The following is a 144179-nucleotide window of genomic DNA, read 5'->3' as shown; positions in this document are numbered from 1 at the left end:
ATGGTGGCTGCAAAGGCTTCCCACAGCACCAGGCCCACAAACCAGTGCTGGATAAAGATCACAGGAGCAGGTATGTGGCCAAGATTAAAGCAAGGCTGATCTGATAAGCCTCTACCTCAGTTGCCATAATTCAACAGAACATTCTCAGGAAACTTCCATTCGCTTCGATCTGCTTTCATTGACGCAAGAGCAGCTCACCGCCTTCTGCGTCGACTCCCCCTTTCTTGATTCCAGTCATTAAATGTCAGTGCAATTAATTTATGAAGGAAACAGGATAACAAGTCAGAACATAGCTTTAAAAGATGAGGATTTTGATTGTCGGGATTTCTGAGGAGGTTTGAGTGCTACATAAATGGTGTATTAACCTTTTCTTCCTTGAGGCTTCTAGCATGCTTTCCCTATGCTCCATATGAGTGCAGGGCCTTCGAACAGTGAAGCACATTTTTACCCTGGGGGCTGTCTCGGGCTTTGTATTCCAGCTCTAAGAGGGCACAGTGTGCAAAGCACCGAGGCAGACAGGCCAGCTGGGAGTTTGTGGGGTCTGGGCAATCTGTGGATGCAGGGAGATGGGGCCCTACAGGCTCTCTTCCCTCCCCCACCTCACAGTGTTTCTGACCTTTCCATGGGGGTTGATGCCCATGAAACAGAGTGCGAGCTCTCACGTTTTGCAAAGTCATGCTTGCAAACCAGCCACTGAGCCTGTCAGGCCAACTTTTTTTATCGCTTCAGAGACGATCCGATGGAAAATTCTGTTACAGAGGTCACCGGACATCATCAGCAAAAGTATATAAAGGCCTAATGGCTAAAAGAGAGGACTCTGGAGCCTGCCGCCTGAGTTCCAATTCACCAGCTTCACCTTCCTCCTTGCCAGCTGACTTCCAGTTGGTTACTTAATGCTCTGTGCCTCAGTGTCCTCATCTGTAAAACGGGGATTCCAACAGTACCTGCCTCATCAGGTGGCTGTGAAGCAATAAGCATACAGCACAATCCTGTGGCAGGTGGCAGTGATGGTGGCGATCTCAGGGGATGCCCGAGGAGGAGGAGGAGGAGGAGATGGCTTGCACAAGGGCCTCCCTGACTCAGTGAGACACATTTGACAGAAATCCATTTCCACCAAGAGTCCGAGTTGCTTCTTATTTGTTTTTAACTAAAGATGTTGTTGTTAATGTTTACTTCATTTGATCTTAGCCAGTTCTTGGCAGGCACCACACTGAGGCAACCACTTTTAAAAGTGCTAAATAAAACCACTGCCTAATGACAGGAAGGCCTCGCTCTGTGCGTGCTCCACCCACATTTTGATGGAAGTGCCAGAAGGCCACGGCCAGCCCCCTGTGGGAGCCCGCACGGACAGCGATGAGTCAGCCCAGCCGGGCCCCAGATGCAGGACACAGACAGGGGTGGCAGCCCATGCGGCTCTTGCAGAACCGGGCCTGGCACCCGGCAAAGACCCCAAGCCCTCTGATGTGTGCTTCCAATACGCAGGCATCATTTGATCCCAAGAACTGGCCTCCTGCTTAGCAGCCAGATTCCTTTCTGTGGCTGAGCGCACAGGGGGGCAGGGTGTGACAGGGGGTGGGGGGCTCTGAAATGTAACCCACAACACAGGTTTTAAAACAGGAGCCAGTGTCCTGATGGTTCTCTCAGATCCCAGGTCCCATCTCACGCGTCAGGTGTAGTGAGAGTTCTTTAGAGCTGTGTGGGGTGCCATCCCTGCAGGAGAGCCGAGGAGGGGCATGCGGCCTGACGTCGACCTTGGGAGGCAGCTGGGGAGGCAAGCGGGTGAGGCCCAGTGGTCTCAGGCCGAGGAGGAGCTGCCTGGAGGTGAGGAGCACTCGCCAGAGGGCAGCTGTGAGGGCAGGGTCGCTCTCCAGCCATTCACCAGGATCTCAGGGTGACACCCAGACACCCATTTGCTTTTGAAATGCTTTTGCACTGAGTCTTACCACCTGTTCAGCCCAGTGCTCCAGGCACTTCCTACCCATTGACCCGTGTAGACAGAACACAGTAGAAACTTGTGTGCCCTCCTGGTGCTGTCACACCTCTGATCTCACCCATAACCACCTTCAGAGGAGAAGCCAGCTTTTGTATAGTAACTATGAACCGGCCCTGGGCCACTCACCCAGACATACACCCGTTTTTGCACAGCCTCAGGCCTCACTTCAGTGGCATTTGCTGAAATGGGCCAACTGCCCTTGCTGGCCAATCAACACACCCCGGTCCAAGTCTCGGGCCTGTCTGAAGTGTTAACCAGGTGAAGACAAGCCCCGTGCAAGGTCTAATAAGAATATATGCTGCTCTTCACCACACCCACCAGACGGGAGCCTTCTTCAAAATTTGCAAGTGAAGAAGAAATGAAGCCAGAAAAGCCTGGGACCATGTACAGTTTCCAGGCACAGCTGGGCCCCAGGAGACATGGTGAGGAGACCCCTTCGTGCCGTGGCCTCTTGTCTGGCCCACGCATCTAGAGAAGCATCTGGTAGGGCTGGATGGGGACCAGGCATGCATGCACATGTGCCGACTGCTGTCGCTCAAGGTTTCACAAAAGCTTGACCCAGGGACTGGAGTCATGGAGCCAAGACTGGGAGAGGTGTGGGTGAGCAGGAGGAGAAGGGGGAGCTGCCCATGCACCTGCCAGCAGGGCTGCTAAGGGACCATGGGGGAGTCTGAAAGGGTCTGGAGGGCCAATCAAGCAGGCTCTAGGTCCCCATAACCACCCTCTAGAAGCGGGAAGGGGCTGGGAGTCATAGTCCTGAGATGATGGGCCTGGTAGCTCCACACAGAGGCCAGGGGCTCAGACCTCCTGGGCTTAAGTCACGGCCCCCACTTACTAGCTCCGTGACTTGAGCAAGATGCTTAATATCTGAGCGTCGATGTCCTCACCTGTCAAAGGGGGTAGATATAGCCTCCACCCCAGGGCTGATCTGAGAAAGGAGCCGCTGATAGATGTAAAATGCTCAGCGTGACGTCTGGCGTGCAGCAAGCACCCGACAGATTTGGCTATGAGATTGGCGGCTGAGGAACAGTGGCAGCCGATGACAGCAGCACGCGCAGCTGAGCGTCTCGAAGCCCGTGCCCTCGCGGTTAACCTTCGCCACCGCAGGCCGGCGGGGGGCATTCATCATTCCCTGCTGGACCCAGGGGGAAACGGAGGCTCGGAGATGTCGCTGAACCTCCATGTCACTGAGCTTTACCAAGTGCTCACCACATGCCATGTCTTAACTCCTTTACTCCCCACAACAGCCACAGGAAGTAGTTCAGACGGAAAACAGGCACAAAGAGGTTAAGTAACTTGTTCAAAGGTCACACAGCCAGTAAGAGGCAGACCGGAGTTTTTTTTTTTGTTTTTTTTTTGTTTGTTTTTTGTTTTTTTTTGGAGAGGTGGGAGGGACAGAGAGAGAGGGAGGGAGAGAATCCCGAGCAGGCTCCGTGCCCAGTGCAGAGCCTGACATGGGGCTCAACCTCACAACCGTGACCTGAGCCCAAATCAAGAGTCAGACATTTAACCCATTGAGCCACCCAGGCACCCACAGACCATAGATTTGAACCCAGGTTTATCCAGCTCCAAAAGCCCTGCTCCTTCAACTCATGTCGGCCTGCCAAGCTGTGAGGCTAATGACTACTGCAAAAATCTCCATCAGAACCCAAAGCAAGAAGAAAGAGCTGTTCTAAGAGGGCCCGTGAGAACCTGCAGGGTGAGTGTGGGGTGCTGGGGGGAGCAGCCCCCACGGGACCCCGGGTGCCACAGGTCAGTGTGTCAACAGCGTGCCAAGCGGCCATCTCTGCGGCCTGTATGACACCACATTTGCGGGCAAAACTCCAGGGCCACCAGAGTCCCACGGCCCTTCGGGAGAGGCTGCTGAGTGTGCAGAGGGCTGAGCCTGTGGTCTCCAGCCGCCTGCTTCCAGCAGAACCACCCGTGATCTCCCGAGTGGATGACAGGCTGCGGACAGATGGGCTCTGGCTGCGGCTGCCTCTGACCTCAACGCCACCCAGCACACCCTCCCCACCTGTGACAGCACCTCAGCCCTCAGGACCACCCGGAGGAGCAGGCCCACAGGGAAGAAACATCTGAGGACAGAGCCATTCTCTGAGTCATCACCTTCGGTAGAGAGGGAGGGCAGGCAAAACCCACGCCAGGAGTGGAAGGACTGACCGGCTTCTTCTGACCTCTCGAGGTCATCTAAGCAGGGAGCAAAGGGTGCACCAGGGCACCAGGGCCTCACTGGCTTGGATTTCCCCTATGCTGAACTTGGACCTTTGTCCTTCTGCAGCTGCTTCAGTTGCCAACTGGACCTTGGAGATCTGCTGGTTGAGGAAGGATTAAGCTCTCGGTCTAGAAAACTGAACCCCCACCCTGTCCAAGGCCCTCCTCTCACTGGGGCAAGTGGAAAGCCTCACCCTCTGCTCCTGGTGTCGAGCCCCCTCTCTGGTGTGTGCACCCCCTGAGGATGCAGGCCTGTGCTGACTTTCAAGCTAAGTTTCTGCAACAGTCAGGGGCACTTGGGTGGCTCAGTGGTTGAGCATCTGCCTATGGCTCAGGTTGTGATCCCGAGATCCTGGGATCCAGTCCTACATCGGGCTCCCTGCATGGAGCCTGCTTCTCCCTCTGCCTGTGTCTCTGCCTCTCTCTTTCTCTCTCTCTCTCTCATGAATTAAAAAAAAAAAAAAAATTCTGCAACAGATCTACACGGGTCCAGCCTCCCAGACTCCTGGAAGCTTTCACAGAGACAAAGGGGCCTCCAGCTGTTTAAAGCTGCACCTGTTTGAGGACACGTCAAGGGGAGCCCTTCCCTAATCCCCTCCCCACCAAGACTTAAGGTCTAGTTCTTATGTCAGAATCCAGGACAATTGGAATCAGCTTCAGCTCATGCTTCCCAGGGACGTAGGACAGGGCAGTTCTTGGGTCACAGAGCATCTGGGTCCATCCTGCTCTGCATTGATCCCTCTACTTAGCACCGTGTCTGGCACAGAGCAGGGGCTCAGGAAACCTTTACTACCTGACTGCATGATGTTAGGGGGTCAGAAAACTCTCTTAAGTTTGAAAAGCTCCAGATGCAAGCACGCCTGTCCTCAAACCCAATTTTATGAAGCCAGAGTGGCCAAGCACATCTGTGAGTAACACTGGTAAACCCCACATGATGATTTTGAAATAACTGGTAAACCCCTGTGTGGACACTGCGGTTTAATGAGGAGCTGCTGTTGACCTTATCATCATGTCAAAGAGAAGGTTGCCAGCTGTTCCCAGGGCGAGGGGAAAGAAGCACACGCCAGGAAGCAGAGTATGAAGAAGGGTTTTAATAGCTCAAACTCAGTCACTGTGCTCCCAGTTCTGAAGAGTTTCCTAAAAGAGGGACTCTGGCCCTTCTGGAAGCCAGCATCCACCCAGCGGTGGTCTCTGGCGTCGACCTCCTCTGGGTGCTGACTAGGAGGAAAGCATAAACGTGCCCAGGACCGTCCTGGCTCCCGCGGGACTTTCCTCCATCTACGCATTACATTAACTGCCTTAGTCGGACTAAGATGATGACTCGGTAAAAGGAAGAGACAAACGTTGACTGTCTAAGCAGGAACAGTCCAAGCTGGCAAGGAAAAGCACACTGCGTACATAGGATACAGAAGGGCGAGCTTCTGCCTGCAGATCTACGACATTACATTTGTTTCGCCTGCAAACTATCAAGAAGGATTCTGTTGGCCAGGTGTTTCTGCTGGACAAACAACACGGTCCAAAGTCCTGGGGGCGCCGTGCCACCCGCCCAGAGTCATCATGCATCGTCCACTGGAGAGTCTTTGCGGGAAACATGAAATCCAGCTCATGCCTCTCCCTACGGGTCGATTTCTTCGGGAATCACTGTGATCATAATGTCTTCATTGCCCCTGCGGACAACCATGTTCAGGGTGTTCTCCTTTTTAATGACATCGCTGACGTCACTGGCAGAGACCACGGACTGTCCGTTGATGCTGATTATGACATCATTTTCCTTGAGCCCGCCACTGCAACACAAAGGGAGACACAAGTGTACTGCTTCTTTTCCTCCCAGTCTCACTGCCATAGAAGATGCTCGACTCGATATGCACAGAGGCACAGCCTAGCACCCAGAAGCCCCAAGCCAATCAGGTGGGGTGGTGGTTACGGCCTAAAATACCAATGGATTGTGCTATTTCCTTTTGAGAGTTTCAGGCCAAGTCATCAATCATGCCCGGTGCAGAGAGGCTTCCCTGCACTTGTATGATCGGATGACAGACTGACCCCCAAGGAGTCAAGGATGTGCCATTTACCACCTACCACATATGACTGTGGCCAACTTGCTTGTAATGGGTGTCACAACTGAGAAGGCAGCTCCCAGAGAAGCAGGTACAATGGTTCTATTCTGAGGCCTTCCTTTGTGTTATTATTGCCATAATTTTCACTCTTATGTATGACACTACCAAATAAGCTATTACGGTCCTTAGTGGTCTAGCAGAGCATCAGCAAACTTTTTCCCTAAAGGGCCAGATAGGAAATATTTTGGGCTTTGTGGGCCATATGGCGTCCATCACAACTCTACTGTTGTAGCCCTAAAGCCACTACGGGCTGTGTGCAACTACCAAGACGGCCCAGGTTACTGGCTGTGCTCTAATAAACTTCATTTAGGGACACTGAAATGTCAATTTTGTATCACTTTTTATGTATCGTAAACAATTACTCTTATTTAAAATTTGTTTCTGAGCTCCTTTTTTTGTGTGTGTTACCTCGATGTTACCTGGGCTATTTTCTGGAGGTGTGGACAGGTATGGCCTGACCAATAACTGAGAGAATTAGAGAAGGCTTCTTTGGGAGATGTGTCCTCCTGGAAGCCTAGGATAGGACCACTGCCCAAGATCTCAGGGGCATTGCTCCTTAAACCCTCTTTCCCCAGGCAGGCCTGCCCAGGAGACTCATGAAGAGTTCGACTATTACTCTTTCCGCACAGTAATGGCCCCTCATGAAGTGAGGACTTCTGAAGACGGGAAGCACCCTTCTGCTGTTGAGTCCTGAGCTGAGCCAGGTCAGAAGGCCTGGCTGGTGGGACTGACCAAGGATCCTCACAACCACCTGAGCCGGTAGGAAAAGAACACAGCCTCCTCGCCACTACCCCCAGCCCAGAAGCCCCAAGGACATCAGGCAAAGGGAAAGTCATTCTAACTCACGCTTCTGCTGGGGTATCAGGAATGACTTCGATGATATACGCTCCCGAAAGCACATCTGGGAAGTCTCGATGGTGGTCCTTTAGCTCTTTGGCTTTGCTGTGCAGGAGGAAAAGAATCTGCGTTAACACTAAGTACAAAGCCCCCGCTCGGCTGAGACTTGGCTCTCACTCGGCTTCTCCTCCTGTCCCTGATTCTAATACAAAATGCCTCTAGGAGCTCTGATGCTGCCTTAATTTGCCTGTCTACTAGAGTCAAAGATTTACCTGCTAGCAGGAAGGGCAGTGCTTCATCATCACTATTATTCATTTTACTAATTATTTAATACTAGCTACCATAGCCTACGAAGCGAGTACAGGCCAGCCTCTGGTTTGGAGGCCCGGCTCTGCCACTTTCTGTGTTCCCCCCGGGCAGTTGCTAACCTCTCTACGCCTCAGATTGCTCACCTACAAAACAGGCCTAATGACAACACTATGATGTGGGGTCATTTGAGGATTAGATGAGATGGTCTGGAGGCGGGACCTGGCCCAGTGCCTGGTGCAGAGCAAGCACGTGATAAATAGTGGCTAGTGTCACTGTGCAAAGCCTTGACACACATTCAATCACTCGGTCCTCACTGCACACCAAAATGCCTGCACTGTTATCCTTGTCCTAGGGAGGAGGAAACTGAGGCACAGAGGTCAAAGGTCAAGTTGTTCCCAAGGCCCTAAGCCAGGAAGTAGCAGCTCTGGGACGAGAACTCAGGAAGCCCGATGCCAGGGCCAATATGCCTTCCCCACACCTCTGTCTCCACGGTTCCAAGACAAGTAACTGATTCACATTTTAGTCCTGCCAACTCAGCCCATATTCCGGAGTGCCCAAAATGGCACCGCCACGCATAATGCCCATCGGAGCTATAGTAACATATTCACAATGAATTAAAAGTAAATTAATGATGACAATTAATGTATTGATGTCTATGTTACTATGTTCTGCTCTTTGCTGACTTTACCGACAAGAGTTTCAACCGTGCCCTTAGTTCCCAGGGCTCATGTGATTATACCAGACATTTCCATCAAGGCTAAAACCCCGCTATGCTATGCGCCTGGCAGCCACGTGCCGCACCTTCCGCCAGCTTGGGAAAACAAGCCATCAGTCATCTGGGCCTGACCCGGCATTCCGGCAGCCCCAGCCCATGTGCGGCAGAGCTCAGGAATGGAGGGGTGCTCCGGGCTGAGGGAGGTGCTCGGGGCACTCCCGGAATGTGGGTTTCAACAGAACAAGTGGTGAGAGGAAGGTATGAGGGAGAGTGACCAACACGCCCGACCGTTCAGGGCTGCCTCCAGAGGAGGAAGGAAGGACCTGCTCCAAACACACACACACACACACACACACACACACACACACACACAATGAAGGGTAAAACCAGAGGCCTAGGTTCATGGCCTCTCCTCTCTTTCCTGACGTTTCTCAATTTTAACCAAAAACTGAGACGCTTTAGGCAGCATGAGGTTCCTCTCTCACGGTGCCAGCTTCTGAAGTTCAGGTGTATTTAAATCTAAGACACAGACACAGACGTCCTGCTTACCCACCTGGAAGTGAGTGACATCATCCGGATGCCAATATACTTCTTTTTGGTAATGGCCTTGCCTGGTGTGACAGCAAAAAGACAAGAGGTCAGCCCCAGTGGCAGTTGTACCGGGGACACCAGGAGCTATGAGGGTCGATCCCCGAGTCTGCAGTATAAAGTCAGGGCCATCGGGCTACACTGAGGCTGTTCAGTGTGCCCCCCTCCCCGCCACCCACCATGGGACCTGGGAAAGTCCTATCATTTCAGTTAACGCCCCAAAACCTAGGAGTGATACTTGATGCCTCTTTGCCTTATCCTGACATTTGACGAGGGTTCTATTCCTCCTATAAATCCAGAATATGACCTCTTCGTCCCACCTGCTGGTGACTGGGAGAGCCCCTTACCCGGTCCTACAATTCCACCCAGCACCTCCAACAGAGTCTCCACCAACCATGAGAGAGACTTCTCAAAGACTCCCACCAAATCATGGACTGTTCGCTGTCCCACTTCTGGGCATATGACCTAAGGCCTTCACCATGGCCACTGTGACCCAGGCTGACCTCTTTCCACATCCATCTGTGCGACCCTGCACGTTTATGGCACTCCAGCCACATGACCCACTTGCTACACTCTGCCCCCCACAGAGGACTTGAATCTGCTATCCTTGGAATGCCATCCCCTGGACCCCACCACTCCCCAGCTCACCACCCTGCTTCATTTTCAGGGAAGCATCATCGGTATCTGAAATCTTCCCTGTTTGTCTACCGCCATCCTTCCTCCTCCCCCAGGCAGAAAGCAAATATCACACATGCAGGGGATGCTGCGGAGCCATGGAACCCCCAGCCTCACCCCAAGCAGATGAGTCAATAAACAATTGTGAACTGGATGATCTCCCTGAGTCTCAGTTTTCTCATCTGTAAAATGGGACTAATACTTCCCACCTGATAGGGCAGAGGAACTCAGTGTAGTAAAATGATGTATAGAAATCACCTACGATCAATCGTGCCTGGTACGTGTTAGACTAAACCATATGAAACACTCATGGCCAAGGGTCAAACATCCGTGACCTAATACTAGGGGCCTAACAATGTGTATCCCACCGCTCTTCTAGATCCAAAAGGCGTGGCTGGTGTTCAGGTGTGTGGTCTTCCCCGCCTGAACCTCCCACGGCTGTGAGGGCTATGCTTTCACCTTTGGCCTGTCGGTCATGGGACTCGGTGAGGAACTTCTTAATCTTATCAGATGGGATTGCAAAGGAGATTCCGGCTGTCACCTTCAGAGTGTTAATCCCAATCACCTCGCCGTCCTGAAAAGCAAGATAGAAACAGCCTACTGAATCTGTGAAGATTCCCCAGAAGACGCGCACCAAAGGCGAACAGATCATTTGTACAAAGGAAGACTTTGAGCTATGGAATGAGCAGGGTGGGAGAGCTGAAGGGAGTGGGGGGGGTGTCCCAAGGCCGCAGTGGGGATGCATCACTTGGGCAGCCGGAGCCACGCTTAGCGACAGGGTGGGGGGAAGCGGACGCACATCAGGCTCAGTCCTCGGGGACCACCATGCTGTAAAAACAGCCTTAGGCAGTTCGTTTCAAGGTGTCCCTTTGCTCCTTTCACAGGGAACATGTGTCAGAGTTCTTCAGGTGGCTGTCCACACCCTCTTGCATCTTCCATTTCCAACGACCTAAAGATTCCTCTACCAATACCAGGGAGGACAAGCTTAGCGCTTAGGGCTCCCGGGAAAATGCGGTGCTATCTGAGCAGCCGTGGCTGCTGCAGGGGCTGCGGGGTACAGCCTCCCCATCACTTCCTCCGCGTGTCACAGATCGCCCTTAAATCACAAGGGAGGCCAGTCTGCAGCATGTGCTTCGGTTCAAGACAGACTCAGTTTAGCGAACGTTACTCCCGGAGTAACAGGCTCCTATCACGCCACTCGACCATCATTCTAACTCCATTGTTCAGTGGTCTGTTCAGGTCAGGCTAAGAAGGGAACACCACTCGGTGAGTATTGATCTCTCCTTGTACGCTCCCCACAGCACTGAGGATGCGGTCCCTGACACCGAGAACCTTCCAGGAGGGTTCTGGGCCCTGCTAAAGGTGGCCTCAACTTCACTGAGGGAAAGGAAAACAGGGCTGGGGGACCCCTGAGCTGTGTGGGCCTCACTTCGACAGATCCTAAGGCTTCCCTTTTCACGTGTACATATTTAAATATAGACGTAAGGGACATCTCTGTGAGCGGGGGCGACTCCTCATTCCAGCCAGGTCCGAAGGGACGGCTCCCGGCCAAGACAAAGACTGCAGACGAGCCAAGCCAGCTCCTGCAGCGGCCTGGAGACCTCATTTGAAGGCTGTGCCTTTCTGTGACAGACCAGAATTGCTGATGCCTTCAAAATAAAGGCCTGCTCTTTTGGCTACTCCTGGACTGGACCTGAATTCCTCTGCATTTGCTTGAAACTTTGAAACACAAGCATGGCTGCTGGTGTAACATTTCCAACCCCGACTCCAGCATGCCTTACTCTTTCCAGAAAAGATAAGAAGGGTAATTTGCAAGGATACAGTACATTCACAGATTTTACTTTAAAAGAATTAGATAATGTGCTTTGGCAAGTTCATGTCTGAAAAGCAAGCAGAAAAAAAAAAAAAAAAAAGACCAACAACAAAAAAAAACACATACAGAGATTATTAAAAAAATAAAAATTAAAAAAGGCCTTACCAGGTTGACTAACGGGCCTCCTGAGTTTCCATACTGAAATTAAGCAAAAATTAAAAGATTATATGAGTTTATGTCTTTACATGCCCCCATGTGCTTCCCTGCCTGGCATGCTCCTGAGTGCAGGTTCTTAGCTTGGATTTGTTCAACCTAATATTTTGCTGGGAAAAAGGACCTTAAAATTTTTCAGAAAGTTTTAGATGTGCCATAAATGGGATTTTTTTTTTTTTTTTTTTTTTTTGGCTCCAAAGCCCAGAGGCCAACTATGACCTCCCTACAACACCCAATGCTACTTCCTTCTCTTGACAACAGACTGGCTGCCAACTGGCTCCAGTATTTCGAATCTGCACCGCCCCCCACCTGTGTGATCCCTGCTCCGCTGCTGGGGCTGGAAATCCACATGATTTGTTCTTTTTCCATTACTTCATGCAAATTCCAACAAGAAAGTTTAGGAATAAAACTTATTAGAGGCAGAAAATGCATAAAACACACTCCTTCTCATTTATTAGACAGATGTGGGGGGGTGGACATTGCTTTTTAAAAATGTCAATCCTGTATGAAGATAGCTGAAGGAGAAAAAAAATGTGATGTCTACTGAACAGTATGGGCCTAACGCTCAGACTGTGCCCCAAGGCAGAGCGAACACCCGGGGGGGGGGGGGGGTGACAGTGCTTGCACCAGGGTGAGCATCCCTTCTGCACCCCTTCTGCACCAAGCCTCAAGAGCAGCTGCCCTGAGGGCCCTGGAGGCAGAGAAGCCACTCTGCTGCCCCATGGGAGCCCCTCTGGGCCGCAGACCTTGGCATCGCTGGAGTCCCTTCCCAGGGGTCTCTGGGGACTGCCAAGGCTGAGGCCCACCCGTCGGCCTCCTCTGCTCCAGCGGTTCCCAGGGTCCCGACCCCACCCCTGGTTCCTAAGCCCGGCCCGACCCCGCGGGGCTCACGTTGATGATGGCGTCCGTCTGGATGTAGTCCATGTCCGAGTTCCGGAGCCCCAGCTCTTTGCCACCGCGCTGGGTGGTGCTGACGATCCCGGTGGTGACGGTGTTTTGAAGGGAAAACGGGCTTCCGATGGCGACCACAAACTCCCCGGGCCTCAGCTCTGAGGAGCGGCCAAGCAGCAGGACAGGCAACCTCCCCTGCAAGCACAGGTTGGCACCGCTGCAGTGGGCCGGCCCAACGGACGGACGCACAGACGCCGGGGAGGGCCAAGCCCCGACGGGCCTTGTGGGAAAGCGAGGTGAGGTTCAGGCCCATCGTCGCCCCTCCCACCCACCGTCAGCAGCATGCTGTGAGCTGTCTCGGGGCAGGGACCACTGAGGCCACCGCCAAGGAAAACATGGCAGGTCACAGGAGGCCGTCGTGGGGTTGCACGTCTTGAAGCTGTCAGCCTGGTCTTATTGTAACCTGGAGACCAGGACACAACGTCTGGATGTGAGGCAAGGCTGCCCAAGGCCGTCTTAGAGAGCGAAGGCCCGTGGAAGGATCCTGAGCCCACATACCCCTGGGGCCAAAGGGAAGGTTGGATCCATCCGGGCTGAGGGCTGGTGTCTCCATGCTGAGTGCAGGGCAGGAAGGGGACTGGGGTGGCAAGGCAACCAGCACCCCAGAACCAAGACCTAAGAAATAGGCTCTCTCCTTGCCTGAAAAGACCGTCCATCATCCACCTCTGCCCCCCGGCCCAGGTGAACTAAGCCAACAAGCCCAGTCCCTGATGCCCTTTGAGGGCCGGGCAGAGTCAGAAGCTCCAAGCAACTCTTCAAACTAAAACGGGACAGAGCGAGCTGGAGTGGCCAGGGCTGAGGAGCGCTGGGCTTCCATCAGGAAGGCCTCAGGCCCTCCCCCTCCCTTCCTTCCTGAGTAAGCAAACCTCCCGAGCTCCTCCCGCCTTTCTTCCCCAACAGGACGAGCAGCTGCCCCAAACAAGCCGGACCAGGCCCAGGAAGCCGATCCCCCCACCCCAGCCTCATGGAAGTTGTACTTCCAGCATCCTCCTGTTTGTCCACCTCAAAAAAGAAAGATGTGGGAGCTGAAGGGGGGCCAGGAGGGTGGGGTGAGTAGAAACCAGCGGTTACTTTAGCATCTGCTCTGACGCGGATGGAGCAGACACCAGTGGATGAAGTGAGGTGGGGTGACCACTGGGCCCATTTAACAGACGGAGAAACTATGGTTCCAAGAGAGTAGGTGACTTGAGACAGAGCCGAGACTCACACCCGGGACCGTGACCCTGACCCCAGATTCTGTCATCAGCTACACGCACTGTGCCACAAAGGTCCCTCCCCATCCCAAATAAGGAGATGCTGCACCAGAAAGTTCATGGAGGAATGAATGTTGAAGAGGGATCTAAGGCCGACTTTGAGAAGGAATGCCCCTCAGAGCACAGAAGTGAGAGGCCCAGTAGAGACCTGGCCAGGCTGCCTGATTAGATCCTGGTCCGAGTTTACAACCCCCCGGGTCCTCAGTGTTCTCATCTGGGAAATGGGAGTAACATACACACCTCTCTCATGGGTCAGCAGTGAGAATGAGGTGACAGCTGTTGAGTATCGCCCGGGTCGTGTGAAACATCATGTTAGTGGGACATGTAGGCATCACCCAAGTGGTGGTTATTGTTACTGGCACTGGGGTCGGTGCAGACCCAGTGGGGGATCCCCCACCAACTAAACTCCCACAAGCTAATCTGTGTCACCCAGCCTCCCACCCAGGAAAAGGCTGGTGGCACGGGTCGACCCTAACAGTGACCCTTGGGGTCACCTGAGGCCAGAGCGCACGGTGCTGCTCTGGAAGGGGCAGCTCCACACCCCGAGCTCCTCGGTGTCTAGTGGCCTGCCAGCGAGCTCAGCTCGGCCTGTTTACCCTGGGCCCGTGCCAGCCACCCCTGCCAGGGATGACTTCATCCACTGGGTGGGCGAGCGGGGCCGGTGATGTGCACTCGGCCACTCTAGGGAGGCCTGCTGGGGACACTGGCGCTCCTTTGGGCTGGGCAATGGGACACGGCAGTGAAGGCTCCTGAGGCTGGGTGCATCTGGCTGCCTGAGATAACCATTGTTTTTCACCAACAAGGCAAGAGATCAAGTTCAAACAGACAGGTGGGCCCAGCCACAAACTGGGAAGCACATCAGAAAGTTCCATGAGGCAGGAACAATGGAGATCTTAATTAGCCCTTGCTCACCATCTATCCCTCTACCATACTCCAGCTCCACCCCCTCAGAAGGAGGCAGATGCAGGCTCCCAGTTCCTGGGGATTAGAAGGCAGAGGGGCCAAAGATGACACCCCTTGAGTTCTTCTCCTCCAAGTCTGAGCTCAGGCCCAGAGGACAAACATGTTGGGACAGCAGAAGCTGTGAGGACAGAGGAGCGACACCCCAATGAGGGGAGAACACCCTGGGCCTGCATGCTGCTCACACAGTGTGCAGTTGTCACACTCAAGGGGCCACGTGGGTTTGGACAAGTGGACCCCAGGGATACTAGCCCAGACTCTCCCAAGAACCAGTCCTCACTTGAACAAAATGGGGACATCTGAATCCCAAGCGGCCAGTCAAACCAGCACCAATGGTACCAACGGGCAACACCAACTCTGCCTTGTATAAGCTTTTACTCTCTCGAGCATCCCATAGATCATGAAGGACAATTGTAGACAGAAAAAAGCAAGTGGATAGGGATGCCTGGGTTGCTCAGCGTTGAGCATCTGCCTTCTGCTCAGGGCGTGACCCCAGAGTTTTGGGATCGAGTCCCACATCAGGCTTCCTGCAGGAAGCCTGCTTCTCCCTCTGCCTGTGCCTCTGCCTCTCTCTGTGTCTCTCATGAATGAATATACAAAATCTTAAAAAAAAAAAAAAAAAAGAAAAGAAAAGAACTAAAGAAAAGAAATAAGCAAGTGGAAAATCCCAAGGGAGTGGGGCTTTTAATAGGAAGCCTCGATTGACATGAAAGTAATGCACCTTCTGCCTCCCAGCTGACAAAGCACTTCCATGGCCACCTGGGGCGTTAGGGCCTGTGTCCCCCCATTTTACAGAGGTGGAAGCTGACACTCACAGACAGGGTGGCTCCTCCAGCTAATGAGCAGCCTGGCTAAAGAAGAGAACAGGCTTCCTAACTCTCAGACCTGCACTTGGAGTGCATGTTAACCTGGAGTCTAACTGGAAGCAGAAGTCTTTGCAAGGGGGTGACATGGAGTGGAAATGTGGCTCAGGCCAGACTTACAGCTCTCCGTGAAGCCAACACGCCTTTTTGGGGGCCATTTGGCCCCTGCTCCCCACAGGTGCTACTGGCCCCACGAGTATCAGGTCCCTGGCTCTTCCAGATTCAAGTGGGGCTCCGCTGAGCTTCAGTCCTCACCTCAGCCTGTCTGCTCAACGCAGCTGTACCTCTGCTGGCCAAACTCCTAGGCGGTAACAGAGCATTTTACTCCATGGCTGTCTAGACACACGCGCCACGGGGGGCCTGGGGGAGATGAAATGCAGATGCGGCTGGAAGCGCCAAGCCACACCTCGGCCTTGACCTGCACGTGGGAAGCACCGGTCCGCTCACTCCTGGCTTCACTCCGCGGTGCCGTCAGAAGGCTGATTCCCAAGCCACCCACATCAAAGGCGCCCCCAGGCCCCTGGAGCAGACACTCTGCCCGAGCCTCCTTCTGAAGTGGCCCCAGCCACAGGCCCTGTGGGAGAAGCCAGCCCCTCTCCTGACAGCCACTTCCCACACCTCAGATCTCAGTGGAGCCTGGCACGCAGCACAGACGTGAAGTAAAGCACAGGCCTCTCTCCTCCATGTGGCAGGAAGCAAGGCGGCGAGTGGCTCCCATTCCCATGTCAGACTCTCTAACCACCACGGGGGATGAAAACGTAAGTGGGGTGTGCACACCACAGCAGCGGGGTGGGAGAGCTCATAAATGGCCAAAGCAAAACTCCAAGGCTCCACAGCAGACCAAGAAGGAGCCCTCGGGCCCTAACCAGGGAGCAGGGGGCTGGCGTTTGGCCCGAGTCCTTGGAGGACGAGGGATATTCCATGGTGCGTCCATCTAGTTGCCAATACTCAAGGTCACGTTCACGCTCTTGAGAGGCGGGGAGGCTATCTGCAAGGTGACTCACTAATGCTAACTCACATCCTCACGCCGCCGCCGCCACCGCCACTCCCACCGAGAGTGACTTTAAGAAAACACGAGCCCCCCTAACCCCTGGGATTTTAGCTCACTACCATCCCGGTCGATGGAGAAACAGCCCAGCTGAGGGTGTCAGAAGTCCTGGGTGTGGACTCCAGACTTCCCAGGCCTGTGTTAGATTGCTAAATACGAGCCATAGGCAGGATACTAATTGTGTGGTAGATTTAATGCCAAAACTTGGAAGAGGTTGGTGCATAGCATGATTAAAGAAGGCTCTCCCATTCATTTAATTACAACAAACAAATAGCCAGCCAGGTGAAACACCACCAACACGAAAGAGACCTTTCTCAACACGCATTCATAGAGTGTCTCCTTGGAGCTGGGCACGGGGAACACAGAAGATCAATGAATCCATCCGTGCCTCCCAGGCCTACTGTCTGATGGGCTGGAGTCACATGGCAGTAAAAAGAGACAAGATATGAATCTCCATTGCTGTGGTCAGCTCAGCCCAGAATGTTCTATAAGGGCTAAATGTAGATTGACACTAAAAATAATTTAGGTATATCAATGAGGGTGTTTTCAGCTGCAAGCGACAGAGAATCCCGCTCAAAACAAGAGTGAAAGTCCAGGTGTTCAAGGGCAGGGTGGCGCCAGGGCTAATTGCTCCAAAGACTCATGGACATTTTTCCTTCTGATCAACTTAGCCACCTCCATTCTAGCCATTATGTAAAAATATGACTAGGCCCATGGAAGTAAAAGAACTTGGGGCCTAGCACATCCTTCCTCCTGGGTCATCAGCCAATAAGTCACAAGGTTACCCTCAACCACTCTTTGACAAGGGGAACACGGCCCCCCAGGATGGCCTTAGCCTCCTCAGGATTTGCCTGTGTTAGGAATGGGATGGGTCACGGGTGGACGGACCAGGGCTGTCCAAGCAGGAAGGAGGGAGGCTGTGGAGTGGTGACCATTAGAATCCACCAAGGCTGAGAGGAAAATGATTCATTTTAGAGCAGCAATCCTAATACCTAACTATACTTGGGAAGGGCTCTAGTACATATATGCTCCTTCACACAGTTTTTTGGGGAGATAGGGATGGGAACAAGAGGAGAGATCTGCTTCTAAAAACAGTAATGGTCACGAGGGGCACCAGGGTAGCAGTCGGTTGGCTGTCCCACTCTTGGTTTCAGCTCAGGTCATGATCTCAGGGTCATGGGATCGAGCCCGGCATCGGGTTCTGTGCTCAGTGCAGTGTCTGCTTAGGACTCTCTTCCCTTCTCCCTCTGCCGCTCACCCCTGCTCTCTCTCTTCCTCAAATAAATAAATCTTAAAAAAAAAAAAAAAAAAGTAATGCTCACGAAATGTCTGTGTTGGTCAGTGCAAGACACAAATGATCCAAGCAGAGCCTGGCCAAGCCCACCCCTTGGATGCGTGCCCTACGTGCCTCATGCTTTGTCATTCCCTTGGCCCTTACAGCCAGCCACCCATGAGGACAGATCATCCTGCCTGTTCTGCTGACCACATTCCCACAGTGAGGTGGTAGCAATACCAGGAATCCTCCCCAGGCCTCCAATCCAGGTGTTCCTCTCTCCAGCCTACCCTGCTGAGTGCCCACAGGTTCACACTGCAGGACCTTTCCACAGGGGCCAGTAAGGGCAACAGAGATGACATACAGCAGGGCAACTGGGGAGTCAGAGGAGGCTGCATTCACAAGTCCTCAGGGTGAGGGCCTGGGCCATGCTGTTTCTCCAGTGCTGGGAGCCTGAATTATCCTCAGACAAGCCCAAGCCGGGGCATGAAGGCAGGCCTGTGCAGCACCAGCTGTTTCTAGGACTTTCCGTGGGGCCTAGACTCATACTGAGGATGAATCACAACCCCCAGAGCCCCCCAGGAAGAAAATCTGGGTGTGTGCTGAGTAATGCCCCTGGATGATGGCTTCCTTCAGGCTTCTTCTTCAGCAGCAGCTAAGGGTGGTGCAGAAGACTCAGAAACACACACAAACCATATGCATACACATGTGCACACGCACACACGCAGGCACACATGCACATACATGCACACGGGCACGCACACACATGCCAGCTCGGCCTCTGCAGATCCCAGGAGCACAATGTCCCAGGCAGCAGGACAGCTGGGCTCAGACCTGGTCCTGTATTAATTGTGTGGTAGATTACCACAGGTGACAGGTAGGTCACCCTGTGACCTTGAGCCACCTGATTGACCTCTCTGAGTCCCGATTTTACCACTTCTAAAATAAGGCTGTTGAGGCTGGTGATGCCAATGTCATCCCAGCTCTGACAAACTAGGGTCTTTTCCAAAAGACCTGGCTGGTTTCCCAAAAGCCTATTAGCAGACAATGGTCAAACTGGTGAGATTAAAACAGGGACCATAGTCCTTAATAAATCTCTTTTCATACAACCTCCCAATGGGGTCAGATGAGCCCTGCAAACTCCAGCCACAAGAGGAGACGAGACTCCTGGAATTCTCCAGATGCTGGCTCAGCCAGTCGTCATCTAAAGAGGCTCTAACAGCAATGGCCTGTCAATCGTGCAGTCTCTGGCCACACTGCGTTTGGCCCTAAAAGGACCTGAGTGCCCATTCCAAGGCTCTCTCCTTCCCTGAAACTTGCAGAGAACGGCAATAAAACAAACCAATAAAGCTAAAGGAAAAAAAATTAGCCTAATGAGGCAAGTGAACTACTTTTTCTTCCTTGGAAAGTATAAAGTACTCCTGTTACAAAAATATGTTTTGTTGCGGAATCCGCAGGAGCCACTGCCTCCGCCAGCAGCCCAGCACGCTCGTTTTCAAGGGGCTGGGGCTTCCAGGCCGGTCCTGTGTGTCGGCCGAAGCTTGCTTCAAAGGCTAATGTTGCAGCAGCTGGCTGGGACTCAACTGAGTGATTCAATGTGCTTTCTGGAAACAGTTATGCTAACCTTTCATTTTCTTTTAAAAATATGTGATGGAGAAAATAGCACAACCCCCCCAACCCAGCAAGAAGCAGAGCCCTAGAACTTGCATGCTTCCCAAGGCAAAGAAAACTAGGCAGCAGAGGCATTTTGGCGGGGGGATGCGGGGGTCAGCATCTAAGACTGTTCCATGGATGGCATGGGGGAGGGTTCAGGTGGGGGAGACAGGAGAAGTGAGGGAGGTGGGGGGAGGGGAGAGAAAGAGGAACAGAGCATGGTGGTGCCCAAGCAGAAAGAGAAAGAGCAAATGCAACAATCTGTCCTCTCTGTTGACAAACACCACCATAATATTTAATATTTAGTCTCCTTCAAGCTGTATCAAGAAACACTGGCATTTCAAAAATTCCCTTACGCTTGTTGTTTAAACCACAAAATGTCAACAGTTCTATACGGGAGCCCAACAGCCGCTGACTGCACATATTCCGTGGCATCCAGAGGAGGCAATTATTGTCTCCATCAAGCGTAACTCTGGTCTTCACATATGCCTGCCCCTTGGATGGCTCCACTTGTATCCATTGATTTCAACCTCATGGATGCTGCTATAAGAGTTTGGGGGCCAGTAAATATTTATTTATAAAATCAATAAACATCAAAGTGAAAAATGAACGAATGAACAAATCGGATCTTAAAAGATCCTTCCCAAAGGGAAGGGCAGTGGTCTCTCTCTGGTTGATTTAGGGCTCAACATGCAACACCCACCCAATGTCTGTCAAACTGAACTGGTTCCTCACTCCCTGTGACCACTAAGAGCTTGTGCTGTCCTGTATGCAGAGAAGCCCAGGAGATATCTTTCCTTTCAAATTTATGTCTAAAAATGTTTTAAGAGGGCAGCCCAGGTGGCTCGGTGGTTTAGCGCTGCCTTCAGCCCAGGGCCTGATCCTGGAGACCCAGGGTCGAGTCCCACGTCGGGCTCCCTGCATGGAGCCTGCTTCTCCCTCTGCCTGTGTCTCTGCCTCTCTGTCTCTCTGTTTCTCATGAGTAAATAAATAAAATCTTTAAAAAATAAAATAAAATAAATAAAAAATAAATAAATAATTTTTAAGAGATATGATCTCCTCCACATAAAAATAATTGGAGATGGTCAGTGACCCAGGGCCTTTTAAAAAACATTAATTAACATATACTCACTATATAAAATGAGGCCATAGGGAACATTCTAATCACAAAACCAATGGTTTCTATGAGCTGCCCGGTAGCCAAAGCAAAGAGGGAAATACCATGAGTCTCACACTCTCATATCAGATTCTGGTGCCTTAATTAACAAGTGACTTGTTAATTAGCATGTGTATTAAATAGGCCTCAATTTACCAGAATGTCTTCTTTTTCCTTTGCCATAGAAGGTGGTCACGATGATTTTAGGAAACCAGTTTTGGGAAATTCCATCTATACCATTATGAAAAGAAGTAACCAGTTCATTACAAAGCCTTTGCACCTTCAGACTCTCAGAAGATTGGCTACATAAAAAAACCAGAGCTTCCCAGAACGTGACCAGCAATCCCCAAGAACAAGGCCAATAAGAAATGTAGACAATATGCAGAGCAACCAGCTAACCAGAAATGTTGGCCTGGGTTCTGAACGGCCCTAATAAATTCACCGAGAAATAAGTTTGCACCTTGGTCCAAAGTCCAGGTCCTCTAGGCTTGGCCCTCAATCTTCCCCTGGGCTGGCTCCACCTGTCCTTCCTATCCTTCCTGTCACCTCCAAATATAAGCCTCCCCAGCCTCCAGTGCCTTCTACCTCTTCTGTTTGTTCCTTTTCTGTACTCGTTACTGTATTTATCCCACTTTTCCTGTTTCCCAGCCGAGACTGTCATCATGTGGTCACACATGGCTCTTGCCCTTTGCTGATACATCCTCAGCACCTAACACAGTGTTTGGCCAAGACAGAGGCTCAGTAAATATTTACAGAATCCATGAATGAATCAAGAGTAACTGAAGAAAATGAACAAACCAGACCTTAAAAGATCTTTAGGATGTGAAATTGGGTAATAATTTTCAAAGCTTCTTGGAATTCTACTGATAATGCAGAGAAATGAGCAAAAATAAGGCTTTTCTGCTCAATCCGGCAAAACGGAGGCAAGGGCAGGAGCAAAGAAACACAATTTGTGCAGGTGTGCGCACATGTACTCGCAAGCACTCTCTCTCTCTCTCTCTCTCACACACACACACACACACACACACACACACACATACACCGGGCTCAAGAGAAAAAGCAAATGAAATCAGCCACTCTGTCCTCTCCCCTTTGGTCACCGAGAGCTTCACCTCACTTGGGTCTCATGAGCATACTTGGCCACCGGCACACTCAGCTCCTCTAGGACAAGGTGTTAATCGTCTCACACTGGGGTTGGCAAACTTGGTCTATGAAAGGCCAAAAAGTAAATACTTGCAGCTTCATGGGCCATGTGGTCTCCATCCTAACTATTCAACTCCAAAAGCAGCCACAGACTCTAAATAAAGGAATGGGCATGGATGTGTTGCAATAAAACTTTATTTACAAAAACAAATGGAGGGCTGGATTTGGCCTGCAAGCCGCCGTTGGCCAACCCTGGACTCACACACTGTTACACACTCAACTAAACTGTCAAATGGAAGCGGTGTCTGTCCCGCCCCCCTCCCCCAGGAAAGGGGTCAGGAGACATTCTGGATGGGCCACCTACAAATTCAGCCCCAACAACCTGGGAACTGCTTTGTCAGAACCATAAATAATAGACTTAATCCCATTCCCTGAAGACAGAGCGCCAAAGTGAAAAAAGGCATTACCATATTAAGAGAAAAACATAGCCAAAGAATTTCCTTGACAATCAACTGAGTTCTTGAGCCAGGGCCAGAGAACACACAAGGGCTCCAGGTTTTGATAGTTTGGGGAACTGAAACATTTTCACATTCCAGAAGAAGCTGCAATCAGAACAGAAGGAGCCACGTCCCCATCAGCCCCAGGACAAAGGCTGCCCGGAGGAATGAGGGCCGGCTTTCACTTTGCTACCCAGGGTTTACGTTACCTAATGAAATATTGATCCCCACTCTCTAAAAATGGTAAAAAAAAAAAAAAAAAAAAAAAAATCAATGTGGTAACAGAGGCCTTGTAACATCAACAAGGGCTGTGGCATCTTTAGCCAATGCCACGGCAGCCCTCTGAGTTCTGGGACAGAAAAGAGCGAGACCACAAAACGACTGGTACAGAGGGAGTGGGGAAAAGACTCCAAGATGGAAAAACACAGAAACCAAATAAGAGGGTAACTATGGCAGTGCGATCCACAGCCCGGGCTCCAGTCGCTTTACGAGGATGAGTGACAGACTCCAGAAGATGGGCAGCCACTCCCGGACGGGCTCTGTGTTATCTGATTCACTCTTGGACAGCTCACGCGGCTGAGTCAGCGCTCCGGCCGTCAGGTTGCCTAAGGAGAACTGGCCGGCGTGAGTCACGCCTAGCACGGTGCCCCCCCCCACCCCACCCCGCTGTCCCGGGCCCCCCGACCCTCCTCACTCAGGACTCGGGCCACATTCACCGCGCGCCAGCCCAGATCTTGACACACAGGCCTGCAGAAGACAGAGCCCGCCGAGCAGCGGCTGGGGCCTGCACCCCCTCCTTCCCCGGCCCCGAGTGACCCCTGTCCTGGGCCTACGGCTTCCTGCCCCCGCGGCAGGCTCAGCAGTAAAAGGACCCTCTGTAAACAAAGCAGCCCCCCGCCCAGGAGTCTTCCTCTTGAGCCACTTCAAACGGGTCTGGCCCGTAGGTGGCAAGGGGCCCGAAGGTGGCCAGGGGCGGGCGCGGGATTGGGGGTGAGGGAAGAAAAACACCTCGCAGGCCTCAAGCTGGCCGCTCGCACATACTTCCCCGGTTGCTGGCGTCAGGGGGAAGCGCCCACAGGAAACCTCAGTGCCTGGGCAGCGCTCGGAGGTCCCCGAGACCACAGAGCTCCTGGAGCCCAGGCAAAGCCAGGTGTCCGTCCAGACCAGACGGCCCTTGGGATCGTGGGTCCTGGCTGAGGGCGCGGAGGGAAGTGGAGGGGTGGCCCGCCCGCTGTGCCATCGCGCCCTCATCTGACAACGGGCCACGGGCCGCCCCACGAGCCCCGTGTGTCCCCGCCTGCATGTCTCGGAGCAGTGGGCCTCGCTTCCCTGTGAGCCCGGGACACTTGGGCTGGTCCTGGGTCCAGCCACCCAGCGCCTACTACCCGACAGGTGAGTAAGGCCGGCGTGTCCCTCACACTCCAGCAGCACGCATCAACTCAAATCAACAAGACAACGGTCAAGCAGGCTAAGGAGACGAGGAGGTGGGAGACGAAGAGTGAAACGTGACTGTCCCCCGAGTGACAGTCAGGGGCCGGGATGTGGGGAGCCGCCTTGGGCAGCGGCTTGGGGAAGGGCTGTCTGGGGCAGCATGCGGTGCGAGACCCGACGGATGGGAAGGCCAGCTCTGCAGGAGCCGCGGGGGACACACCCCGGGGAGCCAAGGCCAAGATCCCCAGGAGAGCAGCCCTGGCCTGGCCCGAGGGAGGCAAGAGAGGAGGGGTGGCTGGGCAGGTGGGTGAGGGGCAGAAGGAGGAGGCGAAGCTGGGAGGGGGCGCCCCATAGGGCCAGGCCTCTGAGGCTCTGGGCAAGGAGCTAAGCTCTCTCTGTAAGAACAGTGGGAAAGGCAAAAAGGGTAGACAGCACGTGGTCCGAAAGCTGGAATCAGCAAGGGAGGCGTGTGCTTTTGACCTGGTGCTTCCTCACCAACACAGCTGGGAAACCGCTGTAAGCAAAGTAGCTCCCCTCTTACCTTCTTCATTATATCCAGGTGTTTCTGCCCTGGAGTCTGGCCTAGAGAGACCAAATCACTCTCCTTTTACCTCTCCCTCTATAGCCACAGCCTCTCTGCCCCCCCCCCCCCGCCCCCCAACTACTCAGGGAAAAATCTGCAGAGACAAAATGCTGCATTTGGATGAAATGTTTAAATGTTCTGCAAACTGGGCCGGTGTCATGTTGAACACATTTGGAAACAGTTTGTATCTGAAGCTGAACTAGTCTGCCCTCAAAGCTGCTTTCTATTAAAATGTTTGCATGCACACTGTCCCTACTTCCTGCAGCTGGCATTCTTTCCCCAGGCGACTGCTGGCCCCAGGAAAGATGAGGCACAGATCCTAGGACAGAAGCACCAGAATGGGCCTGCAGGGGTGGGGGGCACCCTCTTCCCCCACCTTAGGGGGTGAGGGGGGGCCGGGGACAGACCAGGCCGCTCTGCTGGCGAGCCCTCGTCTCAAAACTCAGCAGGGAAAGTGAGTGCACATGTGTCTTCTCAGCAGTTGAGGAGCAAAAACAGAGTTCTTTGGTCACAAGCCCAGACATGTCGCTGGCAATCTCGAGCCAAGGAGGGTTCACTGGAGATGCGAGGGGAGTTCCAAGAATGGAAGGAAACATAGATTGGGTCAGAAAGGGTGGGAGCCCAGAGCACCCGGGGGGCTCAGCGGCAGGGGCTGCACCAGCACTGCCCGCGCGGTTACTGTGAAGCTGACACCCAGCTACCCCTCGGAGGGGAGGGTCTTCTTGATCCATGGGTCATGTGTCCACTCCCAGGCCCCGGAGGGTGGGGCATCATGACTCCTGGTCCTGCCAAGACTGTCCAATGGGGGAGACGTAGCCCCCAAAGGAAACGATAGCTGCTGATCCCAGGAGATGGGCAGCTAGATGACCAGTGGGCATGACAGCAGATGTCCATGGTAATTCCTATCCCTTAAAAGTGTCGAGGGGTGAGATCCCTGGGTGGCTCAGCGGTTTAGCACCTGCCTTTGGCCCAGGGTGTGATCCTGGAGTCCCGGGATCAAGTCCCACGTCAGGCTCCCTGCATGGAGCCTGCTTCTCCCTCTGCCTGTGTCTCTGCCTCTCTTTCACTCTCTGTGTCTCACATGAATAACTAAATAAAATCTTAAAAAAAAAAAAAGTGTTGAAGGGTGCCTGAGTGGCTCAGTCGGTTAAGCGTTCGACTCTTAATTTCGGTTCAGCTCACGATCTCAGGGTCCGAGGATTGAGCGTGGAGTCAGACTCTGCAGTCAGTGGGGAATCTGCTTCTCTCTCTCTCCCTCTCCTTCTGCTTCTCCCAACCAGCTACCCCTCACCTCCCACCCTTGGCTCGCATGTACCCCTTCTCTCTCTCTCTCTCTCTAAAGTAAATTTTTTAAAAAAGAATCTTTAAAGAAGATGTGTTGGTATCACACTCAGGAAGGACAACAGCTGTTAAAGCGATGGAGGGCCTCTGAATGAAATCATGATGGTGGGGACAGGAAATGGGCCCAGGTTAGGAGCCACCAAGTTAGCCATCGAGCTCGTGGATGCAGAGGGTGGTCCCATCAATTTCCTTGGGTTATCAGAAAATGGCCCTGGGGACGGCTGGGCCACAGCCTTACGTGGCAATGCACCACTTGGAATGATTTTCGATCCTCAGGCCCAATTTTTGCTGGTTCTGTTCTGTCTGCTTTGAGTTTTCCCACGCGGTTTCTTGTCTTCTGCTATTCCTGCGAGTGACCCAATGCAAGGCGAGCTCCCAGCCCATCCACAGCCTGCAGCTCATTAAACCGCGTGCTCTGGCGGATTTGGATTTGCTGAGAGGAGAGGCTCCTTCCAAACTGAGCCTCTTTCCAAGCCAGTCTCCACCCCCTCCTAAATAATCAATCATCATACTGAGGGAACAAAAGGGAAAGAGCTGGAAGAGATGGTTTACTCTCCCCACTCCCAACTATCAGCAAAAAAAAAAAAAAAAAAAAAAGCAGTTTAGTCAGTGGAAACCAGTCTCTTGTGTGGGTGTCTGCAATTTAATATCCGTTCATTTCCGATTCCTTTTTGAAAAGCCACATTTAGTTCAACTTTTTGATTCAAAGCATCTTTTTCTTGAGCTAGAAACACCTCTCAAATGCTGTGCTATCTGCACAGGGCTGGATCCCGAGGACAGCAAGGGCCAGGTCAGAGACAAAGCTGGTCTGTTGAGATCCCTCACATCCTGCCTGGACATGTCGGGGATGATACAAGCATAGAGTCTCCGCCTTGGCTCAAAATCTGAAAAGAATCTCCCCCTGGCCAGAGGCACATTATGTGCCCACACATTCCAAACCCAGAATTACTCAGCAGCGGGAGCTCACGCAGCATACAGGCCAGCACCCTGCCTGCAGAGAGTCCCACTGCTGGCTGCCTTCCAGGGTTCCGGGGAGCTGAAAAGTCCCATGTGCGGCCACAGGATGTGCTATTCTGGCCGTCCTCCTTCCGGTGAGACTACCACATCCTGGACCCCTTTCTAGCTGCATGTTCCTAAACTGGGAAGCATCAGCCTTCCATGGGCTATTTAAAGTGCAGCCAGCCCATCACACCAAAAAGGCCAGGTTCCATCCCTCCGGTCAAGGCCATGGCCTTGGGCACTTAAGGGTCAGCAGCCTGCCTTGGCCTGGAAGGTTAGCTTCACCGCAGCACATCTGTGTGACGTCGGGCAGGTCACTGAAGCTCTCTGAGCCCCTGTTTCTTCCTCTAGAACATGGGGATGATACAGCTATCTTGCTAATTAGGTGGAAGTCACAAATGAAGGCCAAGGCTGGATCAGCATTGGAGCTCATCAAACAGAAGTTGCTGTGATGATGTTGTGACCAACAGACACATTTTCAAAGATAGCTGTTGCTAGAAATTCCACTGTTACCCCATAAAAATAGTATCCAATTGAGACCTCGCTAAAGGCCGGTTCCCTGCCACCAACCGTGGAGCCTGTTTCTGCCCCAATGAGCAGCACTGACCGGCAAAACACAGCTTGTGGGATATTACACTGGTCTGAACTCACGGCCCATATCCAGGCAATGGTTTGCAAAGAGCCGGGAAAGACCCCTCGTGGCTCTCAGCCGAGGATCTTGTCCTGGGCCTATGAGAAGATTCCAGCCTACCAGGAATCTTTCAAGCCCGGAACATTACAAGGGCACGAAGAAACCAAACAATGCAATCTCACTGAAGACCAGACCTCCTCAATCAACATGCCAACAAGTGGGAACTGACGATGGTCTAGTAAGAGCTGGATTTAATTTTAGGTATGAAGATGTTGCTAAACCAATCAACAGAGCAAAAATGACTGCCAGGAGAATATTTCAATAGAAAGCAAACCATTTTCAAAGATTTCCCAGATTGAACTCCCTACATCTCAGTTTTGGGGAAAATAAAAAAAAAAAAAAAGTTCTCAGATGATTATCATTTGGAGTATACACCCTTCTGTGGGAGACTCCTGTGTGCATTAGCATATTAAAAGTTTTGAGAAATTCTGTGAGAAAGAAACCCATTGGCTTTGCTTTAACTCAAGGTTTCCAAAAGTTTTTAAAGAATGGAACACTGTTCTAAAACACAGCTAGAGGGGTGCCTGGGTGGCTCAGTTAGTTAAGTGTCCAACTCTTGGTTTCAGCTCGGGTCCTTGATCTCAGGGTCCTGGGATCCAGTCCAGAGAAGGGCTCTCTGCTCAGCAGGGATCTGCTTAGGCTTCTCTCTCTCTCCCTTGCTCTCTGCACCCCCACCACCCATCCTCCACTCATTCTCTCTCAAATAATTAAATCTTAAAACACACATACACACACACACACACCTCTAGTTATCTTACAAAAACCCCATTTGGGAGACCTGGTTTGTTTTCGGACCTAGTGACTGCACAAATGAACACAAAAGAACAACAAGAGTTGCCTCAGGAACGGAAGGGAGATTCCACGTCACTGCTTACCTACTAATTTCTTTACAATCCTATTGCTTTCTTTTAGAAAAATGTAAGCTTCCTTTTTTAAAACCTTGATCTTACAGTCTGCTTATTACAGAAGCTTCTAGAATCCACCCCTTACCTTCCCCCTCCCCAAGCCACACTCAGCAGCCCCTAAACGTTCTCCTGGGGTTCAGGCTTGGACTGGTTCTCAGGAAATCGGGGCGCTCTGGAGCCTTCTGACCTCGCCAGGTTTTGCCACCTGGAAACTCAGCTCTTCAGGCAGGGAGCACCCTTACCTCGTGGTCAATTTTGATAAGCGCGATGTCTGCCTTCTCATCCACATCCTTGATTTTGGCTTCGTAAGTGGCACCATTCTTCAGCTCGACCTTGACCCGATGCTTGTTGGTCACCACGTGGGCGTTTGTCACAATCAATCCATCTTCGGACACGATAAAGCCAGACCCACTGGCCACCGGCACCTCCCTCTTAGAAAACGGAAGCCTAGAACCCAGAGGAGAGCCCCGTTAAGCCCGAAACACCTTCAGATCAACTCTTCAACACACCGACTCACAGGCTCTGCAGTAGCAACACATATCTAGCAATTGTTACTTTACACGGTGGGTCTATTTAACGTTAAAAAAAAAAAAAAAAAGGAAGGCTATCGGTATTTGCAAGCATCAGAAAATTCCACTTAGAAAATATTCTTAGGGACTCTCTTCAAAGCTGGAGGTTCTTAAGTCATTGAGAAGGGTCGAGAATATATATTCAAATAGTCTAAAGGGAAAGCATAGAAGGGGAAATGTCATCTTCCCGTAGGAACATATTTAGGGGCTCTTGAACACTTCAAAGTGCCCCCAGAAACAGCCCCAGTGCCTTGCTAACGGCAGCACGTCTTGGTGGGAGCTTCAGAGGCCGTGGGCAAACAAGAAGGCCCTCTTTTTTTTTTTTTTTTTTTTTTAAGAAGGCCCTCTTTACTTGCGAAACAGCTCGATGTGAACCACGGCAGGGGCGATCTTCTCCACCACGTCAGCGATGAAGTTGTACTTATGGCGCAAACTGTTAGGGTCTTCTTGCCCTGAGAACAAAGCAAAGACAGGACACGTCAAGACACTGTGCTCTGTACTGTGGCCTCCAGAGAAAGGCATGGGTGAGAAGGAGCCAAAATACACACCCGGACCTTTGGAACCCTGGACAAGTGATGACAAGACAAGATCTGGGGTCTTGACCTGCACTCTGTTGCAAAGATCCTCCAGGCTCTCAAGGGACCACACACTCAGGTAAGAAGCAACACCCATCAGAGATGACCTCTTTGCTCTGCTTCTTTCCTTCCAAAGGTTTTGCTGCAAAAATGCTGAGCCGGAGGCACCAGCAGCTACCTGGACCTCTTAGAAGGTAGTGAGGCAAGGGGTCACAGGCACAGCACCACCCTCCACCACGCCCCTGCCGGTTCCCCCAGCGCCGCAGAGAAGCAGCCACTCCCAGAATGCTGCCACCACCACCACCGAGGGGAGGGCCGAGGCCGCTTTTGAGGAGATGCCCACTAGACATCACAGATCGAAAAAACTATCCTGAAATGGCATTAAGGCAAAGGCACAGATCCCGTCTTCCCACTGATACCACAAAGTGAACAGAAGCCACCATCTGTCCCCAGAGCAGTTTTCCACTATGCCTTGTTTATTGCAACCCTCTGGGACATCCCAGGCCAGAAGGCACAAGAGGTGCCTTGATACCACTGGGGGGAAAAGAGACAGAGAGAAATCCAATCACCATAATTTCTACATAAACATACACACTCTAACTAGTGAACCCCATTTCAAAGCTACTTTCAGACAAAGCAACCCCACATCCCAAAGTAGGGCTTTTACCCAGCAAAGCCAAAAATTGGTTTCCACCAGGCAGATGCACACACCATGGCATCTGATCCAGAAATGAGCTACTGGAGACTCAGGCCCCAGGACACCCAATCTGCTGGCACAAGTGGCGGCAGAGACAGTGTGGCCCAGGAAGGTACAACCCGAGCCTGCCGTTCTGGCCCTAACTCTGTGCCACCTGCTGGTATCTCTCAATACATCTCTCTGCCTTCACTGCTAGAGGGGTTCTAGGCTGGTCTGCAGCAAAGAACCCACACACCTCTTCCTTTCTCTCTCCTTGTGTCCCTTGGGCCAGTCACTTCCCCTGGGCCAGTCGCCAAGCCTAACGTTAGGCTCCAGGGGCCAGAGGCTCCGCTGGCCTCGCTACCCCTTGGTTCCACGCAGACAGCGGCAGGAAACCGGCAGCTTTCGGAAACCTTTAGAGCAATTTGACAGAGTAATCGTCTGTCTGCTGCATCTAAAAATTTTAAATTGGGGCCTATATTTTGTGTCTTTCTTACAACATTTTGGTAGTAATTCATTTTTAGCATATTTTAATTGATCCATAATGGATAGGAAATAATGGAAAAGAAATCTGTTCCTTTACTATAGATGGTCTAAGGAGCACTGATATGTCCCCTCACCTGTCACTCCCTGTCACAGCTCACTCACTCATGGGGATTCATGACACAACTTTGCTGTTTAAAAAGCAGCCACTGGAATGCCTGGGTGGCTCAACGGTTGAGCGTCTGCCTTTGGCTCAGGGCATGATCCCGGAGTTCCGGGATCGAGTCCCACGTCAGGGTCCTTGAATGGAGCCTGCTTCTCCCTCTGCCTATGTCTCTGCCTCTCTCTGTGTGTCTCTCATGAATAAATAAATAAAATCTTTAAAAAATAAAAATTAAAAAATTAAAAAATTAAAAAAATAAAAAATAAAAAGCAGCCGCTGGCCTACAAAACTGCCCCTTATTCACCTAAGGGCCTGTGTGCCCCACCCCCAACACACATACACAGAGAAGCACACAAACACACACTTGCATGAGCACAAACCCACACTCACACTTACACACTTAGTCATGAGCATGCACACACACATACATACACGCACATGTACACACACACAGACCTATTCCTACATACGGACTCTGTCTCTCTCACACACTTAATTACACGGTCACACTTACCCACTCACATACACACTCATGGACATGCATGCACACACACTCTCACAGACACTCACATATATGTAAAGACTCACATGTGTACACTCTTACACACACATACATGCACTCATATACAGATTCACACACCTATACTCATACATATGCATGCACACACTCATGTACACACACATAGACCCTCCCCACATGCTCCAATCCTGTGAGGGGGGCCTGCAGCCACAGCCTGAGCTCTGGGCCAGCAGTGAAAGCTGTGACCCTTTCAAGTCTCCCGTGGCTCTCAGAGCTGCAGGCCCACAGGCTTCCCTAGCCACACCACAGCCTTTGTCTAGACTGCGTGGACAGATGCCCTCCATGGCTGTAGGTTCCTACCAGGACATCAGTAACTCGACTCTATACCCCTGGGCCCTGGGCGTCTGGGGGAGCAGCCTGCCTCTCCCAAGCCTTCCCTCTGGGAAGTGAGAGACCATCGACAAACAAAGGGCCCCTCTCTGATCTGGCAAAGAGGCTCTGAACTGTACTTCAGACTTGGAAGCCTTCTCTTTTTGCATAACATGATTTTCCAAGGTCAAAAAAAGATCTGCACCTACTAGGCAGGGAAGACTAATTCAACAAGTTCATGTTAACTTATTTTATTATTTTTGCTTTGCTATTATTTTTCAACATTTACCTGCTGTGTGACCTGCCTTTCATATCAATCCTATTTTTACTTTTCCCCAAGGATGAGGAAAGTCAGATATCATGCCCATATTATATTTAGGGAAACTGAGGCTCACAGACCCTATGACTTCTCCATAGACACTGAATTTTCTTTAAAAAAAAAAAAAAAAAAAAGCTTGTATTTATTTGAGAGAGACAGAGACACAGAGAGAGAGAGAGACCACAAGTGGGGATGGGGAGCAGAAGGGGAGGAAGAAGCAGACTCCCTGCTGAGCAAGGGTCCTGACATGACAATCCATCCCAGGACCCCAGGACGAAGGCAGACACTTCTCTGACTGAGTCACCCAGGCACCCCGACTAAATTTTCTTAATAGAGAGTATAAATAACAGGAAAATCCGGGCAAATCTACAACTTTTCTTCTAAATCCTGGCCCCAGACATATCTGCTAGCCTCCCAGGTTTCTAAGTAGTTGCTGTTAATTGGTCTGTCTCTCCAAATACTCCAAAGGGAGCTATAAAGAAGGGGATAGAAACATTCCTTCTGACCACAGAACCTGGCGAACATCACCCAGAGACAGCAGTAAACAAACGCATCTGGGCTTCCTCAGACCAGCTTCCTGGGAAAGAACAAAAGAAAGTTTGAGGCCCGAGGGCCAGGACCCCACAGGGCAGCATGGAGCTTCAGAGCTGCCCCCAAGCAGGGCAATTACCAGAATCTTACCACTGAGGATCATTATCTCACTTCCCCTTTCTGACTTCCCAAAGTAGGCACAGGAGAATTTGCCAGCATCAGGAGTAAAAACTGGACATGGGTTTTTCCAGCTGATGTGAGAACCACTTGCTTTCTCACACAAACTAGCCAGTGGCTCCAGGAAGCATGTACCCCGGGAAAGGGAGGAGACTGGTCTGGGCACTAGGAAGCCCAGCTCCCATCCTGTCTGCCAGGTGGCCTCCATTTCTCCATCTGTAATATGGGGTCAAGTGCCTCTAGAAACGAGCTGCAAGGTCCATCCAGTCCAGTTCCAACATTCTGTTACCTAACCCCTGTCTCTCCCTCTTACCCCCACGTGCTGCAGCCAGATAAAGAGCTTGTGGAATCGAAGACTGGGCTCAGGACTCTCCAAACTCTGCCGATGAGTAAACAGAAAGGAAAAGTAGGAGGACAGACCATCATGAAAAGCCCAACTGACAAGCCTTCATTGTGCAGCTTAGATGAAAAAGCAGCCAGTGACCTCCATTACCATCACCGAGTGGACCAGCATCAACGGGCAAATGAAATAGAGCAGAAACAATGAACATCAGGAACACGAACTAATTGTTCAAAGATGGGCAAGATGTCAAACCAAAGAGGAAGTGTTTGGCTTCCCAAAAATGCTATTTCAGAATGAGGGATGGAAGTGTCTCTAAGAGCAGTGTGGCTCAGTGTCAGAATCCTGCTCCATGTAAAATGTTGTCCATCAAACTAGAGGAGGCTGCCACTGCCCCCGGGTCTTTATAAACCCTGGCTGGCTCCATTTGCTGTGATCTCAACTGCCAGTCAATGGTCTTCTTCCAGAGGGATCAACTGAGGTGGAGAACTCCTAGAGGTGGACCCAGGCTGGCTCTGCCACAACCACAAGTGATGCAGATGGATGGAGGGTTTGGGGCCACTCAGTAAGGGGAAAAATGGCTAAGAACATAGGCATGGTCTTAGATTAGAGTGTGACTCTGCACAACATTTACCTGCTGTGTGACCTTAGGTATATGTCACCTCATTCCTCCAAGAGTTATCCCCTTGTCCATAAAATGTGATGACAGTAACACCAACCTCAAAGTGGTTTTGATGCTGATTTTATGAGTTACTATATATGAAGTGCTTGGCCATGTCATGGCATACAGTTTGAAATTAAAAAGAGAATAGGTAGGTAAAGGTGCTGCTCAGAGGCAGCTCTGGACAGGTGTGAACACCACACACTTCAGTGGTAGAGTAGAGAGAGAACCACTCTCCCCACCTCGGCAAATTTGTGTAGCCCCTGGAAACTCCTCCTAATAGGACCATCACGGCCTCCCCTGCAGAGATCAAGGGGAAGCTGTGTAGCAGGCCAATTTTTCTGGCTTTTATGTTACCTGTATTCACCAGCATCCAAGGCAAACCCACAGCCACTACAGAAGGGAAAGAGGAAGCTGGGTCAATAGAAATGATCTAACCTGAACTGTAGCCCACTGCATTCTCAAACTCACATGGAGCAACCAACCTGCACCAGAAGACAAACGTAACTCCATCTATAGTGTGAGGGCCTTGTTTAGTTAGGCCAAATCAATATGGTGAGGGTAATGAAAATTGGAAGCCTCGTGCAGGGTAAAGGCCTGGTTCTTCTAACCATTCTAAACACTCCATTATTGTACAGAAAGCTGGAACTGACTGGAGTTCAGTAACAGCCCACCATTTACAGAAAGTTGGAGATTCAGAATTCAGAAACATGGAGGTAAAGTGTCTTTACATTCCTGGTTAATTTTTTTAAAAATAGAAAAGACAAAATGACCAATATCATGAATCAAGAGGAAGCATCACTATAGATCCTACAGACATTAAAAATATGATATGGAAATATTCTGGGCAAATTTGTGCACATCAATTCTACAGCTCAGATAAAATGGACAGACATAAGTTACCAAGCTCATCCAAGGAGATACAGACAACCTGAATAATCTTATATCTATTGAAGAAATTGTCTTTGCAGTTTAAAACCTTCCCACAAAGGAAGTCTCAGGTTCATGACCTCATGGGTGAATTCTATCAAACATTTAAGAAAGAAACAATACTAATACTTCACAAACTTTTCCCAAAAATAGAATAGGGAAATACTGTTCAACTTATTTTATGAACCCAGCATTATTCTAACATAAAAGTCAGACAAAAGACATTATAAGAAAACTTCAGACTAATATCCAACATGAACACAGACCAAATATCCTTAAAATTTTAAGCAAACAGAATTCAGCAATTTAGGGGAAAAAAAGAATTCAGCAACTTAACAAAAAGAATAATATATCATGACAAGGTGAGGTTTATTCCAGGAAAGGATAAATAAAGTTTAATATGGCACGTATGGGTGGCTCATTTGGTTAGGTGTCCAACTTTTGGTTTTGGCTCAGGTCCTGATCTTGCGGGTTGTGGGACAGAGCCCCAAGTCAGGATCCATGCTTAGCAGGAGTCTGCTTGGGTATTCTCTCTCTGCCCCTTCCCCCCCACTCACACTCTCTCTCAAATAAACAAATGTTAGAAAGAAGAAAGAAGAAAGGAAAGAAAGAAAGAAAGAAAGAAAGAAAGAAGAAAGAAAGAAAGAAAGAAAGAAAGAAAGAAAGAAAGAAAGAAAGTTATTTTAAAATTAGAATGTAATACTAAGAAAACCCAAATGATTATCCCAGTAGATGTAAAAAGATGTGACAAAAATTGAACACCCATTCACCATAAAAGCACTCAGCAAACTAAAAAGAGAATTTTCTCAACCTGATAACAGGGATCAATAAAAAACCTAAAACTAACATCATACTTAATAGCAAAAAGAGTAAATGCTTTCTCTCTAAAAATGGGAACAAGACAAGGACATCCACTCTTACCACTTCTATTCAGTATTTTATCAATGTCCTGGTTGGAATAATTAAGCTAGAAGAAGAAATCAGAGGGATAGAGGTTAGAAAGGAGAACATAAAACTGTTAGTATTTGAAGATGACACAACTGTGCATAGGGAAATTGCTTAGGAATCTGTAAATATACTGCTAGAATAAGTGAGTTTGTCAATGTCACAGGATAACAGGTCAGTACACACAACTGTTATTTCTATGCAGTAAAAACAAACCCCTGGAAATTGAAAACTTAAAAATGCCAATTATAATAACATCAAAAATATTATATATGTAGGTAAATATTTAATAAAATATGTACAAGACCTGTACACCGAACACTGCAAAACACTGCTGAAATAAATTTTATTATTTTTAATTTAAATTTTAGGTAGTCAACATACAGTACAATATTGGTTTCTGCGGTGAAATTCTGTGATTCATCACTTACATATAATACCAAGTGCTCATCACAGCAAGTGCCCTCCTTCATCCCCATCACCCATCTAGCCCATCCCTTGCCCACCTCCCTCCATCAACCCTCAGTTTGTTCTCCATCGTTAAACATCTTTTATGGTTTGTTTCCTTCTCTCCTTCTTGCTGAAGTGAATTTTAAAAGAACTAAGTAAATAAAGAGATACACTCTATTCATGAGTCAGAAGACTCACTATTGTCAAGCTATCAATTTTCCCAAAATTGACCTACAGATTCAGCATACTCCCATTGAAAATCCCAGCAGGTGTTTGTGTAGAAATTGATAAGCTATTTCTGAAGTTTATGTGGGAAGCAAAAAACCTAGGCTAGCCAAAATAACTCTCAAAAAGAAAATCAAATGACTTGTTCTATGTGATTTTATTTTAAAATGAAAAATTCTTAATAACCAGGATTAGTAGAATGATGAGTCACAACATTTTACAAGACAGGCCTTTCCACTTATCCAAATATTTATCATTACTGATTTTTAACACAACAAATGACCCATTAAAGTAGCCAACATTTCCTATAATTTAATGAGTTTTAAAATTGCCAGGATTTCATCAAAAAATAACAAATGATTCCTCTTTTCTCTGTATAAACTACTAGAAAAGCACACAACTCCATAAATGTTACTTCCTTGGAACCAATCGTCTCTGGAGTTTTATAGATAATTCTTCTTACATATTTGCAACAACTTCCTTACACAAGGAAAGAGAGATACACAGTGTATTGCTACGTTTCATTAATTAGTATCAAAATTAGCATAACAAATACTTCCATTATTATGCATTTGCCAAAAAAAGCCAGGCACTAAGTTAAGTATTTGACATACATTATCACAGTGAAGAAAATGTGTTGCAGTGAAAATGAAAATCACCACGTGCGGACTATGAACCAACAGATTGACTTTTACCTGTGTTTCTCGTCAAAGATTTATCACAAAATTGGGTATGTGCTTTAAAATCATCAAAATGAATACTTTTTTTTTTATATATTTAAGGTAAAAATGTCAGGTAAAGATTAGATGTGGGGCAGGAAGAAGAGAGAAATAAGTGTTTATGGTCCTAATGCCGTAGTTCTCTAACTGTCCCAAGTCACCCTGGAGTGCCATAGCAAATACACAGGATAGTTCAAGTTTTCTAGGGAAACACAGTGATAACTGTTATCTGTTGGATATCTGTTGGATATCTTGAAAACTAGCTCTGGCTAGTTCTCAGTTTCAAAATCAGATTGCACAATAATCCTTTGGATGGTCTCCTATTTTTGTCACTTTGGATTCTGGTGGTCACTGTGATTAACAGCAAGTACTGTACAAAAATCAGTGTTGAACTCAAAATGGCAGTGGCAGTGTCCAATCTGATTCCAAGACTTGAGAGATTATATGGCACCCAGCGGTACACCTAGCTCATTCATAAATAACTGTGGGCACTTAGTAGTACACCTAGCCCATTCATAAACAACAAAATTAAAATACCATTTCCCCTTTATTTGGAAGTGACTACTATACTGTAAAGGCACAAACACTTATTTAAGTTGCTGGGACCTAATTACTTGATAAATAGAATGATTCGGTAATTCTTTTGGCCTAGGGGGAACCACAAAGAAATTACCGAGACACTAAGGGTGTCACAAAGCATGAAAATTAGGGTACCTCTGCCCTGTGCCCGATGCTTCTTGGGCTCTCTCTCCAGCAAATGATCCTGAATTCCAAAGCAGTTGTAATAATTCAGAGCAAAAGTGGATTTACAGTAAAAGGTGAAGGTAAATGTTTGCCCTGTGAGGGGCCCTAGCAAAGTGTCCAGTTGTCACATACTTTTGGAAAATGGTTAATAAATAACAACACAAATATTTATAAAAATATTTAAACTGCGGGGTGACCAGGCGGCCCAACCTGTTACGGTCTGCCTTCACCTCCAAGCCCTGTGTGGGTTTCCCAGCTCTGCAGGGAGCCTACTTCTCCCTCTCCTCTGCCCCTCCTCCCTGCTTGTGTATTCTCTCTCTCTCTCTCTCTCTCTCTCTCTCTCAAATAAATAAATAAAAATCTTTAAAAGAAAAATGTAAACTGCAGTTGGTTGAGGCCACTGTCCCCTTACGTCTGCCACACATCTCCTGCCCCATCAGAGTGGCTGTCGCATTTGGGGATATGCCTTAAAAGTCAAACCGTAGAATCATTTTGCTTGGGTTTAATTAGATACTTATGTGCTTTGAAGTCATTTCTGCATTTCTATCCTGGTACAGCAATGGCTTCCAGGGATGCTCCTACGTCCATCCTGCCAGCTCCCTAGCACAGCCAGAGATTGTTCGGGGTATGGTGACCTGGCCTGGGCGTATATGGTAGTGGAGAAATATGCCAGAGGAAAGACTAAATTAACAACAACAACAATAATAAAAATTATTCTATTCTCTCCATAGGAAACATTACAATGTCATGTGAAAAGGTCATCAAAGAGTCCATAGCTAAAAAGTATATGGGGCAGGATGGTATTTTAAAGGTGAACGTGAAAAATAAATAAAAAAATAAAAAGAAGGAAGGAAGGAAGGAAGGAAGGAAGGAAGGAAGGAAGGAAGGAAGGAAGGAAAGAAGGAAGGAAGGAAGGAAATAAAGGTGAAGGTGTACTTGCAAGTTAATGACAACATTATGACATTTTTCTGGGTTGGAGTCTGTAGTATTTTCTCACTTTAAAAAACTTGTAATTTGTGGTGGCGTGCTTTTTCAACCTAAATAAAGATCGTGTCCATGCCTAACGTTGTACTTATAATTTTGAATTCTTTTCTTAAAGAGGGTCCCCTGAATGATACAAGCGTCAGATCCCATAAAACCTAAACATGCCAGCAGGGGCTCAAGAGCGCCAGCCGTACCCAAGTAGCAGGTCCCAGTTCCACTCATTCCCGGCTCCCAAGCCCTCTGCAGCTCATGACTGGTTCGCAGTGGAAAGGTGTGGGGACCCCCAAGCTGCATCTACAGGATGCTCGGCCCTGGCTGCCAGGCCTCTCAGACACCGACCAGACACCATGGCCAGCACAGAAGGCATCTGCTTTATTATTTTTTGTTTGTTTTTTGGGGTGTTTTGTTTTGTTTTGTTTTTTGGCATCTGCTTTAGAAGGACCAAAAGAGCCCTCCAGGGCAGCTGGCCCAGACCTGGCTCTGGGAATCCTAGCAGTGGATCCTGGATGCCCTGCCCCGTTCTCGGCTCCAGCCTCGTGCCTTCTCCAGGCAGACCTGCCCACCCTCTCCCGATGTGACGCTCAGACTGTCAGGGATAGAGGGAATGCCAAGCTGAGCCCCAACCCCAGTAAATTTCTAGGGGGGTCAGCGAGGCTGGGAAAGGCCCCAAGGCTCCCAGCAGTGCCAGGATGACTCCCGAGCCAGACGTGGCCTCAAATGCTGATTCTGCCCCTTACAGACGGGTTACTTGGGGCAGTGGCCCTGTCTGAGCTTCAGTCTCCTGTTCTCCAACACGAAGATAATACCACCTCCTCCAAGCAGTTGAGAGCCCCGAGGGAGAGAATGCACACGGAGCCTGCACTCAAGGCCATGATCACCTCCCGGCTCTCAGCAGGTGTATCACCGCCCAGGTGCATTGAGTCCTCCTGATGCCTCCCCCCACACTTCCAAAGCTTCTCAGAATCCCGTTTCTGCATTCTAATCAGGCACACCTGGCCCGTTTGCAGGTGTCTCCCTTGAAATGACAGTTACCACCTGGGGAGCGTGAACTTACTACAGGACCCCCCCCCCATCCTGGTCTCCATTTCCTGAGTTCAGCTCCCTCTGTCAGAGGTGGTTCTCAATCTCCAAATCTCTGGCCCAGGGCTCCTTAATGCATACTCTGCACTGCTGCAAACTTCTCAGTGGTCCCCTAAAACCTCACACTCCATCCTGCCTCCTTGCACTCACGCTGTTTTTCTTCCTGCCTGGAATCTTATTCTCCTCCCAGACAGCTAGTCAAATCCCACCCAATCCGCAATATTGGCAATCAAAGAACAACACCATAATAGTACTCATTTATTGAGCATCTACCATGTGTCAAGCACAATGCTAGGCACTCCATAAACATTACCTCTAATTATTCCTGCAAGCCTGTAAGGCGGATCCTATGCCCAGTCTACAGAAACATGGAACAATGAAGGATCTGAAGAAGTATGGCAGAGAAGGAAAGCATGCTGCTTGTGAAGGGGCTCGCAGGGGCAGGTGGCACAGGTGGGAGGCTAACCCCTTTGCTCTGCAGCTGTAGCCTCCCTTCCAGTTCCCAGCCCCTTCACTCAGCCTCCAGCCCCCGCCAGCCCCCGCCAGCCCCCGCCAGCCCCCATGGTTGTAGGAAAACGCATCCCACTTCCGCGCCTGAGAACTGAGGGCCAGAACTCAGGATTAACAATCCAACCTTGGCTTCCAATGAGAACAATCACGCCTTCCAATTTCTCAGCAGAATCGAGAAGTAGAGCTAATTTGGAAAACAGAACACAGTGTATTCGAGGGAAAAGAAATGAATCCCCCTTTATTCACAGGGAACAGCATGTTCCCAAAATTCAAATCAGTTGCAAGAGCAGATTGATCAAATCACTGGCATTTTAATGCACTGTCCTACATTCAGGATGGGATGGATGATTTGCAGGGCCCCGAGCAAAATGAAAATGCAGGGGCTCCTTGTTCCAAAAGTATTAAGAAATCCAAGAGGGTACCAGCAGAGCCTTAACCCAGGTATGGGTTCCTTCTGAGCATGGACCACACTGGCTGCACACTGTTGAAAGCTGGTCCTGCCTGCATTTCAATTTCATTTGATTTTAAAACCCAAAGTACAGATGAAGTACTGAGAAGAAGCACCAACTGCTCAGGAGCTGACAGAGATGCTGAATCTGGCCGAGCCTAGGAGCCCACAGGCAGTCACCAGGGACTGACGGACACCCCATGTGCTAGGAGGCAGACACCCCCTTCCATGGTCCGAGGTGTGGGCTCTGCTCATGGGTGAGGCAAGCGTGGCCTCAGGCAAGCCCCCTGGGCTAAAGGGTCCTCAACTTTAAAATAAGGAGGCTTGGGGCACCTACATGGCTCAGTCCGTTAAGCATCTGCCTATAGCTCAGGTCATGATCCCGGGGTTCTGGAATTGAGCCCCTCATTGGGCTCCTGCGCCCCTGGGAGCCTGCTTCTCCTCACCACCCCCTCCCCCAGTTTGTGTGCTCTCACTCGCTCTCTCCTTCTCTCTCTCTAATAAATAAATAAAACCTTTTAAAAATGTTTAAAAAATAAAATAAGGAGGCTCAACTGGGTGGCTTCCAAGGTCCCTCCCAGCTCTCAAGGAGAAAGGGAAGAAATTACTTGCAACATTTCACCTACTTGCTTCAACTTTAAGCGCCACCAAAGGTATTGATCCTTTCAAGCCTACAAATCATAGCACAGCCCAGTTCCAACAATTGGCAGGATTCAGGGAGGAGGATGAAATGTGAAGAAAAACTCAGCCAGAAAGGCCAGAGCCAGCCAGAGCCTGCTGGCCAAGGGACTGCAGGAGGGCAGTCGGGGACAGCGCTCCTACCTCTGCCCCGGCCCCCTCATATTTCCATTCCAGTCTTTCTCTTCCCTCTGTCACACAGGGCTGGGCACAAGTGACAAAGGAAATAAAATCCCTTCAAAGGCAAAGGCACAAAATGCACTGTACAACGGTTGGAGACGAAGGCCAATGGAAAACATGTTCCCATCTTCACCTGAAGGGCCAGGACATACCCCCCCAACCCCGACCACGTGATGACTAGGAGATGCAATCACCCCTGAGATGCCCGCTCGGACCTACCACAGCTCTAGATTCAAGGTCCAGCCCAAAAGCCTTGGGAAATTTCCCCTGGCCAGCAGCAGAAGCACAGCCAGCCAGGTTCCCACTGGCTCAGAAATTATAAATAGAGAAACAACCACAGCAGGCCCCAAGTGGGATGTCGTGAAATATTTAGTCTTCTGAAGGGCTCTGGGACACACTCCTCGGCTGCCGTCAGCCACCGTCCCACAGCTCCAAGCATGAGCCCCACCCCCATATTAGGCCTATCACCCCAAGCATGAGCCCCCCCATATTAGGCCCATCCTCCAAGTAGCTGCCTTAACTCAGGCTGGCAATCCAATGACGCCCCAGAACGTATTGCCATATGGGGGTGCATGCTGGAGGCCATCCTCTTTTTCATCTTCAGATGGTCCGAGGGACACATCTGCCCACTTCTTTGTCCCCAGCATGGCCAGATTAAAAGTAACAACAAGAGGCTACTTGCTGGGTAAATAAATCTGGGCCCAGAGGGGACCTCCAGGAGGAAATCACAGCCCTGGCACATCACCTGCTCTCCCACTGGCTCTGTTCTGCTCAGTCTGGCACCTTCACAGAGGGATCAAGTGGAGCCTGTGGGGGGGTGGCGGGGAGCAAACACAGTAAGAGCTGATCCAAAGCTTGGCCCTCCGATGCTCCTCCTACATCCCCAGCACTGCCCAAGGTCCTCACACTTCTGATGGGGTGGGGGGTGCACAGCAGAGAGACAAAACAGAGACGGGAGGGCTGCGGGCCAAGGCCAACCGATAGGGAGCACCGGCCACGGCCCAGTCGCCAGGAGGGCAAGGATACCACACTGTCGCCTGATGCTGGGCCCCACCACGCCGCTTGCCACCTCGAGCCTTTTGCTGTCAGCATTGCAACGGGGCTCCGTAACTCTGCAGAGCATGGGCGCCCGAAGCAGAGCCGGACACCTGTCCCACTTGTGCAGATGCGTGGATACGGGACCAGGCGGCAGGCGGTTAACTAACCTGACACCGAGCAGCTGGGGAGAGGTGCTGGTCCACATTCAGGGAGGACGAGCGGGATGATTTTTCACTAAGAAAAGCTCTCTTTGTGAGGTTGCAAGATGAATTCGAGAATGACCGTGAAAGGGGCAGGAGGAGGCAAGACCAGCCAAGGGGGGAGAAAGAGAGGCAGGCAGGCTGCGTAACGGGAGCCAGACGGAGAGAAACAGAATGCGTCCTCCTCTTACAGAGAACTTTCACTACTTTCTCCCTGAGGGTCAGCCGAGAAATCAATTTAAACAGGTTCCTAACGGGTAATGAGTCGTGTAGGGCCAGGGGGATGGGGCCTCCTGTGTGCAAGCGTGCTTGCTGGGGGCTGGTGGGGGGGAACATAACCCAGGGAAAGCAGCAAAGTCGCCCTGCAAGCCTCCTTCTCGCCTTCAGTCCGAGCCACAGGATCGTCTGTCCCCTCCACTCGATTCCAAGGACACTTGTCAGCAACAGCTCGGCTGGACCAGCTCTGGTCTGGGGTGTGGAGGCAGCAGAAACAGAAGCGAGACTTTGCACATTCCAGGAAACCAGACCCCCATTCTAATCAGTGCTGTGGCTGCAAATTCCAGGGCGCTGGGGGCCCGCGGTGCAATTAGGTTTCCTGAGCCTCGCAGAGAAGAGGCACAGGCGGGAGAGGGGTATCCCTTGCCGGGGCCGACGCAGCGCACTGAGGTCCCCGATCAAGCTGCGAGGCCGGCGCATCGTGAGGAGCTCCCGGCCGCACAGCTAAGGGAGAAGCAAACGGAAGACACAGTTTCGGAGTCCAACTTCCCAAGGCCAAAGGCTCTTGGACCTCTTCTTGTTAAAATGAGCTGAACTCACAAGTAGCAACTGTTACTTTATTTTTTATTTTTTATTTTTTTTAAGGCTCGGAATTGAATGATGGACTCCCGTACTCTGTGTCTTCGGCACAGAAATAGAGACATAAAATTCAGGATTGTTCCGTGTGACCTATTTCTCTCCTCATCATGAATAAAGGAGGAAGGCGAGGCGGAGCCCGGGAGCCTGGCCTCGATTTCCAGCCCACACTGGCACTTCCCGCCGCTGGCAGCCCTGGCTTTCCGGTGCAGTCTCCCAGACGGCCGAGAGTGGGAAAAGCTCGCCCGACGCCAGACCTCAGACGGCCGATCTGCCCCCCGTGTCCACGGAGCCCCGCGCGGGGCCGTCTGCAGAGGCTGGACCGAGGCGGCGGCAGAGGGTGCTGGGAGAGGCCGGGCAGGTGAGGCGCCGGGGCGTACACCCCGACCCCGACCCCGACCCTGACCCTACCGAGCCCGGCCCCCCGCAGGCGTTCGGGGGCACCTGGCCAGTTGGCTGCCGAGGCCTACATGCGCTGGCAGCCACGAGTGCCGCTCGACTTCAACTTTACTGGTAAAAGGTGCCTTTTCCAGAACAATGTGTCTGTGTGTAATGGTGCCTGTCGTTGCTAATCACTTTGCAGCTTCATGGACAGTCCCCTCCCCCCCCAGAAAAGGTCCCTCCTTGCACACTGTGGTGAATGGATGCTCCCGCTTGGTCAGCACAGTTGCATTTCACAGTCTTTCCTCTCCGATTGCATGCAGGAGGGGAAAAAAAGTTTCCAATCAATTCCACCACACAATTTATTTTCCCCGCTGAAGTCTCCTGAATGCCCAGCACGATGCGTCTTTGATTACCTTCAGGGAAACGGCTGGCTGCTCGGGTCACAAAAACACTATTAACGTTCCTCTTGATAAGCATCTGGCTCCGGTCTTGACCTTCCCAGATTTCTCATTTGGGTTCTCTTCCTGCTCCGGCTGCCCCAGTTGTTATGTCTGGAGTGGCCGGGGCAGCTCAGGCTCTGCAAGCAGCAGGCTGGGAGGAGATGGTTGAGTTGCTCCAGGGGCCTGCGACGCACTCCTCAGCTGTCCTGGGTCCCCTCCCACAGCCCCCTGGTCCGGCAGGGTGGGCCTGGGGCACAGGCTGGGGGAGGAGGCGGGACGGGGAACGGGAAGGCACAGGGAGGGATGTGGCCCTCCGTCCTCGGAAGTGCCCTGTACCCTACCCATTCGTGTGAGCACGATCCTCCGGGTCCCAGGAGGAGAATGAGGGTAACGTGTAATACTGACAAAAGCCAGAAGGAATCTTTGGCTCAAGTAAGAAGTGAATAGTGGGCCCTGGGACCCCAGACAAGCCACTTCCTCTCTCTGGGCCTCAGATACCTCAGCAGTAAGATGATGAGGGGCTAGGCCACACCATTTCCGACATCCTTTCCAGCTCCCAGAAAAGTTATATGATCTAATAAACCTGCAAAGCACATTTCCTGATCTTTCCCTTTCAGCATATATCCCCATCCATATAGAATATTCCTGTCTTCAGGGCTGGCTCCCTGTGTCTCCCGTGCTCCGGTTTCTGCCCAGCGAAGGAGCCAGTGCCGCCTCACCAGTTTAGACTTTCAAAGTGACCTTCTCAGCTAGGATTGGGATTCGCCACCAGGAAGAGAAGATAAAATAGAAAGTCTGGCCTTCCTGTATCCACACAATGGAATATGATGCGGCCCTAAAATGGAATGAAGCATTGACATGCGACCTATGTTGAAAACATTACAAGCAAAACAAACGGGCCACCCAGAACTACACGTTGTGTGATTCCATTAATACGAAATGTCCTAGGGCACCTGTGAGGTTCAGTCGGTTAAGTGTCTGCCTCCAGCTCAGGTCATGATCTTGGGGTCCTGGGATCGAGCCCTGCATCGGGCTCCCTGCTCAGCGGGGAGTCTGCTTCTCCCTGTCCCTCTGCCTCTCCCCCGCTTGTGCTCTCTCGGTCAAATAAATAAATATAATCTTAAAAAAAAAAAAAAAAGGAAATGTCCAGAATAGGCAAATCCATAGGGAAGGAAAGCAGACTGGTGGCTGCCCAGGGCTGGGCAGAGGGGAAGTATGGAGTGCGTGCTAACGGGTACTGGGTTTCTTTGGGGAGTGATGAAAATGTTCTAAAATTAGATCGTGGTGATAGTGGCACCCCTCTGAGAATGTATGGAAACTGTGAACCGTACACTTTAAGAGGGTAAATTTTATGATATGTGAATTATGTCTCAATAGAACTACAATAAAAAAAAGTCACTTGTTCCTTTTTAACTCATTTAATATAGCTACTAGAGAGCTGGATTTTATCTACGTGGGTCATGTTATTTTTCTGTCCATGTGTCCAAGACATTAGAATAAACATATTCTTCACTTTTCAAAACAAAAACATTCTAGTCTCCTCTGGCATCCTGGGCAGCACTGGTATCCGGGAGGCTCAATGTGGAGAGGCCGGGGCTGGGTGGGCAGGGACTCACGTTCAGTCACAGCCTAGCTTGTGACCTCGGACCTTCACATACCCAGGCTGATCCGGAAAACACTAGGGTCAGCCCAGATGACTAACAACCACAGGACCCATTCGACCTTGGACTATCCGTGATCACAACTCCATCATCAGGTAAAATCAAATTTTTCAAGTGCTCATTCTGCCCCAAATATTGCTTATTTCTTAAAAGCATCCACCTGAAAAAAAAAAAAAAAAAGGGGGATCCCTGGGTGGCGCAGCTGTTTAGCGCCTGCCTTTGGCCCAGGGCGCGATCCTGGAGACCCGGGATCGAATCCCACGTCGGGCTCCCGGTGCATGGAGCCTGCTTCTCCCTCTGCCTATGTCTCTGCCTCTCTCTCTCTCTGTGTGACTATCATAAATAAAAAAAATTTAAAAATTAAAAAAGCATCCACCTGAGAATAAAAAGAACTTAAAGATCAACCAGGTAGGGGCTAACATTAAAATAAAAACACATGGGGAACCTGGGTGGCTCCGTTGGTTGTGCATCTGCCTGTGGCTTGAGTCATGATCCCAGAGTCCTGGGATCGAGTCCCATATTGGGCTCACTGCTCAGCAGGGAGTCTGCTTCTCCTTGTCCCTCTGCCTCTGGCCCTGCTTGTGTCTCTCTCAAATAAATAAGAGTAAAAAAAAAAAAAAAAAAAAAAAAGATCAATCAGGTAATTGACTTACTGAGCAGGATGACTTGTTTGATACCATCCTATTCTATTTATCTTGAAGAATTTCTTTCAGGAATTTCTTTTTGCCTGCCTCAACTATCAGTGACTTAAGAGGCTGATCATTCTAAAGCTGATGGCAACGAATATGGACATAATCATCTTGGAAAATAATTTGGCAGCATACACCAACAGGCATAAAAAAAAATCCCTCTCACCCCATCCAGTCATCGTACTTCTTGGTATCTACCAAAAGGAATAACCCTAGATACACAAATAACGATGAACGTGAAAATGTTCATTTCAGTATCACTCACAAGAGCAACAAGTTGAGGACTGGTCAACCAGACGCTGGTAATGCCTGGGACAGAAATGATGAAGCTACCAGAATCGTGGCTCTTTTACTGTTTTTCTTTGTGATGTAATTCAACTATAATTATAACTTGAAAAAACTGATACCATAAAGTATGTCATCAGAAGTATGAATGCGTTTCCCAAGATGTCTACACAGTATGGCAAAAGAAATTTAAAAGAGCCTTTATGCTGAGAGGAGGGAAGCTTGGTATATTCATCCCAAAGAAAATCTTACTGCAGCTGAAAAGACATGGAAGCATTTCAGCCCTGATGTATCTGGCCTGTCCACCATGATATTTGTACTGGGTTGTTGTTGTTTTTTTCCCTTCAGCAAGAGCACTGTAATTATGGTTCAAGGGTATTAATAATATGTGCTTAGAACTCTTGAAAGGAGAAATCAGTCATTACATGGATAGCCTTTGGGTCATCTTCCAACTGAAGGAGGTTGTTTTGGTTGGGGTGTGGGGGGATGTTTCCTTTAGCTCATTTTGGGAGACTAAGCGAAAGTACCCACCATTTCTCATGGAAAATAATCGGGGTGGACCCGGGTCTCAAACATTCACCTGCTCCAGCAGGAAGGTGCGGCTGATGGGGGGAAGGCCTCAAGGGTTCTTCCTTGGGCTGCAGGACAGAGTCTACACTGCCCCCCCCCCAAAACTGAGGAGCGGGGCAGCTTCTGAGAAGCATGCCCCCTTTGGGTGACTCAGTTTCCCTGACTGTAAAGTGAAGGGTTTGGGTTACAGGGCCTGCAAGGACCTTCCACACTCAGGTTTCAGGTTCTGGGATCCAGTGCTCTCTACCAGTGCATTAGTGACTATGGCCACCAATTTCTCTGCAGGAAAGAAGCTGTCTTTGTCTACAAGACCCCCCAAAACAGGCCGTGGTCAGAGACGGGTTGTGGAGGTGCAATGATCTTTTTCAGAGGATGAAGGATTATCTGGCTGGCCAGTGATGGGTATCCCAAGGAAACAGGCTGTGTATGAGACTACAGAACCCCACGCGCAGAAAGGAATCTGTGTACACAGTCCCTTCTAGATGGTCTCAAATTCTTGCCCTTCCTCCTGTACCTTCTGTTATCAGACTTTTCCTACAAGAGATGCTGGTGTGCTCTATAGGATAATTGGACTGCTGATGTTTTGAACTGAAGTGCTCTTCCCTCGGAGCTGAAGATAGCGGACTCTGCCTCTGGCTTCCCTGAAACGGAAGATCAGTGCTTGCAAACAATTCAGTGACATTGGCCAAGAACTACGGTATCTCAGTGGGACAAAGGAACATGCCCTGAGGAGATCCACGTCTTTTTTTTTTTTTTTTTTTTAAGATTTTATTTATTTATTTGAGAGACTGATGTTGAGAAAGGCGTGCTGGGGAGAGAGAAAGAGAGAGAGACATGAGCCAGGGCAGAGTGAGAGGGAGAAGCAGACTCCCCACTGAGCAGGGAACCCTATGTGGGATTCAATCCCAGGACCCTGAGACTGTGACCTGAGCTAAAAGCAAATGCTTAACCAACTGAGCCACCCAGGTGGCCCTAGACCTAGGTCTTGACCCTCAGGGTGTATATGACTTTGTCCATCCTTTTGGCTCCACTGCTTGGTGCCGGTTCTCCCAGGAGTCCTGAAGAGTCTGGAATTGCCAGCTAGAGGTTCTAATTCCTTGCAGCCGAGATGCTCCAAGACTCCCAGGTGACAACGCACCTTCCCAGCCTGACCCTCCCAGGGTCCCTCTGAGGTCTCTAAGTCAGTATCCTTATCCCCATGTTGCATATAAGGAAATAGAGGCTGAAGGGAGTTAGTAACTCACCCAAAGGTCCAAAGGGGGGGGTGGCTAGAACCCACGTTTCCTGGGACACTAGCAGGTGACAGAGGAGACAGGGTGTCAGGGCTTCAGAACAGACTCAGGAGACTTCAAGCGCCCCTCTCTCAGGAACTGACAGACGGGGGCAGACAGAAAATCAGTAAGGCCAGAGTTGACCTGAACAGCATTATCAATCGCCAGACCTAACTGGCACTTACAGAACACTCCACCCAACAACAGCAGAATAATCTGCTGTTCACATGGAACGCTCAACCAAGACAGACCACATTCCAGACCAGCACACACACCCTAACACACTTAAAAGAACAGAAATCATACAAAGTATGTTCTCAGCCCACAATGGAACTGAACTAGGAATCAATAACAGAAAGATAGCTGGAATCTCCCCCAACTATTTGGAGATTAAGTAACACGTTTCTCAATAACCCTGGAGGCAAAGAAGTCTCAAGCGATGGTTTGGGAGGACGGCAGACTTGGCTCCCAACCCCAGCCCGGCCTCATCCTACTGGCTAGCCTTGGACGGTTACAACCCACTGCTTGGAGCCTCCTCTAGCTCCTCAGCCAGGGAGCGAGGACAGGGCCACACTCCCACCCTGGGAGCGTCCAGCATGCAGCCCCGGCTGTGGGCGGTCACCTGGGCAGGTCCCTAACTTGGGCTGAGCAGCGGCCCCTCCCGGAGGGCACCCAGGGGTGGTAGCTCTGTGGGCCACTGCTTGGAGAAGACTGCCCCCCAGACCCCCAACACCCCCCACCCCGCCAGCTAGCTCACTCTGCCAGAGAAAAGCAGATGTGCGCGCTAGATGCTGAGCCTTCTCTCTTGTGCATCCATTAGGCAGCCACCTGCCTGGGCATCCCCGATTGGCAGAGCTCTCTGTGCCCATCCATCCCCACCAAGCGGCGACTGCCACTTGGAATACTGGCACCAAAGACAGGGCTCTCCTAGTCACAGGGTGCGAGATGACTCAAGTGCTAGATGAACGGGTGAAATCTGACCCGAAACTATGTGAAAGGGAGCTCTACTGCAAATCTCGCCAGACCCTGAGGAAAAAAAAAAGAAAAGCCAACCAACAGCTCATCACACACAGGCTTACCATCTTCTCAAAATCTGATTGCACAACTCATGAAAAAGAGGTTTCCTGAGGCTTGAAGATCTTGCACAAGGCTCTGACTCACTTAGACAGGACTTATTCAAGTTTGAAAATTATCAAAAATTCCAGCCATGGCAACATGCCCTCCAAAACCGTCCTATGCCTAAGGGGATGGGCTCAGCCGCTGGTGGGGGACCAGCTGCTGTCACATGATGCTGTGGAGGACAGTTTATGAAATGCCCTTACTTGACAATCTGTCTCAGGAGTCTCAAATCATAGGGTACCCGAGGGCTCCCAGACTTTTTATTTTCCCCTTAAGATGTGACAAATTTTTCCATGGGAGGAGTTTCCAATACATGGAAAGCAAACCAAGGATCATTTAAGGTCTCAGGGCTTTGGGGCTTACCACTGCTATCTCCTGACTGTCACAAACCCCAGGGAGGGTTAACAAGACAACATCTGTAAAATCCCAGGTGTTCCAGCTCTTCATTCTAGAGAAGTCACACACACTTGTCAAATGATACCTAAGCAATGGCCTGGGGGGTTCAGAGGGTGACAGGCAAGGTGATGTCTGAGTCCCTCTGCCTGGAGAAATTTTCTTCTTCTTCCTTTTTTTTTTTTTTTTTTTTTTTTTTTAAGATTTTACTTATTTATTCATGAGAGACACAAAGAGAGAGGCAGAGACAGAGGCAAAGGAGAGGTAGGCTCCCTGCAGGGAGCCGGATATGGACTTGATCCCGGGACCCCAAGATCATGACCTGAGCCAAAGGCAGACGCTCAACCACTGAGCCACCCAGGCGTCCCCCGGAGAAACTTCCTAACATACTTATTGGCAAATTCCAAGTCAGCCCCCAGGACACAGGTCCCTCACCACCTTTCTTCTCTGTGAAGCCTTCTCTAACCCGCCCGCCCACCTTACCCCCAGGAAGACATGCCCATTACAACACTTCCCCCACTGAGCTGACTCATTAGATGCCTTGGGCATGATGGCAGCTACTGTTATTACAACTAATACTGACTGAGTTCTCGTAAATAAAGCATCACATTCACTTCTAAGTGCTTCATATAGGTAGGTGTTTCCACCCTCCAACAACCCCAGGACATATGCATGCAAGTCCTAGTGTTTTTATTATTATTTCAATGATGGGGAAATGGAGGCTTACAGAGATTAAGTCACACACAAGAAGTCCCACATTTAGAAAGTGGTGATCTGACTCCTTAAGCTGGGTATTATGTGACCTACTACGAACTCCTTAAGATCCTGGGCTGCCTGGCCTCACTCCCTTCTGACTCCCTGTATCTGGGCCTTCTCAGTACACAGTAGCCATTCCATAAATGCTCTGAATAAACTTAGAAACAGAGCTCACGTCACTAATTCCAAAAGCTAAACTCTAGGCCTCGGCAGCAGCGAGGGACATGCCTCTTCACCGCCACTCACTCCTGTCCTGTGCTGTGTTGTACTAGCTGGTGCTCATCAGTGCCTCTAGACACACGTCACCCAGCAGCAATGGAGCACGCCAACTTCTCCACCACTTCTGGGAGCCTTTCCAAAAGCATTTGGAACAGCAACGCTTCTCAGTTTCTCTGCTGATAATTAATTTTCTGCTTCTTTCTTTCATTCTTCCCTCCCTCCCTTCTTTCTCTTCCTTTTCTTCCTTTCCATCTTTCTTTCTTTTCTTCTTTCCTTCTTTCTTTCCTTCCTTCTTCCTACCTTCCTTCTTTCTCTTTTTTACAGCAGAGAAGTGGGAAGGAAAGGTAAAATGACTCACTCCAGGGACCCATGCAGCCCAGTCTCAGAGCCCCTGGGAAGCAGCAAGGGGCACCAGGTTCGCTGGAGCTCCTATCTTGAGGGGGGGACATGTGACCACAGTGGTCATCCAGGGACTTTTCACAGCCACTAAAAGTTGAAATACTAGGGAATCAGGCTCAAGTGGGCCTATGCCAACCCGGGATTTACCCATCAACAACTTAAGAAAAGAAATAACTCAGCCCAGCCTTTAAAATAGGGATGAAGTGACCACCATTTTTCAGACTAGTTTTCCTTTTTTTTTTTTTTTTTTTTTTTTTCAGACTAGTTTTCTTACAAGAATCACAGATCACTCCAGCTACAAGGGACCTCAGAGATCATCTGGTCCAATCCTCTCAGTGCTGAGGCTCTGAGAGGATAGGGCCCAGTCACCTGGTCAGGTTATAGCTTGGGAAGTGACCAGCCAGTCGGTCCCTCCATACCAGCTGGCCTTCCAAGGAACCCTCAACCACCAGCCAAACTTGATTTCTCCTTCAAACTAAGCTTGACCAGAGCTATTTATTCATTTGAAATGTAAGCTCATGGAAAAGTCTGATTTCTCAATCCAAGACATGAAACTGTGTCCAGGATCACATAAACTCCAAATGGACTCAGAATCCAGCCTTGCCGTCCGGACGCTGTCGGACGTCTGACCATGGTTAGCTCATGGTCCCCACCATAATCACTTACCGAATGCAGTTATTTTAAGCTCTAATGCAACCTATTTACAGCTCTTCTGGATGGAATGAAGTTACTCAAATGCTTGGCTCTCGAAACTGTTAACTTACTACTTCTGTGAAACCTTAATATTTTAACTCTTTAGCAAAACCGACAGAGAATAAAAGCAAATAACCAAGCAGAGAGAGCAAAGCCTCATAAACTGTTCAAAAGACAGTCTTTCTTCTAAGCCGGTGGTTCTTCTCCAGGAATGCACAGCCAGGCCCCACCTTCAGAGGCCCTCCCTCATCAGGCCTGGGGGCAGGGGTGCCAGCACCAGGATGGGGAGAGCTCTAGGCCTGTCTGGGCTGCTGTTTCAGGTGGGGTGGGCTCTCCCGTAGGGGGAGCCTGCTGCTTTGGGGATGTCTTTCTCAGGCCTCTTTCCTGGCTTCTTGTCGGCTTTCTGGCAGAGATCTGCAGCGCTACACATCCTGGCTAGTCTTTTGCAATGTCTGGGAATCCAGAGGGGCTCTTCTCCCCCCAAGAGCAGTATGGGGCCTGGGGCTCTGGTTCAGAACATCCTGACTCCAGCCCCTTCTGCTCTTTGGCTTTTCTGCAGCAAGCGCTGCACTGATGATAACTGGGGACAACCGTGTCCTCCAACTCCCGTGCCTGTGGAATGAGAGCTGGGAGGTGTCCTACATTTCATCTCAAGGCCATGGCCATCTGGAGCACTGTTTATTCCAGCTATTAGCTGCGGCTTAGCTGAAGTTGGCGTATAACCTTAGTTTCTCTGTCAACAGTACAGCATGGTGATTATGAATGGGCCCTGGACCAGATACATGGGTTCAAGTCCTGGACAAGGAACTTGTGACTCTGTCTCCCAGCTAGGACACAGGGAAGATTCCAGCACATGCCTCATGCAATTCTAGGAGGGTCAAAAGGAGTTAACATATGTCTGGCACAGAACAAGCACTAAATATACACTAGCTTTTATTACTATACTGTTATATTAATTCCAATTCCTTTCTTTGTTATAATTTCCTGACAGTTGAGAGTTTTTGCTTTAAACTAATCCAAACCGCTAATGGTGGAAGAGGAGAGATCTTTGTTCTCCAGGAGAATTGGACGCTTTCCCAACCAAATCCTGACAGCAGCACTGATTTCTGAAACAGAGGATCTGCCTTGATTTCCAGAACCATTTTCAGGAGACGTTGCCTGAAGTCTTTGTTAAACGGTGTACAGATAAAGGTGCTTTCTTTTATTTTTTATTTTTGACATTTTACTTATTTGAGAAAGAGAGAGCGGGCGTGAGTGCACCTGCATAAGTGGTGGGGAGGGGCAGAGGGAGAGGGAGAAGCAGGCACCCGGCTGAGCAGGGAGCTGGATGCAGGGCTCGATCCCAGGACCCTGAGATCATGACCTGAGCCAAAGTCAGACGCTCAATTCACTGAGCCACCCAAGCACCCCAAAGGACTTTCTTTCAAATGGTGACACATTCTACCCTCCAAAGACGCACCATGACTCCAAAAAGCTGCTCAACTGCCCAGGGCCCCCTGGTCTGCTGGCATTTCCTGCTCCCTTCTCCCTGGCTCTCCACTCCTGGGAAACCCTCCCTTGGAAATCATGGGATGTGCTCTTGCCTCGGGAGCCCGTTCCCCATATCCTGGCCTGGCTCACTCCAACTCCAGGCCTCCTGTGTCCACCTCGGGGAAAACAGCAGCCCTGCCAGCCTCCCCGCCAGAGCACGCAGCCAATTCACCTCATTCAACAATGACGTCAAGTGACCTGCTCACAGGCAGGGCTTTGACTGAATGAAGTCTTGGCTCCCGGGCCCAGTCCTCAGAGGTTCCCCTGGGAAGCCAAAGGGGGAGCGCCTGGTGGGAAGGGGTGGCAAGGCCAAAGCCTTCCACGAAGAGAAGTCTGCAGGGCCCCGCGTCTCTGGTTTCTGGAAGCGCTCACTCACCATCTACCCACCTACCTAACAGCTAACAGGTGCCTGCTGGGGGCCGGGCAGACGGAAACACCCAGCGGCTCAGGAAATATTTGCAGAGAGAGGAAAGGGTGAGAACAGCCCGGACCCCTCTGTCTCTCCTCTCGGGCCTGCCCACTCACCCTCCCGTGGCTGTCCCCCGCGGGCTCTCTGGGAGCAAGGACGCGTTCCTCTCCCCAAGGCGACTCAAAGCCTCTGCCAAGGCCGCAGCTTGCTAAGTGACTCCACCTCACGGGCCATAAATCAGGTGCTCAGCTGCTGCCAGCTACTCGGGACCCCGGGCAGCGAGACTACACGCCGTAACAGCTGGCTTGTGTGGTTTTTAAGATTTTATTTATTTATTCATGAGAGACACACACAGAGAGAGAGGCAGAGACTCAGGCAGAGGGGGAAGCAGGCTCCATGCAGGGAGCCGGATGCGGGACTCGATCCCGGGACCCCCAGGATCAGGCCCCGGGCTGAAGGCGGCGCTAAACCTCTGAGCCACCCAGGCTGCCCAAGCTGGCTTGTTTTTGACAAAAATATGCGCTCTGCTTTCCTAATATCGTCACCTCACACCCAGACTATTGCGGTGACCCTGACTCTGCTCCCTGGTGCATTCTGTGCTCCGCTGCTAGGTTAGTCCTACGCTGGGACTTTCTTTTTCTTTCTTTCTTTCTTTCTTTCTTTCTTTCTTTCTTTCTTTCTTTCTTTCTTTCTTTCTTTCTTTCCTTTCTTTCTTTTCCTTCTTTCTTTTCTCTTTCTTTCTTTCTTTCCTTCCTTCCTTCCTCCTTCCTTCCTTTCTTCCTTCCTTTCTCTCTCTCTCTCTCTCTCTTTCTTTGACAGAGAGAGAGAGAGCACAGTAGGCAGAGCGGCAAGCAGAGGGAGAGGGAGAAGCAGGCCTTCTGCTGAGCGGGGAGCCCGATGTGGGGCTCGATCCGGGGACCCTGGGATCATGACCTGAGCCGAAGGCACATGCTTAACCGACTGAGCCACCCAGGCGCCCCACACACTGGGATTTCTGTAAGCTGCCGGGGTCCGAGAACAAAACATCCCAGTACATAGCACAGCTGGCCTCTCCCGGGCTGCGGCTCTGCGCCCCCAGCCTGGGCCACTCTCACCGCCCTCTCCAAATGCCCCGGCCACATCAATCTATCTGCCAGCTCCCAAGCAAGTCTCAGGCTTTGCCCAGGCTGTTCCCCGCTCTGCCTGGAATGCTTTTCCTGACCCTCTGGAAACTTCCTTCACCCTGCCTGGCCTCCGTTCCTCAGCCTTGGGGTTGGGCACTGGGCTGGCCCGGAGTAAGGTGGTGTGCATTCAAATTCCAGCTGAGTGGCCTTGGGCAAGCCACTGAGCCTCAGTTCCTCTAACTGTGAAAGGGGCTGATAGCAGAAGCCCTCTCCTCATGAGCCTGCAAAGCCAAGTGAAGTCACATGGGTAACACCTAGACTGGGACACACATACCTGTGCCTTGTCACACCTGTACCTCAGTCCCTGTGGGGATCATTTCTCTCCAGAATAAGTCTCCTGCACCCCCTAACTGGGCTCCCTTCTGAGGGCAGAGGCTGGGCTCCCCATCCCCTGTTGCTGGACCACACAACCTCCTAGCTCTCCTACACAACTCTGACTCCTTTCTCCCCATGTTAGCCTACCTGTGCCAGGCCCTAGCTGGTCATGTTGGACTCTATTCCATCAGAGAAAACCCAGACCACTGCCCGAAGAGACTGCCCCTCTCCCCCACTCCGTGCACTTCCTCTCTCCCCACTCCATGCACTGCCCCTCTCCCCTTCTCCATGCACTTCCCCTCTCCCCACTCCGTGCACTGCCCCTCTCCCCCTCTCAGTGCACCGCCTCTCTCCCGGTCTCGGTACTCTCCCCCTCCATGCACCGTCCCTCTCCCCCTCTCCAGGCACTGCCGGTGCTGGGAGGCTGCGGCCAAGTGCACCAGCCAAGGGGCCGGCCGGCCCTGCACCTCTGGGTTGGCCGCAGCTGAACTCCGTCCTGTTTTCCACAAGGTCCCTGGGCTGGAGACGAGAAGCATCCCTCCGGAAGGTCCCGCGAGAGAAACAACTTCCCCACCCCTCGCCCCATCCCGACCCAGACAGTCTGGCTGGTACAGAAAAGATGCGAAAGGACGGCGGAGGGGTCCACTTCTGCATCCCTCACCCGCCTCAGGTTCCGCCACCCGGAGTCCCCGTCCGGCTTATTCCCCAAAACCACTTTCAGTTTGGGAGGCTGGGCTCGGAGCACGGGAAGCGGGCGGCGGCGCGGCCAGGTCTGCGCGGCTGGACCCGAGCCCGCCCGGAGCTGCGGCAGCACCGCGTCCCTCGCGTTGGGGCGCCCGGGATCGCGGGGGTGGCTGCAGGGGCGCGGGCGGGGAGGAGCGGCCGGCGGGGCGACAGCGCCCGGGGCCTGCGGTGCCAACGCCTCCCGCACAAGCCCCCCCACCCCCAGGCCCCTCGACTCCGGGCGCGCGCTCCTGTCTGGTTCGGCCGGTTCCCTGGCGCGCTGTGCTGCCCCGCGGGACACCCAGCAGCCGGCCGGGCCCGTGGGGACGGGACGGGGACGGGGACGGGGACGGGGACGGGGACGGGGACGGGGCGGGGCGGGGGGAGGGTCTCGCTGCGGGACGGAGCGCGCGGAGTTGGCCCCGCAGCGGGGCGCGGAGCTGGGCTCCGAGGGGCCGCGAGGAACGAGCGCTGCTCGCCGGGGCGGGCGGGGGTCGGGGGTCGGGGGTCGGGGGCCCGGGGCGGGGCGCGCGGGGCGCGCGGGTACCTTGGCCGCAGGCGCCGCGCTGCAGGACGATGACGGGCGGCTGGTGCAGCCTCTCGGCGCGGCGGCTGGCGGCGCGCAGCTGGCACAGGTTGGCGTAGGTGTTGGCGTCGCTGCCGCACACCGGCTCGCCGCTGGCGCACACGCAGACGCCGGCCTGCGCGCGCCGCCGCACCGTGGCCGAGGCGGGCACCCCGAAGGGCACCACGCACTGCAGCCCCTCGCCGCACGGGCCCTCCTGCAGGCCGCACGCCGCCCCCTCGGGCGCGCCGCACACCTCGCAGCAGCCGCACGCGTCGCGGACGCGGCCGCCCTCGCAGGGTCCCGGCGGCGGGAGGCAGCGCGCGGGCTCGCAGCGCTCCGGGCACCCTGCGGCGGCCGAGCGCCCGGCCCGGGACGGCTGCGCGGGGGGCGGGGGCGGGCGCCGCGAGGAGCAGCAGCGGCAGCAGCAGCAGCGGCGGCGGGACGCCCGGGGCGCGCGGGGGCTGCATGGCGGCTCCGACGGCGGCGGCGGGCGGGCTGGCGAGGACCGGAGAGCGGCGCCGGGCGGAGCGCGGGAGGGCGGCGGGGCGGCTGTGAGTGCGCGCGGCCGCGCGGCCCAGCCCATTGGCCTCGCGGCGGTGACGACCGCCCTGGGGACGGGCGCGGGGGGGCCGGATGGCGGGCGGGGCGGGCGGCCGAGCGGGGACCGCCCGCGGCGGGGGCAGGGCGGGGCGGGCGGGGCGGGCGGGGCGGGGTCCGCCCTCCCGGGTACGCGCCCCTGCGCGCCGCTCGCGGGTCCCCCGCGCGCCGCTCGCGAGCCTCAAGCTTAAAGCGCTCTGCCAAGGGGAACCTGCCGCGGCCCCGAGGAAGTCCCCCCGCGGGAGCCGGGGAGCCGGGGAGCCGCCGGGGCCGCGGGGGGGCGGGGGGGGCGGGGCGGCCCCGGGGCTCTGGCCACGCGCTCGGGAGGAGGCGGTCGCGCCCCTCCCTGCCCCGACCCCCGTGCCCGGCACGCGCGACCGTGGCCACGGCGGGAAGCCAGCGCCCCGACCCACGGTTACGTGAGAAAGCAGAGAGAAGTAACTAGAATATAATCATTTACGGTCGATTCCCTTAGAAAGGTGCTACGGGTGCGCCGCGTGCTTGTACACGCGCGGATTCGCCCCGCAGCCGGGGGCGGGGCCCGGGGAGGCCCGGGGAGGCCCGGGTGAGAGGGGGGCTCGGCGCCGCCTCGGTTTTGCACCACGTGCATCATCACCCGAAAACGTTGTTATTAAATAAAAGAGCTCTTCTTTGATGTTCCGCCTGAGAGCCCTCGGTGCATCCTTTCGGACACCTGCAAGTCGAGGCATCACCTGGAGGGGCCGGGGCGACTCCGGAGGTGGATCCTGGGGCCCTGGTGGCGCCAGGCCCCCGGGGCGGCGGCCTCTGGGCCAATGCGGAGCGGAGGGATGAAGCTTAGGCGTGAGGACCCGGGAGGAGGCGGGTTCGCACTCGCCCTGCCCAGGCAGAGACGCCCCAGGGCGGGTGCGCGGGGTGGAGTAGGTGTGAGAGGGTGCGCAGGACGCTTAGGGATTTTTGCACCATTTTTTTTTTTTTTTTTTTTGTTATTTGGGTGGTTCTCTTGCGCGCACGATATTTTTCCAATAAAAATAGTTTTGAGAAGTAGGATCCAAATATTTATAACCGCCCTTGCCCAAAGCACCTCCCAAATGAGAGCCAAGCAGGCGTCCAGGGTCCAGAGGGGCGCCTGGGACCAGGAGTTGGGAAACAGGAGGTTGGGCAGTGCGGAGCTTGAGAGAGATGTTAGGGAAGTATTTTCCTAAAGACGGAACCTCATCCTTGTGGAAAGAGAGACCTTGACCCAGAAGCCAATCAACCCTGGGCACCGGAGAAGGTGCAGCTCCGCTGATGGGGCGCTGAGTGGCTGGCTAGCTGTGATTACCCCGAAAGGGGGGTGCGTACGGGTGAGGGAAATAATGAACAAAGTTGATCAGCCAATAGGCCACCCTCTGTAGTCCAGCGAGCCATAAATTAAGGCGGCCTGCGATCATGAATAAATTGGCGAAAACTTCTTTTTGTCCAATACTCTTGTTTTACAGATGAGAAAACTGAGGCCTAGAAAGAAGTGACTCCCCCAGGGTCACACTACATACAAGTTAAGCCAGACCCCATCCTCTACCCTCCAGCCAAGCCGCTGGAGTGAAACAGATTAAAAGTAAAACTGCGATGCTGGGTGCGGCTCCTGGCATCTTCCCTAACAGAGGACAAGTCCCTGATGGTTCCACTGAGTCCCGTCCCCTCCCCCTCATTCCATTCTCCACCCTATCTCCCCACCACACACACTTGACTCTCCCCCTGCTGAATAACTTGCATTTTCTGGAACCTACCTTCTCCTGCCTAAAACCTTTATGCCTTTGCTCGTGCTCTTCCCTCCTCCCAAAATGCCCCTCTTCCTCTCCAGGGTGAGTCAGTGGGACACTGTGAAGCTGCCAGAGCCAGGCCCTCTGATGGGTTTGGGAGTCAAAAGTCCCACTCCTGGCCTTTCATTCTGTGACTTTTGATAAGTTGTTTAAGAACCTCGGGGTTGTTACCTTCCCCAGGAACATCTGGTGACTGTGCATCTAGTGACTAACCAAGGGTGTTTGTGGCCACAAAACTACTCCTGCGTTGGTTCACAACCTGGAAGAGATGTTCGCAAATGCAACAATCAGGACATTCAAGCCACGGAGGCCCTGTGGCCTTTCTACCAGGGAAGGAAGATGGCACCACCCTGCCGCTGGAACCCATGCCGGTGGTGGCATCAAGGAGTCAGCAGAGGGAGGAATGGAAAACTGAGCCATACCCGAGGAGCAGAATTCAGGACACCCAAGGTTTTAGAAAGACCGCCATCACATCACATCATCTCCCAGGTGTGACTGCCATTCACCCTCCTGCTCTTATGTTAACAGTCTGCTGCCCCCCCCCCCCCCGCCAAGACCTTAGATTCAGAGAAAGTAAAGTCCCCCCCGGAAGGACTAAGGAGATCCTGAACAGTCCACTCGGGAGGGTGTTGTGTGTATGTGTGCCTGCGTGTGTCCATGTATAAGAGGACACAGAATAATTCAATTGAAACCTGGCATCGAGAGCCCATCATTGATCGCTCATGCCTTAATCCTAGCATTTCCATTTCTAGAAGTAACGCTTTAGGTCTGAAAAAGTTACTCCTTCTTTTATTCCTTCCCCCTCCGATGCCATTTTTAAAGACAGTTTCTTACAAGATGCATTTTTTGGATACAACGTGAAAACTCATTTCTCGCCGGGTCTTGGCACAGATTCCTAGAGAAGATTTTTCCAGAGCAAAGGGGATAGTTCCGAAGCCACAAGGGTGAGTTCCCTGCCGTTTTCTCTGCAGCCCAAATTTGCTGCATTTGAGCTTTAAGTCTGGACAAAGTCAAGCCTGTTCATGAATAATAAATGACAAAACGCCGTGGCTGACAAAGCTTCCATTAGGAAATGAGGTTTCTGAACCTGCACAGAGAAACCACGTCTTGCTGTCCCCAAAGAGAAAGATCTTCCACTTGGGGCCTCTGTACTCCCGAAAGTCTGAGCCACCCAGAATGGCTGAGGCCTCACATTGCCTTTCTTAATCCACAGGACTTACAACCTAAGGAGCTAGAGTCATAATTCTGATTCTTGCTACAATCTTATAGTTGCCCTATTTGGGAATGTTCAGGGGCTCACAATCCCAGTAAATGGAAGTCCAGACTTCTTCACCTGACATCCAGAGTGCTCCATGATGTCACCCAAACTGCCCTTCAGGCCAGATTGTCCTCTGCTTACAGGGTGGCAGACATGCCCCAGGTCCCCTTAGTATCCATTCCCACCCCCTCCACAGTGACAGAACCGTGGCCAGGGACAGGCTGCCCAGGTAAAAGGCGGCTCCTGAGCCAGTTTTGATTCCCCTCCCTCAGAGAACTGGGCACACTCCCATTACTCCCATCGGCAAGTCATGACCTCCGTTGACAAAAGGCACACCCTGCTCCTGTGTCTCTGAAGACGTCACCATATGGGTTCAGTTTGGTTTAGTTCAAGAGAAACTTCTTGAGCATCGGCCATATGCTGGACACTCCGCCGGACACTGAGATGAGGCATTAAATAACAGAGCCCAAAGTCTAGAATTTTCTGCAATGATGGAAACGGTCTCTACGTCTCCAAGACGGTCACCGTTAACTACGTGTCCCTAACTATTGAGCATTAGATATGTGGCAGATGCAGCTAAGAAATGGAATTTTTACTTGAATTTCATTTTAATTCATTTTAAGCGTAACCTCATGAGTGCACCCCATTAGCTGTATGGAACTAGTGCCTATCACACTGGAGAGAGGGATAAGAAAACAAGTGCAGGGTGACCAGAGGGAACTCCATGGGAGGGAAGAACTGGGATTTTTAGAGATGCCAACTGAGCTGCATTCTGGAGGGCTGGGGAGGAAGTCACCAGGGGACAGTACCCGGCAGCAGGCAGGTGGGGTCCCCTGATGAGGAGCTCCGCCGGGCTCCGGAGGACATGTGTTTTGGTGGAATCACCTTGCTGCAGCATGGATTTGGCAACAGACATTTTTAACTATAGATACGTTATTAGATTTCAGGTTAAGAAGCACTTTGAATTAAATTGAAGTTGCAGTTCATGTAATCTAATAGGATAAGAAGTGAAGATATTCCAATAGCTTTGTAACAAATTATTAATTCATTTCCGCATGGCAGAAAATGGAGAGGCAAATGGGGAGTATGTTCAAAATAACTTGAGGGAACTTCAGAGGCACTCTGGAAACATTAGCATTTCTAATATCAAATCACAAAACGTTCATGTGCTTTCATTAAAGGGGGACCCGTGAGAACCAATCCTGGCCTGGCTTCTGTTCCAGGTTTCCTTGTCAAGCCTTCAAGATCTATAATTCAGATCTTTCATTAATTTTGACCAACCTATCCCCTAAATCAGTTGCAGAAGACCAACAGTCTGTGTTTGCATTAATCGGCTCTTTCCAACATATTTGCTCTAGAAAATTAAAAGCGCATGCCATATGACCAAATGTTTCCACTCTCCTTGACCAACAATCAGACAGGCACAAGTTCAAATAGAACCACAGGCAGTTACCAACGTGTCATGAATGACAGCTTGTCAATTTGCTGTCACTCTGGAGCAGCATAAAAGCTGAACAAGGTCACGTATAGAACATGCTGCCTTCTAGGCAAGAAGGTTTGAGTTTGGGTCAAAGAAATTATAAGCCAGAGCTTTAAATGTGCTTGTAAAAAGAAATGTTAGCAAATGAGGGAGAATGTTCAGCCTTTGAGTCATTTCATCATCTAGTTATATAGGCACAAAAATACATATAAAAGGCCAAAGTTCTATAAGTAAGAAAAAGCATTTACTGAGTTTGTTTATCAGGACAATCTCAGAGGTGCTTCGTGTCAACATTTTAAGCCAACTTGACCTAGAAGGCCCAGATTCTTTCTCTACAGACTTGCATTGTTATTTTCTCACACGTACAGCCAAAGGTTTTTTTTTTTTTTTTTTTTTTTTTTTTTTTGTCCCTATACTAATAGGAGCATGAGAAATGAGAAAGTGTGAGAAGATAAGGATGGTGTCCCTTTCCTAATGGCTACTCTAGAAGCCTTGGCCAGAGGTCACTGAGGGCCGAGGTCTCTGCTCCCATCAGTGTAACCCCAAACCCAGCTCAGCAGCTGGAGGCCCCCCCAGTTGGCCTCCTATGGGCTCTGAGTGTCCTCCACCCATCCATGTTCTCCCACCCGATGCAACTTGCTGTTTCCTTTGTCCGGCACATACTAAGTGCGCTAAAAACCTTTGTTCCTGACCTACTAGCTATAGAGAATATCTACGTTGAATTACTTGAACCAGTAAAGGGCTGAATTCACCCTGATTCTAGCTGTGAGGTGGTTCTCAGACCTGAGCGTGCATCAGAAGCACCTAGAGGGCTGCCTGAAGTGTAGGTACCGCAGATACCGGAGCTCCACCCCGAGTTTCTGATTCAGTAGGTCTGGAGCGGGGCCTGAGGATTTGCATTTCTAATACGTTTCAGGGGACATTGATGCTGTTGGCTTGGAGACCCCACTTGGAGTAACAGTCTCTGTCCTCCTCCTGTCCCTTGTCTGCCTCCTACTCCTGCTCGGCTGGCACATCTGCGTACACACACGCTGGATGGTATCATGGGGGAGAGGCGTTCATCCAGAGGGACAGATAACCAGCCTCAGAGGGGTTTCTGCAGTGAGACCCCGAGCAAGTCTTATGAGTAGGAGTTCGAGGCCATTGGGTGGGGAAGGGCAGAACCGAGACAACCAGTGTGCCCATTTATTGAATGTGGAGGAACTGTGGCTTCACTTAGTGGTCTTGTTTGTTCATTTGTTTGTTGGTTGGTTTGTTTTTAAAGATTGTGTTTATTTATTCATGAGAGACACAGAGAGAGAGAGAGAGAGAGAGGCAGAGACACAGGCAGAGGGAGAAGCAGGCTCCACGCAGGGAGCCCGATGGGGACTCGATCCGAGTTCTCCAGGATCACGCCCCAGGCCGAAGGCAGGCGCTAAACTACTGAGCCACCCAGGATCCCCACATTTGTTTGTTTTAAAGATTTTATTTACTTATCTGAGACACAGAGAGAGAGAGATCACAAGCAGGGGTGGGGAGGGGCAGAGGGAGAGGGAGAAGCAGACTCCCCGCAGAGAGAGATCACAAGCAGGGGTGGGGAGGGGCAGAGGGAGAGGGAGAAGCAGACTCCCCGCTAAGCAGGGAGCCCGATGGGGACTCGATCCCAGGACTCCGGGATCAGGACCTGAGCTGAAGGCAGACGTTTTACCGACTATACCCCCCCAGGCTCCCTCATCTGGCGGTTTTAGTCAGGAAAGGGAAGCAGTCAGATTTGTGGGTTGGAAAGACCACCAGGACCAGGGTGAGAACTGGTGTGAAGGAGGGGGAGTGTGGGGCAGGGTCTAGCAGCTGGCACCATGGAGTTCAACAAAGAAACAGTTGCCCCTCTGCCTCTAAGCAGCTCCTCACCTTCCCACCCGGCATCCAGCACAGACTCTCCAAGGGCAGGCGTGAAGGGCACGCGTCCCACTAAACAGAACAGATGGGAGCCCTGCCCTCCCCACCCTGCCCTCTGCTGTAGTCAGTGCAGGACAGAGGATGTGCCTCCCGCCAGGATGGGGGGGCCTGATACAATGACAAACGTCCTGTCCCCCTGCCAAGCCAATAGCCCATCTGGTTCAGCTCCAGGAGAGGCATCTTTTCCTAAATTATACAAAGATGCCTCAGGGGCCGGGCACCCTGAAAACTCTGCCCTAAATTGTTGGTGACCTTGGGGAGGGCATTCTCCTTTCTAGAGTTCTACGGGAGGAGGGGACAGAGACCCCTGGTGTCCATTAGAACCCTCCGTGGCACTTTTTCAAAATACTGACATCCTGGGGCACCGGGTGGCTTAGTGGTTGAGTGTCTGCCTTTGGCTCAGGTTGTGGTCCTGGGGTCCTGGGTTTGAGTCCCGCATCGGGTTTCCTGCAGGGAGCCTGCTTCTCCCTCTGCCTGTGTCTCTGTCTCTCTCTCTCTGTGTCTCTCATGAACAAATAAAATCTTTAAGAAAAAATGCTGACATCCTGGAATTTGGCAAACTCTGATTAAATTTAATAAATAATAGTAGTGAATCGGTGTTGATTTTCTGATTTTGATTACTTTAGTTGCATAAAAGGAAGTTTTATTTTTGTTTTTTAAAGAAAATACACCCAGGAGCATTTAGAGGTAAAGGGCCTTCACACGTGCAACTCACTGTCAAATGTTTCCAAGGTGGAGAATGAGCAAGTGTGGCTGACAGGTGGGGAAGCCGAGGGTCAGGGTAAGTGAGTTTTATACTATTTTTACAACTTTTCTCTCAGCCATAAATTATTTCAAAATAAAGAACTTTTTTGAAAATACCCCAGACCAGTTGAATCAAAAACTCTAGAGGCACCAAGAAGTACATGAAAAGATGTTCAATATCATTAGTCATCAACAAACCGAATCTTCACTGTGGGAGCAGTGAGGTTTTGATCCACACCCCCTCGGTCGCTTGTATAAAAAGTCAGGTGGGGGGATGGGGTGACTGGGTGACAGGCATGAAGGGGGGCCTGGGATGGAATGAGCACTGGGGGGGTCGTAGGCAGCTGATGAATCACCAAACTCTACCTCTGAAACTAGTAACACACTATATGTTAAGTAATTGATTTTAAATCAAATAAAAAATTTTTAAAGTACCATGATAACGAGAGATGGCAAAAATGTCGAGAAATGGGAGCCCTCCTATCCTGCTGATGGGGATGGCAAACCGTGCAGCCACTTTGAAAACCAGTCTGGCTGTTCCTCAGATAATCAGAGTCACCGTGGGACCCGGCACTTGGCTCCTAGGTGTCCACCCAAGACAAACAGAAGCGCGTGTCCACGGAGGAACTTGCACATGAATGTTCATGGCAGCAGTATCCGTCATGGCCAAAAGGTGGAGGAAATAACCCAAATGTCCAGTCCATGTGCCATATCCATGCGATGAAATATGGCTCAGCCACAAAAAAGAATGAAATATTGAAACCTGATACACAAAATCGATGAACCTGCAGACTTGACACTGAATGGAAGAAGCCGGTCACAAAAGGCCACCTGTTGCATGATTCCCTTCATATGAAATGCCCACCGCAGGGAAACCCACAGAGATAGAAAATAGGTTAGTGGTTGTTTAGGGCTGCGGAGAGGCTGGTGGGCTGGGGAGGTAATAGCTCAAGGGTAGGGCGTTCCTTCGGAGGTGATTGAAATGCTTTAAGAGTTGTGGGGATGGTTGCACATCTGTGAATATACTAAAAGCCACTGAACTGTACCCTCGTAAATGGTGAATTGTATGGTATTTGAATTATATCTCAATAGAACTGTTTTTAAAACTCCTCTAGGGTGTGATTGAGCATCCCCGATGACCAGTTTTCAGAGCCCACCCCCCCACCCACCCCCACCCCAGAGACTCCAGTGAGCCAGCAATCAGGCTCCGAACCGCAGACAGGCCATTTCTACGTGTTGACACTATGTGCATACATGTTTAAACCATCTTGTTATTCCACGGCCAGGGTAACGTCCTTAGACATCCAAAATTCCGTGACTCTGGGAATTCTATTTGTCTAATGCACAGCCTGTATTTTAATCAGCCAGTCTGTGTTCGGATGGGCCACCGCATTGCCCTCCCCCCGGCAGGCCGGGAGCCGTCTGGAACCGGGAGCCCGACCCGCACGTTGTGCCAGATGGTGCTAGTCACGCTGGTCGCAGGTTGTTGAGTTAGATGCTTGCAGCAGAGGCCAGGTACAGCACTGAAGTAATATGTTTTATCTTGGTTTCCATTTACTTTCCTCCCTTAAATTGATTGTTTTCTTTCTTTTTTTTTTTTTTTTCTTTTTTGGTAGCTCTTAATCCCCTTCACCCATTTCGCCTGCACTTGGTTCTATTTCTGATGTGTCCTCCAGCCGTCAGCTGTCGGCTCCTGGATGGCGTGGCACCAGCAGGGCACTATCCCCGATGAATCACGGCCGAGGTACTTTTCCACTGGTCCCTCTGCATCCTTTCTTAAAGCCCTGTCACCTCGCGTGGTGGAGGCTTGCGTCCCTCTTTCCTAATGGACTCTACTACTTGGAGGCAGTTTCCGGGAGCTCAAGCCTCACCCAGTGCCTGGCACCCGGTCATTAAATTATGTCACTACTGCTTGGGCACCTGGGTGGCTCAGTGGTTGAGCATCTGCCTTCAGCTCGGGTCGTGATCCTGGGGTCCTGGGGTCGAGTCTCACATCAGACTCCCCACAAGGAGCCTGCTTCTCCCTCTGGTCTGTGTCTCTGCCTCTGTGTGTGTGTGTGTGTGTGTGTGTCTCTCATGAATAAATAAATATAAATAAATAAATAAATAAATAAATAAATAAATAAATAAATAAATAAATCACTTCACTACTCCTTAAAAAAGAAGAGTAACCACTTTAGAAATCGGGCCCGAAAAACGCCCCGGCCTTCCTGTCACAAAGACCTGCAGCTTGTGAGAGGGGAGGGAGAAATAAGCTGATCCCTCAACTGCAGAAAGACCAAGCCCAACCACTGTGCCCATTCAAAGGGGATTCAGGAAATCCTTACTAATGGCCCAACTTCCCTGGTTTGAGATTCCAGAGGAAGCACAGTAAGGACCCCAGGGGAATGCTAGCTCATGAGGCAAGAAATGCAGGATATAAACCCCTGCCTGCTGTTTGCTCCTGATTGTTAAGAAACTGATCATGGGCCTCAAACACGGGCAGAACAAAGCCCGAGGTTAATTCTGGGTGGACGGGTGAAGGGTGATAGATGATGTTTTCTGTACTAACCGGGAACACTGGGGGAGTGAGACAATTAGAGATGAAGGAAGAGAAGGTAAGAAAGCCAAGCCTTTTCCATCAGTGGGAGCCAAGCTCCTGGCCATGCTCTCCCTGCAGCAGGGGCTCCCCGTCTGAGGACCCCCCAACACTGGAATGTACTCCTACCTGTGGTCACTCCTTGTCCCCCAGGCCTCAAGCCCAGCCTGTCCCACCGCTGAGCTCAGCATCTGCTCCTGATCCTTCGTAGCCTCCACCCATGACTGTCTTCTACGTACCCCGCGCGTGCTTAAGTGTACACCAAGTGCTTAGCACTGAATGAATCCAAAAAAGTTATGGATTGTTCCAAATCTGTATTTTCTGATACTTTAAAAGGAGGATGCTTTTCCGTGTTTTTTCATCTACCGAGATGTTCATACATCTTTCTGAAGTCTTCTGCAAAAGTCTGTCGGTCTCTGGACATGGCTTATTCACTCACTTCTTATTTCCCTGTTTCCATGTCCCCATCCCTAGTGGCCGGCACCCTGCTCCCCGGCACAAGGCAATAGCTGTGTGAATGCTAGAGAGGTGGCGACTCCCAGGATCCTACTTTAAAGATGGTGTTCAGATGTCACAACATAATTCTTAAATAATCAGGACAGTTCAGTACTTGCATATGGATAAACAGAGGTCACTGAAATAGGTGGGAGCCCAAATCAGACTCAGAAGTCAAGCAGTAACCTGATTTCGCACAGGTATAATTACAATTAAGTAGGGTCTTTTCAATAAATGGCACTGAGTCAATTAGCTATTCAGATGGGGGGGAGGAAGAATACAGGTCCCATATCAAACATAAAAATTCATTCAAAGCAGATCATAGACCTAAGTTTGAAAATTAAAAACAATGCAGAGTTCAGGAGAAAGGATCCAGATAGGAAAATATCTTCATGATCCTGGGGTGGCAGAGATTTCATAAACAGGACACAGAAATCACTATTTAAAAAATCAATAAATATGACGTAATTAAAATGAAGAATTTCTGTTCATCAAAAATGGAAAATCATCAACTGGGAAAAGATAGTTACAATGCCTGCCTCTAAACAAGGACTCATATTCAGAATACACAACTCAACAAAAAGAAAAACACAAATAGAAAAAAAAAATCCGAGCCGGAAACTTCACAAAGGAAGATCTACAAATGGCCAACGATGTCAGGAAAACAGTGATTAAAACAATGACACACACCCACAAGAATGGCTAAAATTTAAAAATCTAACAATCCCAATGCAGGCAAAATTCTAGGGCCACCTCCAAGCTTCCCTCCGTCTGGTACACATGCCCTGTAAAAATCCCCTCCCCTTGACTGTGGATAGGATGCCGTGATTAGATTGTATTAAATGCCAAAGACAGGGTTTTTGCAGAAATAATTAAGGTCTCTAATCAGTAATTTAAGCAATCATGAGTTCTACAGCTGCGTGGAAATGAATTTGGTCAACATGTGAGCTTAGAGGAAGACCACAACCTCCCCTGCCCCCCACTTCCTATCTACAGATCATCCACACCAGACAGTCCCTGGGGCAGGGACTAGAGTGTCAGCTCCTTGGGGACAGGTGTCTCTCTCACTGCTCTATCCTGGCATTTCCTGCAGAATGAGGAGGTACATAGCAAGAGCTCAGCATATTTTAAACTAATTTATTGAGACTTGAAGGGTTGGTTGTGTGTGTCCAGCTCAAGTGAAATACGGGATTTTTAAAATTTTAATGTTTTTGTATATCCTCATCTGAATTTAAAAAACAATCCTTGGGATCCCTGGGTGGCGCAGCGGTTTGGCGCCTGCCTTTGGCCCAGGGCGCGATCCTGGAGACCCGGGATCGAATCCCACATCGGGCTCCAGATGCATGGAGCCTGCTTCTCCCTCTGCCTGTGTCTCTGCCTCTCCCTCTCTCTCTCTGTGATTATCATTAATAAAAAATAAAAAAAAACAATCCTTTTTTCTAAAGATATTTTGCAATTTTCTGGTACCTCTCAACGGAGTAGATTCAAATATTCATTGTCCTCCCTATAGGAGGATTGTAGTCGGTTTAACCATATAAAATTGCTGATGTTTGGTCATTTTTGACTTAATAAAATGACATTCTTACATGGTTCGACCTCATACTTCCCTGTCCTTTCGACATCAGGCTTGACCATGTCATTTATTCTGGCCAGTGAAATGTGAGCTTGAAAGGCACGTGTCACTTGAGTTTTAGGAGTGGTTACACGGCTAGCAAGCATAACTTTTCCCTCTTCCAAGGCCACCATTTTCCAGATAGAGGTTGCTCAATTCACTTGGGCCCCAGGGTAAAAAGGAAAAGCAGAGCTACAGGCAAGGCATGATGGACAGCACAACTGATCAATAAACCTGTATGGTTATAAACCTCTGAGATTTTTGTTACTGTCACAGAACCCAGGGTACTCTGTCACATGGTCTTCAGTCTGCCCTGTAATTGTGGTAACTTCTCTGTGTCTCCCTCACCTATTTCTTACACTCCAGAGTTCAGCAAAATTTCTTGACCATAAGAAGCCCTTGGAAAATGATTGAATTTAATCAAGCACAGTATTTCTTCTGCTGGGAAGAAAAGCTGGCTGAGCACAACCAAAGACATTTTGTAACATTTATTAATGTCTGTTCTACCTTCAAGCCTAAGGACAAGAATCAGTCATGAGCCAAGCTCTATTATGTCAGCAAAAATCCCAGAACAATTAAGGCTCCTTTAAGGCTGATAGGGAAATTTTCCAGAAGCCGAATGAAATCCAGTTGTCAGCATGCGCCTGCTAGCTCTTCCTCCTGGGGACTCACCCCTTTTCTCTACGTGGAGCGATGAGATGCCTCCTGTAGCACTGACGTCAAACCCAAGGCAGGAGGAAGGTGGAAGCCAGGACTAGACCATGGGATATAGCTGTTGTTTTAAGAACAATGGGAAAGTATCAAAGGTTTTTACCCAATAAGTAAACAAACTGGTATTTTAAACGTTGTGAGACTAGATTGTAGGGAAACAGTAGGAACAGGGATGGAATAGAAATTTCCTTAGAAATCATAAATTAGGGGTACCTGGATGGCTCAGTCAGTGGAGCGTGTGGCTCTTGATTTCAGCATTGTGATTTTGAGACCCCATGCTGGGTGCAGAGATTACATAAATCTTTTAAAAAATGCAATAAACATTTAAAAAATAAAAATAAAGAAATCATAAATTAGTAATATTGACAAAGCAAAAACAGGTAAACTAGTATCTAAGGAGAAAAAGAAATATTTTTCAAAACAAATAAAAATCACTTCTGAAAAAGATTCTTGAGGCCAACAGGTCTCATGGTTGAGTTCCTTGAAACTTTAAATGAACAGTTTTATGTTCTTTAAACCAAGAGAAAACATGGGAAAAAAAGATGACAAACTTCCCAATTCACTTTACAAAGCGGGCATATGCTGAAATTAAAACATAAAAGAGAACATTCCTTTGCCCCCCAAAATATGTAAGTCAATATTATTTGTGGGTACAGGTATGGAGCTACTAAACATAAACAAATCAATCTGCTTTGTATTAAAGAATGGAATAAGAATGAAAGAATGCTATGTTATTCCGAATTGTATTTTTTTTAAAGATTGATTGATTTTTGAGAGAGAATGAGCAGGGGGAGAGGGAGGGGAAGAGGGAGAAGCAGACTCCCAGTGAGCAGGGAGCCCTGTGTGGGACTCAGTCCCAGGACCCTGGGATCATGACCTGAGCTGAAAGCAGATGCTTAACCTATTGAGCCACCCAGATACCCCAGAATTGTATTAATATAATTTTTGTGTGTCATCCCCAAACCCAAAAAGTATCTAATGAAATTCCATATCATTCTTGAGGTTTGTTGTTGTTGTTGTGTTTTGGTTTGTTTTGGTTTTAAAAATACAGAACTTCTTTAACATGATAAAGAATATCAGGGCACCTGGGTTGTTCAGTTGGTTAAGCAGCCAACTCTTGATTCCGGTTCAGATCATAATCTCAGGGTGGTAAGATGGAGCTCCGTGTCAGGCTCGTACAGATGAAACCTGCTTGAGATTCTCTCCTTCTCCTGCCCCTCCCTGCTCATGCGCTCTCTCTCTCTCTCTCTCAAAAATAAATAAAATAGAATAAAATAAAATAAAATAATAAAATAAAATAAATAATAAAATAAATAATAAAATAAAATAAAATAAAATAAAATAAAATAAAATAAAATAAAATAAAATAAATAAAATAGCAGCCCGGGGAGCTCAGCAGTTTAGCGCCACCTTCAGCCCAGGGCATGATCCTGGAGTTCCGGGATCAAGTCCCATGTTGGGCTCCCTGCATGGACCCTGCTTCTCTTCTGCCTGTGTCTCTGCCTCTCTCTCTCTCTCTCTCTCTCATTCATAAATAAATAAGTAAATCTTTAAAATAAAATAAAATACCTCAACAGCCAGCATCATATATAATAATAAAGTACCAGAGACAACCCTATTACTATCTGGACTAAAGCAAAGGTGCCAAGCACCAGAAGTTCAGGCCCATTCAATATCAACAACCAGTTCTCTAGGGGAGAAAAAAAGTTTATTATGAATTTAACTGATATGAGAGGTATGTAGCATATGATTTACCAATTCTAATAAAATATACAATAGTCTTTATTGTGAATTCCATAGAGACAACTGATTTTCACAGAACTCTTTTTTTTTTTTTTTTTTTTTAGGATCTTATTGATTTATTTGAGAGACAGAATGAGCCAGAGAGAGAGAGCACATGAGCAGAGGCAGAGGCAGAGGGAGAAGCAGGCTCTCCACTGAGCAGGAAGCCCAATGCAGGGAGATCCCAGGACCCCAGGATCCTGACCTGAGCTGAAGGCAGACGCTGAACCGACTGAGCCACCCGGGTGCCCCTCACAGAATGCTTTCTTAATTATAGACAGGGAATTAGCAAACTTAGCTTCCAGGCCAAAGCAATCCATCTCCTGTTTTTGTACAGCCTGCAAACTAAGAATGGTTTTTACATCTTTGAATGGCTGAAAAAAATTCAAAAGAATGGTATTTCGTGACACAAGAAAATTCATGAAATTCAAATTGCAATATCCACAAATAAAAGTTATTGGAATACCTTACTCACTTTTGTATCATCCATGGCTGTTTTCTCCCTGCAATTGCAGAATTAGTAGTTTCAGCAGAGGCCCATGGCCTGCAAAACTGAAAACATCTACTATCTTGCCCTTTACAAAAAGAGGTGCCAACCCCTCGTCTAGACGATCAACAGGAGAATAAATCAAGCCCTAATTTGTAGCATTTGCCAACTTCCAGAGTAAACAGTCCCACTGTGGCCAGCGACCAATGTGGCGTTACTGAATTTGGAGCTGGGAGGAGAACCACAGGGCACAGGATTGTGTAGTATTTCCGCCTTCCAGGTACAGTACATATAAATAACTGGAAGAGCACAGATGATAATAATAATGTGCAGTAAAATAACTAGGACATGATGATTTGTATTTATTATCTTTCTTCCTAATGTAACATATTTAACTGTAAATTTAGTGTAATCTTAATAATGGCTGTGTATGGAAACAACAGGTGTTGGCGAGGATGCAGAGAAAGAGAACACTCTTTACATAGTTTGGCTATCGTGGACATTGCTTCTATAAACATCTGGGGGCAGGTGCCCAACACTCTTGGGGCGATGCAAACTGCTACAGCCACTCTGTAAACCAGTATGGAGGTTCCTCAAAAATTTAAAAATAAAACTACCCCATGACCCACCAATCGTACTACTAGTTATTTATCCAAAGGATACAAACATAGTTATCCAAAGGGGCACCTGCCCCCCGATGTTTATAGCAGCAATGTCCACGATAGCCAAACTATGTAAAGAGTCCAATTGTTTGTTGACAGATGAATGGATAGAGCAGATGTGGTCTATATATACAATGGAATATTACTCAGCCATCCAAAAGAATGAACTCTTGCCATTTGCAACTATGTGGGTGGAACTAGAGGGTATTATGCTAAGTGAAGTCAATCAGAGAAAGACAAATACATATGATTTCACTCATGTGGAATTTAAGAAACAAAACAGATGAACATATGAAAAGGGAGGGGAAAAATAAGATAGGATGAAAATAGAGAGGGAAGCAAACCATAAGAGACCCTTAGCTATAGGAAATGAACTGAGGGTTGCTGGAGGGGGGGGGTAGGTGGGGGTATGGGGTTATTGGGTTATAGGCATTAAATAGGGCACTGGAAGTGATGAGCACTGGGTGTTATATGCAACTGATGAATCACTAAGTTCTACCGCTGAAACTAAAAATAAAAAATGGCTGTAACAACAAGCTTGCAAAATCCTCCAAAGTTCAGCAATGGACTTACCAGCCAGTCCCAGCACTACCGCCTATTTGGAGTGACCAGTGGTATGGCAGAGAGGTCAGCCTTCTGGCCTGTGCCCACACCAGATTCCACAGAAATGGGAAGAACACCCTTCTCCATGCGCCCCCCCCCCCCTTCCTCCACAGTCCTTCAGGTCACTCCTGACTCCAGAATGCAAGATTTGCTCACAGCCTTCACTGCGTTCAAAGCACCCACCCAAACTCCCTCTGCCTTCATGCACGCAGCCTCCTCTGCAAATCCCCCTCTCCCCAGTGGAAACCCTACCGGCAGGATCCCTCATTGGGAGAATCACCTGTGCACAGAGCCACCAAATACAGCCAGGCTCAGCGTTTCATCTCAGGTTTTACAGGAACAAGCACCCTGACAACATCATAAATTCAGTGCAATTACAGGTTTTAAAAAGTAAGATTTTTTGGAACTCGAAAATAAGGATTTGTAGGTTCAAAAACGGAACAGAAAAACCATGTCTTTGATACTAACAGTATTGGAAACTACAATTACTATTAGGGTGTGATATTGGGAGAGAAATCTTCATATCATAGAAAGCTCAGAAATGGACTCTAGTGTAAACAATCGCTGCCTGAATGCCATAGACTGGAAGTCTGGTCCTCCCCAAATTAACGTATTGAACCCAAGACACAAGGTGATGGTACTAGCAGGGGGGGCTTTTGGTGATAGATCATGAGGGCATGACTCTCGTCCTTATGAGAGACTCCTGAGAGCTGCCTGGCCCCCTCCACCATGTGAGGACCCAGTGGGAAGACGATCAATCATCTGGGAACCAGGAAGAGAGCCCTCATCAGACTCCAAAGCCGTCGGTGCCTCCATCGGAGACTTACAGACTCCAGAACTGTGGGAAATAAATTTCTGCTGTTTTCAAGCCACCCAATCTATGATATTCTGTTACAGCAGCCCACACTGGCTGAGACACTGACATAAGTAGTATTTCAAATTGGTGGGAAGCCATCGATTTTTAAAGCCAATATCCTAGAGAAACTGCTGAACTTGTACATTGGTTTTGTTAGGGAGTATATTAGATGTTTAGTTATTACTGGTTGCCAAAATTAATTCCAGATATAATTAACTTAAAAAATTTTTAAAAGACTTTATTTATTTATTCATGAGAGAGACAGAGACACAGGCAGAGGGAGAAGCAGGCTCCATGCAGGGAGCCCAGTGTGGGACTCGATCCCGGAACCCCAGGATCACGCCCTGGGCCAAAGGCAGGTGCTCAACCGCTGAGCCACCCAGGCATCCCTGTAATTAACCTTTAGGAGTAAAAAGTTACAATAAATGTATTGAGGGATACTCTAAGTATATAGGTTAATATTGGGGTGGAAATTTACTTTCCAAGCACGATAGCAAAAGCAAAATCCATAAAGAAAAACAAAAGACGGGGAACCCTGGGTGGCGCAGCGGTTTAGCACCTGCCTTTGGCCCAGGGCGCGATCCTGGAGTCCTGGGATCGAGTCCCACGTCGGGCTCCCTGCATGGAGCCTGCTTCTCCCTCTGCCTGTGTCTCTGCCTCTCCCTCTCTCTATCATAAATAAATAAAATCTTTTAAAAAAAGAAAAACAAAAGACATCCATAAACAGAAGGAGCACCTAAATGAAAGACAAGTGACAAACAAGGATATTACCTAAATATAGAAGATGAAGAGAGGACAAAAAGTCGTAGTTCATACACAGAGAATTCTTGGAAACGAGAACAATTCCAGCAGCAATAAGAAAAATAGATGAGGACAAACACGGGCGGTCCACAAAAGGGACCAAGAGAAATGGCCAATTAACATTCAGAAAACCTGGGCTTCCCCTTGTTTTCAGAGAAGCATAAATTGACATCATAACAAGATATCCTTTTCTCCCATCAGATGGCCAGAAATGACGGCCCCCAGGACGGTCCCGGATGTGAGGAGCTTCTCACGGACTCGGTCGGAGCAGAAACGATCGCAGCCTGCCTGGAAGGCCGCTTGGCAGGACTGACGCTGAGCTGCGCACGCCTGTGAGACCCGTGAAGCCGGTGCAGGGTCACGACCCCTGGGGGCAGGGGCGCGGCTTGCAGTGCTGGGAGGGCGGCAAAAAAGTTGGAAACGATCAGAAGGCCCAGTAAAGGAGTAGAGATACACAAGACTGAAGGTTTAAACCTCTAGAGATGGTGGCGCTGATCCAGTTAGTGATATGTGAATGTGTCCGTGGTATTTTGTGACGTGGGGCAAAGGGTCCAAAAAAGCTTGTATCCCCTGATCCCAAACATGGAAACAGGCCTTGGCACGCCCGGGGACGGGCACCAAGGCTCGTCCAGAGCTAAGTGAAGTGTTGGGAGGTCAGGTGCTTTTTGCTTTTATTATTTTATTGTCTGGGGTGTGTCAAATTCAATGTGAAATGGAACGTGCACGGGGGTGCAAGGGGCCTGTGGCCCGCCAACAGCTGTGAGCAACTGCCGAAGCCACCGTGGGCATGAAGGCCCTTCCCTCCCTCCCAGCGTGTCTGAACTCTGCTTCGCGGCCCACGTACCCCTCTCTTGGACCCATCTAACCAACAAAGACTTAGGTTTGGGCTGTTTCCACATTCTGATCTCTTCCAAATTTTTAAGTCATTGGTTTTTAAGAGTCACTGTAGGGGAGACAGAAAAGCCAGTCGGCCCAGAGTTTGAGTGCAGAAGCCATTGATTGGATTCCAGTTCCAATGAACTGAGTTGGATGCTGGCATGGGGAGGGAGAGGGAATCGGGTATTTTGGGGTCATCACGGCTTATGCCGTGGGAAAACTGAGGAAGCGATTCCAACACCTCAAGGAGAAAGTCGCAGCTCAGTGGGACCTGAAGGAGGGGTGGGATTGCAAAGCAAAGATGACCAGCACCGTGGCTTCCGCGAGCGGCAGCGAGAACTATGGCAGAGAGGTGGGGAAACCGGGAAACAAAGAAAGGTTCAGTTGAACTGGAACGTGGGGAATACAAGAAGTGCTGTGTGAGAAGGTGGGAGGGCTTTGAGACCAAGGTGTTAAGAAATGAAGAGTTTATTTGTTAAGATTTTATTAGAGAGAGGGAGCATGAGTGAGGGGAGAGGCAGAGGGAGAAGCAGACTCCCCGCTGAGCAAGGAGGCCCACGTGGGGCTCGATCCTAGGACCCCGGGATCATGACCTGAGCTGAAGGCAGATGCCCCGGGACATTAACGGTTTAAACGCTGTTCATGAGAGTGTTTGGCAAACAGGGAACTCAGACTTGTTCTCCAGGGATTGCAGGTGCTTTATGAGAAATTATACATCTCACACTTGAACTTTAATTTTTAAAAGACTCATAAGGGGGCGCTTGGGTGGCACAGCCAGTTAAGCGTCAGACCCTTGATTTTGGTTCAGGCAATGATCTCAGGGTGGTAAGATCGAGCCCCACGTCGGGCTGTGTCGGGCTCTGGGCTGGGCACAGGGACTCGCCTAAGATCTCCCCATGCTCATGTACTCTTTCTAAAATAAATCTTTAAAAAAAAAAAAGACTCATAAGATTGATTTAGAGGCCTCCTTATGCCTGAATACTACTTCGTTTTGGTGTCCGTGTTTGTGTTTGTAATCACCATGGTGCCAGGTTGAACACAGATGAAATCGCTGTTTGCCATACACAGTCTTCACATTTGTTCCCATATTTTGAGTTGAAGACAAAGTGAGTTCTTGCACTGTATACTTCTCTCACCTCCATGCAAATGGGACACCCGGGTGGCTCAGTGGTTGAGGGTTTGCCTTCAGCTCAGGGTGTGATCCCGGGTCCGGGGATCGAGTCCCACATCGGGCTCCCTGCAGGGGGCCTGCTTCTCCCTCTGCCTGTATTTCTGCCTTTCTGTGTATATCTGTCATGAATAAATAAAATCTTTTAAAAAAAGAAAACTGAGAATGTAGGATTGCCTAGGAATATAATTTCTCAGAACCAATTCTAGATAAGACAGAGAACAGAGTACATCCATTTTCATAGAGGAAATGAGGAAGTCATCAGATAACCCACCCAGAAGACAGTCAGAAGGGACCCTACGGAAAGCACCAACTCTGCAGAGTAATAATCCCAAATCTGTTTTGAGACAGGCTGAAGCAGAGAGGAAAGGACATGAGTGATAACATGAACCAAGACAAGGAACATGATGTATGTCAAAGTCACAAAGGAACACCTGTCACTGGGACCAGTGGACCCTATTTGGAAACAGTGTTTCCACAGGGAACAGATTTTCACATTATGAAGGTACCAGACCCAAACAAAAATGGGCTTTGATGTGGCAACTTTCTAAATCATGCAAGAAAGTTCCCCACATTTCCTATCCACTCATTCCCCACCCCACCCCCACCCCACACATGTGCTGACAAAAACTAGTGACAAAAAAAAAAAAAAACAAAAAACTAGTGACTGGTGCAAGTATCATAGTTTGGGAGGGAGAAAGAGGCAACAAACATTTAAGAGAAGATTGACATTTTAGCATCACTTTGGACGCTTCAAATCCAAAATCAGTATCTGCAAATGTACCATCACGTCACATGGTTTTTACTCCTAAGTACCTTCTTCTCTTCTGGGATCTTTTGGGGGCCTCTCTGGCACAATGCTTCTGTCACTCACTGTGTCACTCACCGGCCACCTTGGTCCCTGCACATGTGGATTTCCATGCCATTGCAGCTTTCATACTTGACTTTATCATACGTCGCACTTTATATTTCTCTCCTCAGGTTCCTTGTAGACAAGACGTCCTCATCATCATCTTAGGTCTCCCGGACACTGAAGACACCGATCTGACCCAAGAGCTTACATTAGGTCAGAAGCTTCCTACCCTACAGGTAATTAGAACCTGTCCCTACAACTATTTCCAACACGATAATTTGACATCCTAAAACAATTTTTACAGCCCTCATTCTGGTGATCTTATTAAATTTATACATATGTCAGGGCTCACAATCTCTCAGGGAAGTTATGATCAGAATACTTATGTACCATTCTCAAGTGTAAAATTTAAATGTATATATATAGAAATTATTATTTTCAAATTTCTATCATTTGAAATACTATGGTTCTGGGAAATGTTAAAAATAGATTGAATGAAATTTAAACTAAGAAAAAAAAAGCCCCCAAAATAAAAAATTAAAAAATTAAAAAAATTAAAAATAAATTTAAACTCATTCAATAATCTGGAGATAGGATGATATAAACAAATAGTTTTTGAGACTTCTACAAAGGCAGTTAATACCATAATAGTTGAGAGCCCAAACTTTGGTATCAAAAGAATTGGATCTTAAGCTTAAGCCTAATATGACTAAGTTTACTTCCAAACCTGTAAAATGGGACGCGGGTGTGGCTCTTAAGGGCAACATTAAGAGGTCTTTGTAATGATGCATTTGTTTCATATCTTGACTGTATTTATTGTCAGTATCCTGATAACAATATTTTACTACAGATTTTTAGGATGTTATTATTGGCTGAATAAAGGATATACAAAAACTCTATTATTTCTTACAACTACATGTGAATCTATAAGTATCTCCAAACAGATAGTTTAAAGAAGCCATTTACAAATGTTGGCTTAAATTTTATATTAATCTCAAAACTATCCTCTGCAATTACAGATCTTTCCCTCATTTTTATGACGAGAGAAATAAAGTGAACTAGATTACAAATTATTTTAAATTTAGCAACATTGGGATCCCTGGGTGGCGCAGCGGTTTGGCGCCTGCCTTTGGCCCAGGGCGCGATCCTGGAGACCCCGGATCGAATCCCACGTCAGGCTCCCGGTGCATGGAGCCTGCTTCTCCCTCTGCCTATGTCTCTGCCTCTCTCTCTCTCTCTCTCTATGTGACTATCATAAATAAATAAAATTTAAAAAAAAATAAAAAAAAAAAATAAAAAAAAATAAATTTAGCAACATTACCAGAAGGTGGCACTGTTACCTCATGACAGCACCATAGTAAGGCACTATTCACTTTAAATGTTCTAAAAAAAAAAAAATGGAATACTAATTTAATCAAAACTGTAAATGCTAACCCCAATTCAGTAATATTTTCAGTAAGTCTTACATGAGGTTTGAAAATATTGAATTTTCATAAATCAAAAAGTATACAAATTATTTTGAGTCTGCATAACATGGATAAGACTGCAAAAGGAAAATACAAACCCATCTAAGTGTATTTTCATCACTTCCGATGTAGACTGTCAAAACCCAAAGAAAGAAAAGGAGAATTCTTACCAACTCTGGGATTAAGCTGTTATATTGTTGCACTTTTTAATACAAGTATTTCCTGCCTCACCTAATGTTATGTTTTAATAAAGGTATGAGAAACACTTAAAATTCCCAAAATGCAGCTGGAAGTTTAAAAAAAAGTTGCTGAGAAAGGGTTCTCTCTTTTGGGACAGCAACAAAGTTTAGAGTTTCCTCATTTCGGGTTTTAAAAAAATAAAACATTTAAAATACTTTTCAGGGAAAGAAATTAAGTTGCACCAGTTAATAAAGATTGCTAAGACAGCCTTTATCCAGTTCTATCATTAATTGATGCTGGATATGCAGCAGACGTGGACTCTGTCACCAACAAAGTGGGTCTGCAGGAAGTAGCCTCCAACACCGACAAGCAGTTTTTTATGAGTACATGTCAATGGCCCATCTGGCAATCAAAATGCCCTTTCCATCCCACCTTGCTCATGCCATGTCCAGTCTAACCAATAACCAACACTGCAAAAAACAGCCTGGATGATTCAAAGTATGTATGCTCGAAGCCAACATATGGAATACTGCTTTAGAGAACATGTTTTTCTTTTGTTTTAGTGAAACAAAATAAGCAACCTTTTTTTTTCCAAAACCAATCATCTTTCCTTGTGCAATTTTGTATCAAACTATGCCTTTCAAAGGTTACCAAATAATCAATCTGTTCATAAATATGTAAATTCAAGTCAATCACCCAAACATATTTTATACTAGTCCTGATTTACTTGTTCACACCAGAGCTGAACGAGAAGTTAGTTAGAATTTTGAGTTTATTCTCAAGTCATTACAGTGTTCAACCAGTTTGACGTTATAAAGATAACAGACGTAAAAGTAAACACTGGGAAGCAGTATATTCCCATTCTGAAAGAAGACATGTTATATATATACAGAAAAAAAATGCAGCAAATATTAAGGTATTCAAAGTAAATTTTTGACAATTCAGCTGTGACATATTTACAAGAAAAGTATAAGTTTTAAAATAATTAAATAATTTTCATAGAATTATAAAAGTATTGAGATAAATATTAAGAGACCCTGACAATCACAAGAACATTTTCCTATGCTACTGAATACAAGGGTAGTTCTATAAAAAGTCCCAAAATAGAGCTAGTATTTTGCCACTATGAAATATAACAAATTACCAATACCAAAATATGCTAAAATGAACATGCAATGTAGAAGCTGTACCAAAGAAAAAAGCATGAAGCTCCTGAATATTGCAAACTGTCTACACAAGATTTCTTAGGTATGTTCATGAAAAAGTAACTTTCAAAAGAGCCATTATAATAGATTGGCAGAAAAAGTGATATTTACTTAAAACCTTTCCATTCCACCAATTTCCAATGTAGCTGCAAAAAAGAAAAAAAATCAAAATATAACTTTTCAAAGTATTAGCTTATGAATAAAAAAGTTGAGTGGTGCACTTTATGCATTTGGATTTTTTAAACTGATTCCGTGATAATTCCACTATAACAGATAGTAGTAACCTCTGGACCCCACCACTGCAGTAGGAAATCTCTCCCGTTCTCTCTCAAACGAGACATCATCTTAGAAAATGGAAAGGAGAAACAATGACACATATGAATTCAAAACAAAACAGCACAGTAGGATGGCAAAATATCATAAAAATAGCAGCATGTGAAATTCAAGACTATTTTCTTAAAGCAAATGTTTAAGACTCAACCATAAAAATGATACTTCAAACTGGTCTATTATTCAGACACTTGAAACTACGGGTTTTTTAGAGTGGTGCTTACATTTATGATATCCCAGTGACTAAATGTATACTCAAATTTGTATTTTACAACATATATATTGCACGGGTAGTAGAATAAACGCATTCTGGCATCTCCAACATAAAAGGATATCTCAATTAGCACATTAAACTATGGTACTGAAAATTAATTTTACCCCAATGTTTAAAACCAATCATGTAGGACTTTTGAGCACATTAATCCAACGACATTCTCCAACTAGATGAGAAGACACAGGCACTTGAATATAGGTTAATTAGTGACAAAAAGGAGAGGCTGCAATCACATGGCCAAGGGCAGTATGTCTTTACATATAAACTTGAGGTCTTTCACTGATCCAAATATAGAAATAAGAACTATTTATAAAACCTTGATATGAAAATCAGATCTCTCCCAGAAATTTCATACCAAATCACTTTAACTGTTTCATAAAGCAAAGACTGCTCCAAGTCCTAAGTTTGTTCAAACACACATCCAAGACATGGTTGTGTGAGTTCTAATTTCCAACCCCATGCAACCTACAACCCTCACTAACAGGTCCAATGATACCCTCTACATAACACCTGCCACCCACCTTGAGATCCAGAGCATCAAAAATGGTTATCGTTTCCAAATTGTCCACATTGTAGTATAAATTTTACAGCACCACAGACATCATGATTTTAGATATCTTAGTCTGACAATATTTCATTCAATAATATTAACCAGTAAGAATATGTAAATATCAAGCATCTAAGAGGAAGTCTAAGCATTTTAAAAACAACCAAAATAATTAATAAGCATTTTTAATGTTTTAAGTTGTTAAACAATTGTCAAATTCACTAGGAAAAAATACCACACACATTTTTATCACCCAAAAGAGAGCACACAAAGCCTCAGACAGTTGATACTGAAACACTTAGGTTTTTTTCTTGCATTCGTTCATTGTTTTTCATTTTTTTTTAAAGAAATTACATTTAGTTTGGCCACTCCCTAGATTCTTGGTTTATCAGCTTATAAAGAGTACATCAAAGAGGCAGTATAATATATGTATTAAAAACCATTTCATCCTTTATCATCTTTGGCTAGAAGGGCCGAGGAGGCAGGCAAGGCTCCACGCGCTTCCGTCTCACACGTCACTGACCGGAAGGCTCGCGTCATCCAAGTCCACTGGGTCACAGTCTCTATCCTGAGGGCCATTTTTACTTTGAGGTTTTAGCAAAGCTTGTTCAGTCACTTTGGAAGCTGGTTCTCTTGGAGAGACAGTCTGGACCTTGAAGTTCCCTGGCTTGACCTTGGCAAGAGATTCGTAAAATCCTCGCTTCTCCATGGTAAAGCTTGAGACCAAAGAGTTGCTGCGAGAGGCTGTGGAATGTGAGGTGGCGGCTGTTGCACTGGCAGAGCGGAAAGTGTGCTTGGGTTCTGAAGGACAGCTGGAATGCTCCTGCAAAGACGAGTGGTGGTCAGACACAGTCAAACATTAACAACAAAGTTAGTAACTCAGTGTGAGACTTTATTCTCTGAAAAACAAACAAAACACACACACACACACACACACACACACACCACAGAGCAGAAGCAAGAGCCATGCAGCATACATGTGCAAGTTCTTCCCCAAAGCAATGCATTTTTAGGAGTGAGGTTAAAGCAATGACAGTCAACAACCATTTCCACTAAGAAACCAGTTCTGTCACCAAAGCTTTGCCACTTGAAGACTCAGGCCAGCCTAAACTGGAATGCAGTGCTCCAACTGCAAGGGAACCAGCTCTGCCATTCTATTTAAGGGTATATTCTCAATCAATGCTAGGGATCATCCCACGTATTTTCGGAAGATAAAAAAATAAAAATAAAAATGCAGAATATCAAAAGGAAAGGCCGTATTTCTTTAATAAGTGGAACTCACTATTTTTGTAACCTACTATTGTGTCTGGCAGTCTGACAAACTTAGTTTTTCATCCCTGAATTTTGCTGCAACCAATTAACAGTGAAGTCTTTTCACTGCTGCCTTCATTAGGTTTATTTAGTTTTGAATATGTTATACATTCATATGGTTAAAGATTCTAAAGGGAGCAAAGGGTACATATTTAATCACTTATTAAAACTGTGGTGAAGTAACTATCAGGTGCGAATCTTTATTTCATTCGCTTCTGGCTGAAGATATCCTTAAATATGACCATTCCAAATGCATTGCCATATAGTTCCTAGTATACTGTGTTCATGTATGATACTAGCGGCTTTGAAAACAAAGTACTACAAATTGACAAAACACTATAGATTCCCAGGAGCTGGCTAAATTTCACCTGAGATTTAAAATGCCATGCAAGCTATAGTAATATAGTTTATCCACTGTAATATGCATGCATGAGTTTGCATATATTATTAGAACAAGGGTGCAGTTAAGTGGTATATATAAAAAATTTCGGGGATCCCTGGGTGGCGCAGTGGTTTGGCGCCTGCCTTTGGCCCAGGGCGCGATCCTGGAGACCCGGGATCCGGGATCGAATCCCACATCAGGCTCCCGGTGCATGGAGCCTGCTTCTCCCTCTGCCTGTGTCTCTGCCTCTCTCTCTCTCTCTGTGACTATCATAAATAAATAAAATTTAAAAAAAAAAAAAAAGAAAAAGAAACTCCATACCTATTAAACATTAATAAAAAAAAAAAAAAAAAAAAAAAAAAAAAAAAAAAAAAAAATTTCAAAATATATAAAATATAGAAGTTGAAACTTGTGGCAATTCAGTAAATTAATTTGTAGAAAACAGCTTAATGTGACTTTTTCAATTAGTAAGGTTCCAGTTTTTTCATGATTCATCTCTTTTCATTGTGGTTTAAATATACATATCCAACCGGATGACTGTAGTGAAATAGTTTGCGTTAGTGTTGACGAAGTCAGTTACGATAACTGCAAAAGGCAGTTTGGTTAACTCAACTTTCTATGATCAGTTGTAAGTAGTGAGTGAGTCCGGGCCCTCTAGTAAGAAGGCACGTTTGCGTGAGAGCCCACATACGTGCTGCATTCACCAGTTCTTGATGTATACCTCTGTATACAAGGATTCGACAGCCTTCTGGCCTGCCGCATCTGGAACACAGTGCAAAGCTAAGATTAGAGTTAACCTATACTGGGGAGAGGGAGGAAAAGAGAAAGTTCTGCTGACAGTTACAGCTAGAGAGTCCACTTTGCCCCCACCACAAAGCACAAAACACAAGTGCCCTTCTCCAGATTTTCCTCTTCCCAACAGACATTGTTTTTGCAGAGAGTCTCATACTTGGCTGCTGAAAAGGTCACATAAAACACAGGCAGTTACAAAGTTAATACCTATGAAAGTGACTTCTAAGAGATTCCAAAACGGATATAAGGAGAATAATTTAAGAAACATAGATTTGTATTTACTGATCTGTAGTTATCATTACCAGGAAACTATTAAAGACAGTATTATTACCAGAAAAAATACCAAAAGTGTGGAATATCTGGCATTTACAATGAATCTGCAGAAGGCAATCAAGGCTTTCATACTACACGTTAGACTCCATTCCACAGACAGAGGTGCTACATTTCAAGACACTTAAAATTTTTTTTCTAATCCTCAGTAGAATTTGTTTTTTCAGATGAGAGGCCAGTGACTAAAGTATTCCTTTTTTTTTTTTTGACTGAAGTATTCCAAAGCTAAATCTTACTCCTATCATGTTCTTGAACATGATAAATTAAAAATTAAAAATATTTTTTATTATTTCTGAGAACGTTTAACATTTCAATTTTATTAACATATTACCACAAAGATAATTATGGTAGTGAAAAGCAGCGGGTTTTTAATTACCCTACCAGAAAATGAGAATGAGAACATGTAATGGAAAACAGCGGCTGAGAACATGAAATTGTGTTAAATCAGGGTCAGCTGCTCAATGGTCTTAGGGCACCAGGAAGTCAAAAAATCCCTAACTGAAATTAGAGTAAAGAGGAAACTGGGCCTTCACCAAACTGTGTAATGCTACAACTTCAGGCACTTTACAGGATTGGGCCACATCCCGTACTAAGAATTGGTCAAGTTGTAACAAATCTAGACCTAGTGACAAGTAAGAACTTCTAAAACAAAGCAAGGAAATGTTCATTCTTTAGTTGCCCTGCTTGTGCATTTAAGACAATACAATGCACAGAAAGTTATGTATACATAACACTACAAGGAAGCATTAAATTAGAAATGCATTATTTTTTTGCAAGTCCAATTGGTATGAAAGTCAACATGCAAATAAATCTCAATACAGAAAGAAACCAGAAGCATTAGGGGGAGAGGAAGGAAAATAACTGGGACAGGATGGGGGAGCCTTAAGGAGTACCACCCCAGAGAACAGGGAACATACAGAAGATGCTGATCGGCCAGGCCCCCGCTGGGCTACAATGGCACCAGAGACGGCTTTAATCCAACTGTGCATCTCCTCAGGACTATCAGCCTAAGGGAGAGAAAGGACTCATTCAGTCAGTTTGTCCTCAAAATCCGCTCTTACATCCATAAATCCAATGTATTCATCTTGGAAACTTACAGTGCCAACAACAAGATCATCCCAAGGTAATGGTGCCAAAAAATTTTAGAAATCGCTTTTTAAGCCAGGTTTAGCAGGTACGTTATTATAGAGACAGAAGTTGGACACCTGATATTTTAAGGCCAGACACATCAAAAAGTGTCAATATGAATACTTTTTGAGAGAAAATGAGAGGAAGGAGTCACAGACAAACCTCATTTTGCTCCATCTACTGCTATATTGTCTGAATCCATTATAAGGGTATAAATGTTAACTGTAGAGTTAAAAAAACATTTTGACATCATGTTATGTATTATTTTTCTAAACAGCATTTCTAGGACTCCACTAAATACGGAAAAAAGTACTGGTAGTCATATTCCAAAGTATCATATTCCTTGATAGGCCATGGCCTTCCAATATGAATTTAAAACTTTACTATGACTTTAAATCCACTTAAACAGGCCCTGAGAGGGGTGTACATACTGCCCTTCACTTCTGTTCCAAAATTTTAAGTCACAAGATACTCTTTTGAACCAATGATTTTTAGCAAGGAATTTTAACAGGAAAAATTCAAAGCAGGCAAAGGTAAAGCACAAATCCAGAAATCAATTTGGCAAAAAAGGGGGTTTAAAAAGATTTATGCTCTGACAGTTATTCTTGATCTAGAAACTTAACCTAAAGAAGAAATCCAGGCAAACTTAAACACAAAACTGTTCACCACCACACGCTGATCATAGCAAGTGTACAAAAACTATGAAAACAATCAGTTACAGAGTAGCAGAGAAACAGTTTAACCATGGAGCATCCCTATAATAGAGCATGATGCAGTCCTAAAAGTTTTTACAGGATTTTTAATGATGTGGGAAAAAAGACTATTTAATACATTAACTAGAATATATCACCATGTGCTTCATATGACCCCACTTGTTATAAAAACATATGCCTTTAAAAAGGTACTAAAATAAGAATAGTTTCCTGAATGTGGGATTTGGGTTTTATGTCATTTCTTCATATTTTTTTCTATTTTCCAAATTTTCTGCAATAATCATATGTAACTTTTATAAAGCAAAAACAAATGTCCTCTAAAAAAAAAAAAAAAAAAAAAACCTTTAAATCTAACTAATTCGCTGTGGTAAATAAAAAGTGTATTTTAAACTTAAATACAAAATGTCTATCTATGTCTATCTATGGTCTATTTTTATTGTGGGAATTTTAGATCCTATTTTTTTAATTACCAAAAATGATACAATCAAAACTCCAAAATATGTGCAAAATGATCCGAACTGAAAGTTGGGGTTTAAGTTAAAACAGTATTTCCCTTCCCACAAATACTACTTAATTTCTATTGTGCCAATTTGGAGCAAAAAGTACCCCTAATTTGCTAAACATATGACTTACCAATAATTTTATATATAGCTTTTTTTAAAGTTGTGAATTACAGTTGCCATGTTTTTCTTATTTGCATAAGCAATAAATTTATTTATATTTATTTCACTTCTAAAATTATTAATCTCTTGGTAGGAGAATCTATAATCGCCAAAAAAGTATCTCACCTGCACATAGAAAGTTCGAGACGATGTTACAATTTCAAAGAGATTGTCCCTCATCATTATGTCACTGTCAACAAAAACAAACGTCCAATTGCACGTAAATAGCAGTTGTTGGATAGTGTTTCTTTCACTTGTTTATCTAGTACCAAATATATGTCAATAAGAAAATAAATAGAGATAAAATACTGGTGTCATTGAGTAAAACCAAATTAGCATCTTTTTCAATTTATTCTTACATTAAATTTCACATATTTTATATAGTTATACATATTTTTAGAAAAGGTTCATAAAAGAAGTTTCAAATTCAAAGTTTTCTACTGCTCATAAATCAGTTTGCTCAAAGAAACACTGGCACAGTTAACACATGTCCTTACAAAAAGCTCTATTCTTCAGCAGCTTCCAAATATTAAAACTAGTAAAACATCAGTCTGCCAGATATGACAAATTATTCATATTAAATTCTTTCCTTCCCATTGATAAGCCTAGGGATTCTTAATTTTTAGTTTTCAAGTGAAACAAAAAATATCTCAAAACTTTAACCTGAGGATTTTGTAAGTTCAAGCATATCCCAACAATGAAGAGTTGAAAACAACACTAGAAAAAACACAGAAAAATATCATCTGTACACATCAATCAAACCTAGGCCCCGATGAGTATTAATTAGATGTTCCAGGCACTAAGGGAGGGCTGGTGCTTACCTCTGCTTACACTCCTGGACTTTATGAACCTCTTTAAGTGGTATTACACGGAGGGGTTCTTTCTCCTGGCAAAAAAGCAAACAGATACATGAGGTATATTCTCAAAATCCTTTTAAGAATTAGTTGTCTTACTTGGAGATCTGTATGAAAACTGCTTCTTTCTTGACCTAAATCTACCTTCCAGAACCGACCAGCATCAGAGTAGCTCAAACACTAGAACTTTATAAACACTGTAGTTTGAAACAAGGAAACTAGCATAGAACCCTTATTCACACTATTTCTGGTCTTAATGACAGTGTAGCTTACTAAAAGCCATTAAACCATCAGACTTTACCCCGATAGACCCCTATGTACCCTGTAAGTGGAGTGCTTCCTCTTCTGGAATGTTATTTTGATACAGAAAGCACCAGAGTAGTGGATACACAGCTTCTTTGAGTTAAAGTTCTCATTTTAAGAATATCACTTTTACACGAGTATATTATTTAACAAGCACAAGTTATTGAACATTTACTAAGTGTCAGGACATCTGCTAGCTTTTAAACACAATTACCTCACTTAAACTTTCCACAACCCCATAATGCCTGCATGACTATTCACCTGAGGAAACAGAGCCTCACACCTGTTAAGTACTTCATCTAGGGTTACAAAACTAGATACAAGACACAACTAACTCCTAATAGCATATTTATACTACACATTCTATGAAATACTATATGCCCTATTTCACTATCACCCCTTAAGATTAAGATGCAGCACTAAGAAAAAAACTAAACCATGGCTGAACACTTTTAAAAAAATCACAAATCTCTAAGTTTTCCAAAACAGTTAATTTTAAAATAATTTCAGAATATAAAAGGCTTACAAAAACAGTAGAACTGCTATAGGTTGTACCCCATTTTCCAAGATGTTAACATTTTACATTTGCTAAATTGTTCTGTTTGTGTTCATATTATGTGACTAATGGTGTGTGTATATACTTTCCTGAAATGTCTGAAAGCAAGTTATAGACAGGATGCACTTTACTACTAAATAGTTTCATGTCTATTTCCTAAAACAAGGATGTTCTCTCATATAATCTTGGTACAAGTACAGGGACCAGAGACTCCACACACTGCTGGCAGTACTATTATCTAACCTACAGACCATCTTCAGAGCTCATTAACTGCCCAGCAGTATCCTTGACAGAAACAGAACTACAGCTTTTCTGCTCCAGGGTTCAATCTGGAATCAGACCTTGTATTTAGCAGTCACGTCTCTTTGTGTCCTTGATGTGGAAGAGTTCTGCTGTCTTTTTTCCTCCTTCACAATCTTTAGAGTTTTCAAGAGTCCAGGCCCATTATTTTGTATAATGTCCCTTGATTTGGCTTTGTCTGATGTTAACCATGCTTGGATCCAGTGTTGGTGGGAAACCACAGATGTGCTATGTTCTTCTCAGCCCACCATTCTCAGGGAGCGCGGGAGAGTGGTGTGTCCCATTCCTGGGAGGTTAACCCTCATCTCCTACGGCCAGGTTTGCCAGTAACTAGAAAGTTACCTTCTTCTCCTTTGTCATGATCAAGTATCTTGGGGTGAGTGAGATACATGGAGCTTTCCATCATTGTTTTGTCCACTAGTTTTATCAAATTTGGAGGATTCTTGCCTGAAAGATTGTTACTGTAGTAGCTGCTGAATGGTGGGTTGTTTTGTTCTTGTTGTTGTTGTTGTTTTGTCCAATCCCATCAATTCATCTACATATATTAGCTGAACTTTTGCTCTACAGAAATGCTTTTCCTTCCACTTACTTCTTTGACTTTATTCTCTGGGTTGTAAACCATCACTATCATTATTTATTTAGGTGCTCAGATTTGAGCATTGGGAACTCCTGTGAGCCGGGTTTGTGTCCTTTTGTCATGTTCCCATCATTCTCTGAGTCACTTCTTTATTTTCTGTCACCATTAGCTCTTTCGGGCTCAGCCCATGCTATCCCTCCCTGCCTCCGAAATCTTCCATCTCTCCAAGGCTCCACATTCCTTCTGTTAAAGAACAGTACTTATACTTGCTCTGGGGGGGGGGGGGGGGGAGACCTCCCATGTCTTCACTCCACCATGGCTTTCTCATAATAGATGAGCAGAAATATTTCTGGGAGGTTTTAACTTGTGCTTCTCTAATTACAAGTGATGTTGAATATCTTATATATGTTTAAAGGACATTTCTTTGCAAATCAACTGTCTATTCATGTCTCTTACTTCTTTTTCTCCCTTGTTTTTCTCTCTCTGTAAACTCTGAACCAACCACAAACAAAGACTGAAAACATCGCACAAAGACCTGCCTTTCCTGAGCCATTTCAGAGTGAGCTGCTGACCTGGCTCCCACTGCCCTTCATGTTAGAGTGTATTTCCCACAAAGACATCCTCTTATCACAATACAACCACTGAAATCAAGAAAGTGTCCCCTGAATGTAGTCCTTTATTAAAACAAAAGAATTCAGTTGAGAATCACAGACTGCATTTACTCCTCAGTTGCTCTGCCCTTGACTTCCACAATCTCGATGCTCCTGAAGGCTCCAGGGCACTTCTTCGGGACAATGTCCCTGATTTGGGTGTGTCTGATCCTTCCTGAAGATCAGACTCAGGCTCGGCATCTCTGGCAGGAACATCACAGAAATGAGGCAACAACCTTCTCAAGCTATCCCGGCAAGTAGCAAATAATCCTAATTCATCTCATCACTGATGAAGTCCACGCTGATCATCTGATCATCTGATTAGAGTGGTATTTGCCAGCAGTATCTCTATCACTGTAAAGCTACTATTTCCCTTTTTGTACTTAGTGTATTTTGTAGACAGGGACTTTGAAACTTTGTGATCTCTGGTTCCTCATCATACGTATGCATGTACACTCATGCATTCAACTCATTGATATCTGTGTGGGTTTATGGATTCCTATTTTATTCAAAGGGCAATAATATATTACCATCATTACTTATTTTGATGTTCAAAATGCCTCCAATTTGGTAAGGTGGAATGTTTTCACATTGGATTCTGGGTCCTTCTGACATATCCACAGCATTCCATGAGTACTTGTTTTCTTATACAAGACATCCCAAGATTAGTTTTTGTTCATTTCTCCTGTCTTGCCGTTTCTCCATGAACCTAGGTTTCTTTCAGTGGGTTTTTCCCAGCTGCATAGAGTGAGGATGTGTATGTGTGTGTGTGTGTGTGTGTGTGTGTGTGTATATAAACACATGAATACTTTTACATCTGTATTTCATTCTACATCTATCTGTAGATGTTAAATGGCCAGATCAATTCCAATCTAATACAAAAGTTTTCTCCTTTTCCATATTTATTATTCCCTTTACTGACAGTGAGAAACTGGCCTTCTATTATCCTTAATATATTTTCCTATTTTATCAGTAAGCACATATGTCAACATACTCCCCTCTTCCCAGTGTGGATGTGCTCCTCTCCCTACTCCAGGTTGGGCTAACCCCCCAAGAAGACAGCCTCCTCCTCCTCGGGTCCTGACTGCCCCACACCAGGCTACTCTAGATCCTTCCACCCTTGCCCCACCACATGAACAAGTACATTGATCTGCCTCACCAAAACACTGTAGGTCTGAATTGTTTGGGACTAATGGGAGGAAAAGAAGGCAGAGGGTGGAAAAGAGGGCAATATCCCCTTTAGGGATATTGTTTTATTCCTGATATATATGACAGATATTTTCTCCAGTTTTTCATTTGTGCACTTAAATCCTTCATACCTACTAAAAAAGCTTCTAACTCTTCATCTTTTAGAAATACATATTAAAATAATTACAGAGGAAATAATATGTCTAGGATTTACTTCAAAATACGAAGTGGGGGATCCCTGGGTGGCGCAGCGGTTTGGCGCCTGCCTTTGGCCCAGGGCGCAATCCTGGAGACCCAGGATCGAATCCCACATCGGGCTCCCAGTGCATGGAGCCTGCTTCTCCCTCTGCCTGTGTCTCTACCTCTCTCTCTCTCTCTGTGACTATCATAAATAAATTAAAAAAAAAATTAAAAAAAAAATACGAAGGGGGAGTGGGTGGTTTTACCTAACAAACAAAACTAGCCATGTGTTGATAATTACAAAATCTGGATGAAGAATATATAGGGGTTCAGAACACTAACTACTTTTTGTTGAAACTTTTACATGACCAAAAGTTTTCATAAAAGAGCCCTTTTACACACTAAGTATCAATTTTTATCATCTATGTTCTTGACCCTATGTAGGTACATAGATTCCAGCTCTTTTGAATCATCTTTTTGACTCAGAGCCATCAATGTCAACGTTTCTCACTCCATATCATTTTTGTGTCAAAAAGAGTGTTGAAGATGCAGCATTTCTTAAGAACGTTCTACTGTGTCCCTGAGATTTTTTTCTGAGCTGCCAGTACCTTCTCTGTAGGTTTTGATGTTGGTGCTTCCCAGATCTTACCCAGAGGTGCTGTGGGCATGTGAGCAATGCCAACTATCACACAGCTGCTGCCTGACTGCCCCCTTTTTTTTTTTTTTTTCTGACTGCCCCTCTTGCAGCAACTCTAAGATACCCTGAGATTTCAGAAATGTTAAATGTGTGTGTGTGTGTGGGGGGGATGCACATCTTAGTTATTGATAAAGGTAAATAATTAAAAATATATTTAAAGATTCCAGCTTAATCTGTGTTTCCTAAATGCTTAATACATTCTTAAATACACATGGTATCATTTCCCTACCACTTTTGTTAGTTCAGTATTCTTTCATCTCAAATTTTATAGCATTATGTCTACATGCTAGTTTTTCAAAATTTAGTAAATATTTTCATAATCATTGTCTCATTAGAATTACTGTGGGTGATAGGGGTACATGTCAACTTCTCTGGCACAACTGAACTCCTGAAAAAGGCCAGAACATCGCTGATTGTCCTTTTGATTCTCAGAACAGTGCACCAGAGCCATGGAAAGCTCAGTGAATGTCTGTTGCATTAATGACTCTTCCCAAGAGTACTGCCATTAATTAAAAGCAATGAATCAACCTACTAACCAAGCACACGTGTAAGCCTTCTGAGACACCAAGTCTGATACTTTTTGAGCCAACTAACTACTACTTCCAGTTGAGGCTCTTAGAATTTGATGTCTAAGAAAGGCTAAATACTCATGTTAAAATGGATATTCTTGCCATGCTATCCCCGTTCTCATTCATTCAAAAACACTTACTAATTATCTACCAAGTACCAGGTGCTGTGTTCATAAAAAACATCTTTGCTTTCAAGAAGCTCGCATAAGTAACTGGTAAAGACAAGTATGCAGGCAATTACAAAACACAGTGGGAAGAATTATGATAGAAGCAAGGCATAGGGAACCATGGTGTGTAAGGAGAAGGCACTTAATCTAGAGTCTGAAAGCTTCCAAGAAGAACAGACACCTGAGATGAATCTCAAAATATTCCTTTCCTATTATCTATTCTATTGTCCAATACAGTACCACTAGTTATGTGTAACTATTTAAATTTTAAAAATATTAAAAACAATCAGTTTTATTTTTAAAATTAAATAAAGTCAAATTCCTCAGTCATACCAGCCATATTTTCAGCATTCACCAGCCACATGTAGCCAGCAAACCTGGTCAATACAGATACAGACCATTTCTATCAGTGTAGAAAGTTCTACTGGATAGTACTGTTCTTGTGCCTTCACACTAATAAAGGGTATGATCCCCAGTCAAAGGTCCCATAAAACAAGTAGAACTAGGACAGACATTTAAGGTATAAAAAACGCATTCAAATTATCCAACAATCTGTTGCAGAACTCTCAGGTTATGTGACAAGAGTATTTTAAATAAGGATGTTACTCAAGTGAAAGAATTTCTTTGACTCCACCTTCAGGTAGGACAAAAAGGTCTTATATGAGGAAACTTAAAAAGTCAATCTGAAACAGGAAAAAAATATCAAGAGAGGGCAGAGAAAAGAAAGTAGAAACACAGAGTTAAAATGTTGACTTTTAGAGACTTAATTTTCCTACAATGTCTTCCAGCTTCCCTTCTGAAGAAATCTGTAGACTAAGGAGTTCTGATATTTTTAATTTTTTTAAGGTGATCATATTTGACAATATGATCTTTTTATTTAATATGTATTTACAAAATTAGCATTAAAACATCAGAACCAAATAAACTGAACTGTATTTTTCTTTTTTTTTTTTAAGATTTTTTATTTATTTATGCTTGAGAGACATAGAGAGAGAGAGAGAGGCAGAGACACAGGCAGAGGGAGAAGCAGGCTCCACTCCATGCAGGGAGCCTGACACGGGACTCGATCCCAGGTCTCCAGGATCCCACCCTGGGCTGAAGGCGGCGCTAAACCGCTGAGCCACCAGGGCTGCCCCTGAACTGTAATTTTCAAAACCAGATTTTAAAAATAGAAAACAGGACAAGAAACTACACATGCACAATTAAAATCACCACAGTGTTTTAACACTTCTCAAACATTTTAAAGCAACATTTATGACAGAGCAACATACCAGTTCAGATTTGAAGTAGCCTATTGTGTTTTCATCCAATTGAAAATATCTTCTCTTCCAGTTTTTCATCTACCAGAGATGAACAAAGACATAAGACTTCTGATTCTAAGAATGTCAAATGTTAACAGCCACTTAAATATTCTGCTATGAACCCACAATCAGAAATGTCAGGCACTGAAAAACCTCACTATCCTCCCTTACTGAGGAGATACATAAAACTTCATCTCTTTCACAACTTAGACCTTGAACTCCTAAGGCAACTTTGGTGGCTAGCTTTCAGTCTGTATCATATAATTCTATAATATGGTTTCATATTTTTAATGCTCTAAAAGTTAAAAAAAAAAAAAAAAACACAAAACACTTCCCCATCCCCCAACCCCACAAACTAAATGCCATCAAGAGTTCAAGAGCAAGCACAGGAAATGTTATTAAACCACATTAAGTTCTGTAAAATCTGTAAAATGCAAGAATCTTTCTTCAGGTACTTTATACTTAGTAGTAAAGCAACAAATATTTAATAAAGTGAACCTACTTTGTACAAGTATTTTTTTGTCGCTGAAATACATTTTTCATGAAAGCACTTCATTATCTCTAAGGGTTGTTATTTTGGACTTGGGAGTAAAACGAAAGGAAATGTCTCCCTAAAAGCCCTAATTAACACAAGCCAGTCATAGCCTGATGAGACTCTGACTTTACCTGTAAACCTGCTACAGTGAGAGACTCTCAGCCTTCCCCTTCATTTCCCTCGGCTTAGAAGTCAGTAGATTGGGAATGAAAGAACTTTTCCATTGGCTGACCGAAGCTAACTATAGTTACCAAAAAGTGATGTGAGGTCAAATAGAACTGCCAATAGAATTTTAAGTATTTCTATACTCACAAAAAAATTTTTTTTTAATTCTCAAACTTTAAAGTTTGTTTTCTCATGAAATTCTAACAATTTGGTTCACATCAGAGTGACAAACTTTGGGAAGGTACTTTGGAACCTTAGAAATACCAGAAAATTTACCTGTTCTTCCTACAATGTCCCACTATAGGTCAGGTTGAATGAGAGGATCTGGCTAACCCTTAATAGCTCTTACTAAGGACCAGGTGCTGTGCTAATACTATCTTAAATTTACATCTTTCAAAAAAACCTCCAGATGGCAGGTTTTATAACCTAATTTTCCTTAAAAAGAAACTAAGAGACTGAGAGGTTAAGTAAGAAGCCCAAGGTCACAGGAAATTCAACTGAGGTCAGCCCAACACCAAATGGAGTGAGCCTTCCTGCTCCCCACTCCCCACACCCCTCTTTTCTTAACACCTCCCGGCTAGAGCTCTCTTTCTCTGACCCACTCCCAAGGGAGGAAAGATTGGTAAGAAAACCGTCTGGGATAAACTGTTAGGAAAGCTCACTCAAAATTGAAAGTCAGTGGCAATAAGCATTATCCAGCCACCCACAGACAAAGAAAATAACAGCACTGAGTTATGAACATAGAGTCACCCCTATTCTATCTCCTGACTCCTCAGCACACTGGTCTCTCACTTTGGGCCTTTTGGAAAACAAAGCAAATGATTTATATGTTGAGAGTTTGCTAACACAGACTCATTTTTCATTATACATACCCTGTCCAGGTACTCACCACTGCTCCTTGCTTTACACAATACCCAGCTTTGATGACTGCACTGTCCGGAGGTGGCTTAGGAGTAAAGTAGGGAAGATGGCTTTGTGACCGTTTCAAATTGTTTCTGTCAATACTTTCACCACATTCATTTACTTCTTCTTTCTAAAATGAAGCAAATAAATTCTTTGCTTGTTTAGCTTCAAAGCACAGTTGTATTTTATGTTGTCATTCTAGTAGAAAATCTTAAAATCAAATCTTAGTTCACTTAGAAACACAGATTGAGGTATAGAGTTTTCTAAGTAATTTGAGATACTTATCCATAACACTCACATCATTGAAAAACCACAGATTTCTATTTCTCTTGTTTTGCCACCAGTGCTTTGTGTGTGAGGAGTGGTGAGGTAGAGGGAAGAAAGGGTTAAATTTTGGTTTTGAAATTATTATATAGATTCACTAATATAGGAAGTTGTTTCAAAAAAAAAAGTACAGGAGGTCCTATGTACCTCTCAATCAGGTCCCCCAACAGAAATATTGTATAACTTCAGTACATTATCAAAACTACGGGAACATCCCACAACCAGCCTTATTCAGATTTCACCAGTTTTACATGCACTCATTTGCCTCTGTGTATGGATCATTCTATGCAATCCTGTCACATGTAGCTTTGTGTAAAGCCACCACCACGACAATATACAGAAGTTTTCATCATTACGAGGCTCCCTTGGGCTACCCCTTTAGAGTCCCTATGCCCAATCCCTTGGCAATCCCTAATTTGTTCTCCATCTTGATAATTTTGACATTTAGGCAATGTGATACAAATGTTCCTACAGTAGTGACCTTTTGAGATCACCAGCATTCTCGGGAGACTCATCCAAGCTGCTCCTTGTATCACTAGTCCATCCCTTCTTACTGCTGAGTAGCAATCATGGTCTGGCCATGGGCTATTTAACACTTTGCCTATTAAAGAGCATTGAGTTGTTCCCAGTTTGGGCCCATTAGGAATAAAAGTGCTATGAACATTCATGTATAGATATATGTAAACTAAGTCTCCATTTCTCTGGGACCAATGCCTAGGAGTATATATGCTGGGTTGTACAGTAATCATAAGTTTAATGAAAAATTGCCATAACTATTTTTCAGAGTGGCCATACTATTATATATTCCCACCAGCAATGTACGAGTGATGCAGTTTCTTCTCATCCTTGTCAGCAGTCAGCATTTGTGTTATTAATTATCTGAGTCATTCTGAGAGGTGTGTGGTCTTAATTTGCATTTCCCTACTGACTAAAGGCAGTGACAGGCCTTTCTAGAGCTTCTTTGCCACACATGTATCTTTTATCTTTTGATGAAATCTCTGTTCATGAATTCTGCCCATTTTCTAGTTGGATTATTTTTTAACTGCTAGGTTTTGATAATTCCTTATATGTTCTACATACAAGTGCTAGATTGGATATGTGGTTTGCAAGTATTTCCTCCCACTGTGTAGCTTTTCCTTTCATCCTCTTAACAGGGTCTTTCAGAGCAAACATTTTCAATTTTGATGAGGTCTAATTTACCAATTTTTCCTTTTATGAACTATGGTTTTAATATCAAGTCTAAAAACTCTTTGCCAGCAGATGTTCTCCTTGCTCTTAGAATCTAAAAATTCTGCAGGTTTTTGTTTTTTTTTTTAACATGCCAAGTCCAGTGCTTTAAAAAAAAAAAAAAAAGATTTAACTACACTCATGTTTTCATGCTCCTCCAAGGACTGGCTTCTGTTTATTTATAATATGCAACATGTTATAATCTAGAATCTCACAAATCAACCAAGCATGTATTTTCAATGACTCCTAAATTTCAAGAGAAAAACTAATACTCAAGTCTTATCTTGAGAAATTTTCAACCTGTTATACATAGACAGGTCAACAGCAGGAATTATGTACTTAAATTTTGTAATCCCAGCACTTAACTGCTAATCCAATAGTCACTGAATAAATTTATCAAGCAAATGAGTTTGGCATTTTCTTACTATAGCAATTAAATGACTTTATAATGAGTAAATACTTCTTTATAATTTAAAAAGCTATATTACAAAATCAAAAAGTAATAAAAACTCTTTGGGATCTTTTTAATATGGCAGCTGCTATGGAATCTAGAACCTACTGAATAATCTACACCAAAATTAAAACATAACAAAATCTTAATTCTATACAAAATTAAAACAGCCAGAGATACAAATATAATATATTAATACAACTATAGACAAGTTGTCTTACTGCTTATATCAGCCTAAGACATAAGACAAGTAAAAGCAGCTTAGTCTAGTTTTATTTTAACCAGAAGTCTTACAGGTTAAAATCATTTTTTTTTTTAAAGTACACATACACAATACTAGCTTATACTTTTATCCAACTTTGGTGAAAAATGTAAGCTCCCACTAGAACATGGATTTTTGTTCATTAAAATACCCTTTATCTAGAATAAAGGGAGCACTAATTATTTAATATCTTAAGATGCAGTAGCCTCTAACCACCCTTCCCTGACAGAAGACCTGAAAAATATGGTGCATAAAATGATTTAAAAGGTTTATAAAGTGCCAAAGTCCTCTCAGTCCAAACAGGCACACAGATAAGGAAAGTGCCCAAGGCTAGTGACAGCAATCCATTACCTCAGGATCCCCAGTTTCTCAATACTGGTAATTCAATTTGCATTACAAACTCATTCACTCAATAGCAACACAAGAAATTTAAGCTCATCTAAAAGTTTTAATTTCATTCAAAATTTTTTATGACTATATATTTTTCATAATATTCAAATAAGATATGACTTAGTATATATCAGTACTTTTGTGATAGAACGGAGTCAAAATTCCAGTTATCTGTGTGGCTCATCTAGGTCAGGTTGTAGAAAAACAGGTTTAAAAAAATTACACATATTTGCAAACTCTTTGATTCAGCAATTTTATTCTAGAACTTTATTCTTTAAAAAAACTATTCTCCATGTCTCTAAAGCTTTGCTACAAGAATGTTCATCATAGGATTTATGAATAATTAAAAATATATACTTACTGGTCTCTGCCCTTGGTTCCAGGCACATAGCACCTAAAACCCTTGTAAATTCCTAAGTGATAGCACTGGGTGCATCTCTTGTTCCAATGCAGTGATTCTGGGTGGGCTGCTGGATGGGGAGTGGTCACCAGGAAGACCAAGCTAGGACTAGAAGCTTGGGACTTTCTGCCCCACCTGCCATTCTCCAGAGAAAAAGGGGCTAGAAACAGAGTTGATCATGCCTATATGATGAAGCCTCTATAAAAATCTCAAAAGTACAGGGTTCAGAGGGCTTCTGGGTTGGTGAACACTTAAGAGAGTCCCAGAAAGGGGACAAAAGCTTCACACCCTTCCCATCTCTTTCATCCAGATGTTCATATGCATCCTTTATCATATCCTTTTATAATAAACCAGTAAACAGTAAATATATGTTTTCTTCTGAGAGCCACTCTAGCAAATTAATCAAATCTGGGGACAAGGTCACGTCCTGTCTCCAATCACAGCCCTTCCGTCAGAAGCACAGGTAAACAACCTAGACTTTCAACTAGCATCAGAAGGGATGGGAGGGCAGTTTTAGGGGACTGACTCTTTACCTGTGGGATCCAGGCCGACTGTCAGAATTGACTTAAACTGTAGGACACACAGCCAGGGTTGCAGAACTGCTTGGTGTAGGGGAAAACTCACACCTCTGATGTCAGTAGCATGTGAATGTGGGAGTTGTAGGGAAGGAAAAGTGGGTTTTTCCTACTCATACTATTTATAGAAGGAAAAGGAACTCTGTCCAACAACAAAGGATTTATAAGCTATGGTAAATTCACGGTGGCAGAATGACTACAGTCATTTAAAATGATGTAGAATAATTTTTAATGACTTGGAAAATGCTTGAGATGTAAGTCAAAAAAACTGTTTACAAAGTTTCTCCATTTCCAAGGGCAAAAGTATAAAGAAGAAAGGCTCAGAGAAAACATGAAAAGTGCTAAGTGTTATCTGTGATTTCCAAATGCTTCATAATAAACACATATGTTTGAAATAACAAAGTTTTTAAAATTGATTAACTATGATATTAACTCAGTAATGTTCTATTTTTTAACAGAAAAATCACTACACAGTAAGTAAGCCATCATAGAGCAGAATAACTAATGAATTACCTGAGTTGGGGTAATGATGGGCACTCCCCCAACAATGTCCGTTCTATAAGACACTTGCTTCTTCCCACATTCACTCTGGCGACTTAGGTTATCAGAATGAGGCTGTGAGTCTGACTGCTTTGGTACCTAAGATAATACGTAAATGAATCATTTTGCCACAAGCATTATCTAGGAGACCCTCTTTTAACACAGAATATCCAACTCATCATCCACTTATAAATAACTGACATACATAAAAATTCTGTATAATGTATGCCATACCCCTTTAAGTTCTCACACTAATGTTTCTGTCTCAGTAATACTTTACAATACAGCTACCATTTACTGAGTGTTTACTTGGGCGGGTACTATTTCATACATTCTCCCACTTAATCCTCTCATCAATCCTATGTGTAGGACCCATATCTCCACTCTAGCAGTGAGAAAACAGAGGCTCAGAGACATGAAGAAACGTAGGTTTAGATCCTGGCTATAGTATGTTCTATTCAAGTTTGTGTAACTCTCCTATACACTCAACCACTATACCATACCCCCTATTTATTAGAGAGCCTGACATTGTATTACAGCTCTGTGACTTAATCTCTTCCTGTCCTCCATTCCTGCCCAGGATTCTACAGCACCCCCAGGGACAGGGATCATGGCAAATCCATCATTACTGGCGTCAGAACAGAGTCTACTAGTGAAAACATAGTAAGTATTCAATAAACGTTGATAGACTGACTCAGTGGATGAATCCAAAATCAGCAGGAATAAAAGACTAAGATACATAACATAAACCAGAAACCAAATGTTCAAAATAATTTAAAGCTTATTGAAGATTTTTAAAAGAAATTCCAATACATGTATCCATGATAAATCACTCACAAGTACCTCACTAAAGTGGAATCAAAGTGTCAAAGGCATCACTAATGTCTGACATACATTTTAGCTTTTCTTATGTGGCCTAAGCCGGAAACAAGGTACTTGGCTAAGCAGTACTTCTATCAATAGACTATAGCATGTCATCTGTCTTTGAATTACAGTTTTGTGGGGGGTTTTTTTGGCTATGAAATAAAATGTAATAAAATATGCTCAGCACTGATGCGATGTTGAGCATAATAGTTAATCTCTCTCCACCGATCTAAAGGGCATTTGAGGATCTTGCAGTGTTTCAGAAGCATTATGACAACTACGTCCAATAAGCACCGTGGTCGTGATGTAAAAACATTAAAAATTAAATAACCTGCCTGCCATACAATTAAAATCCCTGTTAACAGGGCACTGGCACAGTTCTAGGGTCACTGTTCACATGGCAGTCAAATATCCAAACCATTTATTAATATGAATCCAAAGCAGTGTGGTTTCTCAAGCTTTAACATTCATGAAGTATCAAGCCAGGAACATGATTAAAACCTTCAGATTCCGGGCAGCCCCGGTGGCGCAGCGGTTTAGCGCCGCCTGCAGCCCGGCGGGGTGATCCTGGAGACCCGGGATCGAGTCCCACACCGGGCTTGTTGCATGGAGCCTGCTTCTCCCTCTGCCTGTGTCTCTGCCTCTCTCTCTCTCTCTCTGTCTGTCTCTATGAATAAATAAATAAAATCTTAAAAAAAAAAAAAAAAAACCTTCAGATTCCCAGGCTGCATACCCAAAATTCTAAGTCAGTCAAGCAGGATCACTAGAAGCTTCTGAGGTAGGTGCTTAACAAATTATTCTGAGAAACACTGCTGCCAGGCTTGTGCTCTTCCACCAGGTCTGGGGAAAAGCAGGTGGACAATGTTATCTGCAGACAAGGCTTTACAAAATATTGGGCAAACATGTCAATGTATGTCTAAGCTGGACTGTAGTCGATCCTAATCCACATAAATATAATCTATGGATATACACAACGTCTCTCTTGGGTGACTTCCTCAACTCCTCTCTCTTCCTTGCCTCTCTCCCCTGGAGATGCTTCCCCACAAGGCTTTCTCCCCAGGTGCCAAGCCGAATTTACACTATGAGGCAGGTCACTGGCAGAGACAAAAGTGAGGGAAATGGAAAGAGAAACAAACCCTGCCAAAGAATGCCTCCAGAATTCTTCTAAGAGGCTGCACATTTTAGAGATTTTTTTTTTTTAGATTTGCTTGTTTGTTCATTTATTCATGAGAGGCACACACAGAGAGAGAGGGAAAGAGACAGAGGGAGAAGCAGGCTCCCATGGAGCTGGGAGCCCAATGTGGGACTCAATCCCAGAACTCTAGAATCAAGACCTGAGCCGAAGGCTGAAGCTTCACAGATTGAATCACCCAGGCGCCCCCATTTTAGAGCTTTTTAAAGGCAACAGATAATGGCTACAATTTTACTTGGCAAGATTTGCCTAATGACATAAGAGTAAAGGGGCTACAAAGGACACAACACACCCAGAAACAATCTAAGGAAGCCCATGATGTTGTGAATGAATAGCATCATGTATTTCCATTATGACAGAGAAAATGCAGCCAAGAGGGAGAGCATTAGGAGAATTTTAAACCTGAGAGTTTAGCTCACATCTCACCCGTGTTAGCTGAAATGTGCTAAGAGGTGACCCGTATGAAGTTAGTTCTTTTAAGAAGTTGAGAGTTTAGTCAACTCAAATATATAGGCATTTCCTAAGAAAAACTTTTAATGCCAGCCTAAAAATATATTGAAGCTTACACTGATTTTTCTTCCAGAAATGACGGTATATTAAAAATCTTTCTCTATGCTGTTAAGCCTACTGCTTCTAATTTGTCCTGATAATAAAATGTTAGTAAGTATGGCCTAATTTCAATGCTGGAGCTCAATAATTAACTTAGAATTGTACTTTACAATAAAAAGTATTTAAATTGTGTGGTGAGCATTGAGTAATGTATAGAATTTTTTAATCAATATGTTGTACATCTGACACTAACATTTCATATCAATTTAAAAAAATCTAAACTATAAATATTCCCTCCAAACAAGAAAAATATAAGCAAAATACCCATGAATATAATACTCATAAAAATTCTGAATATTAGTCTAAATTTAGCCATTAAAATAAGCATATTTTTAGTACTAAAAACAAAACAAAACAAAACGCAGCCAACTATTGAATAAGAATCAGAAAAATGATTGGCCACGCAGACAGCAAGTGTCAAAAGACACTAGACGTGCTTGCTTTCATTGCCCCTGACTTTCCCCCTCTCTTGCTTTCTGTCTGTACTGTAGCCGCTTTCTGTGACAAATCTGCATGTATTTTTAGGAGGCGTTTGCTTGTGATTCTTATAGTAGAAAGAGAAAAGATAGAGAATGAAGAGATGAACAAAACAGAGAAAAATGACAGGGCTACAACAGGGCTTCAGACTGAAACCTAAAACGTTCAAACACAAACTACTGAGTACCCATGACCTTCTGAGGGCTCTACCCATGACCTGCCAGCTGAAAAACACAACTATAAAGTAGAAGGCCTTGCACCTGTGGCAGATTTGCCATTTTGTTAGGACCAAAGTCCTATATTCAACTGATTCTACTTGTGCCCAGCTGCCAATTAAAAAAAAAAAAAAATGTGGCACTTTGGCCACAATTTCAAAAACACTGATTTTTAATTAAAATCTAATATTAATTTTTAAATTAAAATTTGTGGTGAGGAAAAGACACTATTTTTAAAAATAGTGGGTTTCTGTTTAAGAATACACCATATACATCTTAGATGTTCCTCAATCAATAAGGGACCAGAGATCACCATATTTATACTGTTACTACTATAAATGAATAGTTAGTTGAAGGTATAGTTTAAAATTTTATTTTCCCAACTCTAGTCACTGACACTCCCTTCAGGGTTGGTTCCTCCACTACTGACTCACTTTTCAAATAAGGGAGAAAATTTTTTAAATGGCAGCCACCAATAAACATCAACATAGAAATTAGGAAAGTTAGGAAAGCCACAGGCTATGGTGTCAGAGGACAGCCCATTAAGATGACAAGGTACTATAATCAGGAAGTAGTTAAATAATCATCATTCCCTTACCACTACCCTCTAAGCACCCCTGTTCTGAAACCACATACTGCAAAAACCTAATTATGAATTTTTAAAGGTTTAAGTTTATATATCAGATTGTACTCAGCAGACCATTACATAATTGACCAAAATGTCATTTGTAGTGATTCCATAGAAATGTAAATTATACATATACTAAAATGTAAACTTCAATTTTCCAAAGAAATGTACATGTAAATCATTCGCAATTTCAATAGGAAAGTATGACAAATTAGAGATTCCACACCCTAATACATTTACATGTGTATTTATGCATATGACATTAAAAATGGCAAGACTCTTTAAATAAAGATTATCTATTTGAGAAAGAGAGAGTGTGAGAGAGGGAGGGACAGAGGGAGAGAATCTCAAGCAGATTCCCCGCTGAGCGTGATGGAGGGCTCCATCCTAAGACCCTGAGATCATGACCTGAGCTGAAACCAGGAGTTAGACACTCAATGGACTGAGCCACCCAGGCACTCCCTGGCAAGACTCTTTAGAGAAAAAAACTACATGTACCTTACATAAACATGGGAAATGCTCTCACTGCTATCCTCTAAGTTAAATGTTTAGTTTTGATTTTTAACAAATACTATCACTTCTATATTCACTTTAACATCACAATATTCACTCGGTTGACTAGCTAAGGATTTCTTTATCTGTTATGTATTCGTATCTTCTAAACATGAATCATTAAAACATGAGTTATAAAAGCATGAATATCAACTGATTCAGCTTAAAAACTATAAAAATTTCAACATGTAAAATAAAGTTGTAAAAGCACAAAAGCAGGAACATTACCCAACCTCAGTTTCTCTTGCATTTAAATGAGCTTAACAGTGTCATCTGTATAAGATGGTTTCACACCATTAATAAATTAGATACAGCAATTCAAGAACCCCCAAAATGACGAAAAGCCTGATACTATTCACTACTTTTTCTCTTAAAGCACTAAAAAACTAGTGCTGCTTATTATTACAAATTGTAATAAATGAATTAATTCGGCAAAGTTACTAGATACTCTTTCTAAAGAAAAATTCACATTAAAAAATATATATATATACTGAGTTAAAAACAATTAGTTAAGACCTTTTAAGAATATGTACTTCTGAATCAGTTGTTCAAAAAATTGCTTTCCTGAAACTGCACAAACCTAAAATAACTTGTGCTTCATGTACAGATCAGATGCAGTGCGTGGGTGTTTTCTGTCATGTGGTAACAAGCTGTGCTGGTGCAAGACAAAACTCCGACTCGACTCTGAGAACAGCTTTAGTTATATTAACTCTTTATTGTGTTGTGATATAAATATGGAATCATTCACTTTAGATGGAAACTATCAAGTAACTAACATGTGCTGACTTTCAGAGCATATGTCTTTCCAGAGTTAAGTCGTTTAGGGTCAGTAAATAACTGCATGTTAGTAAAAACACTTCAATTTACACAAACCTCACATAGGAACTCCCTTCTATACCCTCTCCCTACAGGGGTCTATGTGTTTCTCTGCAAGTGTGTGAGAAGGAAAAAAGCAAGGAGAGCTAGGACCAGGGTATAGAACCTATTTGCTTGCCTCTCATCATTAGTTAAAACTCTCTCCAAAAAGTCTGGTTTTTGCTTTAGGAACAAAACACTAGGAAAGGGCTCTTTTTTCAGGAAGTGGCAAGGCACTGGGCTTCAGGGTCAGCCCCTGGAGTCAAAGAGACTGGGTTTGGCTCACAGTTCCACAGTTTACCAGCTATGAAACCAGGAAAAGTTACTCAATCCTTCTAAACTCACTTTTCTAGATAATTTCAGTAAAACCTTCAGGGCAAGGCCTGGTACACTGCAAATAATCAATATACAGTCCTGTTCATCAGAAAACCAAAAGAAGAAAGGCAGGTTGCAAGCAGGAAGCTGGAGCACAGAAAAGGCATGCAAGGACAGCAAGCTCTGAACTCAAGGAGGAAGAGGGGGCCCAGGGGCCATGTGGGCAGGACCTTCGGGCCACCACAGCTCTTCAGAACCACTCCCTATCCCTGTGCCTCACTTCCATGGCCTCACCTCCATTTCCTGCTCCTCTCTTCAAACTCTACCCTATCTAACAGCAATCCAGGCCATGGCCTGGAAGACAGGAAGGCCGACGCCTAGTAGCTGGGTCGCTGGCAGGAAGCCCCTTATCCTACTCAGGAAGAAAAAAACATCCTCGACATGCATTTTCCCCTAGAAACATTATGCAGTGATTATAATATATACTAATACATATCTTATTAGGTGCATAAGGGTTAAAAGGCATTTATGGGCTGGTGTTAAGGGCTGATAGTTACCTTGTACAAGAAAATGTATTCACGTTATAAACACCTGCATTTTAAACAAACTTTGAATATGCAAACTGTTGGTACACTGGAGACACTCAGCAGGTATATTTTCAAAACGTAAAGATTATTTTCAGACATTAAAAATTTAAAAAGAAAAAATAAATACTTACTGTAATTTTTATAGCTTTGTTCAACACATTTACCCATTCTACTAGATCCTGCTGATCATTAGCCTGTAGGAAATATTTCCTCATCCCTGCATTCATAACTGTTGAGAGAAAAAAATAAATCACAATACATGAAATTTTGCATTTGTTACATCTAAATTTATGTTCGCAGCTACTTTCTGAAAAACCATGCTGGTTCAATACTGACTGTCTTGGATTTGACAAGATCATATGTAATAATGCTTTTATCATTCAATAACAGGTAAATCTCTTATTTTTAACGGCCATGTTTTTCATTAAATGGAAATATCACAATACATTTAGCCAATCCCCTAATGATGGACATTTAGATTATTTCCAATTTTAGAAATTATATAAAATATACCAATGAAGCATCATGTACTTATATCTCTCTGTACTTGGGCTACCAGTAGGATAGGATACATTTCTTAACACAGGCATGCTGGGTCAAAGAGAATTCACCTTTAAAATTTTTATAGATTTTGGCAACTTATCTTTCCAAAAGGTTGAACCCATTTACATTCCTAACAACAGTGTATCCAAAGGCCTGCTTTTGTTCAGTGCCCCACACCAGTCCTGGTCATTCACACTTATGCTAGTAACAGACCTTATCTTCTGCCCCAGACTCTGTGATTTTAGAGCTGGGATCTGCAAACAGTATTTCCTAGGACCTCCTGCCAGCCCAAGCCATGTTCAGCTAATGGAAGGTACTGATGGGAAATTAGAAGGTGTGAGGGAGTTGAGGAGAGGACACTTTCTCGTAGGCTCCTGCTACTGGTGCCCGCCCGCTCTCCCTCCCTAAGTGGCAGCACACTCTAGCTACTGCTCCAGGCTTGTCCCCTTGGACACCCTGCACTAGCTCCATCCTGGCCCCAAAGTCCTAGGTTCTGGTCATACTACCTCTTCCCCTTTTCATCTCTCCAGCCATGTGGGTGATGGCAGCTTTCTACAGTTTCCGATTTCTGGGTTTCTTGAGGATTCCTGTGCTCTTTCAGCCTTCTGACAATCGGATAACCAACTCCCTGTAACAAATACTCCAGGGTCTGAAATACCTCGGGCAGAGTGTTTTCCTGACTGGACTCCAACAGATACAGCAATCTCTGACTACTTAATTGGTGAATAATCGTATCTTGTTTAAATGTGAATTTGATTATTGAGACAAGTTAGTTTTATATGTTCTTGGCCATTAGAATTTGTTTTGTGAGCCTTATTTTCTTTACCCATATTTCTTCTGACTGTTCTCTTATTTTGCATTGACTTGAAAGAGCTTTTTTATTAATCGTTTGTTTTATTTCAAGCTCTTTTCCCAGTCTGTCATTTGCCTTTTCAATTTGTTCATGGTATCTTTTAATCAAACAAATATTCTATCAATCTTTCCTTTTCCCATAATTACTTGAGCTTTTATATATTTAGAAAATCTCTCCAACTCAAGATTACAAAAATCAACACCCTGATATTTTCAGCATCGTCCTTTATATCTATGTCTTTATATCTAAAGTCTTAATACATTTGGAACTTTTTGTGCAATTTATATATACCTGGTTAGTGACTATCTACTTGTATAAAGCAAAGCATGCCAGTATATACAGCTGTCTACAAACTATCACAGCCAACACTTAAATTAAAGGTTATTAATTATACTTTATGTGCATTTACTTTTAAAAACATAAATATCATTCTAGGAGCTAATGCATCAAAACAGCTACACTGTTGCAATTTTTGAACTATAAAAATAACTTCCAAAAGTCTTCATCAGAATATTAAATGACATACTAGCACTCAGGTGAATATGACTAAGGAAAGGGAGAAACGGAAATCCTTAACGAAAAAAGTTATTTCTCAAATGCACAGGACTTTGAAACTGAAACGGGGACCAAGACACTAAACCAGAGATTCCCTGAATTGAGATGAGGATCTGAGCAAGGAAATCAAATAGTACCTTGGGAAGTGCTATAAGATAACTAGTCTGTAAACGAAAGAAATTTAAAACACCAGAGAAATTATAAATGCCATATGCATAAATTAAGATAAATGAGTAGCACAGTAGGATATTTGTCAACACACTGCTTTTATTTTTAATTTCTAACAACTGGCAAAGTACCCTTTCACAATCTTGTTCCAACTGAGCCTGAGGCTGAGCTCTCCCTCCCCAATGGCTTATTCCCTCAACGCTGTTCTGGGCATCTGCCTGGATCATCTGAAGAGTCTGAAAATCTAAGCACTTGGTACTACATTGTACCTGCCACAAAGTAAATGCCTAATACATCTATTTTTAAATGAATAACATTTATACAAGGACTTTAGGAAAGAGAGGCAAATACACTCTTAAAAAGATTCTTAGCACACCTTGCAGTCCAAATAATTCATGTACTGTATTACTGTATACATAAATGCCAGAAAGAAGCATAATGATATGATGGGAAGGAGGAGATCAGAGCCTGGGGTCACTCAGACTTGATCAGCTCATGCACTTAACTAGCATGTTATCTTGCAAAACCTGTGTAATCCCCTCTGAGCCCATTTTCTTCATCAATGAAATGGATGCAACCCATTTGTTCCTTGAGGGGTGGAGGTGATAAGTGTAAAGAAACTAGGACAGTGCTTCGGACAGAAAAGAGATCACCATCTTCATCATCACCTGGAGATTTCCAAGTAAGGAAGCATTGTGGAAAATGTAAAGCAAATTACTGAGAAGTGGCATATTAACAACATTGGGAGGGAGGCAGGGACAGAGAAATAAAGAAAGAACACTGGAATAAAACAAAACCATACAAAACCTGTAAGTACCACACTTTTACATCAGGGGTTTCAGTGTACAGTGACTCCATCCCAGAGGCTTGTGTTCCTACTGCCTTTCACTTGAGTACTTCTTTATTTCATTTCAAATTTTTACCACCAGAGTGAATGTATCAGATAGATAAGGTCGAAGCATAAACATTAGCCTGACTGTAAACAAGTATCATCCCACAACCTAGGATCACCCTAGCTTATAGTTCGAATGTAATTATGAACCACATGGTTACAAGCCTCTTTCCACATGACCTCTTTGTCAGTTCTCTCTTCCCTCCATTCTTTCTCTGTCTTCTCCTCTTAGATGGTAGACTTTCTGAAAGGAACCTCTAATTTTCTCAAATATTTCTCTCTTCTCATCTTTGTCTCTGTTCTATTTTTAGATTTTTTGGCTTTTTCTTCTGAATTTTGCATTGACTTTTGTCCCATTTCCTATTTGATAGTTCTCTCTCCTCAAATGTCATGTCATCCTGGGCTATATATTCATATTTAACAACAAGGTACTAAAAAACTGATTGGAAGCTCTCCTGAAGATATGCAGAGTTGCTAACTGCTGGATCACTAAATGGCAAACTCCTCTAGTAGAAACACCCAGATGTCAGCATTTAAAGTGCTACAGCACTTTCCTGTCCCAGCACTTCTCCAGGGAGGCCGACTCTCATCCCACTACACCTGGCTACCCAGTACTCTGGGACTGGACACAGGAAAAGGGTGAGTTCAATGTGCAGATTTTCACTTAGTCCTATTTTCAGTTTCATGCCTCATCCCTCTCCTTCTCCCCATGCACAGAGCCTCAGTGACTCTATTTCTTTTTTTAAAATTTTTTATTTACTTAAGTAATCTCTATACCCTTCATCAGACTCGAACTCATGACCCTGAGATCAAGAGTCACAAGCTCCTCCAATGGAGCCGGCTAAGGGCCCCTCCCTGATTCTATTTCTAACAATACTACACATGCCATTTCTTGCTGCGATGGTGGAAAGGTAGCTATGGAAGCAGGGACCAGAGACTACCCCTGACACAGACATCTAAATGTAGTCCTTATTGTCAGACCCTCCTCTCTGTTGCATTCCCAGGCAACACCCAGAACCTAAGCCTATCTGGAGTTGGGATAGGGGCAGGACCCAGACAGGCCAGCTCTTCACTCGCCTCTTCTGCTACTCTGCTAAGTCATTTTACAGACCTCCATGCACTTCCCCTTGTATACACTGTGGGTTACAGATGTCTGCCAGTTACATCAAAGATGATTTGAGTATTTCTTGTTCTCACTTGTTTTTGAGTAATCTAAGATGAAATAAAGGTGGAAGAGTCTTTATGTTGCCATTCTAAATAGAAGTTGTGGTTCCATTTTAGGGGCTTGTGCCTCCCTCTCTGAAGGCAAGCATTTTGTGAATCTCTTCTCTTATCCCCTCCATTAGTAAAGAATAACACTACTGTCAAACCAATCATAATCTTTGATTTCAAGTAAAATCAACTATTCTAAATACTACAATAACTGAATATCACATCTATTACCATATAGTCCTAAGTCCTTCAAAGTGTAGGTTGGAGATTTATATTAAAAAGACTTGTCAAGAGTATATGCATCACACATTCTAAAACACAAAATACTGTTACTTGACTTGCCCCCATTACCGTTTCATTCACAAGGCTCTGAGGCATTTTCCTATTTGGTAACCAAAATTTAAAATTTTTAATAAATACATAATTTTTTTAGGTTTTTAGTGGTGATAAAAGCCTTATAGAGGATTCACTAAACAGCTACACTACATCCTGCTCTGATCCTATTTTCTTACTAGACATATATGTTGCCATCAGATATTATCGCTAACACAATGCCTAGAGAAGAAATCTGCCCTTTACAAGCAAGAGACCAAGGAACTTTAACATCAAATCTACCTCAAGAAGTATCTTACTTTCATGTAAAAACATGTCAGTAGGCCACTCTGAATTTTGTCCTTTCCATCCCTAGTGTCCACTAACATACTGAGGGCACATCAATTCTCCCAGCTTCAACTACCACCCACTATCTTCACAGGTTCCAAATTTCTCCATCCTTGATCTTCAGGCTCCATCCAGTCCTCGATTACTATCACCAGAACGTTTCCATTTGGATGTTTCCCCAACACGTCAAACTCCTAATCAAACATTTTACTCCATCCAGCTCTCCTTGATTCATTTCTTTACCAGAAGTGAACCTACCTGAAATGTCTCTCTTCCCACATATCCAGTCACCATGTCCCTGCACATTTCCTGTAACTGTTGTTTGTCCTTCCTTTCTCCCCCACTGTCACCACCCAGATTCAGGCCCTTAGTAGTTTGGAAGCCCCTGAACTATTTTACCTGCATCAAAACTCTATCCATGCAAAACACTTCCTTCACCTAATACCAGCTTTCTATACACTAATTTCTCACCTCTCGTTTGCACACACATACATACACATATCACCTATCAACATGCTCTACCTGGAATCCGCCTATCCTTTTACTTTCTGGTCTGTCACTGTTCATACCCACAGCTTCACGCAGTGCTCAGGTGCCCATGTACCCCATGTTCTTCTCTGTATGCCTCTGTCCCTGTGGTTCCATCTCCTTTTCTTCCCAACGGCAGAGGATGATCAAGCTTAGCTTGATCGAATGCACCGAATGCAGTGTCTCCTCACCCAGTGTGGCTTTCCCTGACTCCCCAGTAAGGATCTGAAGCTCTTCCTTTGTGGTTAATAGATTGGACACTCCTTTATCTACTGACTGTAACAAATGCAAAGATATTGCCAGATACTGTGTCTGTGAGACAAGTAGCCTATGAGACTCTTAAGGGCAATGACTGCTTCTTGTTACACTCGCAGCACCCAGGCCAAGCACAATGTGCATATACAAGACATTCGCTAAGTGTCTGGTGAACAAGTGGATCAGACACCCTCAACTACCTCTACCCTTAACCTGCAACCTCTCACTACCCACAGCTGAAAACCAAATCCTTTCCATTATTTTTGTATTTAATATACAATAAAAATTACTAGAAATCTCACTGGTAGTGATCACTATATATGGTAGATAATGACTACATGTGAGCAGAGGGAGGTGGCTATGACTGGGATGGATGCAGGAAAGAGGCTTCAAGAGCAGAGGAGAAGTTTTATTTCTTCACCTGGATGGTGGTTTCAAAGGAATTTCCCTTAGAATAATCTATTAACCCACAGGTTTGTGTTGTGTGGTTTTCAGGGACTGTTTTCTTTTAGAGTATAATGTAATATGTTAACCAAAGTTAATGAAAGTATAAAATATGGCTACTTACCAAAACAGAACTCAGCCTTTGGTCTAAGCTTAGTTGCATCGCTAACCTAACAAAAAAAAGAAACAAGTCACTCACTTCTTCATACACTCCTATAACCAACTTTAAATGCTGCGTGAACTTCCACATGTATGACTTCCCAATAATAACACATATTTAGTACACGATCTAAAATTAAACTTTAAAGGCTACTGAAAAAGAACCGCAAATTAAACATAGAATACGGCTCCCAATTGCAAAATGTTAAAACAAATCAAACTTCCATGTTCTTTTTGAACAAACTTGTATTTATTCAAAGGAAATGTGAAGAAGTTGAAAGTAAATCATTATGTTTTATATAACACATAGAAAAATTTTTAGTTTAACATTATTTCCAAAATACCCTCAGAATACTCTACAGAAATTGAATTCTTCCCAAATTGCCTATTTCTAAATTAGCTGTGAACTTTAAGAGAAAATGATGTGGGCAAAGGGGAGACTGTGTATTTACTCAAGCCCAAAAATCCAGAAGACATTAATCTGCAATGAGGAAACCAAAATGGCACTGGATCTTCCTGTATATTAGAATACCTTAGGAAAATGGGGTTGCTTCGTTAAATGCAACACATGGCTCCTTTCAGAAGGTGAAACAATTGGCTGCACCTGGTTGCTGTTACCCCTTTAAATAAAGTAGTGCTCTTGGAAGCCCATTCATGACTATTTCCACCCTGCTGCTCAGTGTTAGAACATATAATTGTAGCATCTGTTTTGTACCTTCAAAAGAAATTCTAAGTCTGGGGTTCCTGACTGATCCTAACTACAAATTCACAGCTCTGAGTCACACTGGAATTTGTTCCAGGAATAAATTCTGGAAAAAAAGTGGCATGTCTAAAGTAGAGTACAAACTGTACAATTCAAACTTTGGAAAGCTGTGGGACAGAGATGAAAGTCAACAGAACTGCACAGGGAAGTTATATTTTAAAAGGAGAGCAAAGGAGTTGGGAAACAGATGGCCAATCAGGCCTACCTGTTTAGTTAATATTTATTTTTAAAGAGCTCCCATTTTTTTTTAAAAGACCAGGCAACAAACAATCGAAAAGATACAAGCACATGGTCAATCTCTCAACTGCATATTCCTCATCATTGCATTGAGAGTCAAAAATGCCTGGCAGTGGGATGCCTGAGTGGCTCAGTTTCTGCCTTCAGCTCAGAGAGGAATCCCAGTCTGGGTATCGGTCCTACATGGGGCTCCCTGTGGGGAGCCTTGCTTCTCCCTCTGCCTATGTCTCTGTCTCTCTGTCTCTCATGAATAAATAAATCAAATATTAAAAATACCTGGCAGCATATTCACATTACAGTACACATATATTGTAGGCAAGTAAGACTACAAGGGACTACAGTTTATTTTACAGTAGAATTCTATGCTTCCTAATAACAATCACTATAGAATTTAGGGGCGCCTGGCTGGCTCAGTTGGCTAAGCATCTGCCTTAGTTAGGCTCAGGTCATGATCCTAGGGTCCTCGGATGGAGCCTGGCATCAGGCTCTCTGTTCAGTGGGGACTCTGCTTCTCCCTCTCCTTCTCATGCTCATGCTCACTCTCTCTCCAAAAAAACGAATAAAATCTTAAAAAAAAAAAAAAAAAAAAAGATTTTAAGCAGGTTACCCTGAAGCATTTAGTAAATGTCTTAATTTACAGGAACACTTGAGGTATATTTAAACAATACTTGTCTTTTACAAATTAAATAATATGGTTTTAATTTTAAAAAATAATAAAATGTTGCCCTTAAAATAAGTATTTATTGTGCAAGGGCTGCTTTTCTTTTTTTGTCAATGAGAACGATGCTGAAAACAAAGTACTTTATCGATAAAAATGTCCTTTAAACAGAGGCACACTTGTAAACTGGTCTTCTCTTGAAGACCTTTGCTAACAAATTCCAATATAAGCATAACAGTATGCACATGCATATGACTTAATGTTACTATTCACATCTTGTAACTTAAGTCATCTACAAACATTACTTTGTATAAAAACCTCATTGGGAAAAAAAAAAAAACCCATTGATCTAGCTCCTCAACATCTCTATCTCATTTTCCAAAACCCCAATAAAATAAAGGGGGAAAAACACCTGAAAATATCAAATCTAAATTTTTGAGAAAATAGGACTGCAAAAATTTCAGAAATATCAGCAAACAAGAAAACAGAAAATAGAAACAATGTGAAATGAGGGAGAAACCATTTTTTTTATCATGAAGATGGTTCTTATTTTCTTCAAAATAAAACATAAAAAATCAAAGGTAATGGGATTAAAAGTTGGTAACAGTTTAAATACAGACTTAGACAAAATCTTCTCCAGATTTCCCAAAGACAGAAGCTGTTAACTGATCTTAGTCCTTTTGATGTGTCTCCTAATCATAAAAGTTAATGTTAACTTTTGCAATTTGCCACATCTTGTAAATTAACACCATATTCTTCCTAATTTTATCAAAGAACTTCCTATACACAGTGATCAGGTTCTATTTTTAGCATGATATGACCCAAACATCATCAGCACTAAATAACACAGAAAGGAAACTGCTCCTTTTATTCACAATCTCATTCCAAGGAATTTTAATTCATGCATGAATGTGAAACAATATAGAAAAACTACCTTTGAAATGTAGGTAAGTTTTATGGCTCCCACACGTGATGATCCAGAAGGTAAGTTCTGGAAACAAATTATTAATATATAGTTAAAATCCAACATTAATCTATATTACATTAGAATGTTCTACACATACTATATAAAGCTAAGAAATTAGAATTTTTGATATATTTTACAAATCAACTTTTTCAGTTCAGAATTTATAAATCAAGTTGACAATGTGGATAACAAAACCGAACTCTATTTTGCTCCACCATAATACATTCTATAACTAAAAGACTATTTTTGTCATTGTAGCTAAACTTTTCTTTACCAAAAACAAGACTGGATTTTGTTCCTAAAGGCAATGGGGAAAAAAAATACTTAGAGACAAAAATACAATCATAAGAAATTCAAAAGACTATACAAATTATTCTATTAAAAATTTTTATCAAGTATATCCCTCAAAAAATTGATTTCCCTCATTTAAATACATTAGTATTTAATCATGCCATATTTTATCTACACTGATACCACTTTTTCAAAATAATTATTAACCAATACTCTTTAAGCCATATGTAGAAAATGTATACATTGACACTTGAACTAAAATATTTCTATTCTTCCCTTAACAATTCTAGGGAGGGTTTTGGATCTTAGAAGAGCTAAAAAAGAATTAAGAAGAGGGAAAATCATTTCTGGCAGACTATCAGGAAAGACTCTGTGGAGAAATGAATAGCATTTAAGTTGGTTTTTAAAGGAAAAACCTGAAACGCAAACAGCAGAAGAGAGACTATTCCAGGTGGAGAAAGCAGAGGAGCTACAAGGAGGACACCCAGAGGCTTTGTACTACAATGGAAAAATGGCTACATAGGGTTGGAGTAGAAAATGGTGGTTTGGGAACTTGAACCAAGAACCTAACTATACAGGACCTAAATAAAGAAGTAGCAAAGAACTTATACTGTTAAGAATTTGAACCATTAGCGAAAGCTTGTGGGCATTCTGTAATCAAAATTGTGCCTTGATATATCCTGTAATACAATAAACTGGACGGACTGTAGAGGTGGAAGATGGAGGCAGAAACACCAGATAAAAATATCTGGAAAAAAATAATAAAGAATATAAAAGAAAACACTGATAGAAGATTTTAAAAGTAAAATTAAAACAATATTAACTCTAAAAGTTCCTTTCATTGTAGATTAACCAAGTTCAACTTTTTAACTGACTTTATCATAATGTACATTAAAAGGAAAAACTTTGGGTTTGTTTTTATGAATGAGTAGGAGGTACCTTTCCCGGATCTCTCTCTCTAAGCTTACTGGAAACAATTAATTATATAAAAGCCTACACATTTCAAAGACTTAAGATCCCCAAACATAAACTTCATTATTGTTGACAGGGATAGGTCTTTTCAAAACTTTCACTCCTATGTAAACTGCATTATGTTTTGCTTTTTTTTTTAATAATAAATTTATTTTTTATTGGTGTTCAATTTGCCAACATACAGAATAACACCCAGTGTATGTTTTGCTTTAAACTATATACTATATTCGGGCTCCTAAGTATAAACCATAAATATGTATATTAAATAAAATTATAATTTTTAAGGTATACTTTTAAATGGCTGTGTTCTTATACAAAATGTCTTATGTTTAGAGGTTGCTTTGTTGATTTTTTTTTTAATTTTGGATAAGGAAATGAAATGTTAAAATGTCTTCAAGACCCCCTAACTACTATTAAAGTGATTTTTCAAATGCTGCTGCCCTTCCATTCAAAATTGTTATTTTTCTTTTAAGTCCTCCAAAAATTTATTATTTTAACTAGCTGTTCTAAGCCTTTGTATGAGGAAGAGAAATAAGAACTATGTCATGGCCACATGACATGAAGGGTCACAGATTAAACAGTAGTCTAGTATAGGGAAATATAAGTAGCTGAGAGAGAGAATATTCAAAATACCTAGTTTCTATGGATCAGTATGATTACTGCCAAGTACAACTACAAAAAAAGTAGCTTTCAAAATCGGTTCCCTGACAGTGAACAAGAAATAATCAACTAGTGACATTTACGATAAAAAGGAAAATGAGCCATTTGTTCTTAAGTGTTCCTATACTCCTTTTGCCAAAATACTTTTTCAAGTTTCTTCGAAGTCAGTTTCTGATACAGATACTCCATTATTTAATTCTTCACCATTGCACACATCCCAACAAAACACAGAAAGCTCTGAATGGATCCCTAGTAATACACTAGAATGGACTTCTAAACCAACGGCTTAGTGGTAAAGAAAGGAAAATGTAGGAAGAATGGCTCCGTAAGGACAGGTGAGCCAAACTGACTTCCTTTTCATTATCAGAGTTATTTATTTATTATGATCAGCAGAAGTGTGTTATAGCGCTGTAACATATGCAATTACATTGAATCATGAAATGGTCTATTTTTTTTTAGTAGATCAAAATGGTGACATATTGGAAATTTCATGTGGTTCAACCTAACGCAATAATCCTAGCAAGACATTTTACTAAAGTTTTCATCAGGAGCTATGTGACTTAATACATTTAAAAATGACACAACGCTGGTATACTGATGGCTAATTCACTGGCTACCGAGTCAAGATTGTAAAAGATTCTTATCAGTTAGCATGAAGAATTAAAATTATTAAGCACTAAATAAACAGATTTAAAATTCTGTACTACATTCATAAAAACCAATGTGCTCATTACACCACAGAAATCTGGCTTTTAAAGACTTCATGTTGGGGCACCTGGCTGGTTCAGTCAGAAGAGCATGCAATTTTCAATCTGGGGGTCATGAGCTTGAGCTCCTCACTGGGGTGGTTTGCTTAAAGAAACTTAAAAAAAAAAATCACAACTTAAAAAAAAAAAAACAAAAGAACAGTTCATATGAAAAAGCTCCAGCTGAGTGCAAAAGATCTAGCTTAATGCAAATTTTAATATACACCCTCCCTGCTACAGACAAAGTGACCTATTCTCCACACATGCCACCGGCTTCCTTGCTTGGGTTTCTTTGCCCACGCTATTCTTTGAGCACTGTAATACTCAATTCCCCATCTCTTAGCCAAAATCGTATCCACCCTCTGGGTCAATTTTGAATGCTACTATGTCCAAGAAGGACTTAACTCAATTCTAAGTTCATGTTTCCTTTGGTGTAATAAACATAGTCCATTTTGTGATCACCTTCATTGAGCTGTAGGTGGGAAATGCTGATAAAAGGAGGAATTCTGAGGGTACAATCTAGTATTATGAAGAAAGGAAAAACAACCAAGAAGCTTTAAATACAATTTGGGAGAAACCATATCTATCACCACCAGGTGTTGTGAAGAGAGACAAACCAGGAAGAGCTCAGGCCAGAACTGTGCAAAGGCTTGTGCAGGTGAGAAGAACCGGAAACCAGGATCTAGTATTGAGCAGGGAGAAGGAGTCAAGGGGAATTAAGTTACTTTCCACTTTGCAAAAGAGTTTGGGAGGGCACTGCACCACAGATAAAAAGATGGGGTCATAAAGGGGAGAAATCTATGTAATAAATAAATGTGAACTTTTGATTTCTGCTGACCTGTTCCTTCTTCCACTGACTCTGGCCAAGTAAATAAAGACATTAATCATGTAGTTGCATAGCCAGATTACTACCACCCAAGAAAGGTAGTTACACCCAAAGATAAGGCAGTAAAACAGTGTTAATAAGCTCTATAAGGATAAGGCTAGAGAGTAGACAGTTCCTAGGGAAAAAAAAGTCTCAAAGTCAGCACTCAAATAATCTACACTGAATTAAAATACAAATTATCATCCAAAATTTGAAACGCTGTGTCTGGATAAAGGACTAAACTTACTTTATAGAGAATCATAGGACATGGTAGGTTAATGGGGAACAGATACAAGAAAATAGATTTTGGCTCACAGAGCAAGTAATAATTAGAGCATCACAAATATCATAAGTGCTTTTTCATAATGTATAATTCAAGCAACTGCTAAAGTGAAGATCAGGGATAGGCAAGTTTCCTGCATTAAGGAGGTGGAATTTGTGCTAAGATGCCTTACAATTTGAATTCTATATGAACAAATATAAATGCATTAGTACATGGCATTTTGTCTCACCTGAAGTAAGTACAGGGTGGTAAAGAATACTAGAATGGTTGTCAGAGGATCTAGCTCCTTCTTTGTGAAACAGAATGAAACCTCCTATCACTCCCCACTCCTCCCTTGACTAAACAGGATCAGCTTAGACGTTTGCTAGGGACTCATCCTTGCAACATCCATTCCAATTTTTTTTTTTCATCCATTCCAATTTGAATGAAGAGTTTCACAAGGAGAGAAAACTACTCGACAAGGTCTTTCACAGATCTTAAAACAGGGATTCTAATTTTTAATTTATAACATTTCCCCACTGATTTGAAAGGCAACAAAAAAAAATCAAAGTGCATTTCAATTCATGAATGGCATTACACTGGCTAACACTCAAATCTGCCAGTACAAGATGAAAAGACTACATGTGCACAAGAGTGTCAACCAGCTCAAGTAGTTTCTTTACCAAAAGACTGCAGTCTCTATCCTAGAGACAGTATCTTTTATTTAAATGATTTCTGAATTCTCTGTCAGAGATAGCATTTCTCCTCCAGGGTGGGGGAGGGGCATAAAAAACATATATGCATGCACAAATTTTTATTAAATAAACTTAGTTTCATTTTCTGAAATTCAAGTAAGACATCAGACATTCAGCATGCAGGACGGGAAGAATGCAGCCAGTAGAAATAAATCTACCCACAGACTGAGAAAACAAATCATAACACCCATATAGTATGTTAAAGTACTTTAATAATTAAAATTCTTGTGTGCTTTTGAAAAAAAGGTAACCATTTGGATTTTACAAACCTGTGGATTATCCATGTACCATACAAAACTATCTTCTCTGGTATCCAGTATGAAGTACCTTCGAAGAAATTTCCCACTGTTTTCATTTTCCTCAATGTCTAGAAAACCACAAATGCGATTCTGACGATCCACATAAGGCATTTCTGAGCCTGAACATTACACTGTAAAATAAAAACATTTGACAGTAAGTACTTCTCAGTGGACTTCAAGCATAAAATGTGCTTTATACAATTTATTTAACAAAGAGTCTACTTCCCAACACAAGTTGGGGGCCAGTTAATGTGAATATACATGAAGCATGGGCAAAAACCATGTTTGAAATGAAGCTTACTCTGAGTGGTTACCAAATACAACTATACACATTGATGGGAACAAAGGAGAGCTATTAACCTCAGCTGAACAACTGACTTACTCTTTTTCCTAAGTATACCCAGGTAAGCCAAAAAATTAGCTCTCCAAACTGATTTCCTTACTTATAGGGACACATGGATGGCTCAGTTAAGCATCTGCCTTTGGCTCAGGTCATGATCCTAGGATTCTGAGATCAAGCCCTGCATCGGGCTCTCTGCTCAGCAGGGAGTCTGCTTTTCGCTCTCCCTCTGTGCTCTCTTTCCCTCTCTCACTCTTCTCTTAAACAGATAAAATCTTTAAAAAAAAATTCCTCACTTATTAATCGAGATAATCTTCCTTTCAGATTATTCCAGAATATTTTTGAATTCACAGAACAACAGCTAGCACATATTGGTCACTAACTATATGCCAGGCTCTGTGCAAGGTGCCTTTCCATGCATTTTCTCACTGAACCCTGAAAACGACCCAATGAATAGGCATCATCATCCCCATTTCACAGATAAGAAACCTAACGCTCATAAGGGAAAGTGACTTTCTAAGAACTAGTAGATAATTAATGAAAACATACACCAAGACTCTTGAGCTCTAGAGCTTATATCTTAACATCCACACCACATCGTCTCTCTAAAACTCTTTGAATTGCTAAAACTAAAATGAATCAAAGTAAAATTAACATCATGAAAAAGAGAGATAAGCAGTTATTATGTGCTTCTCAATGGAAGACACAACCATCACCTATGACGGCAACATGTAACAAAAAAAGTTTTTATATGAATCGGATCCAGTCTCTAGATCTGCGTATGCTGAACTACCAATTTACAGGAAATAAAGAAGGTAGAGAACACAGTAAACTGTGCCACAGGGGTTCAATTAGCTCAAGTCAGACTGTGGGAAACAGCAGGTCAAACAGCCCAGCTTCTTCAGTAAATAAATTATTATGGGGGAGGGAGAGAGAAGAAGAGAAAAATTATAGATTACAAGAGACTTCAGAGGCATATCATATTCTGATCCTTAAAGTACTAAAAGTTTTGTTGTACTGATTAAAGTTAAAAACCATGACTTGAGTAAAAAGCAGTGTTCCTAGCCTTTTTTCTTTTTTCTCTAGAAACTATAGATTTGTGACTCCTTCCTGGTGGATGCAAATCTGCAGACTATTTCTATTCCAATTCTTCTAGAGCTGGCACCAACATCTTTTGGCAGGTTGAATTTATTATGTATGTACCTAGTTCTTCATTTAAAGGCCCAAGGTTGTTCAATCCACAGTAAAAAAATTTAATTGGAACACATCCTGATATACTGCATATCTAAATCACAATTCTGTATGCAGCCATAGAAAAAGACACACTAAAAATTTTTAAACAAAATTATCCACTAAGTTTATATATGCGTGGCACTTAGAGTTTATATAAATCTGATACTTAGAGGAGATAGTTTCTTTAATGAACTTACCCAACATTTAAAAAATTTCTAAAATGTATTCAAAACTTTAAAAATTAATACACTATACTAATGTACAGGCAAAGTTCCTTTTTACTGTGCTTCGCTTTATTGTATTTCACAGATAGTGGTTTTTTTTACAAACTGAAGGTTTGCAGCAAACCTTACATGGAGCAAGTCTACTGGCACCATTTTTCCAATAGCATCTGTTCACTTTGTGTCTCTGTGCCACATCTGGGTAATTCTTATAATGTTTCAAACCTTTTCATTATTATTACATTTTTTTATTATTATTACATTTTTTATGGTGATCTGTGATCAGTGATTTTGACTCGCTACAAGCTCAAGTGACAGTTGGCATTTTCTTAGCAATAAAGGATTTTTAAAATAAGACATGTACATTGTTTTCTTTAGACATAATATTACACAATTAGACTACAATATAGTGTGAGTGTAACTTTTACATACACTGGAAAACTAAAAACTTCATTTGACTTGCTTTATTGTGATACTTGCTTTACTGTGGTGGTCTGGAGTCAAACCCACAGTATCTTCCAAGTGTGCCTTTGTTCTACAAAAATAAAAAGTATCCACTTGTGTGGTGCCATGAGAATAGACCAAAGGAATAGTATTGAGAGCCCAGATTAATCCATACATCTATGGCCAACTGATTTTCAACAAAGGTGCCAACATCATGCAATGGGGAAAATTTGGCCTCTTCAAAATATGGTGCTGGGACAACTGGATATTCACATGCTAAAGAATGAAAGTGAATCCTTCTTCACATTATATATGAAAGCTAACTCAAAATGGATAACAATCTGAATATAAGATAGCTAAAACTATAAAACTTTAAGAAAACACGGAGGCTGATATTCGTGATCTTGGATTTGGCAATGAATATTTAGGTATGACACCAAAGTATGAACAACAAAAGAAAAAAATAGGTTAAATTGGACTTCATAAAAACTAAAAGCTTGGGGATCCCTGGGTGGCGCAGCAGTTGAGCGCCTGCCTTTGGCCCAGGACGCAATCCTGGAGACCTGGGATCGATTCCCACGTCAGGCTCCCAGTGCATGGAGCCTGCTTCTCCCTCTGCCTGTGTCTCTGCCTCTCTCTCTCTCTCTCTCTCTGTGTGTGTGTGACTATCATAAATACATTTTTTAAAAAATTAAAAAAAAAACTAAAAGCTTTTTTTTTTTTTTTTTTTAAGAGAGAGGGAGTGTGCAAGGCTGGGGGGAGAGAGAAACTTAAGCAAACTCTGCACTGAGCTGGAGCCCAATGCTGGGCTCAATCTCATGACCCCAAGATCACAACCCGAGCTGAAACCAAAAGTCAGATACAACCCACTGCGCCACCCAGGTGCCCCAAAACTAAAAGCTTTTTTGCATCAAAGGACATCAAGAAAATGAAAAGAGAACCTACAGAATGGGAGTAAATATTCACAAATTACATATCTAACAAGGGTCTAATATCCAGAGTATATAGCTATAACAACTCATCTCAAACAATCTAGATAAAAAATAGGCAAAGACTTGAAAAGACATTTCTCCCAAAGAAGATATACAAATGGCCAAAGAGAACATAAAAAAGATGCTCAGTATCATTGGTAATTAGGGAACTGTAAATCAAAGCCACAGTGAGATACCACTTTATACCCACTAGGATGGTGATTATTAAAAGAAAGGAAAACAAATGCTGACGAAGATGTGGATAAATTGGACCCCACACACACATTGCAAATGGTACAACAGCTGATAAGAACAGTTTAGTAGTTCTTCTAAAGTTGAACACAGAATTACCATACAACTCAGCATTTTCACTCCTAGATATACACCCATAAGAAGTGAAAACAGGTACTCACACATAAATATTAAGAGTAGCACTGTTCACAATAGCCAAAAAGTGGAAACAACCCATATGTTCATCAACAGGTAAACACAATGTGCTCTATCCAACACAATGGAATATTATACAGACAGAAAAAAGAATGAAGTACTGATACAATAATCCAATAAAAAGTCCATTAAAAAGTCCAATTTAAAAAAGAATATTTTATAAAAATAGATTATATATATTCCATGATATATATTGAAATGCAAATAACCTAGAAAAGCCAAATCTATTTCCCAAAGAATAAAGTAGGCTGACTTACACTATTTGATTTTAAGACTTACAAAAAAGCTACAGCAATAAAAACAGTGTAGGATTGATAAAAAAAGAAGACAGATATAATAAATCAGTAGAACAGAGTAGCATCCAGGAACAGACTCTTACATACATATTGTCAATTGATTTTCAGCAAAGATGCCAAGACAATTCCATAGGGAAAGGAGTCTTTTCAATGAATGGTGCTAGAACAATTAAGTACTCATGTAGGAAAAAAAAATGTAATGAAATTAATCATGACCAAATATAAAAGCTACAGCAATAAAGCTTCAAAAAAAAATATAGGAGTAAGTGTTCATGACCTTGGGAGTACACAAAGATTTCTTAATTAAGATATAAAGAGCCTGAGCCATACAGTAGTTGTTATATCAGATTTAAAAAATTAAAAACTGCTCTTTGAAAGACACTGCTAAGAAATCAAAAGAGAAACCACAGAATGAGAAAAACATTTAGTACATACCTGTCTATCAGATAAATGATATCCAAGAACAGGCAAGAAGTTATTACAATTCAATAATAAGACAAGCAACCAAATAGGAAAATGACAAAAAAATCTGAAGAAACAAGTCAATGAAGATACAAATAGTAAATGAGCACATGATAAGATGTTCATAATCATTAGTCGGGAAGGTACTGCAAATAAAAGCCATAAGATACTACAACATACCTAACAGAATGGCTAGAGCAAGAACCAAAAACAACAAAACCTGACAGTATGAAGGGCTGTCAAGAATGTGGAACAAGTGAACTCCCTTTCATACACTGCTGGTGGGAATGCAAAATAATACAGTGACTTGGAAGGACAGTTTGGCAGTTTCTCATAAAGTTAGACATAAAGTTATAATATAACCCAGCAATCCTACTGTGAGCTGGAAGCTGTGTTGGCACAAAAATTTGTACAAACGTCTACAGCAACAATATTTATAACTGGTAAAAATCAGAAACAACCCAATGTCCTTTGACCAATAAATGAATCAACTATACCACCAATACGACAGAATACTAGTTAGCAACATAAAGGAACAAACCACTACACATACATGGGTAAATCTCAAAATCTATTTTGCTACATGAAAGAAGCCAGACCACAAAAGCTACTGGGACAGAGAACAAAACCAGTGGGTGAAAGGAGGGGTTGGCTTCAAAGGGTAATTTTGTAGTGATGGAACTGTTCTGCATCTTAATTGTGGTAGGACACACCACAACGCATCCATCAAAACTCAGGCCCATATATCAACAGAGTAAACCTTACTGCATCCAAGTTAAAAAACAAAACAAACTATAGTGATAAAAAATAGATCAGAATTGCTAGGGCTTGGGCAGCCCTGGTGGCGCAGCGGTTTAGTGCCGCCTGCAGCCAGGTGTGATCCTGAAGACCTGGGATCGAGTCCCACATCGGGCTTCCTGTATGGAGCCTGCTTCTCCCTCTGCCTGTGTCTCTGCCCCTCTCTCCCTGTCTCTATGAATAAATAAAATCTTAAAAAAAAAAAAAAAAGAATTGCTAGGGCTTGAGGGGCACCTGAGTGACTCAGTGGTTAGGTATCCGACTCTTGGTTTCAGCTCAGGTCATGATCTCATGGTTGTGAGATCGAGCCCCACACAAGGCTCCCTCTACACTCAGCAGGGAGTGTGCTGGAGATTCTCTCCCTCTACCTTTGCCCCTCTCCCTACTCTCTCTAGAATAAATAAATAAATCTTAAAAAAAAAAAAAAGAATTGCTAGGGCTTAGGATAAAGAAAAAGACTACAAAGGAACATAAGTATCATTTTTTTTGATGATGTAACTATTGTATATCTTGAAAATGATGGAACTTACACAATAGATGCACATGTCAAAACTTATAGAACTGTGCTCCAAAATGAATAAAATTTACCATATATAAATTATACTTCAAAATCCTGAATTTAAAAAGATACCATAAACACTCACCAGATAGCTAAACTTAAACAAAACAACAACATGAAATGTCAAAGATGTGGCACATCCAGTATTTCTGTACTGTTGATGGGAATGTAAAATGATACAACCACTCTGGGAAAAGTTCTGGCAAAAAAACCAAACATACACCTAACGTATGACCCAGCCATTCCATTCCTAGGTATTTATGCAAGAGAAATGAAAACATATATGTATGCAAAGACTATTTCACAAATATTTATATCAGCTTTATTCCTAATAGCTTCAAACTAGAAACAACCCAAATGTCCATTAACACATTAAGAGATAAATAAAATTCAATTAGTCTATACAATGAAATACCATTCTGTGTGAAAGAACTACAGCCACATGCCACAATATAGTCAAAACTCATCAGACTGTAAACTTTAAATGGATACAGTTCATTGTATATTAACTTAAATCTCTAAAAAGTTAATAAAAAATATCCAGTAGCAATAAAAAATTCATTGATAAAATTGACCATGCATAACTTTTTTAAAGGCTTTTGGATAGCAAAAACCTGATAAGCAAAGTCAAAACCAGTAGAAAATATTTACAACTTACATCATCACAAAGGGCTAATCTCCCTAACATTTAAGAAGATGCAAAAAAAGTCAAGGAAAATACATCAAAAGTTCCATAGAAAAATGGGCAAAACACATAAACAAATATTCTGCAGAAAAAGATCTAAAAATGGCCCTTAAACATAAAAGATGCTTGACTTCACTCATAATAAGAAAAATCCCAAAATAACAGAGATGCAGTAAGCATTGCCATTGACACCACAAAAAACACAACCAGAGTTCATGTGTCTAAGTACCTTAAAAAAAAAAAAAAAAAAGAAAATACCTTAGATGGGACACCTGGGTGGCTCAGCAGCTGAGCATCTATCTGCCTTTAGCTCAGAGCATGATCCCGGAGTCCCAGGATGGGGTCCCACATCAGGCTCCCTTTGACTATGTCTCTCTCTGTCTCTCTGTGTCTCTCATGAATAAATAAATAAAATCTTAAAAAAAAAAAAAAAGTACCTTGAGGAGGGAAAAAAAAGCTTGATTTTTGCCAAACCTCTAGATCTAACTACCAACTGGAAGGAAATACAGAAAACAAAGGAAGGACGTGTAAAACCATATCACAGAGATAGAAAAATCCAAGCTATAAGAAATTTCTCAGGACATATTAACATATTTCTTCAAAAATAAATTCCAAGGAAGCAGGGGGAAAGGAACAAGAGGACAACCTATAAATTAAAAGACAGGGGCGCCTGGAATGGCTCAGTTGATTGAGCCTTCAACTCTTGGTTTTGGCTCACATTGTGATCTCAGGGTCCTGAGATTGAGCCCCATGTCACTGAGCTCCCAAGTCAGGCTCAGTGGAGAGTCTGCTTGAGATTCTCTCCTCCTCCCTCCCCCTCCGCCCCTTCCCCTGGTCCCAGGCACACTTGCCCACTAGCTTGCTCACTCTCAAATAAAATCTTTAAAAAATAAAAAAATGAAAAATAAAAGACTTAAAAAGACATAATCACAACATGTGGACCTTCTATAAATATAAATCCCATTTTTTAAAAACTGACATATTTAAGAAAATTAGATATTAGAATATTGCCTAATGGTATTAAGGAAACAGATCTTTATTTTCAGTGTGATAATGTTATTGTGATTATGTCACCAAGTAAATGAATCCTTATCAGTTTAGAGTTATTTACTGATACAGACATAACTTATTGCTGGCATAATCTGGGTGCAGGGAATGGAGCAGGCATGGCCTGGGTTGACAGTTGTTGGAGTTACATGATGGGTACTATAGTTATACAACTCTGTCTACTTTTGTGGATGTCCACAACCCTTCATAATAGAAAAAGTCTGTGTCACAGAGAGCTATCATTTCTCACCCATCAGACTGGCAAAAAGTCAAAAGCTTACCAATACACTATATTGGTGAAGCTATTAGAAAACATGTACTTCTACATTGCTCATGAAAATGCAAAATGCTGCAACACTGCTTAAGTGAATATGGCAGTATTTAACAAAATCATATATACCTTTATCCCGTAACTCTATTATCCCACTTGGTATTATCATTCTGAAACTATTTTATATATATGATAGTATTTTATGTGCATTATAGGATACTGTAAATGTATTAATACTATGACTATCTTAGATAACATAACACTAATATCTAAAGTAAACAATATACAATATAAAACATAACATGCAATATATATATATAATATGAATAAAACACTTATTTATTTGTTATTAGGAACCAAGATTTTCCTGGTAAGAGAAAAGATGTATCAATAAAAAGGCAAACTCTACATAATACATCTGAATTAGAGATATTATGAACTTACAGTCTTTGAAAATATAGTAATCGAAAATCAGCACTTTGCAATCCCAACATAATTACTATTTAAGCAAGCATCTTCAATAACACTAAAACCACCACATAACAGGTTGTTAAAGAACAGAATATTCACACAGTCTTAAAATATCAACCCTACAGTTTTCTTAACTAATTACAAAGAGGAAAATGTATCTTTACAATGAAAGATCTTATAGCCCTCACCTTTACCAAATGATTATCCAATGAATCTAGGGGCTAAGTACTAATGAGACTACCTCGTCCTCTAAATAGACCACATATTATATGATTCCAATGATATGAACTCCATATGGGCAAACCCATAAAGACAGAAGTAGATTAGCACATGCCTAAGGATAGAAGGGATGAGGGCAATGAGGAGTTGCTTAGGGATGGGAGGGTACAGGGTTTCTTTTTAGGGTAATAAAAAATATTCTAAAATTGATTGTGGTAACAGTTACACAATTCTGTGAATATACTAAAACTCACTGAATGGTACACTTTATGGGTGAATTGTACCTTAATAAAGCTGGTTTTTTTTTTTTTAAAAAGGTGGGGGGGAGAATTACAATTGTCTTTCATTCTAGATCACATCAGAAATCCTGAGAAACACTTCATCTCCCAGACTTCTGAATGTTAGAGTGTTCCAGGAGGTGGCCCACAGACCTCTTCTCTATATATATGCAGTCCCCTGGTGAGCTCACTTATTCACACAGGTCTACATACAGATGGCTTCCAAAAGTTATCTCCAGCCCTGGACATTCAGCTGAACTCCAGACTCAGGTACACAGCTGTCTACATATCTATTTACTCATCTAACAGATGTCTCAAACTTAACAAACAGCACTAGGTATTCCCCTTAGAAACCTGCTCCTCTCTATCTTTCTCATCTCAGTAAACAACCACTCCCTTCTTCCAGCTGTTCAGGCAAAATATCTTAGAGCCAGAGTTGAATGAATCTTCTTTCTCTTTCATTACACTTCCAATCAGCAAAACCTGTTGGCTCCATCTTGTAAGCATATCCAGAATCCCACTACTTCTCATCACTTACTCGGCTGCCATTCTGGTCCAGGCCACCATCAGCTCTCAACTAGATGACTGTCCCTTGCTTCTGCTCTTACCCCCTTCACTTTATTATTCTCAACACAACAGAGTGATCCCATTAAAACATATATTCAAGTGTTTATTCAATAAACACATTTTACTACTGGCCAAGCACTGTCCTAAATATTTAAATATTAGCTTATTTAATCCTTATAACAACTTTACAGATGAGAAAATAAAGCACAGAGAATTTTAAAAATAAGTTGTCCAAGGTCACAGGTTTAGGAAGTGGCACAGCTCAGATTCAAACCAGAGGAGTCTGGCTCTGGAACCCAGGCACTTCAATACCAGGTAATGTCACTCTGCTCAAAACTCTTAACCTTGGCTTATTATTAGAATTACCTAGGAGTTGTTAAAAATCCTGATGCCAAGGCTGGACACCTCCCCAGACCAATTAAATCAGAAACTCTGGAAATGGGGGGCAGGGGGTGCCTGGCTGGCTCAGTCAGAAGAGCATGCAACTGTTGATCTCAAGGATTATAAGTCTGAGCCCCACACTGAGTGTAGACATTACTTAAATAAATAAAACTTTTAAAAAGAGAGAGAGAGAAGAAATGAAACAAAATTTTAGAGATGGGATTTGGACATCAGTACATTTTTCTAAAAAGATTTTATTTACTTGAGAGAGCGAGAGAAGCAGAATCCCCACTGAGCAGAAAGCTGAAGGTAGACGCTTAACTGACTGAGCAATCCAGGCACCCCAACATCAGTACATTTTTAAATTTCCCCAGATAATTCCAGTGTTCAGCCAAGGTTAAGAACTATTGTTTCAATGGGATCTCATCTCACTCAAAGTAAAAACCAAAGCCCTTACAAAGACATACAGGCCTCACCTATGCCTCCCAAACCGTATCCCAGCACCCCCTCGGTCACTCATCTGGCCGATGGACTTCCTACTATGTCAGACAAGCTCCCCACTCAGGCCTTTGAACTCAAATATCGCTTTCTCAGAGAAAAAGTGACAACCTATCTTGATGCTATCTAAAATTGCAAAAGCGAACTATACAGCCACTTCCTATCTCCCTTTCCTGTTTTATTCTCCTTAGCATTTGCTGCTAACAAACAATATCATTTACCTATTTACCTGTTTCCCCACACTGGAATGTACAATCCATCAGAGCAGTGATTTTTGTGTGTATCTACTATTGTTTCTTCAGCACTTAAAACAGTGCCTGTCACATGGAAGGCACTCAACTACTTGTTGAATGAAGTATCAAGGAGCCCATAATTACTGCCACAAATATTTTCTTCCTCCACAATTGTTTAATTCAAGTATAATTAACACACAGTGTTATATTAGTTTCAGGTGTACAATATGGTGATTCAACAATTCTATACATTACTCAGTGCTCACTGAGATAAGTGTATTCTTGATGCCCTTCACCTATTTCACCCATCCTCCACCCACCTCCCCTCTAGCAACCACCGGTTTATTCTCTGTATCTAAGAAGCTAGGGTCTTTTTTGTCTCTTTTTTCTTTGTTCATTTGTTTTGTATCTTAACTTCCACATGAATCCAGTGAAATCATATGGTATTTGTCTTTTCCTGGCTGAATTACCTCACTTAGCCTTATACCCTCTAGACCCACCCATGTTCTTGCAAAGAACATTAATATTTCAGTTTCTAGACAGAAACTTTCTTTTTCCTCATTAGATAAAAAATCATTTAGCAGATTTAACTGACTGGTTTGCTTGGACTATGGAAGGAAAAAAGTTCAAACACTATATTTCTATTTGTATTTGTATTTTTAGTAAAGCTAGTATGAGGCAAGAAGAGATAAAACTGTATTATTAAAACCTTCCAGCATATGTATCCTTCAGTCTAAAGTATAGTTAGTTACAGTCATCAATTAATATATTCACAGTTAATACTTCATCGGTCAGGAACCAGGAAGTAAGCCAAAAAAATAAAAACAAAACAAAAACCAGAGACACAAACAAAAAAAAAGAGAAAAAACTTAAGTTCTTCACAGTGAGACATCATTAGGCCCACAGGGCTTCACTATTATTTGTTAACTGTGTTGAGTGGGACTAGCCCTGTTGTCCCAAATTTGCTAACAAACCCAAAATTGTGGATATATAGACATCAAGGATCAAACATCCAGGAAGCCCAGCACTGACATCCCTTCCCTCACACACACCCCCTTCAGGGCTCTGGCACTCTAATCAATACCTTACCATAATTTGATATAAGCATTTGACAGAAGAGAGGGAAAAAACTGAAAGTCTTCTAAGTCTTCAGGGAGAACACATGGAAAGGAAGGGGGTATTCACCCCAAAACAGTGGCAGGAGCCCTCTAACAGAGTCATTCACCAAGAAGAGTCTACAAGGAGAGACCGGCAACCCATTCCGTAGTTCACTGCCTACTTATCAAGTACGCTGAGTGGTTGCCCTGTACCTGTCGGAGCAGGGGCATTTAATATGCAATGTAAGGGCACAAAAGGGGGCATTTATGCAGCTGGCATACCATTACTTGGCATCACAAGGAAGTGAGTTTCCAGTGGGTTAAATGGAAGCTGCAGAAGATAGCTAGACTTGAGCTATCTTGCTGTTATCAAAAAATCTGGCTGCGGGGAGAAAAGATCCCCAATGCATCTCACCCCCCACACACTCCTAGGAACCAGAGGGTGGGATGACAGGTCAGGGATGAGGATATGGCAGTGTAAGCCCACAGCAAATTTCATATTCAGGAACTAGGTGCAGTGGGGAGTCTCTCTGTGAGAGTCCAGTGTGGACGCCTATCAGTGGACATCAATGTTTTGCCACTGTTAATCAAAAGAGGGCTTTAACAGCACCCAGTAAGATAGACTTCTCTTTTTCCATTTTTCTTCTTACAAGTCCCTAACCAAGTAGATCCAGAAGAGGAAAGAGAAAGAGGAATTCTGGGAGCATACCACAATTCCTCCCCACTCCAAGTAGTTCAAGTAGTTAAGTGGCTTGACACTGGGGTAAGAGAGGAGAGGAACTTAAAATTGAATAGGAGACTGAAGGTTTAAACTGAAATAGACAGACTGGAGCTTTTAATAGCTATAAATGATGGAAAAAGCTATCATTTGTCCACGATGTTATGAGGTTCGGGGTGGGGAGGGGGAGGAAGATCCTATGAATATCATAGTTGAAAGCAGTGAATGGTGAAAAATAAAACTGTCTTCTGTTTGTTTTCACCAAGCTCAGACTGCTCACTAACCTGATGATATATGGAACAGCATCATGCCCTTAGTAATGAGAGGAAACACCAGACATGAACATTCTCACAGGGGATTTACTGTACTGGGTAAGACGCTACATTAGAAGTCCTCTGAGACTGCTTCCAGTTCTAAGTGCCTGTGACTGTCCTTTCTTCGAGGACAGGGTAAACTGAGCACAGAACCCAGAGTTCACTGGTGAAACGCTAAGAGGCTAGGCTGTGTAAGGGGTAAAACCACAACTTTTTGGAAAATAAAACTATCACAGTGACAATTACAAGGTTTCCGTGTAGGAAAAAAATATATAAGACTCTAAGGCTTATTTAAATGCTAAAAAATATCCTAAATGACACTGACTTTCTTTTACAGTCAACAGACATTCCAATTCAAATTCTGATATAAAATCCCCCAAACACGATTTCCCTGAATCAAAGCAATTCAACTAATCAAAAGGCTCATCAAAATAAACAGCAAATATGTTTGCTTAAATATCTTCTAGGAATTATAAGCTCAGATATTCTGTACGACACAGCAGCTACTAGGAAAAAATATTACTCAGAGTTCAATGGTTTAATGTTACTCATTAAGCACAACAGAGTCCTACTGCTATAACAAGAATCAACAGAAATTTTTATTTTTGGATAAAAACATCCCATATTTCTATGTTTCTAAAAATAATTAAGCATTACATACAAGCATCTAAAACTACCAGAAGTTTCTGTCCTAAGAACTCTTCTCTGATATCATGTCAATACCTTTCTAAATGCTGTTTACTTACAAATGGTCAAAACAATTAAAAACTCAGCTTTAATATTTATTTCCTACTGAAGCCATTTTATTATTGCAGATCGGAAATAGGAGAATCATCTTGAAATTTAAAATCAAAATTTAATATTAACAGAAGTAAAATGCTCAAGCATGTGGAGGAGTATTTGTATGTTACTTCAGCTCAAAGCTGAGGCAGTTACTACTATAGCACTTGAAGTTTTGACCTCATAAAAGCAGAATGTTATCACATCTGAATAATTACTATATTGTATTCAGAATACAATTTCTCTCTCTCATTCTTAAATGACAGATTTAAATCAGAACAACAATTTAACATCCAGTAATATTTCTGGGACGCCGGGGTGGCTCAGTGGTTGAGCATTTGCCTTTGGCTCAGGTCGTGATCCCAGGGTCGTGGGACCGAGTCCCACGTCGGGCTCCCCACAGGGAGCCTGCGTCTCCTTCTGCCTATGTCTTTGCCTCTCTGTGTTTCTCATGAATAAATGAATAAAATCTTCTTAAAATCCAGTAATATTTCGTTATCAAAGTCCAACTTAAAATATGTTAATAGGTTATTTCATAGATTTCATTCTGGGTTCAAATCATCATACAGTCAAAATACAAGTTTTGCAGCAGGACTAAAAGAACTTTCAGGCAGAAGTAAAAGTCCTTTTCTGTTTTGTTTTTAAGCTGCATTAGACATTTCTAGAGGAAAAGCCTCTGTAAAAATATAAAATGTTTCCATCTTTCCTAAATATTTTCCCAGGAGTCTTCAATATTGTCATATCCTATATGTTAACAATAAATACGGGAGGGCTGCCCACAGCGGCTTTTTAAAGAAAATAGCCCAATGCTATTCTTAATGTCCTTAAACATTTCTAAAAAGGTCCTTCCGGCTTATGAATTCATAGCAGTTTCCTAACAATTGTATACTTATCCTGTTTTACTGTCTCTCCTGGTCTATGACAATTTCCAATTGACACACCACCTCTCTTTCCTATGTTGCTACATTGTTAAAGCTGGAGGATAAAAAGATACAAAGCTGCTACTTCCCTCCCCCCAAAGCAACCATAAAACCACTAATTAGCAAGATAAAGTGCAATATGAAGCAGTTTCAATACGTATAAATCACAACTCCTCAAGTCCCAAAAGTTACCCACTACTTGCCACCAAAAGCAAATTCCCAGCTATATTCCCCGATATTCCTTGATATGGCTCGCTCTTCAAGAGAAACCTCATCAATGGATATTCTGTAGGGTTTATAGCACTATAAAATAAATTAACCATTAACTCGAATTCCACTAAGCTCAGGCATCCTTGTTTAAATCTATAAATATCCTAAAATGTAATTTTCCTTGGGAAGATTTGGCCAAGATGAGGACTATTTAAACAGACTTTATTTGGGGAAATATTTTTTTTTTTTTGCACAAGTGTATTAATACGAAAATTGGGAGCACGAAAACCAACAGGCATTTTAGAATGAATCTTCCTATCTTAGAGCCTTTCTCATCGGGAAGAAAAGCTTCACAGCTTGATTTCTGGCTTCACGGAATGATTTTCTAGATTTTCCCTTGATTTCTAGAGAATCAAGATTCTCTAGCTTCCCAGGCTGATTTTCTGCGTGTTTCTCTCCCATTCCTATAAAGCTGGGCCAAATTTCGCTTTCCAGTGTTTTCAGGGGCATTACACCTACATAGAAAGTATGTAAGCTGAGCCCCTGGGTGGGGGGTGGAGAGTAATAAAGCCGACGGATCAGAGGTTGCAAGACGGAAGGACAATGGTGATCAACCTCCTAAGTGCGCTGCTTGTTCCAGTCGTTAAACACACAGGAAATAAGATCTTCTAGTTAGAAAACTAATTCACAAAGGCAGCTGACTTCATTAAAACAAAGCGAGTCCTGCAGAAGCGGGCGACGATCCAGCGACCGATCGATCAGAGTAAGAAAGGTGGGGAGAGGAGCGTGGGCCGGCCCCGGCTGCGCGCGCCTCCCGGCCTCAAGCCTCCCCTGGGGTCGCCCCAAGCAGGAGCGTCGAGCGCCGCGCGCAGCCCGGGCAGATGCTCGGCTCCGCGGCTCCGCGCCACTCCGCTTCCACGAAGGCAACGGGCGCTATAGATAACAGGACCGTTTTCACTGTGACAACTTTCCCCCGCTGACGACCTATCCAGGAGGGTCAATAGAAAGCATCGGCGAGAAACCGCAAACCGCCGAGGGCCGCCGGGCAGCTGGCCTGCAGGCTCCGGGGCCGGGGTGCCAGCCGGGCGCCTCCGCGCTCCTACCTGCGTGACCTTGGGCGAGGCACCTGCGGCCCCCGCGCCGCGAACCCGCGGAGGTGAAGCCGGACTCCGCCGCCCGGGGCGGGGCCGCCTGCCGCCTCGCCGAGTCCTAAAGCGAAAGCGCAGGAAGACGCTAGGAAACGCTGCCCGCGGCGGCCGAGCCCCCGGAGGCGGAGCGGCCCCGACAGGCGTCGGCCGCCGGGAATCCCCGCACGGCGCCCCCGGGAGCCGCGCGCCGCCGCCCGCCCCGGCCGGGCCCCCGCCCTCCCGCGCCGGACGCCGCCGGGGGCCGAATCGGAGAAACAATAAACGAGTCGCGGGAAGAGGACGCCGCCCCCTCCCGCAGCCCCGCAGCCCGCAGCCCCGCAGCCCCGCAGCCCCGCAGCCCCGCAGCCCGCGCGCGCAGGTGAGCGGGCGCCGCGGCCTCGCCCAGGTGCGGCGCAGCCCGGGCCGCCGCGCCGCCCGCCGCCCGCCGCCCCGCACTCACCAGCGCCCGCCGGCCCCTCGGCGGACGCGCGGACGCCTCCCTGCTCTCCCCCAGCCGGCGCGGCGCTCCCGGAGCCCGGCCCCGCCCACCCCGCCCCGGAGCGGCCGCGCTTCTCACGCCCAACTTCACGTCGGCCCTCGGCCCTCCGCACCGCGCAGCCGCGGCCCCGGCTCCCACCGGCCCCGAGCTGCCGGAGCGGCGCCCGCGACGGCCCGTCCGCGCACTGCGCACGCGCGCCCGCGCCGCCGCGGCCCCCAGACGGCGGCCGAGATTCCGGAGCCCGCACGCCCAGCCCGCGGAGACTACAAGTCCCGGCAGGCCCCGCGCGCGGTCCCGGCGGCGTGGCGGGCCGGGCCTGGGGCGTCTTCCTAGTTCCAGAGGAGGCTGCCTCGGCGCGTCGGGGCGGACTGCGCGGGGAGCTCTGGGCCCCTGCGCTGCGGTGCCTCCTGGGATTGGTAGTCTTGGAGCACCAAGGGGCTTGGCTCGGAGTGGGCGGGGTGGACGTGGAGCGGGGGCGGGGGAGCTCGGGGTTCTGTGACGTCATCGCCCAAAGCTTCGCGGCCCTGGGATCTTTAAAGACAGGCTTGGTTCGTGTGCGCATCATCTGTTTGCAAGCTGTTCCATCATCGGTCCAGGAAGCATCCCTGCGCAGGCTACTGCGTGACCTGAAGGAAAACCCCTCTACAGCTCTGCGCGCCAACTCTTCGCTCATAACCGTTTCTCCCCCAGAGCTAGTAGCTCAGCTTCCTAACTTTGTAGGACAAGGGCGCTTAGAGAAACGTACAGAACGAAGAATTCAGATTCTTTCAGGACAGTTGCAGCATGAATGTGTATGCTCGTGACTATTCGTAAGAATACCTAACCTATTTGTTGAGCACCTGCTATGCGCCGAATCTCATGAGACCCGCTAGGTGTACATCTTGAGATTAGGACAGACACCATCCTGCCCTCGTGGAGCCTGCAATCTGTGAGGGGGCGCAGGTCCTTAAATAAGCAAGATTTTAATGCAGTGGAGAAACAGAGCAAGTTAAAGAGAGGGAGGGGTACTCTAGGAAGGTGTTGAGCCGAAACCTGAAAAATGAGCATTATTCAGACAGGCAAAGAGCTGGGGAAGAATTATATGCCACACCCTCCAAAGTGCATGGTACACGCTAGGTTCTCAATAAATATTTGTTCCATCTGCGTCCTTCCTTTCCTTCCCCATGCACAGCTTTAGATCACATCCTTCCCCCCCTTCGAAATCGTTATCAATGCCTTTCAGAACATCCTTCCTATGTGAAGATGTACAGGAGACAAGGCGACGTTCAGTGGCAGGACAAGCTGTTCAGCTGCTGAGACAGAAGACACGAGGTACATGCCGATGACCTGGTTCCATGGCTGAATCTTGACGACTTACCTCCTTCTGTATTTGTGAACTGGGTTAAAAGTCTGGGCACTCAGCCTGGCCTTCTGACTCCCTTCTGTTTATGAAGCAGAAAATTGGATCTGGAGTTCGTCTTTATTAGGATCCTAAAGATATTATGTCATCTGAATCAAAGGAGAAGTGAAAAATGGCCCTAGACTTATCTGAAGAGACTTCCCTGTGCGACCTTAGGCAGAGGGTGACACTTTGCCTTTCTTGATTCTCAGTGATTCCAAGTGCTGAACATGGAGAATGTTCTCAGAGTCCCATAAGCTGATGGAGGTGAATACACCTTCCATGGAATGCTCGTGTCCTGGCTCTCTCAGACTGCTCATCTTCAACATTTCCAAGGTGACAGTTCTGTTATCTTTTGAGAAACCTTAGCTGTTGTAGCCTTGCTGACACCTGTCTTCTTAAAGCTTCATTTCTTCATCCGGATAGTGGTTGAAAGTGTTTGGCCTGATAATAGTTTATAAACTGGCCAGAGCACTGGTTCCTTTAGTTCAAACAGTCGGTTTGGGGTTTTTATAAACTGACTGTGTGGCTAACATTTAAAAATAGGACGATTTGGGGGCACCTGGGTGGCTCAGTCGGTTGAGCATCTGCCTTCAGCTCTGGTCATGATCTCAGGGTTCTGGGATTGAGCAACACATTGGACTCCCTGCTCAGCTGGAGGGGGGTCTGCTTCCCCCTCCCCCCGCCCCCCAACCCTGCTTGTGCACGCTCTCTCTCTCTCAAATAAATAAAACCTTTAAAAAATAAAAGAAAGGATAATTTCACATAAAAATCCAGATATCACTTTTCCAATTCCTCTAGACATTTGAGCTTGCCCTCCTTCACTAGAGGGACTGGAGCGAGTCTCCAGCTCTGGAATCCTCAAAGATTCTCAGATATTTGGGACATACTTAAACTAAAAACAAACAAAACCCCCCTATGTATCTGAAATTCAAATTCAAATTTAGCATGTATTTGATCTGGAAACCCTAGCCCAGAGATCAGACCTCTGAAGCAGAGAGCCTCTCATTCACTCTGGACAGGACATTATTTATTGAGTGAACTTAAATTATTCCTTTTTGGTTTTTGCCCAACAAGCCCCAAAGGTTGTTTGATACTGAGAGCCACATGTACAAACAATGAGGAGAGCCAGAAAAGTGATTCAAATTGCCCAAAGACAAACAGCCAGGTAACCCCAACGCTACTTTGAGGTTGCAGTATAACCAGAACCTGTTAACACCCTTCTGTAGGGAAGGCTCAGGCTCAGCCAATTAATGTAGTGACCAAAATAATAATAATAATAATAATAATAATAATAATAACAACCATAATAATACTCCTCTCTCTCCTTTTCCTCCAGCCTGTTTTTGGATGGAGAGATTTATTACATAACAGTACTCTTGGTGTTTAAAAAAGAAGAAGTATGTGGAATATTCCCTTGTTGAAATTACAGTCTGAGAACAAACCCAGAACATCCAGGACCCACAGACAGCACTGAGGAATGCTGGAATATTCCATGGCTACTCATCATCTGAAGAAAAAGGAGAGGAGGAGTCTGAATTCAAGAATCTGCAATTTACCTTGAAAATATCACTCTTCTCCTCCTCATCACACCTTCAGTGTGTAAAGCACTTTGATGTTTCATTCGAAAATATTCATCAAGTCCGTTCTGTATGCTTACATGCAGTACCCAGGATCCTCCACAGAGAATTAACCCTTTTGACAACACAAAGTAGGGCAGTGTAGACAAGTCACATGACTGATCCAAAAATCACACAGAAAGTCACTGAGTGCTCGTCACCTCTGAAATATTTGACCTCCCCTCATGGACAATTCATGTCTTTCTTCCTTGCTTTATATTTTTCTCCTTAGCATTGATCCCTTTCCTATACATTATGTATTTTACTTATTTATCTCATTTATTTTCTGCACATCACTCTAGAATGCGACCCTTTTCTATCAGTTTCTATCAGTTTTGTTCATCACCCTATCCTCCGTGCCTAGGACAGAAATATCTGTTCAATGATGAAGGCCACCAGCCTACTTCATGGGCAGTCAGAATCAGAAGTAGAGAGAAGAAGGAAGTCCAGAAGTAAACCCCTGTTCTCACTAGAAATCAGAATCAAGATAAAACAAGCATTGAACATGAACCAAACAGTCTGCAAACCCAGCTTTGTTCCTATGGTGTCCCTTCCAGAAACTGGGTGGCAGAGAGTAAAAAAGAGCTCTTCCCTGTTTTTCAGTGTACAGATGAATCCCGCAGCAGTCAGTGGGGTTGCTGTTCTGGTTAAGGAGTCAGAAAGCTGGCCCTCCCAGCCTTCCCACGCACTGGACTTCAGCCAAGCGATAGGAAGGATGAGTCTCAGTAATTACCCAGGGTGGGGTGGGATTAAGTGACCTGCCCAGAATACAGGTCAGGTGACTGGATGCTCCTTCTGGAGCTTATTCTTGTGTCCCAAGGCTGGAGCACAATCCTTCAGGGAAGAGGTATGAGAGACTATGCACAAATCATGTTCACAGAGGTATGAGAACAGGGTTTCAGAACAGGTCAGCAGCCAACCCAAACTCCAGGCTCAACAAGGAAAAAAAGAAAAAGGAATAAGGACAGATAATTGCCTCCAAGATTTTTAGGGAGCAGAAGCAGGGGTGTCCTGCCTTAGGACCCCTATTCTACAGAACCTCTAAAATTCCTCAGCACCTCCGTGATCTCTGGGGTCTGGTGAGGCTCCAGCCCCATCACACTCCCCAGTAAGGTCCTACTTTAATTATCCTGACCACATGTGGAAGGTCTGGGATGCTGGTAAGCCCTAAAGTTGTGAAGCACAGAATGCCTGCTCCCATCCAAACTTGTAAACTCTTGCTCCAGTGTGGCATGAAAGCATGAAAAGGAAGATTTTCTGAAGCCAAGGTGCTTGTCCAGGGCCAGTGCTGGGTACTTAAGTAGAGGAACAGTCTAGAAGGTAAAGGGCTCTTTCTTCCAGACAGAGCTGGAAGAGGATCTGGGAATGAGTCCATCTAGGGCTTCACACATTCTTTGGCCTGTGGGAATTCCTCCTCAGACCCCTGCAACTCACCTGTCCCACTTCAACCAAGCTCCTCCTTGAGTTAAAGGCCACTGGATTCTCTCATCCATCTTTGTGTTTATCTGAAGAGTATATTTGCCTTCAACAACAAGAACCAATGCCTCAAGCACTTGGGAGGGCTGCCATGTCTTGGCCCCAGAGGAAGAGAAGCAGAAGTCACAGCTCCCAGCACAAACCCTGTGGACATCGTGGGTCCCACCCCAAGACAGGGGCTCCCCTAGGAGCTAGGGCTCTGAAGTCCATCTGCACTGACCAGCTGTGACCTTGGGCTCCTTACCTTACTCCTCTGATCCTCAACATTTCCTCATCTGTAAACTGGAGTTGATAATAATTCCTACTTTACAGCTCATCATGAGTCTTAAATGAAATAACACATGTTAGCAAATATGCACTCTTAGCAAGGTGTCTGGGACACATTAATGGCTTCACCAATATACACGATTGTCTTATTCAGTTTACCTGAATAAGATGCCTGAGCTTACCTGACCAAGACGAATGATACATTTTAGAATCTCTCACCTGGGCAGTGGGTAGGTTCTTGAATTACTTTGATTGCTCTAAAACACTTAAAACACTTTACTTGGCAAAGTGATCATAATTACTTTGATCGCTGTAAAACACACACATATCTGGGGGGACTGGGATGGAGGTATCATTGTGGTCCAGGATCTTGAGGAGTTTGGTACATCTAGAGAGCAGCATCCTGTGGATATGGTATTGGGGAAGGTGGAGAGGCTCCCTTAGAGGGACCAAGGATGCCAGCGCAAGGGGGATGTGATAGCCAGTCCTATGTGTCAACTTGACTGATGCTCAGATGGCTGGTAAGACATTATTTCTGCATGTATCTGTGACAATGTCTCTGAAAGAGATTGACATTTGAATTGATAGACTGAGTAACAATCTCCCTCCCCAATGTGGGTAGGCATCATCCAATCCATTTAGGGCCTGAAAAGAACAAAAAAGGTGGAGGGAGGTGAACTTGTGGCTGCCTGGGCCGAGGAGACATCCATCTTCTCCTGCCCTCAGACATCCGTGCTCCTGGACTCAAACTGAATGACACCACCAGGTTTCCTGGCTCTCCAGATTGCAGAGAGCAGATCATGGACTTCTCAGCCTCCATGGCCACCTGAAACAATTCCTCTAAAAAGTCTCCTTTCTCGTATGTCTGTATCTTTACGCCTACTGTCTATCTATATCTTTCTATATCTATGTCCCAATCAGTCTGTTTCGCTGGAAGACCTTGACTCATAATACAGGGGGACTTCAGTTTGCTTTCCCAAGTTTACCCCACACCCCCTTCTGGCTGCAAAAGTAAATATGTATAAATAAAGGGACTTCTGGAGACCAGAGCAGGACGGGGATGGCTTCTTCATTTTCAGCGCTGTCCGCCTCCCTCAGAAAGAATTCGCTTTCACCCCAAAGCTGGCAGGTTCCTACCCACCCCCCGCCCCTCCCCCAGCACAGCAGGGGTAGCTCTAAAAATAGCGTGCCTTCGCCGCCCCCCTGGCCTGTAGAGACGGCTCCGTTCCGGCCAGCATTTAATAACTGTACTTTATGGTGAAACAAAAGCTGTAATTAGAGCCCAACAATGGAAGGTGCAGCCCGCGCTGAACAATACTCCCCGAATTCCCATGGTGGTCCCCCCCCCACCCCCCCCACCCCCCCCACCCTGCAGCTGTGAGAACCACAAGTCTCCGGCGCGGATTCCATTCACAATTATTCACCCAGGGCCACCGCGGCTTATTCCAATCACGGCTTTCCTGCCTCCTCAGCGGGGCTACATTGAGGCTCAAAAGAGATGCTAAGCCTGGGCCCCCCGCCAGGAGCCGGCGGTGCAGGTGCGCGCAGGGCCCGGGCCGAGAGCCGGTGCAGCGGCCCCCGGACCAGCCCGACGGGCCCGGCGCTGGGACCTCAGCAGCCACCTCTGCACCAGCACTTCATGCACGACTTCCTCCAGATAAAAGAGAGCTTTGCACTGATTTCCTTATCCGGCACTGCAGTCTGTGCATTCCAGGATAAGCGCAGCGGCGGCTCCTCCTGCCAGGTTCAAGGCCTAGAGCGGCCCGGCGAGGCCGTCTTAGCGTCTGGAGCCCTGCTGCGTAGTAGGATCCTTGGGAGTGCTTTAAAAAAAAAAAAAAAAAAAAGTATTGGGACAAGACCCCACCCCAGACCGACTGCATTCGAATCTCTGGCAGAGAGGAATTGACTTTGGGGTATTATTATTTTTTCTCTGTTTTTGTATTGTTTAGAAATATGACTTCAATGTGGTGTTATGGGCTGAATTGTGTCCCCCACCCCCAAACATACACACACACACACACACACACACACGTTCTTTTGTTGTTGTTTACACACAAATTAGTATGTTGGAGCCCCCACCCTCAATGTGACGGTATTTGGCGATAGGGCCTTTATGCAGGTAATTAAAATTAAAGGAGGTCATAAGGAGGGGGAGGTGCTGACCCAATAGGATTAGTGTCCCTGTAACAAGAGACACCAGAGCTGCTGTCCCCACTGCCTCCCAGCAATGTGAAGACTCAGGGAGCAAGCAGCCATCTGCAAGCCAGGAAAACCCTCACCCAGGACTGAATCACATTTCCATGTCAGTAAAACTGGACTTCCCAGCCTCCGGAACTGTGAGAAGTACATTATTTAAAATATTGAAAGAGGGGGGTCCCTGGGTGGCTCAGCGGTTCAGCGCCTGCCTTTGGCCCAGGGTGTGATCCTGAAGTTC

The 144179-nt window shown here is 44.9% G+C and overlaps 2 protein-coding genes and 1 long non-coding RNA gene across 8 annotated transcripts; 1 reads left to right on the top strand and 2 right to left on the bottom strand.

The window, feature by feature from the left end:
* Positions 1-5275: 5275 nt before the first annotated feature.
* HTRA1 (HtrA serine peptidase 1) lies at positions 5276-58378 on the bottom strand. Its single transcript, XM_038577982.1, is given in 12 exon segments — positions 5276-5988; positions 7165-7260; positions 8733-8790; positions 9902-10016; positions 11421-11453; positions 12360-12554; positions 28458-28662; positions 29137-29236; positions 57148-57553; positions 57555-57587; positions 57648-57776; positions 58226-58378. Coding segments are annotated over 12 exon segments (1692 nt in total). The 3' UTR covers positions 5276-5819.
* A 22469-nt stretch (positions 58379-80847) lies between these two features.
* Positions 80848-137195, bottom strand: PLEKHA1 (pleckstrin homology domain containing A1). 6 transcript variants are annotated; one of them, XM_038578999.1, is made up of 13 exons: positions 136967-137069; positions 120890-121050; positions 116037-116093; positions 113410-113455; positions 107307-107404; positions 100855-100980; positions 96699-96842; positions 95080-95148; positions 88589-88653; positions 87894-87957; positions 86182-86271; positions 84834-84904; positions 80848-83272 (listed from the first exon to the last, which is right to left on the bottom strand). In XM_038578999.1, exons 2-13 carry the CDS (start codon positions 121028-121030, stop codon positions 83062-83064), a joined length of 1182 nt encoding a protein of 393 aa, XP_038434927.1. In that variant the 5' UTR covers positions 121031-121050; positions 136967-137069; the 3' UTR covers positions 80848-83061. The 6 variants fall into 6 exon arrangements, with proteins under 6 accessions (XP_038434927.1, XP_038434928.1, XP_038434926.1 ...); XM_038579000.1 differs by having other exon boundaries at positions 84864-84904; XM_038578998.1 differs by lacking the exons at positions 84834-84904; positions 136967-137069 and adding an exon at positions 137118-137195.
* Positions 137196-137494: 299 nt separating this feature from the next.
* On the top strand, positions 137495-140267 carry LOC119866530. Its single transcript, XR_005380306.1, has 2 exons — positions 137495-138719; positions 139723-140267. It is a non-coding gene; the product is annotated as an uncharacterized LOC119866530 (long non-coding RNA).
* Positions 140268-144179: the final 3912 nt, after the last annotated feature.

Source organism: Canis lupus, chromosome 28, assembly GCF_011100685.1.
Source record: "Canis lupus familiaris isolate Mischka breed German Shepherd chromosome 28, alternate assembly UU_Cfam_GSD_1.0, whole genome shotgun sequence".
Taxonomy (NCBI): domain Eukaryota; kingdom Metazoa; phylum Chordata; class Mammalia; order Carnivora; family Canidae; genus Canis; species Canis lupus.
Note: the sequence above shows the minus strand (reverse complement) of the source record. Positions and strands in the feature narration are given on the sequence as shown.

Coding starts and splice junctions, on each gene's coding strand:
- PLEKHA1 (XM_038578998.1), bottom strand. CDS start 121,030: ATGCCTTATGTGGATCGTCAGAATCGCATTTGTGGTTTTCTAGACATT. Junction 113,456..116,036: donor AACTTACCTACATTTCAAAG/GTAGTTTTTCTA, acceptor TTTTTTTGTTAG/GTTAGCGATGCAACTAAGCT. Junction 86,272..87,893: donor CTCGAACTTTCTATGTGCAG/GTGAGATACTTT, acceptor TCTCTCCCTTAG/GCTGATAGTCCTGAGGAGAT.